General features: G+C 32.5%; 15 protein-coding genes, 2 long non-coding RNA genes, 1 other non-coding gene and 1 pseudogene across 33 annotated transcripts; 5 read left to right on the forward strand and 14 right to left on the reverse strand.

The window, feature by feature from the left end:
• Window positions 1–2,425: 2,425 nt before the first annotated feature.
• On the reverse strand, window positions 2,426–12,836 carry LOC11405976 (MLP-like protein 423). Its single transcript, XM_003613249.3, has 4 exons — window positions 12,831–12,836; window positions 5,745–5,752; window positions 3,986–4,205; window positions 2,426–2,912 (listed from the first exon to the last, which is right to left on the reverse strand). The coding sequence occupies exons 3-4, from the start codon at window positions 4,176–4,178 to the stop codon at window positions 2,635–2,637; spliced, it is 471 nt and encodes a 156-aa protein (XP_003613297.1). The 5' UTR covers window positions 4,179–4,205; window positions 5,745–5,752; window positions 12,831–12,836; the 3' UTR covers window positions 2,426–2,634.
• A 3,869-nt stretch (window positions 12,837–16,705) lies between these two features.
• Window positions 16,706–23,068, reverse strand: LOC11412148 (uncharacterized; annotated as a pseudogene).
• Window positions 16,856–19,778, forward strand: LOC11405643 (probable serine/threonine-protein kinase PBL28). Its single transcript, XM_003613251.4, has 7 exons — window positions 16,856–16,994; window positions 17,099–17,286; window positions 17,420–17,618; window positions 17,706–17,869; window positions 17,955–18,059; window positions 18,608–18,730; window positions 19,053–19,778. The coding sequence occupies exons 1-7, from the start codon at window positions 16,925–16,927 to the stop codon at window positions 19,287–19,289; spliced, it is 1,086 nt and encodes a 361-aa protein (XP_003613299.1). The 5' UTR covers window positions 16,856–16,924; the 3' UTR covers window positions 19,290–19,778.
• A 702-nt stretch (window positions 23,069–23,770) lies between the features above and the next one.
• LOC11413638 (uncharacterized) lies at window positions 23,771–28,306 on the reverse strand. 6 transcript variants are annotated; one of them, XR_005646402.1, is made up of 4 exons: window positions 27,573–28,306; window positions 24,688–24,962; window positions 24,434–24,547; window positions 23,771–24,173 (listed from the first exon to the last, which is right to left on the reverse strand). XR_005646402.1 is itself a non-coding variant. In XM_039834611.1 (3 exons), the coding sequence occupies exons 1-2, from the start codon at window positions 28,298–28,300 to the stop codon at window positions 24,698–24,700; spliced, it is 993 nt and encodes a 330-aa protein (XP_039690545.1). In that variant the 5' UTR covers window positions 28,301–28,306; the 3' UTR covers window positions 23,771–24,547; window positions 24,688–24,697. The 6 variants fall into 6 exon arrangements, 3 of the variants coding, with proteins under 3 accessions (XP_039690545.1, XP_039690547.1, XP_039690546.1); XR_005646401.1 differs by having other exon boundaries at window positions 23,771–24,179; XR_005646400.1 differs by having other exon boundaries at window positions 23,771–24,331.
• A 1,835-nt stretch (window positions 28,307–30,141) lies between these two features.
• LOC11408057 (protein ALTERED XYLOGLUCAN 4) lies at window positions 30,142–32,540 on the reverse strand. 3 transcript variants are annotated; one of them, XM_039834621.1, is made up of 3 exons: window positions 32,153–32,540; window positions 30,908–32,021; window positions 30,142–30,160 (listed from the first exon to the last, which is right to left on the reverse strand). In XM_039834621.1, exons 1-2 carry the CDS (start codon window positions 32,379–32,381, stop codon window positions 30,916–30,918), a joined length of 1,335 nt encoding a protein of 444 aa, XP_039690555.1. In that variant the 5' UTR covers window positions 32,382–32,540; the 3' UTR covers window positions 30,142–30,160; window positions 30,908–30,915. The 3 variants fall into 3 exon arrangements, with proteins under 3 accessions (XP_039690555.1, XP_024638947.1, XP_003613303.1); XM_024783179.2 differs by lacking the exon at window positions 30,142–30,160 and adding an exon at window positions 30,652–30,804; XM_003613255.4 differs by lacking the exon at window positions 30,142–30,160 and having other exon boundaries at window positions 30,679–32,021.
• Window positions 32,541–34,682: 2,142 nt separating this feature from the next.
• On the forward strand, window positions 34,683–37,655 carry LOC11426449 (protein ALTERED XYLOGLUCAN 4). The gene is made up of 2 exons (XM_003613256.4): window positions 34,683–35,497; window positions 36,294–37,655. Exons 1-2 carry the CDS (start codon window positions 35,308–35,310, stop codon window positions 37,403–37,405), a joined length of 1,302 nt encoding a protein of 433 aa, XP_003613304.1. The 5' UTR covers window positions 34,683–35,307; the 3' UTR covers window positions 37,406–37,655.
• A 1,556-nt stretch (window positions 37,656–39,211) lies between these two features.
• LOC11416688 (protein ALTERED XYLOGLUCAN 4) lies at window positions 39,212–41,233 on the reverse strand. Its single transcript, XM_003613257.4, has 2 exons — window positions 40,795–41,233; window positions 39,212–40,537 (listed from the first exon to the last, which is right to left on the reverse strand). The coding sequence occupies exons 1-2, from the start codon at window positions 41,045–41,047 to the stop codon at window positions 39,450–39,452; spliced, it is 1,341 nt and encodes a 446-aa protein (XP_003613305.3). The 5' UTR covers window positions 41,048–41,233; the 3' UTR covers window positions 39,212–39,449.
• Window positions 41,234–49,363: 8,130 nt separating this feature from the next.
• LOC112421820 (uncharacterized) lies at window positions 49,364–52,818 on the reverse strand. Of its 3 annotated transcripts, none has more exons than XM_024783695.2 (8): window positions 52,634–52,818; window positions 51,751–52,559; window positions 51,292–51,656; window positions 50,977–51,195; window positions 50,669–50,761; window positions 50,477–50,581; window positions 50,021–50,323; window positions 49,364–49,951 (listed from the first exon to the last, which is right to left on the reverse strand). In XM_024783695.2, exons 3-8 carry the CDS (start codon window positions 51,640–51,642, stop codon window positions 49,868–49,870), a joined length of 1,155 nt encoding a protein of 384 aa, XP_024639463.1. In that variant the 5' UTR covers window positions 51,643–51,656; window positions 51,751–52,559; window positions 52,634–52,818; the 3' UTR covers window positions 49,364–49,867. The 3 variants fall into 3 exon arrangements, with proteins under 3 accessions (XP_024639463.1, XP_024639464.1, XP_039690818.1); XM_024783696.2 differs by having other exon boundaries at window positions 49,364–49,596; window positions 49,867–49,951; window positions 51,292–52,559; XM_039834884.1 differs by having other exon boundaries at window positions 51,292–52,559.
• LOC112422043 (uncharacterized) lies at window positions 51,795–55,601 on the reverse strand. The gene is made up of 3 exons (XM_024784760.2): window positions 53,166–55,601; window positions 52,634–53,078; window positions 51,795–52,559 (listed from the first exon to the last, which is right to left on the reverse strand). Exons 1-3 carry the CDS (start codon window positions 55,406–55,408, stop codon window positions 51,795–51,797), a joined length of 3,453 nt encoding a protein of 1,150 aa, XP_024640528.1. The 5' UTR covers window positions 55,409–55,601.
• Window positions 55,602–56,980: 1,379 nt separating this feature from the next.
• On the reverse strand, window positions 56,981–57,888 carry LOC112421822 (uncharacterized). Its single transcript, XR_003012134.2, has 2 exons — window positions 57,410–57,888; window positions 56,981–57,096 (listed from the first exon to the last, which is right to left on the reverse strand). It is a non-coding gene; the product is annotated as an uncharacterized lncRNA (long non-coding RNA).
• Window positions 57,889–58,254: 366 nt separating this feature from the next.
• On the forward strand, window positions 58,255–58,881 carry LOC11412341 (protein ALTERED XYLOGLUCAN 4). Its single transcript, XM_024784761.1, has one exon. The coding sequence runs from the start codon at window positions 58,255–58,257 to the stop codon at window positions 58,879–58,881; it is 627 nt and encodes a 208-aa protein (XP_024640529.1).
• Window positions 58,882–61,460: 2,579 nt separating this feature from the next.
• On the reverse strand, window positions 61,461–63,198 carry LOC11412840 (protein ALTERED XYLOGLUCAN 4). The gene is made up of 2 exons (XM_003613262.3): window positions 62,830–63,198; window positions 61,461–62,692 (listed from the first exon to the last, which is right to left on the reverse strand). The coding sequence occupies exons 1-2, from the start codon at window positions 63,047–63,049 to the stop codon at window positions 61,605–61,607; spliced, it is 1,308 nt and encodes a 435-aa protein (XP_003613310.1). The 5' UTR covers window positions 63,050–63,198; the 3' UTR covers window positions 61,461–61,604.
• A 5,445-nt stretch (window positions 63,199–68,643) lies between these two features.
• On the reverse strand, window positions 68,644–74,570 carry LOC112421985 (uncharacterized). Of its 4 annotated transcripts, XR_003012400.2 has the most exons (7): window positions 74,436–74,568; window positions 73,838–73,959; window positions 72,492–72,611; window positions 71,604–71,676; window positions 71,146–71,197; window positions 68,974–69,172; window positions 68,644–68,858 (listed from the first exon to the last, which is right to left on the reverse strand). It is a non-coding gene; the product is annotated as an uncharacterized lncRNA (long non-coding RNA). The 4 variants fall into 4 exon arrangements; XR_003012399.2 differs by lacking the exon at window positions 71,146–71,197; XR_003012402.2 differs by lacking the exon at window positions 68,974–69,172.
• Window positions 74,571–75,766: 1,196 nt separating this feature from the next.
• On the reverse strand, window positions 75,767–78,505 carry LOC11405977 (uncharacterized). 4 transcript variants are annotated; one of them, XM_039834167.1, is made up of 6 exons: window positions 78,323–78,505; window positions 78,123–78,184; window positions 77,905–78,021; window positions 77,711–77,752; window positions 77,435–77,544; window positions 75,767–76,053 (listed from the first exon to the last, which is right to left on the reverse strand). In XM_039834167.1, the coding sequence occupies exons 1-6, from the start codon at window positions 78,438–78,440 to the stop codon at window positions 76,014–76,016; spliced, it is 489 nt and encodes a 162-aa protein (XP_039690101.1). In that variant the 5' UTR covers window positions 78,441–78,505; the 3' UTR covers window positions 75,767–76,013. The 4 variants fall into 4 exon arrangements, with proteins under 4 accessions (XP_039690101.1, XP_024638927.1, XP_039690100.1 ...); XM_024783159.2 differs by having other exon boundaries at window positions 77,435–77,550; window positions 78,323–78,504; XM_039834166.1 differs by having other exon boundaries at window positions 77,711–77,755; window positions 78,323–78,503.
• A 1,391-nt stretch (window positions 78,506–79,896) lies between these two features.
• On the forward strand, window positions 79,897–84,323 carry LOC11405978 (nucleobase-ascorbate transporter 7). Its single transcript, XM_003613265.3, has 14 exons — window positions 79,897–80,091; window positions 80,666–80,763; window positions 80,860–81,039; window positions 81,135–81,235; window positions 81,535–81,610; window positions 81,725–81,784; window positions 81,868–82,052; window positions 82,214–82,310; window positions 82,468–82,554; window positions 82,714–82,772; window positions 82,863–82,954; window positions 83,050–83,127; window positions 83,512–83,672; window positions 83,933–84,323. Exons 1-14 carry the CDS (start codon window positions 79,968–79,970, stop codon window positions 84,149–84,151), a joined length of 1,617 nt encoding a protein of 538 aa, XP_003613313.1. The 5' UTR covers window positions 79,897–79,967; the 3' UTR covers window positions 84,152–84,323.
• Window positions 84,324–87,797: 3,474 nt separating this feature from the next.
• On the forward strand, window positions 87,798–91,471 carry LOC11407532 (methylsterol monooxygenase 2-2). The gene is made up of 7 exons (XM_003613266.4): window positions 87,798–87,957; window positions 88,888–89,025; window positions 89,883–90,028; window positions 90,133–90,252; window positions 90,336–90,548; window positions 90,648–90,728; window positions 91,115–91,471. The coding sequence occupies exons 1-7, from the start codon at window positions 87,928–87,930 to the stop codon at window positions 91,200–91,202; spliced, it is 816 nt and encodes a 271-aa protein (XP_003613314.1). The 5' UTR covers window positions 87,798–87,927; the 3' UTR covers window positions 91,203–91,471.
• Window positions 91,472–92,178: 707 nt separating this feature from the next.
• LOC11405644 (uncharacterized) lies at window positions 92,179–93,272 on the reverse strand. The gene is made up of 2 exons (XR_005646465.1): window positions 93,152–93,272; window positions 92,179–92,743 (listed from the first exon to the last, which is right to left on the reverse strand). It is a non-coding gene; the product is annotated as an uncharacterized protein (transcript).
• A 348-nt stretch (window positions 93,273–93,620) lies between these two features.
• LOC120575744 (putative disease resistance protein RGA4) lies at window positions 93,621–95,174 on the reverse strand. The gene has a single exon (XM_003613268.4). It carries the CDS (start codon window positions 95,172–95,174, stop codon window positions 93,621–93,623), a length of 1,554 nt encoding a protein of 517 aa, XP_003613316.3.
• A 13,363-nt stretch (window positions 95,175–108,537) lies between these two features.
• LOC11413639 (putative disease resistance protein RGA3) lies at window positions 108,538–111,459 on the reverse strand. Its single transcript, XM_003613271.1, has one exon. The coding sequence runs from the start codon at window positions 111,457–111,459 to the stop codon at window positions 108,538–108,540; it is 2,922 nt and encodes a 973-aa protein (XP_003613319.1).
• Between the last annotated feature and the right edge of the window lie 5,465 nt (window positions 111,460–116,924).

Consider the following 116,924-nt stretch of genomic DNA (forward strand, 5'->3'; position numbering starts at 1 on the left):
GGCGAAAGTTGAACAATTGACACCGAAGACGCAAGACACAAACACAATTGGCGTGAGAGAAATGTTCCTTTAAGGTATTCCAAGCTTTTGAAGATAGATCAATCTGCACAATACTATAAGCAATCAGAAGCCCTTCCGAATTCAAGATCTATGCATGCACGAGGCTATTGCAACTTTCCCAAGCCTCGTATTAAGTAGGATTGAAGTTATCAAGAACTAGTAGGCATATACAGTTAACTTTGCATTGTCATGTCCACGACGACTTTCACTCTATCGACAATGATCCGATGGTAGTCCTTTCCTATTTTAGCGGCTTCACTAACTCATCAGTATTCGGTGAACACCTTAATCCAACCTATAGGTAGCCTTTTCCGTGGTCCAACTCTCAATTAAAACATCAATTGTTAGGACTTAAGCCCATGAGGAGAGCTCAATCCAAAAGAATAGTCCATTAATTGGCAGAGCCTCATAGCTTAAGTACCACGTCGGGCACTTTTATCTACTTGATGAGAGACTTCTAACATTTTCTTGATGCACCACTAGTTGGGAGCCTGAGTAATTTATGCAGGAGCGTCTAATATTTTTGTAGTAATTGAACAAATGCATAAATGAGCAAATGTGATATGTAGCACCACTTTAATATCAAAGTATTTATTTTACTACGTTTAACTAAGGAGAATAGGCTATTAATTAGGTCAAGGAATGGCTCCATGAATTAAAATGAGATCACCATCGGGTAATCATTATTCTTAAACCTGTAAAGAAGTGAAGCATATACTCTTCTTCATGTAATATTATGATGAGAATTGCGCATAGCTTCAAAAGCACTGGGAACATGATATGTACAATTTGGAATTGACCTATGCATTTCTAATTCTTCCCAAATTGTGCTGATATTAGTGAAACAATCACTAACACAACTTATCAACAATTCGGATTGAAGATCAGAGACACTTGCACGTTTGGCAAGAGAGAAACTTTCCTTTAAGGTGTTACAAGCATTTGAAGTTATATAAATGTGCAAAATAGTTTGGGCAATCAAAGGCGTAACCGAATTCAGGATTGCTGGTGAGAGGATCAAAAGTTGATAGAAAACAAGAGAAAAGAGGAGAAAATGCAAGAAAGTAGTAGAAGTTGAATCATATTTTTTCGGATTGATTATGCTATAAGTTGTTTACAGGTATATACAACATTTACAATGAGTGATTATGATAAGCTACTGTGTAGTTTTTCTCACTGTATCATAACTAACTTTTCTAGTAACTAGGGAGGCAGTTACAACTTACAACTGTTTTGCTAACTAAAAACTGGCTTAAGCTGTGATTTCTTGTGTTACAAGTAACAAGTCAGCTTCCAATGTGTTTGTGTTATGCTTCAATAACTGCAACATTCCTTACCCTCATTGGTAGGGTTTAAGCTATCACAAGAGCTTCCATCATGAAAGTGAAAATTGTGCTTCATGATAACAACATATGCTTCATCGATCATGACTAAGCGATATAGTTTGTTCCATTGACCGGTGATTTACGAAGATATTTGTTGGCTTTTCCCTGGTGTGTGAATGTTAAAGGGATTATGTGAATGATCAACTGGAGCAGTGATTATAGGAATATCGTGATTAAGTGACGAAGCATACCAAAATGAAAATCCCTTGAGGATCAAAGAACAACAAGGGGAAAAGATTCCATCAAGATTCAAACACAAGATCGCAACCAGAGTGAATGATACCATGTCGAAATTGTACATGAGGAAGAAATAAAAAGGGGATTCTAAGAGACTTTGAGGGAAACTTGGAGAATAAGTTTGTTCAATTCAACTCAATAAGTGATCACAAGTACAATGTAGCTTTTATACAAATAATGGGTCAGTTGGCATTCTAACAAAATTTGCCTAGTCAACAATAACTTGCTAACAAACTCAAGTAATCACTAACAAACTAAAACTAACAATGGTTAACCCTTCAACGCGAGATTTTAACAAATCAGACTGGAGATCTATTTGGCTAGACCTTTGGATCATGGTTCAATCGTGGTTGAACCAAATGATAAATAAATAATAAAAAAGTAACAAAATTAATAAACAAAAATCGATTCAACCAGACTATAATGTAACCGAAATCAAACCAACCAATGAACTAGTCAATTTAAAAGCCTTATTTTGATCCATTTCAATACATACAATATGCATGGGTGACACTCTTGAGTTCTGACAAATAGTAATTGTTTAACTAACAACATAATGCAGCTTCTATGCAGACTCATTAAATTTTGATTCAGTGTCCAATTCAATGATTCTTTAAAGATTTCACTGTGTGCATTGCTGCAGAGTCATTAAATTTTGATACAGTGTAGGGATCCAAATCAGATTTTGATAGATACCAGTGTCTAAACTCTAAAGCAATGTTTTGCAATGCAAGAAGATGAAATGATGATCACATAATACTTCCATTCTCATTAAATTTAGATCAATAACAATGAAAGAGGACATAGTACAATAATATTAAGCCAACAATAACAAAGGACAAGCTCATTACTAAATAGATCACATTAAATAGGAAACGGTTCCATTATTCAACCACATTATGTAACAATACATTTATTAAAATACTAGCTTGTCATTCAACTCATTAAACTTCTATGCAGCAAGTGATTGAACATACTCATCCACCTCAATGAAGTTCTTGACTGCAAAATTTTTGACAATACTTGGATCAGGAATATCATTACTAACTTTAACATACTCAGCACACCATTTCATCTCACATCCTTCTCCAACTGGTATTAAAGCTAGGTGTCCCTTGAATGATTTGTAGTACTGGAGAAGATCCCCTTCAATTATACAATAGGTTGCTGTCCTCTTTTCATCATCAGCAGCATCAATCTTCTCCGTCGACGACTTTGCAAGTTGTGATCCTACAACATATGCCACCAAATTAGATAAGTAGATATCAAAATGTACAAAGATTTTCAATTGGTCACGATAAACTAGATCGATGCACGAATCTCTTGTCGAATTAGCGCAGTGGCGACTGTCTAGCTTTGTATGTAACCTAATGAGATGGACTTTGAATTTAACTGTTAATGTATGACCTAGTGTCTCTACCTCTCCCTAAATAAATATATAATGTTGCTCCTTCCCTTAAGTCAACATAGGAGGTTATAGCATTGTTCAAAATTTTAGGCATAGATCAAAGAAAATTGGACTAAACTAGCTAAACATAATTATAATAACACTAAATGCAGTTATCACTTGTAGAGAATATTTAATTTGATATTGGAACTTGGATCTTCAGTCGTGCACCACTACAGTCGTTGGATCTAGATCCAATGACATTGTGCAACTGATGTAGAAGATCCAAAATCCCAATTTTTATGTTTTTAAAATGTAGCCACATGATTAGAAACACATTTTTTTTCTTCTATTTTGAATTCTCAAATTAAATATAATTCAAAATTTTCTAATAGTTTATTATAACTAGGCCATAAAAAAAGAAAAGAAAAGAATAGTATCCCAATTTACAAGTAGTTCCTCTCTCCCATAATAATTGTTACATTTGCAAAAAAAAATGTTTCTCCTCAAATAATTGCCACTTTTGGTCTCCAATTTAACTTTAATTACTTACAATTTTATCATCTAATTAATATAATTTACATCACTCACAAGTCATTATTCTCTACTTTACGTTTAATGCAATGAGAACACGCCAATAAGTATAATAAGGATAAATTAATAAAATCATATTCTCTTTCTTTCATTTATCATCTGTTTTTTTAATTTGTATGAAATCGTCAAATGCAACAAATATTATAGTACAAAGGGAGCATGATGTATAGCTGCTTTCAATATAAGGGTAAAAAACAAAGAAGAAAATAAATGAAAGTTTCATTTATACCCAAAATGCCCTTCATTCTACCAAAAAAGAATTTTTTATTTATTTTTTGTCTAATAGCCTAGTGGCTGAAACTCACTAAAGAAGAAATTTTACCTTCAGCATAAGTGAAGTGGCGGATAGAGCCAGGAGCTTTACCATCACCTTCAATGATCTCAATGCTTTTGTAGTCATGTGGAAAGGCCTTAGGGAAAATAGTTGTAGAATCCCTAATGGTTTGCCAATACTTGTCTACATTAGACTTGAGTTCAATGTCTACCTCTAGCTTTCCACGAAGAGCTACAGCCATGATTCAACAAGCTACAAAGAAATTAAAACTTTAAAGTAGCTAGATTGATATGCTTTGAGAATAATGAGACAATGATCACATGCATTATGCATATTATATAGAAACAAAACTTGTGATGTAGGATAAAGGCCATAATAAATTCAGTAGTTGCTAGTTCAGCTACCACTTTTACTAGCCACATCTAACTTTTCAGGTGAAGTTATGAATCAGTGCTCATAAATTCTACGATCAAAGAAAATTGATCATTAGACCTTGTGTATATTATATGGCCCTTGGTTAATATTTAATTTGAGATTTGAGTGTAAATTAGTCCACCTAGATTGACATTGAGGTTAATCGAATATGAGATATTGAAAAAGAGTACACTCTAAGGTCTCAAACCAAACCTAAGTGGGCTAAAAATCAAAATATGTTATGTTTAACTAGGTATTCATCCAAATCCTACATCGATAAGAGAAAAACAAAAGGAGGTAGAGAGTTATTATATATATATTATAAATATGGAGAGTTAGTTTGAGTTTTTTTCACCACAACATCTCAAGTCTCTTAGGAATATTGGGGGTTTGGGTAGTTTTGTCTCATGAGAGGGATTATAATTTTTCCTTGCAAAAATTGTAATCGAAAGGTTTACAATTTTTTGCTTTTAAAAATTGCAATTGTGTAAGAGTTGAGAGGGTTTACAATTTTGTCTGCGCAAAAACTTGCAGGATGGGGTTTACAAGTTTTTCCTTGTAAAAATTGTAGGTTGACTAATAAATATTTATTGAGATTGTGGATATAGGTATGAAGTGTCAAATCATTGTGAGTGATGTTTTTTTTTTTGCTTCTATATTGATTGTGCTTCCACTCTGTAGAGGTTTTCTTTAGTTGATTTTGCAACAACCGGCATCAAAACAAATGTTTCAATCATGGAAGGAAGAGAGCATAATTTTTTTTGCCGCACCCTACATTAATTTGTACATATTTAAATGTATTATGATAAATTAGAAATGAAATATATATTCTTTAAAATGTAATGTTAAATATCAAAACGGAGTTTAATCTCATTGAAAGAGTTGAGAGGGTTTACAATTTTGTCATGAAAGGGTTTACAATTTTGTCCCCAACAAAAATTGCAATTGTGTGAGAGTTGAGAGGGTTTGCCTATTTCCTTTTGTAAAAATTGTCGGTTGAATGATATTTTTTGGCGAAATTACTTTTAGAGTTCTTTATCTTATTTATTTATAAAGTTTGAGTCATTTATCTTTTTATTTTTCCCATTTGTTCTGTATCTTTTAAAATTGCACAAATAAATCATTTTTTTTTATTTTTATTCAAAAAAACGTTGGGTTCTCACACCACATATGATAATACTGTTTTTTTATTACAAAAAATAAAACCCAGAAAGTTGATGAACATTTTCATCATCAACTCATGTTTCTTGAACAACAAAAAACCATGAGAAGCAACCGTATATTTTTCCTTCTTCTTCACATGTTTATCGTCTTTAACCCCAATCCCATTATTAAAATCTTAAATCTACATATTGCGTTGTTAAAGATCAAAACCCATAAAACATGATGCCTTTTGGAGATTGGTGTTGTATGAGTTTCTATTTGTAGCCAATGCAATTTAGAGTTTTAGGATTTTGATAATGAGGTTTTTGTCGTTTTTTTTTTTATATAGACAAAGACGAGAATTTGTTAACTCTAAAATGGTGGTGATAGAAAGAAAAAAATAATAATAAAAAAGTAAAAAATAATATGTTTTTGTCGGTTTGAAGATGATGATGAAGAAGACAATAAAAGGTTTTTTTTTTTTTTTTTCTGGTTTTGATTTTTAGGTTGTAGAAAGACATGATAAAGATGCTCATCAATTTTTTGGGTTTTAATTTTTGTAATTAAAAAAAAAAAATTGAATTATGATAAGAAGTGTGACAACTCAAAAAAATTAATGAAAGAAAAGGATTTATGTGTGCATGCTCTAAAAGATAAAGGACTTGAATGAAAAAATAAAAAGTTGGTCCCATAATTAAAATTACAAAGAAAGTAGATAAAAGTTGATCCCACCATCTTAAATTCATGTGATTCTTACTCTTTTCAAAAAAATTATTTATACTAGCAGAAAGAGGGCACTCACGTGCCCTTCTTTCCACTCTTTTTTATTGCGCCAACGTTTGAAAATTATGAACGGATTTTTATGAAATTTTAATTTTGATTAAAAGTAAAAATATAAATGTTATTTGCATTGAAATTATAACGAATCAAACTAATCATGATTATCTATTTCAATGAAACCAACAATATAACAAAAACAATTATAATCTAAATTCTTATTTTTTTAATAACACTAACAACAATTTTTATTATAGAAAAAGTTGTTGTTTAAGTGTATAATGGGGATGATGAAAAAGTAAGTATAGATACACTTATCTGCTTTGTTACACTTTTTTAATGATAAAGGAAAAACTAGATATTTGTGTTTGTTACATTTTTATTTTAATATTTAACATTATTCTTATCTACTTGTTACATGTGTTATTTATATTGAAAATTAAGAGCATTTTTTAAAAAAGAAAAAGCCAACTCAAAAAAGCTGAAAGAGTTTTTTTTTTTGTCAAATAATCTAGTGGATAAAATTCACGTTTTTTAAGGTGAATAATTGAGGTGTCGTTCGAGCCCGACCCTTGCATAAAACAATGCATGTCCCTAACAACTGAGTTTTACTCGACAAAAAGTTATTTTTTTTATATATATATATATCCTATAGATTTTAAATATACATATTAATGAATCTATCGAAAAACTCTTTTAGTTTGCTATCATTATAAATGCTCTAAGTATTTCAAAATTATTCACTTACCAATCCTCACACCAACAGAAATTAAACTCACACCTTTATAAATTTATAACTTTCATATTTTTACTAAAATAATTGTCTAAAGAAAATGTTTACTAAAAATATACTGTTGTACAGTACTCCACTAAAAAAATACAAAATAAAAACTGTATACTGTATTTTGAATGATACTTATGATAGAACTGACATGAATCATAATCAGCTTTGTCGGTGTCGATAAATCATAATCAGATTATTGCGAACGTGATAATAATTGAGAAGGTGCAATAAAGAAATAAATGAGTACAGCACCGCAACTGCGCAACACACACAAAACACGAGAGTAAATTTTTGCTTTTGAGAAATCAAAACACGAGAGTAAATTGTTATTTGATTTTGAATTAAATATATTTTTAATTTCTAAAAGAACTCGTTTTTTTTAACGATAAATGTCAATAATTAATTTTAAATTAATTTTTTTTCTTGTTAGTTTGACTTTACTCAAGACTTTCCTTATTTTTTAGTTCAAATTAATTGAACCTCCCACGATCTTTTCAAGTCTAGGTTTTATTAGACTTTAATGATAATTTTAGTTCTCTGAAATATTGTAAAAATAGTTATTTTTTAATAACTTTTCATAATAAAATAAATGGGACTACAAATGAATACTTTTTTAGGGATTAAATTTAAAAGTATATGATTTTGTAGAAACTAAAGACATACATAAACCTTGATTCATTGAAATCATAATGGTTGGTCAATTTAATCTATATTTATTTGTTAACTTAAAGAACATCAATCAATTTAATTCATTGATCAAAATATTATTCATAACATATTGTAGCTCATAGCAATGTAAAATGGTGTCACTTAAGAGATTAATACAAGGATTTCTGAACATCTAATTATGATATTCATAACATTTTTAAAGTTAAAAAATTCGTTTACACGTCCCTCATAGGAATGGATTTTGACAAACATATTGTAGCTCGTTTGTTACCCTATGATATTTATCCCAGACACTAAAAGCATAAGGAAAAATGCTCTTCTCCCATTACATTTTGCTCACTCCCAACTACACTTCCGAAAATGCTCACAGCGTGAGTTAAGTCACGTATGTGTTATACACTTGCGTAACTTAACTCACGCATGGATTAACACCTGCGTGAGTTATGTCACGATGTGTCTGTGTCAACTACGAGAACAACATAAACTCAATTTTCCCTAATTTTCTTCATTCCTTCATCATTCATACATTGATTCTATCATTTTCATCATTCATTCAATCATTCACAATAGATAACATACACATAATAAAATAAAAAATTACGCAAAATTAAAAACCGATAAACTAATAAAAATGTCAAAAAAAATGTGCAAAGGCGCGAGTATAAATATATTACATCAAAAATCCCCCGAAAATGTCACAAAAGCATAAAAAAAAAAAAAAAAGAAGATGCAAATGTCATTCGAATCCGTGAGAATATTCCTAGGAACTGCCAAACTATTTGTTATGTCGATAACTCTTTTCTTCTCCTCCTCTTTTAGTTTACCCGCAAGAAGGTGGCCGGCTAACTTTGGTGCCAACTCATGGTTGTGAATTCCACAAAGCATTGCAATCCACCAATCTTTTGTATCCTTTTGAAAGAAACCATGCAACATAAACGGACATTCACATTTCCTTGAGCCCATGCATTCAAGGTTTGGTTTCTTCCTCGTCTTAGGTCGTTTGTATTCACCACTCCTTTCACATTGCATCATCAAGAATGGCCTTTTTAACCTAGATTTATCATCAGATATAGTAAATCCAACCCTCGCCGCTAGTCGACGAACTCAACCAAGTAAATCATCTCGCTCTCGCCATCTTTCATTTGTTATAAAAAATGAGCCAGCGTCTACTTCAATACTGCGAACCTTGCCAACACCGGTAGGTACCGGTTTAGGTTTTTCTTCAATGTGAGCTTGAAAGGGAATTTTGACTTTCAACTTCACATTTACTATTGGTTTGACATCGTCGGAAGCTTCAATTATGGCCAGTTTCGGGTCAACGCCATCATCCGCCACATTTTCAACCATATCACTATGTCTATTGAATAACAAAATAACAAGGAAAAAATAAAAAACTTATGCAACAAGCTAACAAAGAAAAAAGGTGGTGCAAAATTTCAAAAACATAGCATTACACCTGTGTGACTTAAGCCACGCTGAGAATTACTTCTGCGTGCCTTAAGCCACACTGACTTAACACCTGCGTGAGTTAATTCACGTTCAACCTTCTTCCCAAAACTGACGAACCAAGCCCAAAAACCAGTAAAATCAAATGAGTTTAGATGATACATTACTTGATATTTGATGCTTGATGAGTGTATGAACTTGCTTTCTGACGATTTGCAATGATTTGGAATGAAGATTTTGACCCAAAAAAATTGCACTTTTTGGGTTTTTGGAGGTCGAGAGGGAAATAAAATGGTGCTTGGAGTATGGACTGATTGGTTTTGTACAAAAACAATATACTTGTAACGCCCTCTCTAATTATTTGATTATTTTAAATGAGTTTAGAATATACTTATATGATTTGTGTGATTTATATGATTTATTTTGATGAGTGATATTTTGTTATGATATATGTTATATATTTATTAATATAATATATATGTTATTTGATTTAGAAATATAATATATGTTATTTGGTTCAGAAATATATATGATTCGTTATAGAAATATATACATGATTTGTTATAGAAATAAATGTTATTTATCATAGAAATAAGTATGATTTGTTGTAGAAATATATATAATCTGTTATAGAAATATGTATGATTTGTTGTAGAAATATATGTCATTTGCTATGGAAATATGAATGATTTGTTATGGAAATATATATATGTTATAGAGATATATTTGTTATTTATTATTGTTATAGAAATATTTTATATATATGTATATATTAGAATAGAATATTAATATTTGGATTTAAGAGAAAAATAAGTAGGTTAAAGATTTATATAAATAGGAGAGACCTAGTTTAGAAAAACATAACGTACGTACGACTGCTTTTGGAGAAAAGGGAGAAAAAGTCAAGAGAAGAGGGAGAGACCTAGAGGGGCTGCGATTTCTGCAAATTAAGGTAAGGGTGAGACTAACTTTGCAATTCTATTAAGTATGTGAATCAATGGTTAGGTTTAACATGATGTAGGATGAGTTTTTGAGGAATTGAAAAGTAGGTTAAAATTGTAGAATTAATGAATAAACGGTGGAAACTTGTTAAAAAGATGTAGAAACTGTCCTTAGACCTTAGATAATGATTAAGATGAATTAAGGAATCGAAATTAGGCTTAAAACCTTGAGGAAGGATTGAATTGGAGAAAACGAAAACTAGGTCAAAACCTTAGAATTGATGATCAAACGGTGAGAATTGGTTTAATTGATGTAGAAAGTGTTCCTAGACCTTAGATAATGTTTAGGACGAACTTTGGAATCAAGAACAAGCTTAGAACCATGTGAATCGTCGAGTTTTTGTGAAAATAGGAAACCTGGCCGTAGCGACATTCATCTCTCGCCACGGCGAGCTATGAACCTCGCCTCGCGAGTGATGATCTTCATCGCTCGCCACGCGAGCCCCTTCCCTTCGCCTCGCGAGTTGTTTGGTGCAACTCGCCATGGCGAGTAACCTTTCCTCGCCTCGCGAGCTCAGGCAGAGAGCATGTCATATTTTGTGTTTCGACCTTTTTAGTTGGACCTTGGATGCCTTAGAGTGCCTGAACATACCTAGTATTGATTAGGATTGAATGTAGGATCAGATTGAACCCAGAACAACACTAGTTTGGAAGATGAGTGGTACTCGCCATGGCGAGTAAGAACTCTCGCCTCGCGAGCACATCCAGAATTGAGTGCTTTTGAGGAATTTGAGACCTGAGTCGTTTGATTGGATTAGGAATGGAACCTTTGGTACTAATGAGACCTATCTAAGATGTTAACTGTTATTTGTGAAGCTATATTGAAATGCTAAGTGTTTATAATGTGATTTATTAATTGATTGCATTACTTGAATTATTCTTGAATGATTAGGAAGTTGTTGAAAATGAATTGATATTAAGCTGTTGATATGATCTGATTATGCTGTTATTGTTATTTAACTAAGTTGCATGAGTTGTTGTTGATTATCATTTGATATTGTTATATCCTGAGATGTTTATGTGTCGCCTATGTTGTTGATTATCATTTGATATTGTTATATCCTGAGATGTTTATGTGTCGCCTATGTTGTTGTTGTTGGTTATGTGAAATATTTATATGCCTTATGTGGAAGATGTTTGATGTTTAAGTTGTTGATGCTTCACATTAATATTGTTATGTTGTGAATTGCAATTGATATATTGATATCTCTCTATTGTTGTGTGATTTGACTGTGCTACTGCTGTTATTTAACTAAGTGCATGATGTCTATATATATATTATGAAATGATGACGTTTAGCTCCAAATTATTGGATGCATGATGATATGTTGATTACGATGATTACGGTGTTTTGTTGTTAAGAGTCCATGCATAGCATTTCATTGAGCTTTGTCCTCACCACGATTAGGAGCTTTGTCCTCCGCACGTTTTAGGAGCTTTGTCCTCCGCACGATAAAAGTATATTAATACTTATGATGACGATTGGTACCACATGCATATAAGTGTCTAAGTTGCATTGTCGCATTTGTCGAGTCAAGGTCGTTGTGATGAATTATCATCCATGAGTTGTTAAGTTGTCGATGAATTATCATCTATGAGTCGTCGAGTTGTCTTCTACCTATGTGTTGTTAAAGAAGTACCTACGAAGATTATACGATGTTTATGATGTGAATTATATGATATTGATTATGATATTGTTATGTTGTTTAACATATTGGTTATGATATTGTTACGTTGCTATGTTGTTTAAAATATTGAGTATGATATTGTTATGTTGTTTAACATGTTGATTATGATATTGTTACGTTGCTATGTTGTTTAAGATATTGATTATGATATTGTTACGTTGCTATGAATATGTTGTTGTTATGTTTTCATAAGATGATGAATACGTTGTTACTTAATTATTATAAAGTGATGAACATGTTGTTCCATATATGATTAATTATTATTAAGTGAATGCTATGAATATGTTGTCGTTATGTTTTCATAAGATGATGAATACGTTGTTACTTAATTATTATAAAGTGATGAACATGTTGTTACATATATGATTAATTATTATTAAGTGAATATTATGTTATGTTGTTGTATTATTATTATGAAATGATGACTATGTTGTTATTGTTATATTATTATAAGAAGATGTTTATGTTATGATGTATATAATTATTATTACTATTAAGTGATGATTATATTGTGTAGTTTAAGTTATTAGTGATGATGATTACATGATGTTATCTATGAGTTGTTAAATGTACTTGATGATGTTTATGTTAAGTTGATAAGTTGTCTTTTATTCATGAAATGATAATGAGATGTTTGATGAATAATTATTATTATGAATTAATGATGTTGTTATGTTGTATATGAATTAATTAAGATGCTGTTATGTTATATATGAACTATGAGTATGATGTGATGATCTATGTTGTTATGATTTGGTTAATACGTGTTATATGATTATGTTATAATGTGGTGAATATGAAGTAAATGATAATTAGAAGTTGGTTGGATTATTAAAGAAGTATTATTACTAATAGATGAAGTTACTTGTGTTGTTAAATATAATTATTGAATTATATGCTTGATATTATTGTTTTGTGAAATCTCACCCCTTCTGCTTGAAAATGTTGCTCTTCGTATGAGTAACTTGCAGGTATTACTGATTAGTAGGAGTGGTGGCTCAAGTGTCTTAGGTGCTCTGATATGTAATGGGAATTTTATTGTTGTCTTTCTATTCCTTACGTATTGTTTTAAGAAGAATTATGACTTTGGTTTTAGATTGGATTATATGAGAAATTTATGAAGAGGCCTTCGTGCCAAAGACTGTTTTGATTATTGAATAATTTCCGCTGCGAAGTATTAAAGACTTTTTAGTTATTGAATTTTAAAGGATAAATAGTTATTTACCCAGTTTATGATTTTAAGAAAAGAATGTGACATTCCGTTTAGGTGAATTACTCTGATTAAATAAATGAAATTTTCACGTTGGGAAAACGGGGTGTTACAATACTCATCGTGAGTTAACTCACGCAGGAAATACCTAACGTGACTTAAGTCACGCGGGAGTACTTTCGTCAATTCAGTTGGGAGTGAGCGTTTTTTGTTGGGAGAAGAGCAATTTTCATGCATGAGCCTATCATGGGATGCAGATCTTGTAGCTGCTTTGCCAACTTAACTTTCAGTAAGTTTATAGTAATCTTTTAAAGTATAGAAAATGTTAATTAAAAGACTCAAACATTATCCATAAATTACCAAAAATGCTACGGCGTACGCCATGATCAAGATTGAATCTCGGCTCCCCTGTTTATGTTTGTGAGTTTTTCATTGATCATTATCATTTCACTTATCTACCAAAAAAAATAAAAAGACTCACACGTATGAAAACCAAGTACTATTAAACATTTTTGCGTCCTTAGTGTATAGTGTTTGTATGAAAAGTGAGAACCAAGTACTATTAAATAGTGTATTAGAAATAGGAAAATTGTTTTATTAATTTACTAAAAAGAGTTTCGTTTTATTTTATAAAATATCCTAAAATAAATGTAATATTAAAAAAATTGTAACAATACAGTTCTCAAGATAAAAGGTAGAAGTAATCCAAAATTCGATCAATAGATAATTATAATATGGTCAATAATTGTTCAATCCAAATTTCAAAATCAAGTTCTCTGAACAATTCACCCAATTCTATAACTTTCATAAGGATATATCAACATAGTTTAGACTCCAAAACCGTGAAAAGTACAATGCACCACAAATGTTTGATAATCTGCAACGTTCTTTCCATGCACTTGACGTGCAAATTGGTTTTTGGACATGATGGAGCACACATCTTGCAACTCGTTTTGCAATCATTTATAAGTGCAGGTTTTCTCACTTGTAAAAGAAATGTTTGCCCATTTTGAGACCTAGGTACTTGAAGGATGGCATAGGTGTGAGAGTTTTTCACTATGATGCTTGAGAAAACCTTCTTAAATTCTGTATTGTACAACCCGGTTCCTTTGGAACAATTACAATCTGTATTCTCTAAGCCTCAGCAAGCTCACAAATTATTTTGCAAAGTCACACAAGACTTTACAGCTTTCTACTCAACTTACACTTTAATACCCTTAAAGCTAGATTAAATTTTCTCTTTACAATTGATTTGAAAGTTTGAATGAATTTGGACAACGAGAAGAAGAGGAAAATATTATTTTTATAAAGATAAGAAAATAGTGATTCACACTCTTTAAGATTTTAGAAATCTTGAGAGTTGATTTGTGATATCAAATTTGCTATGAAGCTTTAAATACTTTTAATAAGTTGTTTAAGTATGCTTGTAAGATGTGTGCTTCAATGCAATGTATTCCTCTCCTTTATAGAGTTTATTGACCTCTTGTAGTTGTTAGGACGTGTTCAATGGCCTTGTGCCACATGTCTTGGGACTTAGCAATTTTTACTTAAAGTTTTGAATAACATTCTGAACTTCAAAATGTTTCTGTGTTCGTCAGAATACTTCAGAATGTTGTTGTGTTCATATGGATGAATGTCAAATGAGCTTATGGGTTCATCCTATGAATTTCAGATGAATTTATGGGTTTGTCCATGAATATTGTTCATCGTACATACTTCAGAATGTTTCTGGGCAAAAGTCTTTGCAGATTTGTTCGAAGTCCATTAATCCTTTAACTATCATGGTTTATCATCTTTAAAATTAATTAGGGATTTTGCCTCAACAAGAGTTTCACCCTCTCCATCCCCAATAAAGCTCCAAGGAGTAGTGGGCAAAAGCCTTTGCAGATTTGTTCGAAGTCCATTGATCCTTTAACTATCATGGTTTATTATCTTTAAAATTAATTTGGGATTTTGCCTCAACAAGAATTCCACCCCCTCCATCCCCAATGAAGCTCCAAGGAGTAGGAACAATAATTAAAGATTCAATGACTTCATCCATCCTATTTTTTTCTAACCCTTTCCCATATCTCATGCGCTTGATGTGTGAATTGATCGGTGCTCTATTTTCTCTCTAATAATACCTCCTAATATTGATGAGCCATGTAGAAAGAAAAAAAAAGTTTTTCTATCATGTGCAAATTTGTACATGTTAAAAAGTTCAAAATATTAAATTTGTATTGAAATTTGTGCATGTTATATTAAATATATAATTTTTTAATAAATAATTGTTGTTTTTCAATGAAATGATACTATTTTTAGTTTTTTTTTGTCTAGTAGCTTAGTGGTTAGAGCTCACACATTTTAATGTGGAGAAGTGAGTTTTTGGGGTTCGAACTCCAGCCCATGCATATAATATGTATTATTCCTACTAAGTGAGCTTCTCACGAGAATTACTTTTTAGTTTCTTTAACATGTGCAATATTGCATATGTTAGACAAACCCAAGAAAAAATAACCATCACACAAGATACTAAAGTTGAAGGAAAAAGTTATAGATTTTTTATTGAATGGAATTTTATTATCTTTTTGTTGATGAGTTTTTAGCATAATAAAGCTTAAAACCATCCCCGTGAGCTTAGCTCAGTTGATAGGAATATTGCATATTATATGCAGGGGTCGGGGTTCGAACCTCGGACACCCCACTTCTCCACAATTAAATTGTGTGAGCTCTAGCCACTAGACTACTTGACAAAAAAAAAAAAACTTAAAACCAATTAGTGTATTCAATTTGCAAGAAGTTGCAATAGAAAACCAAATTTAAATTTTGTATGAAGAAAACAAGTACTCAAGTAATAATGTTAAAAAAAAATAAAAAATTAACTAAATTTACAAAAGAATTATTGAGGAATTAAAATAACACATCGACTGTATTAGATAAACTCTAAGTGCAATCAAACCTTCATTTTTTTTTTTAACAGAATAACCTTAATATTTTTCTTCCCTACATATGTACCGAATCCGACTCCTCTAAAATGAACAACTAATTTGAAAACTAAACCATTAACAAACAAACCAATAATTAAGATTATTCACTTTAATTATCTCATTTTACTAATTAATCACTTTAGAGGAGCCAAATCAATATTTATAGGTGACCTTAACTGATTAGAATACATGTCTAATCGACTCCTTGTATTAAGGTCCAATTAACTGATGGCCAAGGGCCATTATGAGTTCTAAAGAAAATATTCCTCAAAAGTTGATGAAGAGAGACTTTAATATTAACAATGATGGTTGCACCATACAAGAGAAAGATTTACAAATAAGGTAACACAACAAATTTATAATGCAAAGAACAAATGAAAATGCCATCCTAACCACCATCCATTTTCATTCTGTAAACGGTAAAACGTATGTATGATGATTAATATGGAGAATGAGGCAGCAGTTCCCATTTCATTGTCAAACTATATACACCCCCCCAACTACTTATCAACCATAGGAAAATAAGAAATACCTACTTTTCTAAGCTTTCTCTTAAGCTTAAAGTACATATCTATGTCTCTCTCCATGTGTTGTTGGAAGATGTTTTGTTAAGTATTCTTCTAATCTAACTTCACTTGCTCCATACGTATTCCATATAGAGGATTCCCAATGCTATCAAAATTACTTTTATATGGAATAAAAACTCTATCAAGGACATGCAAATTATTCTAAAGTTATTTACTTCACACCCATAGTACAAAAATAAAAAGTGTTTTCTTGGAAGTTTTATAGGCAACATCTCCTAGGGCTGTAACTGAGTGTGTAATGGAATTAACCATCTAACATTTCAATAGATAAACCGAGAACACGTTAGATAGAGCAACCGATCATGCCATTCGGGTTGGTCTCGGCATGGAACAAGCGCCGAAGAAGCAAGTCTCAAGATCATACAGATCCATGTATTTTTTCTTCTTCTTCTTTTCTTCTTGTGTTTTAACTTCTAAGCATGTTTTTAGTGCTATTTCATTGCACAACCAATTTGTTACATTTCCAAACTTTCCAGGGATTTACAAACCTGCACAACTTTGGCAACTTGATGATAAAACGCCACGTCCTACAAAGAAGTTGCATGGATCATCTGTTTACACACTGAGGGAAATGGAAGAGGCAACATGTTCATTCAGTGAGGAAAATCTGCTTGGAAAAGGAGGATTTGGCAAAGTCTACCGAGGCACTTTGCGATCAGGAGAGGTAATGTGCTCTTGACGTAAGTCTATATAGCCCACAAGAGTTCGTCTTGATTTTCAAGATTTACAAAATGGTTCAAATTTTTTGATCTTGATGAAAATAAATAGATACTGATACAATATGTCTCCCTCTGAAGGTTGTCGCGATCAAGAAAATGGAGCTTCCAGCAATAAAAGAAGCAGAAGGGGAACGTGAATTTCGAGTCGAAGTTGACATTTTGAGCAGACTAAGCCACCCAAATCTTGTTTCTTTGATAGGATACTGTGCTGATGGAAAGCATAGATTCTTAGTATATGAATATATGGTTAATGGGAACCTGCAAGATCATTTGAATGGTTTGTTACTATCATTTAATAAAAAAAATCCACACCACTATCAAAATTTCTTACAATAAGCATCTATTAATCTAAAACTAATTTTAGGAATTGGAGAAAGAAACATGGATTGGCCTCGAAGACTACAGGTGGCACTGGGAGCTGCAAAAGGACTTGCTTATCTCCATTCAAGTTCTGATGTTGGAATTCCTATTGTTCATAGAGATTTCAAATCGACCAACATTCTCATAGATGCCAACTTTGAAGCAAAGGTATAAATACGGTCCTAGTAACGACTTACTGTAATATTTCCTTCTAATAATAATATATAAGAACTATAATTAAGTCTTCTTGTAGATATCTGATTTCGGGCTTGCCAAGTTAATGCCAGAAGGACAGGAGACACACGTGACTGCCAGAGTCCTCGGCACATTTGGTTACTTTGATCCCGAGTATACATCGGTATGCATCTATGATATATGTCTACACCCTCCCTCCTCCAACATAAAAAAACGTCACTTGTGTCAACTTCCAAGTTTCGATGATTCAGATAAAGTTTCTTCTACATTTTTCATGTTATTCAGTCATATGGCAGCTTCATATTTTGAAACATTACAGGCACAATATACCTAACTTATATTTTCATGTCATGCATACTGAATTTAGTGAGATAAATCATTTTTTTGAACAAAAGCAATGCAACACCAACTAGTACCTATTGTGATTTGGCTAGGCCACCATAAAATAAATTATGAGTAAAATAAGCTAGTAAATCCAACATAAACTCATCCAGTAAAAGTAGGCTTAACTAATTTGAAAATGTGGTCTGCATTAAAAACCTGAAGCTGAAATTTTAACCAATTCTAAGTACAGTCTTTAACCTCAATCAAAATCAATGGTTTATAACTCAAAGTTCTATACTGCAAATTTTAATCTCCTATCTTCTTATTTCTAGTATTGTTGATTTCTACATGAGTATTTTCACACTAATTTATTTCATTTGACAACAGACAGGGAAACTCACTCTCCAAAGTGATGTTTATGCTTTTGGTGTAGTTCTTCTGGAGCTTTTGACCGGACGTCGAGCTGTAGATCTCAACCAGGGTCCTAATGATCAGAACCTTGTACTACAGGTAGGAAATACTCAGACGCACAAATTTACACAAGACATCCACATGGATTTCAAAGAAAAAAAATAGTCTATATGACCATGAAATTGGCAATTATGATTTTTTTTCATTTCGTTGAAAAATAATTGAACATTACTAGTAATTGGTAATTTTCTGGTGTATCATTCGTAGTCAATTCGTGTTTATGAGGATAGTCACACAAACAAGTATATCAAGTAAAAAAGGGTATATGTAAGGGAGAGAAGAACAAATCCTAAACTAACAAGTTCAGAACTTTTGGACATAAATAGAAGCAAGACTTTAATATGTTTTGCATTATATGCAGGTGAGGCACATACTTAATGACCGCAAGAAGCTTTGTAAGGTGATTGATCCAGAGATGGCTCGAAGTTCTTACACCATTCAGTCTATAGTCATGTTTGCTAATCTGGCATCAAGATGCGTACGAACTGAAAGTAACGAGCGGCCTTCAATGGCAGATTGTGTAAAAGAGATCCAAATGATTATCTATACAAATTCAAAAGGCTTGGGAATGGTTATGCATAGCTTGAGACTGATCTAGTGAAATCGCAAGTTTTGACACCAGAATTATGGTGATTTCTTGTTGAAAATAAAAAGAGTGAACTCTCTTCAAACGTTTTCCATATATATATACACCAGACAAATGAACATGAGCAAAAGTATTTTGCACGATTGTATACAAAACATAACTAATTTGATGATCTTACAAGATGAGGAACTGAGTCCGTTGTGGACAAATCTAAAAGAGTGTTTCCTTTTCTATTTTTCAACCTTATCATCACGCTTGGTCTACGTCTAGCCACTCCTCCAGCTACATGAAAGGCGTACCTAAGAGAAAGAGACCGTGACAACTGACAAAAATGTGTCATAACCTCCTAAGCATTTTTATTTTCTTTCAACCATGACTGGTACGGTTCAAAAGATCCAATGTGCCATGTTCAAATTTAAAGATTGATATATAAACCCTTGATGTATATAAAAATCATTGTTTTGTTTGAATTGAAGAAATCCAGAGCAAATTTTATGTGCATTCATCTTTATATTCATAGGTACTACGAGAAAGAACGATGTACATAACCTGGTAACTTATGACGAAGTACCAGCTTTACAATCTTTTCATCATTTAGCTATCAACCATACAGTAAATAAAGAATTTAAAAATCATTCTTTTGTAATTTACCTGTAACACAAAAAGTCTCTTCCCTACAGATAAAAGAAATATATAAGAATGCCTGAAACCAATCTCCATTCTCCAGTTATCAAACCCGCCTTGATCATATTTGTTACCATTGCTGAAACAAAACAAAAAACCACAAATGAGTGTAAGATCAAAAAATAACAGATAATGGAAAAATTAATTCATCAAAATATTAGGCAACTTTGAACGCATACATGTTGTCTACTACTCATAGTCATCAGAAGAGGGAACATCTGTTTTTGAAGGCATAGTTATGAGAGGAAGTTTCTTGCACATCAAGTGTTTTCGTCTCTGCAACATCAGCAGGGCTAAAATACTATCTGTTGTAACAATTTTGTAATCAGCTTTTGTATACATGTTAAGTGGAGCTTCATCAATCATTCTGCAATGCAAGTAAACTTCTCTTGATGAACTCATCCGAGAAATCAGTTCCTCACTTGCCTTTAGAAGATGCCGTCCAATGCCCCTCCTGAAGGGAATTAAATATCAGAAACACATTTTTAGAAATTTAAAACAGACACTCGTTTTTTTTTTCTTCTTCTTTTGCTTAATGAGAAATTGAGAAGACATACCATTTGTTTGAAAATGTGAGTTATGGGAATTTCGGGACGAGAATATATTTTCGCTTACTTAAATCTTTAACTTGGATGCTTACAGTTACTATTATAGGCCTTTCCATAGCATGCATTGACTCATGGAAATTAGACCATAAGAAAAGGTAAACAAGAGCACAACATTATGTAAATTTAAATCATATTCAAAACAATGTTGCAATCGTTATCGCAAGGATCGTAGCAATCTCAATGAGTAGAAATATTTAGTTATATATTACACTATTATTACAATTGGGAAACCATTGATTATGAAGAATGTAGCTTAATTATATAAATTGAAGTTTTTCCCAACTCAAATTGCTACTGATGAAAATATTTATCTTGCTGTAAGATCAGGCAAGTTCAAGTTCCAAAAAGTTAATAATACTGACAAGACTGTCTCCAAAATTCACCCAAGAAATATCCTACTTTATCTAGCTGAAGAGCTGAACTAGTTTCTGAATGTCCAGTTCACCCGCATCTCCCTGTTTCTATAAACAGCTTATAGCACAAGCTCTTATAAACTGTTTCTATAGCCAAAGATAAAATTAATTTAAACTATTTTCGTATAAGCTATGAGCTGTTTTCATAAGCTATCTTAGAGAAATGATAAAAATAAGTTGCAAAAAACTTATGAATGATGTCATAAGTTGCTTTCATAAGTTCTCCCAAACATTCTAATAAAACTTATGTCAGTAGATAAGCTCAAATAAACAAATCCAAACAGGCCTAGTAGTTCTAGCTTTCACCTCTACATGCACTCGGGGTATGTTTGTGTAAACAACTTAATTTGGCACCTGTGTATAAGCTACTTATAATAGCAATGAGAAAATGTGGTTAAGCTGTTTTCATATAATTTGCAACTTGTGTTCAAAAACTATCCATGGGAGTTTGTTGAAATCAGCTTACAGACATGTCATAAACTCTCAAAAACACACTAGAAAAAGTTTCAGTTTGTAGGTAAGCTTAAATAAGTTATTAATAAACCAATAGAAATGCAGCCTTAATCTTGAATAATGGAGATTAAAAATTCAGCCCCTGGATATGCACATAACCAATGAAATTAGATCCAGAATATGTATCCCTTGGTCAAATTAGTTCTTATGGTTCTTGACACTTGAGCTAGAACTACTAGGCATTCTGTTTGTCATCATCTCTTCAAAACCCAAATATGCATTCTGTGTGTAAAAAATAACTCTTTCATCATTAAAAAAAAGAAAAAGAACAAAATAATGTACGAAATACAAATTGACCCTGGAGTGTGTGTAATCATATGTAGCAACGACACTTTCGATCGTGTGTAAGATGTCCAACACATGTGGTCATATTCAATTTTTTTCATTTTCTTAAATTTACCATATGCGTATAAGTGTCGTCGTGTATGTGTGGATGCTTGATATTAATAGGACAGTAATAAATAATGTTTACCTTCTAAGAGATTTATCCACGGCCAAGCTATAAATGTAAGGCGAATCCTTTGGAGGAGTGGGCGAAGCACGAGAAGAATTAACACCATTTTTTATCAAAACAAATCTCAACAGTGCCAGCCAACTGCATTTCTTCACCATCAATAATTCCTCTATAAAACCCAATCAGTGTCGCCACATGCGGCATCAACGTCCTTCGTTTAATCAAATATTGTTTCATAAGGAATCTCACAACGTTGATATAACATTTCGGGAACAACATCAATTCAGCGAAAGCATCTGCGAGTAAACAGACAATTGGGTCAACTTCGTTGTCTCTCATTACTCGAACTAAAATTGAACCAGATTTGGTGTTTTGGGAGTAGAGGAAGGATTCGAGGTGTTGCAGGTTGGTGAGTTCGGAGTTTGTGAGGAATCGACGAGTGGTTTTGGTGATGTTGAAGCAATGATTTTGAGGGACTAAGGAGGAGAGTGAAAGAATTGCTGCCATGGTAATAGAACTGAAGAAAACTTCCATGTTACACCACTCCAACCACCACTCCACCATACGCTGTTTTTCCAACTCGAGATGCTCCTGTAGAGTCCCTTGAGCATGGCGTATGTAATTCATGACCCATGAGAACAAGGATAGTGCCGTCAGCCCGAAAATTGCCGACGTAAAAAAGCTGACGACAGTCAAGCCAGTGACAATGGTAGCCGGAATAAGAACAGGGCTGAAGAGGACGAAAAGTGGGGTTGTTACCACCACTCCGGTGAGTGTTCCAAGAAGGTAGAGTCCAGCAAGTGCAAGCAGTATGATGCCTACATGAAGGCCAGTAATTATGGCAAGCACTTGAGAGGTTGATGGACTTCTTTTCTCTGAGTCATGAGTAGTAACTCCACCACCCTCATAACGCTGTTGAGAGGTAACACTTGTTGATGACATGCTCAAATTTTTCATTTTTAAGATTGAATTAAATGTTGAGAAGAGAAGTAGAAGACTTGTGAATTGAAATATGAGAAAGTAGTGAAAAATTGAATGAGTACTGTGTCTGTGTGTGATGATGATGAGGTGGGTTGATGGCGTTTTTGTTTTTATAGAAGAAAGAAATAAAGTGATGTTATGTTATAACACGTACATATGACATGGTGAGTACGTAGGTTTGCATGAGGAACGTGTATCAACTACTTCAAGTAATTACTTGTCTTTTACTCATAGTCATCAGAACATGACAAATCTGTTTCTGAAGGCATAGTTGTGAGAGGAAGTTTCTTGCACATCAAGTGCTTGCGTCTCTGCAACATCAGCAGGACTAAAATACTATTTGTTGTTACAATTTTGTAATCAGCTTTTGTATACATGTTAAATAGAGCTTCATCAATCATTCTGCAATGCAAGTAAACTTCTCCTGATGAACTCATCCGAGAAATCAGTTCTTCACTCGCCTTTAGAAGATGCCATCCAATGCCCCTCCTGAAGGGAAACACACTCTTAGAAAATTAGAATCAAACTATATTCAGGTGTGAAACAGACACTCAACATTTAGACATATATGGCACACAGCAGCAAGAGTTCAATATGTTTCACATTTATAAGCAGGTGAGGCACATACTGAATAACCACAGGAAGCTTCGTGAGGTGATAGATCTAGAGATGACTCGAAATTCTTACTCCATTCAATCTATATTCATTTTTGCCAATCTGGCATCGAGATGTGTACGAACTGAACGTAATGAGTGGCATTCAATGGTGGATTGTGTAAAAGACATTCAAATGACTATCTACGCAAGTTCAAAAGGGGGCTTGGGAATGGCTATGAATTGCTTGAGACTGATCAAGTGAAATCAAAAGTTTACACATTAGAATTATGGACAAATCTATTCGGAAGTTTTCCATCGGTCAATGATGCTCTTGTACAATATGTTTCAACATCTCATTGAAAATAAAATAAAAAAGAGCGAACTCTATTTGGAAGTTTTCCATATATATACACCAAACCAATTAACATGAGCACAAGTATTTTGCACAATTGTATACAAAACACAAGTAATTTGATGATCTTACAAGATGAGGAACTAAGTCCATTGTGGACAAATCTAAAAGAGCGTTTCTTTTTCTATTCTTCAACCTTATCATCACCCTTGGTCTACTTCTACCACACCTTCAAACCCTAGCATTATTATTTTCTTTCAGCCAGGATTGGTACAGTTCAATAGATCCAATGTGCCTGCCACTTTCAAATTTAAAGATTGAAATATAAATACTTGATGCACATACAGAAATTATTGTTTTGATTGAATTGAAGAAATCCAGAGCAAATTTTATGTGTATTTTCCATGCATCTTTAATATTCGCAGGTTCTTTAAGAAAGAATGATGTCATAACCTGGTAATTTATGATGAAGTACAATCTTTACAATCTTTTCATCATTTAGCTATCAGGAATGAAGTAAACAAAGAAATTGGAAATCATTCTTTAGTCATTTACCTGTAACATAACAGGTCTCTTTCCTACAGATAAGAGAAATATATAAGAATTCCTGAAACCAATCTCCATTCTCCGGTAAACTTAAAACGACCTTGATCATATTTGCTACCATTGCTGAAACAAAACATAAAACCACAGAAACATTTTGCGTATAAGATCGTGTGGAAGCTAGGCATAAATTTGAGCTTTTATCAACAATAAGAGATAATGGAGAAATTACATTATCAAAATATTAAGCAACCTTGAACACATACATGTTGTCTTTTATTCATAGTCATTAGAAAATGGCACATCTGTTTCTGAAGGCATATTTATGAGAGGAAGTTTCTTGCACATCAAGTGTTTGCGTCTCTGCAACAACAGCAGGACTAAAATACTATCTGTCGTTACAATTTTGTAATCAGCTTTTGTATACATGTTAAATGGAGCTTCATCAATCATTCTGCAATGCAAGTACACTTCTCCTGATGAACTCATCCGAGAAATTAGTTCCTCGCTTGCCTTTAGAAGATGCCATCCAATGCCCCTCCTGAAGGGAAACACACTCTTAGAATGTTAGAATCCAATTACATTCAGGTGTAAAACAGACGCACAGTATTTTACTCGTTTGCTTAATCAAAAGACGTAACAAGCATTTGAAAATGCAAGCCATTAGAATTTCAGGAGGAGAATATATTTTTGATTACCTTAATCTTTATCTTGGATGCTATAAGTTACTATTATAGGCTTTTCCATAGCATGCATTGACTCAAAGAAAGTAGACCATGGGAAAATGTTAAAAAAAAAATAAAAAAAAAAAAAAGGAGCATAACAATATTTAAATTTAGAATCATACTCAAAACAATGTTACAATAGTTATAACAAGGATTATGTCATTCTCTCATTGAGTTGACATATTAATTTAGTTAAATAGTACTCCCTCCATCCCAAATTATAAGTCGCTTTGAGAAAACAAATTGACCCAAATTATACTCCCTCCGACCCAAATTATAAGTCATTTTGACCATTTTACACAGATCAAGAAATGTAATCAATTATGTATTGGAAAGAGAAATTATTAATAACTTTACAATATTATCCTTCGTTAATGGTATTGAAAAGATAAATTAAAGAATTGAAAGAAAAGAGAGTAATAAATAGTTATGGTATAAAAGGAAAAATAACATCAATGTTTCATTGGTATTGTAAAGCAACTTATAATTTGGGACAAATCTTTTTCCCGAAGTGACTTATAATTTGGGACGGAGGGAGTAAGTCGTTTTACAATACCAATGAAACATTAATGTTACTTTTCCTACTATACCATAAACTGTTTATTACTCTCTCTTCTTTCAATTCTTTATTTATCTTTCTCATACCGTTAATGAAGGATAATTTTGTAAAATAGCATAATTTCTCTTTCCTATACAAAATTAATTACATTTCATAATGTGCGCGAAATGACCAAAATGAATAATTTGGGACGGAGGGAGTACATTATTACAATTTGAAATTCATTGATGGTGACTAATGTAGCTTAACTATTTATATTGCAAGTTTCACTACTCATTTTTCTTTTGATGCAATGTTCATCTTTTTGTAAGATTGCAGCAAGTCAAATTTATTTCCCTACTCTGTCTGTGCTAAAAGTTCAAGTTCAAGCAAGGTAAAATTGCAGAAAGTATTTAACACTGACAAGAGTGTCTTTATAATTCACCCAAAAAATATCCTACTTAACCTAGCAGAAGAGTAAACAATTTATATCAAACAAGTTTCTAAATGCTCTTTTCACCCACTTCTAGCAGTTCTAGCTTTCACATCTATATACGCTCCGGGAGTGTTTGAATGAACAACTTAATTTAGCACTTATTGAATACATGTTTATGTATAAGCTATATTTAATATCAAAGAGGAAACGTGGTTAATTTTTTTTCATATAAGTCATAAGCTGTTTATATAAAACCATCCTTAAGAGCTTAAAACAAGTTGAAATTGGCCTATAGACATGCCATAATCTATTTTCATAAGCTCTCAACACACTCACAAGTGGTTATTCTTATTCCAATAGATAAGCTCAAGTATCTTATTCACAAAGCAATTAATGTGCAGGCGCAACCTTAATCTTTGAATAATGGAACACATTTAGCCCCTGAATATGCATTTAGCAACACAAATTAGTCCCAGAATATTGTATTATATTGGTCAAATTTGTCCTCATGGTTCTTGACACTTGAGCTAAATTTACCAGAGAAATAAGTTCAGGGAACTCTGACACATTTCAATTATTTTTATCATTCACATGTTTCATCATTCAAACTAGAGTGAAGAGGGAAATTGATCATCGAAATTGTGAGCATCAGTCAAAATAGTCCAAATATTTTGCAAATTTGATAAATACATCGCTGAAATCGTAACGAGTTAGTCAAAATGGTCCCTCTAATAACTTCTACGGTTAGATTGTCAATGACATAGTAAATGAATATGTGGTCTTCCACGTAAATCCTACACCATGGGGATTAAATTGAACATGAAATATATAAGTTAAAAATTAGTTAATGTGTTTGGATCCTGAAGTGATAACCCTAATGTTAACACGAAATGCATAAATTTCACAATGGCAATCAAGCCTTATCCCACTAAGTGGGGTCGGCTACATGAATTAAACTACATCATAATGTTCTATCATAAACCCTATTTCGATCCAACTCGTTAATCTATATTTCTCATTAGTTTCTTTTATAGTTCTTCGAAGTCTTCCTCTAGCTATCCTCTATTTGATTTACTTTCCTTACCACAGAATTTACACGTCTTCACTCTACATGTATTTAAATGACACCAAATGCAAGAATTTAACGTGCCACGTAAATTTCTAGTAATGTGGAGTTCACATGGAAGATCACATGTTCATCTAACATGCAATGTCATAGGCTCTAATAGTAGAAGTTAACGAATAAACTATTTTGACTAACACGCTACAATGCTACAATTTTAACGATGTAATTGTAAATTCGTAAAATTCAGAGACTATATTAATCAATCCACCCAATATCAACCACTAATTTCCCTATTCACTCTTCAAATCAACTATACATTCTATCGGTAACCAAACTAATCCAACAAATGCAAATCAAGCCTTAAAGCATGTGTAATGTTTTTATACCTTCTAAGAGATTTATCCACAGCCATATTACAAATATAAGGCTTATCTTTCGGCGGATCAGGCGACGGAAGAGTAGAATTAGCACCATAAACATTAAAAGAAATCTCAACAGTCCCAGCCAATTGCATTTCCTCTTCTTCACCATCACCATTAACACCACTTCCTTTATAAAACGCAATCAACGTCGCCATATGCGGCATCAAACTCCTCCTTTCAATCAAATACTGTTTCACAAGAAATCTCAACACATTAATATACCCTTTCGGAAACATCATCGATTCAGCGAAAGAATTCGCCAGCAAGCAAACAATAGCGTCAACTTCGCTGTCACGCATTACTCGAACCCAAACCGTGCCGGATTTGAGGGTGTGAGTGTAAAGGTAAGTGGAGAGGTGGTGGAGGGTGGTGAGTTCGGTGTTTGTGAGGAATTTACCTGGTTTGAGGAAGGAATCGGTTAGGGTTTGGGATTGGGAGGAAGATGAAGTGGAGAAGAGTTTGAAGTGGGGGGGTTTGTTATGGGGAAGTGGGGGTGTGAAAGAGAAATTTCGGCGAGTGGTTTTGGCTGTGATGATGTTGAAACGGTTATGATTGTGTGGGTCCAAAGAGGAGAAAGAGAGTGAAAGAGTTGCGGCCATTGTGGGATTGAAGAGAATAGTTTCTGCGTTAATTGGGGGGCGGTGGTGGTTTGGATAATGAGAAGAAGAGGAGTAACATGGCATCATGTTCATCACCAATTGGATTTTACTTACTGAATTAATAAAATAAAATAAAATAAAATACTAGTTTATAAAATACAAAAACAAAATAATAATGCTAAGATGATGATATTTATTTTTTTTTAAAGTAGTCTAGTGGCTTGAGAAATTTACCTTAAAAAATGAATAAGTGGGATGTTCGGGATTCGAATCTAACCCCTACATATATTGTGCATTATCTCTTAACAAATGAGCTAAGCTCATGGAGACATATTAAATATTGCTCTCTCTAATTCAAAATGAGTGATCATTTGCAAAAAAAGTAAATATTGTCTCAAAATAAATTGCACTTTCAAATAAATAATAACTAATTTATCATGAGTGTCGGGGAAATAAAATTTAATTTTATAAATTTTAATTTCTCATTTGCTCAAAAAAAAAATTATTTTTTATAAAAGAGAATATTGATTATCTTTTACGATAAAATATAAAAAATTTAATATAATTCATATAAACAATGAAACGATATTTCTTTAATGGAATGATATTTCCAAAATATAAACGTTGACAAATAAAAGTATCTGTACAATTCAATTTACAAATTGACGGTAGAAGTTTCTTAAAAAAAGGCTTGTTTATTAAAAGTACCATCCACTTTCATGTAATTATAATACTCTCTCCGTCCTAGAATAATGTAGCCTTTTGTAAAAAAATATTGTCGTAGAATAACTCATTTCATTTTTCAATACGATATTAACTACTTTTTATTTTTTTAATTATAACTCTAATTAATATTACTTTCATCACTTTCAATTCAATATATTCTAATTTGCATTAATGATAGCGGAGAATGCACTAATACATAACAAAAACACTTAAAATCATTTTTCTTTTTCCTCCATTTATACATTTTTCTTAATACGTGTGAAAGGAGCTTAGTTAATCCGGGACGGATAGATTATATATTTTCTAACGATGTATGGATGAACAAATGAATCATTCAACGTGGAAGCCGTGGGTGAAGTACATTTTAAACACTTGTTCAAACATGAAATGCTGATGTATTTTGCATTATTGGTACCTTATCACGTTTCCAACGAGAAATCGACATTAACATTGTTAAACTTCAACGAACACAAGCCACATACACATAACACGTTTATGTTAAATGTACCAAACACGTACATGTACCCATTTGGCTTTTTGAATTGCAGTTGAATGAATAAATTCGTAGGAACACATCACAACAAGATTTCTACTCCACAATATATATGTACATGAATCCTTAAATTTTACTACCTGATTAGCGGAAATAGAATCAATAATTTTTTTGGCAAAATTAACATAAGCATGACTTTCTATAAATTAAATGTGATTACACTTATTAAAATTAGTCACTTTGACTTACCTTTTTTTACGTATAAAGACTATATTAATCGTATTCTTTAGGTTATCAAAATTAAATGTGGTTGGGTGAAAACTGAAAACGATCTACGATCTGCATTTGGACGACAAGAAATAAATAAGACAACCACTATCTTAAAAACAAAACCTCACAAGCCATAAATTAAGGGCAGAAGTAGTGGTATTCATGCCAACTCAAAATCAGATAAATTATTAGGTTGCTACTAACCAGCTGACACATAAATTAAGAAATTGAATCCAACCTGCCCTAAAATATGTCACTAGGGATGTCAATTAGAAGAACAAAATATTAATGATTTATTGATATCGTAAAACAAGGTATAAAATGAGATGATTTCCTCGACTAAAATGACATACTGTGAGACGGAGGGAATTGTACCTAATAATCTTGCATTCCACCATTGAAGTTGAATAAGTGTAGAATCTAGAGTTTAAACTCCGATCCTTGTATATAGCAGTACATTATACCTACCAATTGAACCATGCTTACGAAAACGTGGACAAAGCTCATTTTATTAGTTGGTTTTGTAGATTTTGTCATAGCTGCCTCAAATTCTAAAAAATTATTAGAACATTTTTTAATGGTATCAAGCTGCTACCTTAAGGTTTTTGATTTGATCAATTCAACACGGTTAAACAGCTACTAGCTGAACACTATCTTAAGAGGTTAAGAAAAATAACATAATGGGATTATGGGCTGCATGACACAAGTTCTTTTTTACTCAGAATGCATACAAGATTTTAGTTAAAAAAAAAAAAAAAAAAATTGAAACAAGATAAGTTTACAATTGAAATAAATACATAAAATTAATGGCTACTAATTTTAGTAAGACAGAAAATACCAGCTGCATTAATTGTGTCATGATTCCATGAAATTGTTCACAAGTTTACCACTAAACCGTTTTGTACATTTCTAAATGGTTAGTTTTCACACATTCCATAAACATCATTGTCTATAATTTGTACCCAACATTTCTCACTCTCCATTTTTCATCACCAATATAAAATATCTTTAATAAATAATTAAGTCCTTACTCCTTTTCTATTATAGAACAAGAAAGTAGTGAATAAACAATAACTAATCCTTCCTCAATTGAAATTGCTTCTGTTCTCTATCAAAAACAAAATTTAACCTATTTCAATGCAATATCCATAATATGAAGAAGGTATAACAAATAAAAAATTAACAAACAAGATATAGTAAATACTAAATACCTAACTCTTCACTCTTGAGTTCTTGGATTGTCCTCCCATTTCTTCATAATCTCCAGAAAAATCTCATTCCATGTGTCTATAGGTCCAGGCAAACACCAATGAACACAATCATTCTGCACACGTTCTGGAACACCATTGGCAAATGGAAAAGGGTACATATAAGGACCTGGATGACCATCTGGTCTCAACAATGCCAATTTAGTTACATCAAGTGCCTCAAACCTAACCCCTCCAAATTCACTACCTTTCACCTTAGCATCTTCAACTTCTTCAACCTCAATTTTCCTCATCTCACTATCCATTCCTTCAAGTTCCTTCTCCCTACTTCTATAAGGCTTAGTCTTTGGACAAGCACCAGCTTTATCCCATTCACCTTCAAAATGAGCTGGTGAAAATGTTGTAACTAGTACATCAATTTTACTACCTTTATTTCCTCTCCTATCAATTATACTATTAAGAGTAGTTCTTAAAGCCTTTCTCAATACATCATAAAACCCAATTTCAGTATGATTAAGACCAACACAATAATGACAACCTAAAACTGAATCACCCTCGTAGTAAACTGCGGGATGCAAAAACCAATGACCAATTGAAAGCACAATAAAATCCATTTTTTCCATATCCTTTGCCCATTTTTCATCAACAAGATCCAAATACAACTTATTATGATTTGGCCCGTCATTTGATTTCTCAACACCTTGAACAAGAAAAGGGGACCAATACACCGACACACTTGCATTGTGAGAAACAAAATGCCACTTTCTAAATTTATTATCTTCACCGCTTGTGTAAACAAGATCAGGTGTTGAAACACTAGATAACAAACAAAGAAGTGACTCTAACTGGTTCCTAGCCATAGAATCACCAACAAAAGCCATGTGTTTGTTTTCAATGAATTGAAGAAAAGTGTTAGGCTCAAACCTTGGAAGCTTACATTCACTTGGTTTCCATCTCCAGTATAGATAACCAGAATCTGGTCTTCCATGTTTGATACAATTCTGTCCTTCTTTGATTGTTCCACATGTTGTTCCATTGTATAAAGGTCCTCTTCTATCACGGATCCATTTTCCATTGAAGTAGTCACATGTAGGGGTGTCAAAAGTATTTTCCTTTTCTGCAATAAAGAACATTTTAAGTATTAAAGAACCAACAAATCTTAAATCTGAAGTTGCTAATCAAGATTTAAGACAAAACCCATTTGTAAAAACATGATTTTTAACTAGATAAGAGTATGAATAAACGTACCTAAAGGAGGAGGTGTAGAAGTAAAAGAAGGAGGTGAAGAGTGGGAAATGATGGTGGTAGTAGAATGAGGAAGTTCAGATTCAGTAGATGGAAGAAAGGGAAGAGGGTAGAGATATAAACTAAGAAGAGCAATGGGAAGTAGAGCATAGAGAGTCCAAGGAAAAAGTTTTTTGGTGAGGGAGTGGAGTTGATCTTTGAATGGGTTTGAAATACCCATTTTCATAACCATTTTGGTTGCTTTTGCTTACTTTGTGGCTTGTAATTGTGTTTTCAGATGAGAAGTGTGAAGAACCAATTAAGAAAGTGGACATAAAGTATGGTTTTTGCAGTAATTGTCAAAGGGAAAGTTGTGACTTGGTTGGGAAATAGACTAAGAAGCATGTTACTTGACTTACTCAATTCCATTGTTAATTGTTAAAAAAACGGTTTGGAATTATCTCCCTCGTTTTCTTGGTAAAGTCTCTCTAAATCAGCTCTTTTTTATCTTAATTTTTTTCATTATTTTCATGAAAAGTATTTTCTCATACTACACTTATGCCTAGATAATTGAGTTAACATGACTCTCGAAATTAGGAGCATTAAAAAAAATAGTAACTCCCGTAAAAAAAGTTACAAAATTGATTTTTGAAAAATAGTAAATACATATCCAAAATTATGATGTGTTAAAGTCAAAATAATCTCTCTTATAATTTCTAAGGTTGTGGGAAGATACCTTAATACGTTATGTGGTCATTCACGTAGACTCTACATCAATAATTATCAAAAAAAATTAAGAAAAAAATGTTCGAATGTTAAGACTTGCAGGAACATTTGATATATTGGAGTGCATATTTAAATCTACATTTTTCACTCCGAGTGAACGAGTGCTTTTTACCTCTAGGTTCTCAAGAAGAAAAAAAAAAAGACATGCAGAGATTTAAAGAAAGTGGAAAACTTAAAAAGGGTTCAATGTGTTTTAGTCTCTATAAAATCATAAACTTTCAAGTTTAATCCCCATTAAGTTTCAGTGTAAAATTTAGCCCTTTAAAATATTACAATTTGTAAGAATAATCCATATTTTGAAGGAAAAAAAACTACAAAAGTCTATGAGGAAGAAAAAACAGTTACATCAATAGTCTTGGTAACATAGAGCAAAAAAAAGGCAAAATACAAGATCGCTAAATAGTAACTCTCAAACACAATAGAGGGTTAAGCCACCACATATGATAGTTGAAAGCAAAATTAATATGATTTGCTTTCAACCATCACAAAGATTGAAGCTTAATTTTCTCAAGAAGATGTTGAATAGAATCCCCCTTTTGTTGAAAACTCGTGCATTTTGTTCACACCAAAGGATCCAATGATCTGAACTGAAGTAAGTGGTATGTAACATGAGTCGGATGAAACTATTGTAAAACCTAACCAGTTATATATCAATAAAAAAAAAAAAAAAAACAAAGTTGTCGTCAAATAGTTGTTCAACACTCTTATTATTAATCAATCATATTGGATCTAATTGCGTGACAAACTAGACCTTTTTTTTTCACATTATGGTAACCAAACTGTGAATGCTAGTTGAGAAAAAACACCGACATTCAATATTTGACACACTACAAATATCAGTTATCTCTATATAAGGGAACTATTAATATATATTTTTTTAGAAAGGGAACTATTAATAATATTTTAACTATAGAAAACAAAAAAAGAATATTTATTATTATTATTATTAATATTTTCATTAAAATGATGATTTAGCAAGTAATTGACAAATTATTAAAGGCAAAGTTGTTCCTTCCTAGAAAAAAAAAAAAAGACAAAATTGTTTTCATCGTACTTTAACTAAATTTCTTATATCAATTTCGCCCTTAATCTTTTTTTATGTCATTTTCATCATTTTGAACAATTTGCATATGAATTTTTAAGATTTAAATCTATGAATTTATTTAAATATGAGTTTTTAGGGTTTAAATCTATAGTATTTCACTTATGTTTACATATGAATTTAAAATTTAAAGTTTAAAAATTCATATGCAAACGACCAAAATGAAAAATTGATATGAAATTAAGTTAAGAAACAACGAAAGTAATGTTGTCAATTATTCAATCAAAATATGTTCAAGTATACTCAAATTAAATCAAACAAAACAGCGTTTGAGCAAGTATTGGAAAATAAGCGTTTTAGTAGATTGTTTAATTTAACAATGAAGAAAGTGTTTACCGTTAAGGATACTATATGTGTTGAGAGAGATGGTTGGAGTTTGGAGAATGAGAGGTTGATTTGGTGGAGGAGTGTAAGGTTAACCTTAACAAGAATGTGCAATATACTTGGATTTAGGATCTTAATTTCGATGATAGATATTCAGTTAAAGAAGTTATGAGTTGATATATAACTTTGAAGATAAAGCATATTCCCCTTTATTTTAAGGTCATTTGAAACAGTTTAGTTTCTTTGAAGATTTTATTGTTTTTTTTTTTTTTTTGAGAGAATTTCATTGTTTTGTTGTAAATTATTATTTCAACTTACTAATGACCCTACACCATTATTGATTTTTTTTTCTTTCTTTTCTATATAGTTCATACGTGTATCCTTCATTACCTCACATATATGCTTTGACTCCATCTCTTGTATCCTTAATTCATGGATTTCTCTTATGATCCCAAACCCTTAGGATCATGAACATCTTCCAAAACTCCTTTTCTCCAAAATCATCAAGAAATTTGTGAAATAATAATACCTGAATCCTCCCTCCTCAACACACCAAGATCATCTTGATTTACCAGTGAATTTCCTCAATTAAATCATAAATTAGAGTATAACCCAAGAAACCTAGGTCCTTGTGTCACACTTTCTTCAATCTCACTTCACCATGATATGAAAATTTATATTTGGCTTCACCTCTAGTTTAAATTTTATTTCACTTCTATATTTATTACTATCAACCATATATTGTACTTTAATATGTCAACATCTAATATAGATAAGTGTGCATAGTTTTCAACTTACATGAGTGTGTGTATTAATTGAAAATCGTACTAAGTTAGAAACATTTGAACTACGTTTACTTCACGCCAATATTTTGGAAAGAAAATCTATTCTATTTTAGAACATCACAAAAGAGAGACTATGAGCAGAAAACAAAGTAGGAAAGGAAGCACAAAAAAATGCTTTCAAAATGAAAAGTACAATGAAAGATGATTCAATTTCACTCTCTAAGACCCTTCTTCCATATACACTTCATCTTCTACTTCTCATAGCTCTCTTACCCATTGTTCTTCTTTATTTATACTTTTACCCTTTGTCTCTTACAAAATCTCAAACTCAGCTTCACCATGCCACTAGTTCTTCTCCAACACATTATACAGGTATGTTAATGCATAACTTTGTCTTCTTTAAACTAATCATGTGTCTCATATTATGTCTTTTTTTTAAAAGTAATTCACACTTGAAAATGATTAGGTGTTTTTTTTAGAGGAAAAATGATTAGGTGTTGAATTGAACACTAAAATGGTGTGTATAGTCTTAAAAAATCCATGTTAGTTAGAGTAGTTGAAAGTAGTGGTTGAATAGTTAAGTGTACTATATTCAATTAAATGAGGTAATCATTGGAAACAAATTAGTAAATATTTTTTTGGTATTTTAAAATGACAAATAATTTTAAGATGAGAATTAAACAAACACTTACAGTGAGAAAGGTAATATTTTTTAACAAATCACCACAATTAAGGCCTTTGGTCTCATACCACCTCATGATATCCGGTATAAGGTAGTTGCTCTTTAAGCCCTCCGTCTTGCTATGAAGCCCTCCAGATTTATCGAAAGATATATGTTTCGATGGTGTACTTTTTAACTCCTTTTATCTATTGGAATGTATGTTTCGATGGTGTATTTTTCTTGTTTTAAGCAACACATGGAACCTAAAGAGCAACCATTTACAAAATTGTCACGGTTTTGATGTTTTGGGCCGGTTAATGGGCCTCGGCCCTCGGCTCTTCACACTTTTAATGAGTGCGTCTTATAAGGACTGTACCTTTAAAACCTCTGATATACAATCATGGGTGTATTGTAAACTAAGCCCCTTGATTAGATTTATTTAAACTATTTTGAATATTAGAATTTAGATTTATACATGTAATTAACACATTGTTATTCTATTGACAGTAAATGACAAACACAAAATTGATGAGCATCCATGTGACTACTTCAATGGAAAATGGATTCATGACAAAAAAGGTCCTTTATACAATGGAACAACATGTGGAACAATCAAACAAGGACAAAATTGTATCACCAATGGAAGACCTGACTCAAACTACCTTTACTATAGATGGAAACCAAATGAGTGCAAACTTCCAAGGTTTGAACCAAACACTTTTCTCCAACTAAGCAAAAACAGACACATATCTTTTGTTGGAGATTCTTTAGCTAGAAACCAATTTGAGTCTCTTCTTTGCATGTTATCAACTGTTTCAAAACCTAAACCTGTCCACCATAAAGGTTCACATTGGTGGCATTTTCCTTCTCACAATGCAACATTATCTGTGTATTGGTCGCCATTTCTTGTGCAAGGTGATGAAAGATCAAAATCCGGGCCAAATTTTAATACAATACATCTGGATCGTGTTAACGAAAAATTGGCGAAGGATATGGATGGAATCGACTTGATTGTGTTATCATTTGGAAATTGGTTTATTAATGTTCCTTCAGTTTATTATGAGAATGGTTTGGTTTTAGGATGCTTAAATTGTTCCGGTTTCGGTCTTAATTACACTGATATCGGTTTTTACGTTCCATTAAGAAAGGCTTTAAGGACTTGTCTTAATGGCATAATTGAGAGGAAAGTTGCTAAAAGGAATGGAATTGGAGTAATTGTGAAAACTTTTTCACCTTCTCATTTTGATGGTGATTGGGATAAGGCTGGAACATGTTCAAAGATTGAACCTTATGTAAAGGGTGAGAAGAAAATTGGAAAAATGGAAAGTGAGATTAGAAGGATTGAGATTGAAGAAGTGGAAAATGCTAAGAAAAAATCAAATGCATTTGGAGGGATTAGATTTGAGGTATTGGATGTAACTGAATTGGCATTGTTGAGACCAGATGGTCATCCAGGTGCTTACATGAATCCTTTTCCGTTCGCGAACGGTGTTCCAAAGTATGTGCAAAATGATTGTGTTCATTGGTGTTTGCCTGGACCTATAGATACTTGGAATGAGATTTTTCTAGAGATGATGAAGAAGTGGGATTGGAAGGGACAACCAAGGAGTGAAGAGTGAGACATTCATTCCTCTTAGCTTGTTAATTTATTAATCTAATCTTTCCATAGAAAGATTATGTTTATTATGTTCATTCTCTGATCTTCTTCCATAATGGCACATATGTTGGTGGGAGACTTTTGTTTTTAGTTTCTAGACAAGGAAGATGTTTTAGTGTTTGAAAGCAACTTGGAACAATATGTAGATATTAAACTTTGATGTACATTCATTATTCTGCTAAGTTACAATTGCTATCCATAAAAATTAAAAATTGATTTTCATTTTAGATTAGAGGAATTTATGGAGTAAAACAATGACTCCAATAATATATTAAAGTAGTACCAAATATATGAAGTGTTTGATTAATTAATGACCACTAGTTAGGCATAATAGTTTCAGACATACTTTGCAGTTCACTACTTTTTTTCTCACCAACTTGGTTTTTTTCTTTGCTCAAGTACTCCTTGGACACATCTATAAGAGTTAAATATGTGTTGAAGCAATGTTGGGATTAAAGACAAAAATTTGATTTTAACATTTTCGATAGTAGACAAAGATATAAAGGCCAAATACTATTGTATCTTGTTTTCAAAAAGAAATCAAATGAAATGATTTGTTAATTTAGATGCACAAACACACAAGGTACACACATGTGCACAAACACATTAGCAGTGTTGATGTGTTCGTGTCTATATTATGTCAGGTATCCGTACTTTATAGTCAACAGTTTCATTCACAATTGAAGAAGTAAATTAAACATTTTGAAGTTGCAATCTTTTTTTTTTTTTTGGAAGAACTCATTAAGATTGTAATTATTATCAATTAAAGTGACGATAATGACTATTTTACACTCTTTTAAAAGTATTTTGTTTTAAGCAGTGTCCTTTAAAATGAATGATTATTGAGTTTATAAATTTGATTTTAATGAAGCGAAAACTGGCAATTTCTACGGTGCATTCAATAAATTGAGTGTACCGGTACACCTATATATTAAATTAATAGTTTAATGTGTTATTTTTTTTTTAAAAAAAATATTTTCTATCGGTTACAATTATAATAATTATATTTTATTTCTCAAAAGTGTCCGCAAATCAAAATTCAATTTTTCTAAATTTTTATTACTCATAATATAGTGAATACTTATTATTTTTTCGATAAAATTTTAATAAATTTGTATGATTCTTATAAAGAATGAAATGATGTTTTTTTCTTATGAAATAATATTTTCTAAAATATAAAAGTCAACAAGTATCCTTTTATTACATAAAAATAATCATTAACTTATTGATTTATGAAATAGGTGTACCGATACATCTTAATTTAAGGGTGTACCGTAGAAACTCCCTTATAATTATTCAAAAATGTTTTATAAACACTCAATTTTTCTTAATATGTGAAATCTAGTTAACCACGTGTAAATTGTGGTTAATTCAATTGAGCATATGATTAAGGGAAATATTAACTTGTGTCTTTGAGGCACAAATTTAGAAACTAAACATAGAAATATTTTTTTCGAAATTTTGCATTCAATGTATTAAAATTTTAAAATCTTTTCTTTTTAAATACTCCTTTTTTAGCTTCTTAACATGTGCTCTTAGGACACAAGTTAGCATGATCCTTGTTTAAAACATGACAAACTTAATTTTGATGATTAATATTTCAATTAAAGAAAATGTTTCGTGCTAGCAAAAATTTACAACCTAAAATTTCTAATTTATAATAAAAAAGTTTCTCTCAAAGTTTACTTTAATCTTGAGAATCTAGATTGATCGAGCTTAAGCAACTTTCACTTAATAAAGATGAAAACCTCAAAAAACCGGTTCAAATATTTATGAAGTCGCATACATCATAACATTGAGAAGTAAGAGAAAAGAGTCAATAGCATTGGAGACTAGTCTCGTAGCTAACTTAAAGAGCCAAAGTTAGAAATCAATGCAAATATTTCCTTTTGATGTCTAATCTGAATCTTGAATTCTTTGTTCCAAGGTAATATAAGTCACATGTCATGTAAAAAAAAATGTATAAATTAACAACATATGAGAAACACTTCATTCTTAATTCACTCCTAGCTAGGTTGTTCCTCCCATTTCTTTATAATTTCTAAAAATATCTCATTCCATGTATCAATTGGTCCAGGCAAACACCAATGAACACAATCATTTTGCACATGTTCTTGAACCCCATTAAAGAATGGAAAAGGATTCATATAAGGACCTGGATGACCATCTGGTCTTAACAAAGCCAATTTTGTTACATCCAATACTTCAAATCTTAACCTTCCAAATTCATTGCCTTTGGCTTTAGCAGCCACCACTTCTTCTATCTCAATCTTTCTCATCTCACCATCCATTCCTTCAACTTTCTTCTCTCCATTTCTATAAGGCTTAGTTTTTGGACAAGCACCAGCCTTATCCCAAGCACCTTCAAAATGATGTGGCGTAAATGTTGTAACAATTACATTAATTTCATTACCTTTATTTCCTCTTCTATCAATTATGCTATTAAGGGTAGTCCTTAAAGCCTTTCTTAATACATCATAAAACCCTATTTCAGTGTAATTAAGACCACAATAATGACACCCTAAAATTGTACCACCTTCATGGTAAATTGCAGGAAGCAAAAACCAATGTCCAATTGATAGTACAATCATGTCCATTTGGTTCATATCCTTTGCCCATTTCTCATCAACATGATTCAAATATAGCTCATTATTTGGACTTGTGTTTGATTTTTCTATACCTTGTACTAAAAATGGAGACCAATACAAGGAAATGGTTGAATTGTATGAAGAAAAGTACCACCTAGAAAATTGATTGTCCTTGCCATTTTGGTACACAAGTTTAGGAATTGAAGTAGTTGCTAACATACAAAGAAGAGACTCTAATTGGTTCCTAGCTAAAGAATCACCAACAAAAGCAATGTGTTTGTTCTTACTAAGTTGGAGAAAAGTGTTAGGTTCAAACCTTGGAAGTTTGCATTCATTTGGTTTCCATCTCCAATAAAGATAATCAGAATCAGGTCTCCCATGTGTCATGCAATTTCTTCCTTCTTTCATCATGCCACATGTTGTATCATTGTACAAAGGGCCTCTAGTGTCTTTGACCCAATCACCCTTGGAATAATCACATTGGTTTTGGTGACCTTTTTTCTTTTCTGAAATAAAATAGTAAAGTTTTGTAAAACAACGGAACAATCCTATGAGTAAACAATCATTTTGGTCCATAAAACATTGTCACTATTGTAGCCGAATATGACTAAATTACAAAAGCAACAAAATATATTTTTTGTTAAGTAATTTTATCGATTAAGATGATTCATGCACATTCGAACATCGAACTAATTAAAAAAATATATCAAAATCGATGATTAAACTATCTAAAAAAATATATATAAATTCAGTTTCGTTATACCTGAATAAGAAGATGAAGGAGGAGAAGCAGAATGAGAAGTGATGTTGATGATGGGTTTGGAATTAGTAATCTCAATTTTTGGAGCTTGAGAGAAAGGTAGATGGTAGAAGTATAGAAGAAGCATAGTTATGGGAAGCAAAGAACAAATAGTCAACGGTATAAGTCTCTTGGTGAATAAATTTGATTTATCTTTCAAAAAAATTGAAGTTCCCATTTTCATAGCTTTTTTTTGTGCTTTCTTTCCACTTCTCATGTGTTTTTAGTTTTGATCAATGATTAAGGACACTTTCTATGGTGTTTTGTTGGGTTTTTTGCATTAGGTGAAGTGAAAGTCAAAAGAGAAAAGCACGTTTTATTGCGTAATTGATTCTGTTATATGAATCAATAATTCACTTAACTTACTCATGTTTTGAAATTATGGTTTGAATATTTATTGCCTTATAAAACTAATATCCCAATTTAAATTTTGTCCTGATTTTTTTGTTAGTTTGTGCTTTGAAAATATATGTAAAGTAGCTTCATAGACCTTGTAATGAAGCCTGATACGTACCAAAAGCAAATCACTCTGTTCCAGAAAAAAATAAAGATTTTCATATAGATTAAAATAGATGATAAATGAAAGAAAGAAATATAATGCTGATTTTATTTATCTTAAGTGTACTCTGAAACATAATAATAATTTCAGCGTTATGCACATAATATCACTTAGAAGTTATAATTGAACTTAGGTTAAATTGCATTTTTGGTCCCTTAACTATTAGGTAGTATCGTTTTGGTCCTTTAATTAAAATTTGATTTATTTTGGCCCCTTAACTTCTCTCAATTACACATTTTGCTCATTTCTATTAGTTTTAATTCAAATGTTAGATTTTCTTCATCATTTTCTCATCTTTTTCATCTTCATATCATCTCTATCAACCTTCAACAATAAGAATCCCAAAAAAATTCCAGAAGAAAATGAAAAAAAACCTAACGTTTTTGAATTAAAACTAACATAAAGGACCAAAATGTGTAACGGAGAGAAGTTAAAGGACCAAAATAAATCGAATTTTAGTTAAGGGACCAAAGCGATACTACCTAAATAGTTAAAGGATCAAAAATGCAATTTCGCCAAAAAAATATTATTTCAACAATCATTTTCTGAGACAATTTATAAGACAATAAAGTATAGAGTGAAATATATGTATCGTAACAAATATCAAAACAATAGAAAGAAAAAAAAGTAAATATACATACTCCATATCGCATCATAATGAACACATATGAAAAGAGAAATGATATTTTAACATCCATTTAGTGACAACTTTTGCAACAACTTTCTCTCTCATATTCATATTATTTTTTACTTTATCTCTCTATTGTTATGGTTTTCGTGTCAATATCACTTTTTTCTTTGTAAAGTATGGTTATCAAATAAATTATCATCAAATTGGTTGTTCAAATAATGGTATGAAAAATATGATTTTTTTAGATAGAAAACATGAAACTTGAAAGCAGCTGTTACCCACTTCACATAGATCTTGTTTCGTGGCAATGTTTGTTTCGTTTTCACAAAAGTCGCTTGTCCTATTGGTTTGACTTATTAGAATAATAATTACTCCCTTCGTCTCATATTAGATGATTTAGTTGACTCCGACACACGTATTAATGCATATGTTTTATTTTTAATATCTTCAATTCTCTATTAAAAATAAATTATGAAAATTTAATATTTTGAAATTTTTCATCGAGACGAATCCAACAACATCTTACATTATACTCCCTCTGTCCCAAATTGTATGACGTTTTGGACATTTGACACGTATTAAGAAATGTAATTAATTTTGTATGGGAAAAAGATATTATGAGTTGTTTTACAAAATTATCCTTAATAAATGGTATGGAAAAAATAAATTAAAGAATTGAAAGAAGAGAGAGTAATAAATAATTAAGGATATAATAGAAAAAACAACATTAATGTTTCATTGGTATTGTAAAGCGACATATAATTTGGGATAAATTTTTTTCCAAAACGACATACAATTTGGGATCGAGGGAGTATTATTTATCTATGTGAATAAGTAGAAAAATATGGTCAAAGTATGTTAAAAGTATGTTAAGTGAATATTGTTTTTTGTCAAAAAGATCATCTATTTAGAAATAGATAGAGTATGTTGTTAACCTACTTTCATGACTTTCTAAGTCCAACGTAAATCCCCTTAGCCCCCACCAACTGTATCACATAAAATTAGAGTCTCTTCTCCATCTCAACCTCTCCAACACACTAAAAATTGAAAAATGATTGCTGAAAAAGAATAGTGGCCAAAACTGAGTTTGCTTATACCACGAGTTTCAAATTGTATCATCTTCAGGGATGCCACCCCGCATCCCTGAGCATTGAGCATTAGCAGAGGCATCAAAATTATTATTTTGACGGAACATTAATTACCATGTTCTTGGAAAAAAAATTGTTTATCTCTTCTATTAACCATTCTATTTATTTTTTGTAAAATGTTTTTGCTCTCCCCTCTATTTATTTTTTGCCAAAATGATTCAAACTTAGTTTTCTAAAATCTTTAAAGTTTTTCAACGAGATAATGCCATGAAATATATTGTATATCTAAACTCTTGTCTTTTCTTGGTGAGCAGAGTACCTTGTCTGATTATTTTGTCCATATACATTTCAACAAAATGGTTGCGCTGAGAGAAAGCATCGTCACGTTCTTGACTTAGTTTGTGTCATGCTTATCTCAGCTCTTGTCCCAAACATGTGACCTTGTTGATCCTCCTTCTGATAAAAGCTCTTGTAGGATGAAAGTCACTGTATATAATAAAGACTTTTTATGATGAATCTATCGAGGGATACAAAGCTCGTCTTGTTGCAAAAGAATTCACCAAGAAAATGGTATTAAGTATGAAAAAAGATTTTCCACTGTTGCACGCATTATCTATGTTTGAACACTTGGCATTGCAACCACTTTCAAATGGAGACTCACTCATATGAATATGAATGTTAAAAATGTATTTCTCAATGGCAAGTTAGTAAAGAAAAAGAAAGTTTTACACGCATCTTCCTCTAGGATATACATGTTAGGAAAACAAAGTGTATTGCCTTCGTCAAGTTCTATATGGTCTCAAACAAACACCTAAAGTTTGGTTTGTTAAATTTCACAAGACTATCAAAAAGTTAAATTTCTCTTCTAGTGCTCATGACTCGGCTATTTTTACCAGAAGTGTGGTTATGTTTTCCAGATCGTTTGACCTCTTTGTTTTCCAATATTTTCGTGCTTACTTTATCAAAACCAGGTGGAAATTTGGGTGTTCTATCAAAGTTGTTACACCCTTCTTGATGACATTCATGACTGCTATTTCCCATTTTGGATTCGTTGGTTAGGCAGCAGCTTTTAGAATCTGTATCAATCACAAAGCAACTAGAAGGCATTTTTAGTTATGCAAGTAGCGACTTTTTAGGAATCTTTCGATCATAAAAATTTAATGAAACTTCTTAAAAATAATAAAAAAAAATTATTAAACTTACGAACTCTCTTAAAGGAAAATAACGACTAATTCTAAGGTGAAACCTAAGAGTCTAAATGAACTAAAACTAAAATAATGTATGTATTCTAAGCAAAGGGAAAATAAAGCTATTCTAACAAAATTACAAAAGTAAAACTACCCTATTCTAAGAAAAAAATTAAACTATCTAGAAGTACTAATCCTAATCCTAAAGATTCAAGCTAACTCTAATACTAGAGAATAGAGATTATTCCTCTTAAAAAAAAAAGAGAATAGAGATTATTCCTAAAAGATAACAACTAACCTAGACATAAAAATATGTTAATCATAATAATAAATAAAAGGGTAATGTTAACTTGTGTCCTTAGGGCATATGTTAAGAGATCCAAAAAAAGAATTATTCCCTTAGAATGTGTTTGAATGAGGTAATTGGAAAATTTTAAAGAATTTAGAATTCTAGGTAATTGAAATGATTCAATTAAAATGCTTTCATTTCTCAATATTTTTGTTTGGATAGAGTAATAAAAGATTTCATTGTCATCATTTTGGGAAACTTTTGTAAATTTTAATTTTTTTAGGCCAAATTTAAAAATTGAAATTAGGGGTCAGTTTGTAAATTTCAAAAAATTTGAGGGGTCAATTTGCAATTTTTATAATTTTATTGGGTCGAATTGAAAATTTGAGGACCAAAATGCAAAATTTGAAAATTTATAACTTTGAAGAGTTTTGAAATTCTTAACTTTTAGGTGTCATTTGAAATTCTCTAAATTTAACTTGAATAAAATACTTCATAAATTTCCATCATTTTGAATATTCTACAAATTATTATTCAAACAATGGAATTCACCTCAAAGTATTTGAATTCCCTCAAAACATTCCTCCATCCAAACACACTCTTAAACTTTGTAAATTCAATTCATTAAAACATTAAAAATTAAATTTAATGCACGCATTCTAATACATTATTTCTACATTTGCCTTCTAAACTTGTGTCTTAGGGCAAAAGTTAACATTTCTGTAAATAAAAATTAAAAATTAAAAAGAAAGAAATTTATCCTATTAATTAGCAACGACTTAGAAAATAAAAACTAAATAACAAAATTAATAAGCTTAGAAAATAAAAACTAAATAACAAAATTAATAAGTAAAGTGAATTACCTCGATGAAAATCAACAATCCCCGTCAACAACGTAAAAAATTTGATGACTAAATTTTGACAAGTGCACCTGTTTCAAGTAATAAAGTGATAAGTAAAATCGTCTCCACATGAATTTTCATTTAACTAGAAAACTAGCTAAAGTTATTAAAAATAGTAAAAAAAAAAAAAAAAAAACTAGCTAAAGTTATTAAAAATAGTAAAAAAATAATAATTAAACGGAGGGAGTTAGCAAATTTGATTTGATTGTGCATAACAATAATTTAATTGCAGAAAAGTAAATAGTTTTGATTGCAAAATGTAGCGACAGTTATAAACAAAAGGGTTTCTGATAGATTAAAGTCAAATCAAAATCAAACAATTATCCGTTATAAAAAAAGAGTTTTATTTGAGTGATGAGTTCATGAAATTTTTATGTCTCCCCAGTTGCCAAGTTATTACAAGTCCCCCCACCTCTCTAAATTTAGTTAATTTGTTGGAATAGACTCAAAACATCATATATTCCTGTTAAAATAAGAGTGATATGTTTAAGCCAATACCAAAAGGGATTATACTAATTACCATCTTAAATTTTAAAAATACTAGTGATTATCTTTAAGATGCTGAATAAATCTTACAAAAATGATGCTAAAAAAGAAAGAGTTTTTCTATTCACACCCTATATATTTCTGGTTCACAGCCTATATATTTTTGGTTACACCCAGTTTTTTTAAAAAGTTTTTGATAATACCAAAATTGTCCTTTTATATAAAATTTTTTAAAATCTTGATTTCATTCATTGTCACTCTAAAATTCCACTCTCTTTCACCCACCAACGATCAAACAATCCTGATGTTCAATTAATCTCTATGGAAGATTAAAGAGTGAATCAAAACATTTTTCATTCATACTCGATTGCATATAAATAAGTGAATTTTTTCTTCTTTTTCAATAATGCTGGTTTCAATTTTCTTCTTCTTGTTCAACTGCACTGTACGACAGTTTCAGTTTTACATTGTTGAGGTTAACTTAAATTCAGTTCAAGTAGGTTCATGTAAACTTAGTTTACATAATCTACATAAACTTAGTTTACATAACCTACTTAAACTGAGTTCAAGTATGTACACTTAAACTCGGTTTACATGACATACTTAAACTAAGTTTACATGTACATACTTAAACTGATATTACGTATAATCATTGAACAAGATTGAACTTTTAAATGTACACTTAAACTCAGTTTACATGACCGACTTAAACTGAGTTTACATGACCTACTTAAACTGAGTTTAAGTATGTATACTTAAACTCAGTTTACATGAGCTACTTAATCTAAGTTTACATGATCTACTTAAAGTGAGTTTAAGTATGTACACTTAAACTTAATTTACATGACCTACTTAAAATAAGTTTACATGTACATACTTAAACTGAGATTACGTAGAATCATTGAACAAGGTTGAACTTTTAAATGTAGACTTAAACTCGTTTACATGACTTACTTAAACTGAATTTAAGTATGTACACTTAAACTCAGTTTACCTGATCTACTGAAACTAAGTTTACACGACCTACTTAAACTGAAGAGGGATTTTAGGGTGTAACCAAGAAAAAAGAAAGATGCTTTTTGAAAATTAAATTTTATGGAAGGATAATTTTGACATTTTGAAGTGCAACCAGGATTAAACAGGGTGTAATTAGAAAAACTAAAAAAATACTTCATTTTCTTTATCCAATACGTCATAGTTCTTAAAAAGTGTTTCCTATTAAAAAACCATAATCTATGACTCGCGTTTTATAAATTGTTCGATAATTTAAAAGCATTAGTCATTTTAAAAAAAATATCAAAACATAACTTATGGCTCACGTTTTTATTATAATTTTTCTAGAGATACAATAAGATCCAACAATCATGGAAGATAGAGATAGAAAAATAAAGTTTTGATCAAACAGACCCTTCTTGGACATTTCTTGGACCTTCCACTAAAGGGGTCTATTGCTTAGAAAACAATCGTGTTTCTAATATTATATTTCAAATAAATTAGTTGACCGTAAAAGTGTCTTTTATTTTATGTAGTAATGATCGATTATCTTTAAGATGTTGAACAAGTCTTATAAAATTAATGCTCAATAAGAAATACTTCACTTTTTTAACCAATACTTCATAATTCTTAAAAGCATAGCTCACGTTTTTATGAATTGTTGATAATTTAAAAGCATTAGTCATAGTCAAAAAAATACCAAAATATAATTTATGTACATATGAATCACGATTTATTAGAAAATTTTCTGGATATACTACAAGATCCAACAATCATGGAAGAAAGAGATAGAAGAATAAAGTTGAAAGAGTTTAATTTAATTCATCAGGAGTAAGTTGAATTCAATTCAGTTTCATAGAACAAAGCCAAAAGGGACAATAGGAAAACACTTTGAAAGAAGATGGTAACAATTACAAACACATTCAAAGAAAAACTCACCAAAATATTTGTTCCCTCAATTTTCTATTCGCTGTTACTTGTAGCTCTATTTTGCCTATACTTTTACTTCCACTCATTTGCTCCATTTTTCACTCCCATCATCCCTCACCAATCTTCACTTTCTTCTTCCCCTCCTTTGAGAAAAGGTGAACTCACTAGCACTGTACCTTTGCTAGTGTCCATTGAATTCCATCTTTGAAATTATAGAGAATTATAAAAATTATTAGTGTTAGAATTTGATCGATATTTTTGAGGGGACAAATATATAATATGAACTAATCTTCTATGTATTCAAAGTTCTTTATTGTGTGTGTCGTCACCTTATAGATATTTTAGAAGAAATTTTTTGGAGTGTCTTACCTAGAAGAGATCTTCTCCTATAAAAGTTTTCTCCCGTGTAATGTTAACTATTGTCTTTTTTTACTACATACAGTTTCAATAATTAAAACGCAATTGAATGGTGGAGATGGGCCTCAGATCTCCTCAGATCTCCCGTGTAATATTAACTATTGTCTTTATTTTCTTATCAAATTAATTTTAGTCCCACTATAGTAACCCATATTTCAAAAACTTTGATGTCATGTCAACAAGTAAACCTTGATGATGCATCAAATTGCAGCACCGATTTTTTTTAAATCTTGTTTTTATTCATCAATTCACTATGCATATTTTTTGTAATCTTTGGCAGAAAGGGAAAAACCTCATGAGAAACCATGTGACTATTTCAATGGCAATTGGATTAATGACAAGAGAGGCCCTTTGTATAATGGAACAACATGTAGTGAGATCAAGAAAAGTCGAAATTGCATCGTCAATGGAAGACCTGACTCAAACTACCTATATTGGAGATGGAAACCAAAGGAGTGTGATCTTCCAATTTTTGAACCAAACACTTTTCTTACACTCATCAACAACATGAACATAGCTTTTGTTGGAGACTCTTTAGCTAGGAACCAAATAGAGTCCCTTGTTTGCTTATTATCTTCTCACTACAAGAAACTTGACCTCTAGTGACGGGCAAAAACCGTCACTAAAGGCTATTTTCCGTAGGTATATGTGGCCAAAACTTTCACCCACGGCCATATTGGCCGTGCACTATACTTAGCAAGTTGCAACGGATTTTTGTCTGTAAGTGCATGTTTTACCTACGGACAGTACCTTTACCTACGGACGGGTTGTGTGTCTCTACAAGATTTTTCTACAGACTAGTACTTTTACCTACAGCGTCTCTGGCCGTGGGTAAAAATCAATCCCACAATTTTTTTTTTTATAAAATGTCCCCCTTTTTTTTTAAAAACGTGAAACCCCCAAATATTTTTTGAGATATTATTTATTGTTGTTGCACTGTATTATATTTTTCTCCATCATACAAACTGGTTAATAACTATAAAAACAGTTATATTTCATAAAAAAAATTGGTGGATTAATATTCTCAAGGTATTATTCACCAATCATCATATAAACTAAAAACAACACCAGAATATATTCTCAAGGTATTATTCACCAATGTGGACAAATCATATAACTAAAGACAACACCAAATTACACAAAATGAGTTTTACTACTTATAAGATGCAGAAACTGACAGACACAGTTTTTATATGGTTCTACCCTATCAAGAACAATCATATACTTTTCTTCACATCATGTTCCGCCAAAACCAGATCATCTTCCTCTTCTCCATCAATGCACCTTAAAATAAGACCAAAAACAATTAACAGTTAGAGAGATGGATACGTTGTCATGCAATAAGTTGCCAAATTCAACATGCACGTTACGTCCGTGCATGTGCGCATGTGCAAACACACAAAGTCATCTGCCAAGTGATAAACTTATCTTGCACAGACATCTTTACCAAACTCGCAGTCACGTAAGTTTTAATTCATGACAAAGAAGAAGGAAAAAAGTTGCAGCTAGCATATAATTAGTGAACGCACATTTGCCCTCATTGAAAGATAATACCTTAAAAGTGCAGTGAACCAGTGCCACTTGTAGTTTGTTGATTATTACCAATAGAACCATTTGGAGCACTTGCAACATCAGGTACCTAAGTGAAAAAAAGTGTATTTTATTTTCTTGAAAAACATTCTTGAAGTTGAAAAATAAGATTTATTACCTCTTGAGCTACAGCCTGTAAGACAGCATTAATTTGTGGATCATCAGAAAATCGCATTTGAAGCACAGCAACAAGATTTCCAAGTACACTTTCTACTTTTTGAAGTCTATCTTCTGAATTAGTGCGTTGAGATGAAATATTTGAACTAGCATGTCGTGGAAGTTTGCCAAGACAACGCACACGTCCTCTTCTTTCAGGCCCTTTCACTTTTGAGTATGTATCATTCATCCAATTTGTAGAATCTTCAGTGACTTGAAAATTTTCTGAATTTTCTACCTCTGCCATATGCTTCTTTAACTCCTCCTACATGAAGAACGTTACAGTGAATTTTCTTCTTGTAATCCAAGTAAGGTTCAAGTTATTAGTTACAAGGAAACTAAACTTAAGCAAGTTACTAGACAGTACACCTTTCATGAAATTTTACACAGTTCCTTACTCTAAATAAATATATCTTACAATTGTTGAAGCTGCCTTTTCAGTCACAATGCTCCCGTCTTTTCGAGTTCGGGTTTCAATATAAATTTCAGCTCGAGAAGGTTGCACTCCTATAGCCTTCGTTGTCTAAAATTTTGAATAAGAACAGTAAGCATTCTATTTGCAAAACAACCTAGTTGAAAATACTAATAAAAGTCATACAAAGAAACATACCATCTCATGAATTAGCCTCGGAAGATTCTTGGTTCCCATGCAATGTAAATCCTCATATTTTGAGCGATTCCTTTTGTTGATTTGACTTATTTTCTATAAACAATAAAATACGAAGCATTAAAACACAGTTCAAATAAATCATTGTTGTTATTGTTGTAGTAGCTCTTGTTGCAGTAGCTGACTAGTCTAATTACCAACACAATTACAGAGTAAAATAGTGGGATGTAAATAAAAAGACGTGACAGAAGCAATATTCTTAGATAAATTCAGCATTGAAAATAGGCAGTGCATTGAAAACAAACATATACCTTCCCTTCCTTGGAACACCAATGGTGCACTAAAGCACGATATTGGGACGGATCAACTCTTGTGTCAGGGATGATAGAAGCCATTTCCTCTTCAGTTTTGCTTTCATCATACCCTTTTGATTTCAAATCATGCTTAAATTGTCTCCACTTACTGCTCATGTTATCCTTTAGTATTTGTGTTGTTTGCTCGGTCAATTCAGGAACAAATCGGAACTTACTCTATTTATTAAAAAGCCAAATTGTTAGACATTTTGTAAAGTAATAAAATATCACAATAAATAAATGGAAATAAAACTTCAAAAATTCTACAAAGACCTTAATTAAATCAAACATGTTGGTAATATCAGTCTCAAGCATGTCTTTCCAAGAAATATGGTTGATAGGAGCACATTGGTGTCTCCTTACCAAGCTCCCTATTGCATTCAGTAGAGTCTTCCCTTCCCAACCCATGGGATTACCCAAACTATCCACTTCAATAAGTATAAATTCTCCATCAGGCATGTCCCATACATCTAACATATGTGTATAACCTCTAGTCTTCTTTTCACAATGGGTCTCACTATGACTTCCCTCTTTGTTGACTTCATTAGAACTATCAACTGATTGCTCTTTTTCTAGTGATGGGCCATCAGTTTGAACAACCTTCAACTTTCTCCGTCTGCCCATGGTACTTGCTTTAACTAAAAGATCAAACAATCAGTTTAGTTGCTGAGAATGTAAAATAAGAATTAGTTGCTGAAAATTCAAAATAAGAGTATGTAAAACAATAATTACCTCTTCAATTGAAATACAATGATCTAAAACTAGCAATACACACCTTAAACAAAATCAGTAAAACCATCATTAATAACAGGAAAACAAACATAGTCTTCCTCACTATCATCCCCTGTATCACAATCCTCATCATTTTGGGGGATGTCACTTCGGGGAATGTCCTCCATATTAATTTGAACTTCAATGATATCATCACTATCATCAGCTTCTGGTCTAATCAAGTCATTATCATTTATTTCTTCCAAGACTTGTTCATTTCCATTATCTATAGCATTGGATTGAAGATCACCCAAATCATATACATCTCTAACCTTAGCGTGCACAACGACAAACCAATCCTTTTGTCTCTTATTCTCCACATAGAATACTTTTTTGGCTTGAGAAGCAAAAATAAATGGGTCATCACATATATCATTGCCTGTATGTTGCAAATAATTAAAATTTACTAATGGCAAGCCCAAATTATCAATGCTGCAACCCCTATTTATGTCAACCCAATCACACTTGAAAAGTACAACTTTATATTTCCCTGCATAATCCAACTGAACTATATCTGTCAATGCACCATAGTAGTTTATTTCTCCTTCTTTAGGGTGTTTGTCTCTTGAACTAGCATAACTTCTTGTCTTAACAGTAACACAAATCCCACTGTTTTGAGTCTTTAAGCACCTTTCACGCTTCTTTGTATGGAATCTAACCCCATTAACAATATAACCACTATAGTTTCTCACTATTTCTAGTGGACCACGTGCTAACCATTTGATTTCATCTGTGACAATAACACTTCCTTGCTCTTCCAATCGTGCGACCTAACACAATTTTATTTAAAATGATTATGAAATGAAACACAATATTGATAATGGAAAAGCTTTGTAAAACTTACTCGTTCACGAAACCAATCAGAAAATGTTTGACAATGAATTCTGTCGAGTTCATATGGTGAGAGCCGACGATTTCGATTTTGTCTCTTGATAAGATCAATGTGTTCTCTTTGAAAGGGGTCCACATTATTGTTGTTGAAAAGCACATATCTATGTGCTTGTATCAATGTTTTTTTATCAAGAGAAACTCGAGAAACTCTTCTTCTTTTCTTTACTTTGAACCCAATGTGGCTTTTTCTCCCCAATGGTCTACCTCTAGGATTAAAAAGACTTGAGTTTTCGACAAAAAAGGAATCATCATTTCGACTAGGTCGATTAAAACGAGTTTCCACTCCAGGGAGATACCGTGAACAAAATATCAAGCCTTCATAAGCTATATAACTCTCTGCAATAGACCCTTCAGGATGTGCTCGATTACGTACAAATGACTTTAGAGTAAAAAGGAACCTACAAAAAGATTTTATATTAAAATAAGATAATATCATTTTCTTTTATAAATTAGAATACTGTTAAATAAATAAACAAATTTCATACCTTTCAACGGGATACATCCATCGGTAATGAACTGGACCAGCAACTTTTGCCTCATATGCCAAATGGATTACCAAATGCACCATTACAGTGAAAAAAGATGGAGGGAAAATCTTTTCTAATTGGCACAACGTTTTAGCTACTCGATGCTCCAAGTCCTCCAAATTATGCTCATTAAGCACCTTGCCACATAGCTCTTTGAAGAAATTACAAAGCTCACTTATAACTTTAGTCACTTTGTCGGGCAAACAACCTTTCATAGCTATTGGAAGAAACTCTTGCATTAGAAGGTGATTGTCATAGCTTTTGAGGCCAGATATTTTGCGTTGCTTCACTTGCACACATCTTGGAATACTAGACAAATATTCATCTGGAGCTTTCAAATTCTTCAGCACTTCCAAGAATGATTCTTTCTCCTTTGATGTCATCTGATAACAAGCTCTAGGCAAATACTTTTTACCATTACATTGATGTATCCTTGGGTGTAGCTGACTTCTTATGTTCATGTCTATAAGGTCATAACGTGCCTTATCGTTATCCTTTGACTTTCGTTCTAAATGCAGCAAGGTTCCAATGATGTTATCACATACATTTTTTTCAATATGCATCACATCAAGATTATGACGAAGAACATTATATTCCCAATAAGGCAATGTGAACAAAATACATTTCTTTTTCCATGGTGACGGTGTCCCAATTCCATGTTCTTCCATTTGTTTCAAAGCAATAGTTCCATTGGGTAGCTCAGGTGGAGCTCGAAACTCTTGGTTTCCATCAAAATGTCCTTTATTGTATCTCCATTTATGGCCAGGCTCTAACCAACGCCGATTACACATATAACAAAACTTTCTACTATAACGCAACCACTTAGAGGTTGTGTCAAAACCACAACATGGACAAGCATATCGACCTTTCGTACTCCAACCTGACAAATTTGCATAGGCTGGGAAATCATTTATAGTCCACATGATCGCAGCACGCATTTGAAATGACTCCCTTTTACATGCATCAAAGGTTCTGACTCCAATTTCCCATAATTCCTTTAATTCTTCGATAAGAGGCTGCATATATACATCAATATTATTACCTGGACCTTTTGGACCAGGAATAAGCAACGAGAGTATGAAGTTTGGTTGCTTCATACACATCCACGGTGGAAGATTATATGGAATCAAGACAACAGGCCAAGTGCTGTGAGAAATTGTCATGGTTTTGAAAGGATTAAAGCCATCAGAAGCTAAACCTAGTCGAACGTTACGAGCATCACGAGAGAAATCCGAATATCGACGATCAAAATCCTTCCAAGCAAAAGAATCAGCTGGATGTCTCATGAGTCCATCTTTAGATCGATTATCTTTATGCCATGTCATAAAAGAAGCTGTTTTCGATGACATAAAAAGTCTTTGTAATCTAGCCTTAAGAGGAAACCAACGAAGAACCTTTAAAGGTATCTTTTTTCTACCTTCCACATCATCTGAGTTAACTTTCCATCTTGAGAGACCACATTTAGGACAAACATTAAGATGAGCCAAATCCCTCCAATACAATATACACTCGTTTGGACAAACATGAATTTTTTCATATGATAAACCCAACCCCGAAATAATCTTCTTTGTCTCATAAAATGACTTAGGCAAAGTATTTTCCTCAGGAAATGCATCACTTAACAGTTCTAGCAACATTGAGAAGCTTTTGTCAGTCCATCCATTCATACACTTTAAGTGGTACAAGTGTACGATGAAGGATAGTTTTGAGAACTTACAACCGGGATAAAGATTTTGCTCTGCCTCCTTCAATAACTTAAAGAACTTTTTTGAATTATCATCCTCTTCAGATTGTTGAGCATTATGGTTGTTTGTGAATGCTTCAGAACCCCTGTCCTCTATATTTGTATATGCATCATCATCATTATCGCTATTCGTATGCATTGGAAATGCATCATGAATTAATGCATCCATGTCATGATCAAATTCGTGTTCTACTTCAGATGCACATAGAGGGTTAGAAGGGTTTTCTTTCTCACCATGAAAGATCCAATGAATATAACCTTTTAGAAATCCATGATTGATTACATGTTCATAGACATCCATCCGAGTACGCTTGTAGCAATTGACACATTTTTTGCAGGGACAAAAAATTTTCCCATTTTCAGATGAGTTAGCAAAAGCAAAATCCATAAAACTTAAAACCCCTCTAATGTACTCCTCCTTAGTTATAGATTTATTTGATATCCAACTCTTATCCATTGTATAAAACAGGAGAGAGTCGAGCCGTGAGCTCTGCACCTTATTTATGAGCCAATAAGGCTTATAAAACCCAAAAATCTCTCGAGGTTTCGTAGCTAGCTAGTAATAAATTCAACAGTAATACTTCATGCAAAATCAGTTGCACTACATAATCATACCTAGGATTTTAATCTATTTATCCAAAAGAGTCATAGTCCACTTACGGTTGAGTGCTAAATCTAACAAAGCTGGTTTGCCGTGATCCTCGTAGACTATGACAGACACAGAACAACAACCAGAGCTGTTCCAAAAAATCTTTCGAAGACTTGACTTCTATACAAATCTTCTTAGCAACCTGCAATAGAAATAAACTCTGGAATCAATTTGATTGATGCTGATAGAAAAATCCTCATTTTCACATATGTAACAGGCTACTAATGATTGATGAATATAGTTTTGAACTCCAATTCTAGCTCTTAACTTTGATTTACACACTCATATCATATGTTTTCCCTATCCAAATTTTTATCATTATAGTGAATTCAAGTGCATAAACTAGAGAAATGTCATATTCAAATTTGCTTGTAGAGTGATTCCTTTTATAGACTCATTCATGTTTTTTGGTGCATAAACAACCCTTCAAAAGTTTTAAATAAAAGATGAAATATATCATGAATGTTATGTGAGAATTGATTCATATATTTATGAAGGAAATATTCATTGCAATCTAGCACCATATAACTTCTTTTTAACTATTATATACAAGTAGCTGTAGATGGCATATATGCCGTACATGCATACAACACTGTTGTTTTAGAATACAAACCCTTTTTCTTTTTCTTTTTTTTTACAAAAGAAGAGCTGCAACATATCATTAATGATTGGAACAGTAATACAAGTACTAAAATCATCATAATTGTGAAGGGTAACAAAATATAGAACACCCCCCTACCCCCACTAAGGTATGACAAATTACAAGAGTTTCTTTTAATTGCGAGACGCTTTTGTTGATAATCGTCTCCCGGATCTCGTATTGGTGTATTATCAAGTCATTCGTTTTAGTAGTTACTTTAGTCTTCCACACCAACTGCATTGAATTAGTGTGTGAACACTCACGTCGTAGACTAGACCTCTTCCGTTCTACACGTTCAAATGCTGCTGCTATTGCTCCTCTGCCTCCAAATTTGGAACCACAGCCAGCAGCTCAGGTCTAAATATTCATGTGGCTTGCAAGGGGGTACTTGATCCACTAAAAGGTATTAAATCTAGGAGAGGGTTCGGAAAACACTCATAATACAAACAAACAAGCTCGTACAACTGCTGGATTCTGTTTTGAATTCTGTTTTGTATATAGGTACAAACAAGTTCATCCAAATCGAGCGAGCTCTAGGAGAGAAAAAAAGTATATAGGACCTAAAAGTTTATTGAATTCTGTTTTGTTTTCCTTATTAATTGAGCAGAATAATGTATATGTTTCAATAGTTAGTTTATATGTGGAAAATCAATGTAAAAGTGTTGAGCATAGGGCTGTGACAAATTCAAGCCATGCTCGTACAACTGCTGCATTTTTTGTAGCTCATTCGGATGATTGTAACGTCGAGCCAGCACAAGCTATCACTGATGAACATAATCCACCAATTTTCAAGTCCTTCAAATACAAGGATTTCAACTCTCACTACTTTAACAAATATGCTGACACAGACGTGGTGCTGAAATCAGTTCAAAAACACATACACATAAACTGATTTCAAAATTCTACCAAAATCAAGTTCAAAAACACATACAAATAATCTGATTTCAAAATTTTTCCCAAAATTCAGTTAAAAACACACGCACATAAACTGATTCCAAAATTCTACCAAAATCCAATTCAAAAACACATACACATGAACTGATTTCAAAATTTTCCCAAAATCTAGTTCAAAAACACATCTACGTATACTAATTTCAAGAATAACAACACTATACCTAATTACCACATTCATATCAAAAATTAAAACAAAGAGAACGAAAATTACTCACAGCGATTGAAAATGATCCAGAGCGAGTTCGAAGATCGGCGGTCCGACGGTCGATGAAGGCGACGATTGAGATTGATACAGTTTGAACAAAATCGATACAGATTGATGTTGTGTTTGTTTTGACGGCAGAATGCACGCGCGTTTCAGCTTAAGCTTGAATATATAGCTTTTCAATATCACGTCCAAATTGCACGCAGAATCGATTGTGAGCTTGAGAACGATTAAGAGCAAAATCGATTTGAAGATCCCTAAATCAATTTGAACAAAATACGAACAACAAAATCGATTTGAAAATCGATACAGTAGGGAATCGATTCAGAGCTTGATGAGGTTTGTGAGGTGAGATTGATCAATGGAGTTTCTAGGTTTGTGAGGGAATCGATATAGCTTAAGTTTGTGAGGTTTGAGATCAATGGAGTTTGTGAGATTTTAGATTGATGAAGAAAAAGCCATTTTGAGATTGATGAGCGTGTGAGTGTGAATGGTACGGTACGTGTTTGTGAAAAAAAAATCTCACTCTATTTGTAAAAAATATAACAATAATAATTATATAATAATATAATAGAAATAATAAAATAAATAAAATGGTTTTAGTGACAGTTTTTCATATGTCCGTTGGTAAAAACTACCCGCTTTAAAAAATGGCTGTAGGGACAGGGTACTTTTCTTGTAGTGTCTGCTTCAAAACCTAAACCTGTCCACCATTTAGGCTCTGATGCAAAGTGGTATTTTCCTTCTCACAATGCAAACTTGACATTCTATTGGTCACCATTTCTTGTGAAGGGTGATCAAAGAAAAAATGATGGGCCACAATATAATACAATATATTTGGATCATGTAAATGAAATGTGGGCAAGGGATATGGATAAAATGGACTTGATTGTTTTGTCATTTGGTCATTGGTTTTTGGACATTCCTTCAATTTACTATGAAGGTGATTCAGTTATAGGTTGTTTTAGATGTCAAGAATTTAAATTTAATTATAGTGATATTGGATTTTATATTCCAATGAGAAAGGCTTTAAGGACTACCCTTAATAGCATAATTGAGAGGAAAATGGTTAAAGGGAATAAAATTGATGTGATTGTGAGAACATACTCACCTACTCATTTTGAAGGTGGTTGGGATAAGGGTGGTACTTGTTCAAAGAGAGAGCCATATGGAAATGAGGAGAAGAAACTTGAAGGAATGGATGCTAAGATAAGAAGTGTTGAGATAGAGGAAGTGGAAAATGCTAGGGCAAAAGCTAAACAATTTGGATTAAATTTAGAGGTGCTTGATATAACAAAATTGGCATTGTTGAGACCAGATGGTCATGCTGGTGCTTATATGAATCCTTTTCCATTTGCAAATGGAGTTCCAAAATATGTACAAAATGATTGTGTTCATTGGTGCTTGCCAGGACCTATAGATACTTGGAATGAGATTTTGTTGGAGATGATGAAGAAGAAATCTGGATCATCGAGGAGATGATCCGGATACGTAAAGAAGGGGGAAAACGATTAGAATATCTTATGTGTTAATGTGTATACTTGTGAATGATTAGTCGATGATTGTATACGATAAAAGTACATTATTGACTGTGTCTTTCATTCATTTCATCAATGATTTATGTATACACAAAATAATCTTCAATTTGATTCTCATGATAATGCATTTATCTCATATAAAATTATAAAAAATATAAACAATCTTAATAGAAATTGAAATACTACTACTTCCTTAAAATCAAAATCCCCATTGAATGATGCTTCACGATGAAAAATTAGTATGATGATGAAATTAAGAATATTCTTGTTTCTGTGAGAGAACTTCCATTATTATTGTGCAGAACACATGTGTATTTTTTATTCCTAACTTTATTCTTATCAAAAAGTCTAAAATATTGTATTTTAAAAAGTTAGTTAAACTCTTCTTTTTCTTTGATTATTTTGACTTGAACAACACTTTTTATTTTTTTTTACAAAACATGGATCACATGATACCATGCAGTTGCTTTTATTTATTTATTACTGATTTTTTTTTAAGGAATCTATTATTGATTACTATTGTGTGCGGATTGTAAAGATAAGAAAACATATATTTTTTTTATTCTAAAAGAGTGGGCTATTTCATGAGTTTGGGTCCCCTCTTTCATTCAAATTGAATGGTTCAACGAACATTAGTTTCAAAAAAATTCTTAAATATGTAATTCATAAAGAGTAGTGATACATAGACCACCTTAGATGGCATGTACCACTTATACACTCATACACAATTGTGACATGTGTCCATGTGGTCCCCACATACACAAGAAACTCACATTCACACACTCTCACATGGGAGTGGTACATAGTGTGTATGCAGAAAAGGGTGTTCATGAAACATTATCCTTTATAAACATGGCAACACATTGATGTATCGATGTAGCACCCTCATCAATGTCCTCACAAAAGCTTCAAATTGCGACATTACTAAAGGGTTGCAATGGTAAAAAATAGGTCAACAATCATAATCTGAGGTTAAATCAAATCTCATCTCATAAGTATAGAACTCTTAAAGCATTTTCATCATATTCCCTACACCGAGCACAACTATGGGATAAAATACTTTTTTTGTTATAAGCTTTGTTCTAGTTGGTAAGCAGTCTCTTAGCATGCACCATATAAAATTCTTCACAATAAGGTGGCTTCCACATTCCAAACTATGGACCAATCACTATATAAGGCAGAATTATTCATCAAATTATTTAAACTTGAACGAATTTATCTAAAATAAAATTATGAAAATTTATTTTATATATATATATATATATATATATATATATATATATATATATATATATATGCTAATATAATATTGTAAATAGGTCAATATTGCAAAATATGACTTAATTACAAAGGAAAAATTATACCAAGCTACCATAATAAACGTTATGCTCAACTTAGCATCAAAATACAAAAATTAAGGCACAAAATCTTAAGTTTCTTAATTCTCTAAGCCATCCAAAAAAGAAAGTTTCTAAAGTTGTTAATAAAACTATCCAAAAAATAAACAAGTTAATTTCTTCAAAAGTTCAATCCTTCGAAAGAATAAAGTAAAGGAAGAATAAAGCATGAACTCTATGTTGTAAGTTACTAAGTACGGTACCTTTTGAAGCTCTATTGTTTTGCTGAAATTTGAAAAGATGTCTTCCACCATCACTGAACACAAACACCACCACCGCAATCCTAATCGGCGTCACTATCTCTGTATGTTTTTTAGAAGAAGAAAAGAAGCGTTGCACGCTCATAACACTTTGATATTGGGTTGGGCTTTAAAAATGAATTGGATTTTAATTGAAAATCGGACAAAAAAAAAACTGTTTTTTTTAAGATAAACTCGCAAACTTAGACGAATTTACCCGATTTTACTGATTTAAAGCTGTGTTAACTCAGTCAAACTCGGTCAACTTTCCGATTTTACCAAAAAAAAAGAGTTTATCTCCGAGTTTACACGATTTTGACACCTAAAAACGTAAACTCTTTTAACACTCCATTTGCAAAACCTTGGTCACAATTGATCAGATACGTGAGTGGTAATGAAAGAGACTCATTCGGCTTACAAGACCATATACGGACCCACACATTTATAATACTAGTAAAGGCTAGTGCAAGATTGCACGGATGCATGATAAATGATAAATTTGTGAAATTCTATAACATATTATTTTCAGAAAGTTTTCAGTAAAATACTATTGGGAAAAATCCAAGTCTCACATCGGATAGATAAGACTCTTGAGAAGAGTATATTTAAGAGGATGCAATCCTCACTTTACAAGCTGGTTTTGTAAGGATGAATTAGACCCCAAATTTCAATATGGTATCAGAGCTTGTCGAGTTCAAGCTAAACATATTCACGCACCAAGCCCAAAGAGTGCTTGGCGTGAGGGGTGTATTGGGAAAAACCCAAGTCCTATATCGGATAGATAAGACTCTTGAGAAGGGTATATTAAGAGGAGGCAATCCTCACCTTACAAGCCGGTTTTGTAATGATGAGTTAGACCCAAAATTTCAACAAATACACACCTGTCATTCTTCCATTGAAATCTCCAAATTAAAAAATATTCTCTTTTATTTATAATGCAATATACATCACATGAATGAGTGCAATATTTAAATAAAAGAAAGTTATAATAAGTATAAATGACAAATGCATCACCCTTCTCTATGTGGATGTTACTCCCACCTCTTCATCATCTCTACAAAAATCTCATTCCAAGTATCTATAGGTCCTGGCAAGCACCAATGAACACAATCATTTTGTACATATTTTGGAACTCCATTTGCAAATGGAAAAGGATTCATGTAAGGACCTGGATGACCATCTGGTCTCAATAATGCCAATTTAGTTACATCCAACACCTCAATTCTAATACCTTCAAATTTATTAGCTTTTGTCTTGGCACTTTCCACTTCTTCTATCTCAATCCTTCTAATCTCACCATCCATTCCTCCAACTATCTTCTCCTCTTTTCTATAAGGCTTAGTCTTTGAACAAGTACCAGCCTTATCCCAATCACCTTCAAAATGAGCAGGTGAAAATGTTTTAACAATCACATCTATTCTATTTCCTTTAGCAACTTTCCTCTCAATTATACTATTAAGGGTAGTCCTCAAAGCCTTTCTTAATGGAACATAAAAATCAATTTGAGTATGATTAAACTCAGGACAATTCAAGCTACCAAGAACTAAATCACTCTCATAGTAAATTGAAGGAAGCAAAAACCAATGGCCAGTTGATACAACAATCATGTCCATTTGATCAATATCCTTTGCCCACCTCTCATTGACAAGATCCAAAAACATTGTATTATAATAATTCCCTTCATTTGATCTTTCAACACCATGCACTAGAAATGGGGACCAATACAAAGAAAAGGTAGCATTATGAGAAGGAAAGTGCCACTTACGAAATTTATTGGACTTGCCATCTTGGTAAACAAGGTTAGGTGTTGAAGTAGTCGATAACATGCAAAGAAGTGACTCTAATTGGTTCCTAGCCAAAGAATCTCCAACAAAAGCTATATGTTTGTTCTTAATGAGATTGAGGAAAGTGTTTGGTTCAAACCTTGGTAGATTACACTCACTTGGCTTCCATCTCCAATAAAGATAACCTAAATCAGGTCTACCATTTGTGATGCATCTCTCACTTTCTTTGATTGTACCACATGTGGTGACATTGTATAAAGGGCCTCTCATGTCACTAACCCAATCTCCATTTGAATAGTCACATGATTTCTCATGATCATAAACCTTGTTCTTCCCTACAAAAAATATATTACATAAAAATTAGTAAACTAAGAAGTCCTTAATTAGTATAACAAATTGCTAGTTAGAGTTCATGACAATCTCAACTAGCATGATATTTAAAAGAACTAATTAATTATGCATGCATATTTACCTACAAAAGAAGTTGAAGGAGGAGAAGAGTAAGTAGATGAATAGTGGTAGGTGGAAATGGTGGTAGAATGAAGAAGCTTAGTTGGTGCAAAAGGAGTAAGGGACAAAAGGATCAAGTATATACAAAGAAGGGATATGGGAAGCAATGAATAAAGAGTTAAATGAAAAAATTTCTTATTGAAGGAGGAAAGATTATCATTGAAGGGGTTTGTGCTTCCCATTTTCAAACCCTTTCTAAGCTTTCTTTCATGCCTCTAATCACTGTTTTATGGTGTTGTCGGCAAGAAAAACTGAGTCTTTATGAGAGAGCCATGTTAGGAAGAGAAAGGACACCTATTGATTTTTTGTCTCGACACTTTTTTTTATGTCTCTCATTTTCTTTCAACTTTATTTTACTATCTCTTTCTTCCATGATTGTTGGATCTTGTTGTATCTCTTAAAATTTTATAATAAAAACGTGAGCCATAAATTATGTTTTGGTATTTTTTATTTTTTTTTACCATGAGTAATGCTTTTGGATTATCTACAATTTATAAAATCGTGAGTCATAGATTATGCTTTTTTATAGGAAACTTTTTAAGAACTATGAAGTATTGGTTAAAAAAATGAAGTATTCTTTATTTAGCATCATTGTTATAAGATTATTCGGCATCGTAAAGATAATGATTAGTATATTTGATAATTTAAGCTAATGATTAGTATAATCTCTTTTTGGTATTGGCTTAAACATAAGAGACTAAAATCACTTGCATATGATGTTTTGAATCTCTTCTAATTTAACTAAAGATTTAAATTTCAATTCAGTTTTAATTTAAATTTACAACATCGTTAAAACTTTTGAAGAAAAAAAATTGTATTGTCTACTATTTTTTGTTTCAATAATATTGTCTATTATGATTAAACGTGACATTAAAAAATAGTCTATATAATTACACGTAAAGAACATATATGTTAAAAATAATCGAAAACTACTATTCAATTATTGTCCTCTCTCATGATTTAATGCATTAATGACACGATGACAAGATCTGCAAGTTCAAAAAGAAAAGGAAGACAATGTCTTTATATATATATATATGAAACGTGGATTAATTATGAGAAAATATGATTCATTTTTTCTATTCATTTTCTATGATTGGGTTGGCCTTGCCCCTATGCTGTCTTTTTCCTTTTCACTTTAGAAAAAGAGATTTGCTGTTGTTTTTTTTTTTTACAAAAAATAACTATGTAAAATATAGGATTCTCCTATCCTAAAAACACGTATTAAAGAATTTAAAAATAAAAATTTTATATTACAAAAAGTAATTTATATTTTAAAAATACGAAATTACAATATATTGTTTATTAGCTTGTGTCCTCAGAACACATTAGCATTCTTCTACAATAAAATTTGAACACATGATCTTAATATGAAATTATATAAATGGTTTATTCATAAAGAAGTCTAAAAATACAGCTAGTTAATTGTTTAGCTGAATTTACGAGAGATCTGTACAGTAAGTTTTATATTTTAAAGGTTTCTAAAGTTATCATAAAAACATATATTATAGTATGGTCATAAGATCAAATAAATAGTTTTTAAACACATATAAAAAATATTATTTTTAAAATATTTAATCATTTTTTTATCAATTTTCTTTTATATTATTAAAAAAATAATTATTTATGTGTATGTACAAACACTATTTATTTGATCTTATGACCATCCTAAAATTCCTTCATAAAACCATTGTTTGAGATATAAACTTTTATTACACGGTTCTTAAAAATAAAAAAATAAAAAATGTATTAGATAAATCTGTCCTTATCCTTTTTCTTTTATCAACGAAACAAAACCTGGAAGCAAGGACGAAAGCCTTCATAAATAGATAATAATAATTCACACCATCACATGTATCCACATGCTTATCAAGTGTCTATTCTTGTGGCTCAATCATGTCCTATTGTAACGATCAAAATTGAAATGAAATACATCCTCCTCTTATATATATTTTTTAATATTATTCTACTGCATATTTTTTCAATTAAATTAGTATGATAATGAAATTAAGAATATTCTAGTTTATGTGAGAAAGCTTCCATTGTTTCTTATTTGCTAGCTTCTTTCCCATTTCTGTCCTTGGAAGAATAAAACCCAAAAAATAACAGCACTTTGACAGGTTTTTTTGAGAGGAACACTTTGACAGGTTGTGCTTTGATCATTGAATATAGATTGGCATAGTAGTTATTTTGTTTAGTAAGTAAAAAATAGTATTATTCGTATTGTGTTGAACACACGTGTATTTTTTTATTGCTAACTTTTATTCTTATCAATAGTCTAAAATATTGTATTTTGAAAAGTTAGTTCAACTCTTTTTTTAGTAGTGATATATGTACAACTCTTTGGTACAACTTTTATAATAATTTTAATTTTCTCCCTTTTGATTGGTCAAAAATAATAGAGAGAGAATAAAAAGATAATATGAGTATGAGAGAGAAAGTTATCAAAAAATTGTTAAACAATGGTTGTACAAATATCATTTTTTTTCTTTTTTATTGTTTTGACTTGCACCACTCTTTTTATTTTTTTACAAAACATGGATCACATGATACCAGGTGCTCTTATTTATTTATTATTGAATTCTATTGTGTGCAGATTGGAAAGTAAGAAATAATATTTATTTAGTCTAAAAGAGTGAGCTATTTCAAGATCCTGGGTCTCATTTTTATTCTAAAAGGCTTCCTCGTATACTTTTATGGCTTTTAGGACACAGTCTTGGATGCTACAAGATCATATTTTGAGAGACAATGAGATATATGGTATGGACTCGGATTTCGATAATGTTTTGGATGGTCTTCGTGGTACAATTTTAGATTTTGACGTTAGCAGTTTTACTAGCAAAGACACCGTCCCTCCTAAAGCGGAACATGTTTTGACGAGTGCTCTTTTTAGTAAAAGTGTTCAAGATATGGAAGTTAAGTTTGACATGACCACGAGACAGAAGGCAATTTTGGGATGTTTGCAAGCAGCACATGCTCGGGATTTTCTTCTAGCTATCCCAATTGATGGGTTAGGTCAGCATATGTCACCAGTGGAGTATCGTACTATCCTTAGATATCGTCGTATGATTCCACTATTTTCTATTGATGAGGTGTGTCATGTTTATCGTAAGGCGTGTCTGGATACTTTTGGGGAGCATGTTGTTCATTGTAAGGAGCTTCCCGGCTTTAAGTACAAACATGACTTTGTTAGGGACGTACTTTTTGATATATTCAGATGGGCGGGAGTATCAGCAGTGAAGAAGGAAGCGCCTGTGAACTTCCCAACTGACCCACTAGATAGAAGATCAACACTCAGGCCTGCGAATGTTATGGTGTACGGCTGGGTAGGAGGAAAACATGTTTGTGTAGACTTGAATGAGGTTTCACCACTTGTTGGATTAAGTGTCGGGCCTTTTGCGGTATGACAGACAACCCTAAAAGTGGCGTCAAACAAAGTGGCCAAACATGAGAAAACGTGTTCTGACAATCAACATGTTTTTATACAATTTGTTTTTTACACTTTTAGTTTTCTAGCACTAGAGGTTATTGATCTTCTACAAAAGTTCAAAAGGTCATGCATAGCAATGTCACATCTCCTAGGTCCATGAATGTTGTGTTTATGAGGATTGATTTTGCCATCCAAAAAAGCTTGGCGGCGCAGTTTGTTGCCCACTTGCCTTCTATTCAAGTATAAATAATGGTTTATATATACAAATGCTTCTTTTTTAACGATTTAATGAATATCATTTTAAAAAATTTCTTAAATATAAACACATGATTTTTAATACGAAATCACTATATATAGTTTATTAGCTTGTGTCTTCGAAGCACATGTTATTAACATTCATCTATTATAAAATTTGAACACGCGACTTTTAATACGAAATTATATAAATGGTTTATTCACATTTCGAAAGGATGAAATCTCAAAATACATTGAGTTAATCTTTTAGTTAAATGGTTTAGACACAGAAGAAAATTTTATAGCAGCGTTACATCAAACTCAATCTCTCCTTAACGACCGTTTGCATTCGTTTATTTTTTCGCCAAAAAAATCTGGAAGCAAGGACAAAGCCTTAATAATTTGATAATAATAATAATAACCCTAAAACCTGAGGAATGCGGTTGTTCATGCTAGATTATTAGCAACAACATTAGTAGTGTGCTAAATCTTAATAAACATTCATGTTCAAACTTTTGTATATCTTGATCATATTATATGACATGTGTAACTTGGACTACTACCAACTTCGCACTCAACAAATTCTTCTATGTAGGAGGAGTATTTGGCTTTGAAAACTTTTGCATGAACATGAGAATATTGTAAAACTATTTTGCACACGTCGCTATGTATGTAACAAAATGAATCTTGTTGTCATTTTGATTACATAAACTTCTAAGAAAATTTTATAGTAATGTTACATCAAAATTATTCTCTCTCCTTATAAATACGTCACTTACAATACTTTTTTATATGGGTAAAAAAATGATAGTTTGCATTTGTTTATCTTTTCACCAGCGAAATTGTGATAGAAAGGATGATGGTATTGTTCTTGTTAGCATATTTAAGTTGGTAGGAATATTGCGTTATACAACAGTTAAGGTTCGAATTCCAAATTTACCATTTATCAACCTGAAAATTGAATTGCTAGCCACTAAAAAACTTTACCAAAAAAATGCAAACGATGGTGTTATATTTTTTTTTTGGTCAGGAGATGGTGTTATATTTTATTAGAAATAAATAGTGTTATAATTTGAGTAAACTACGTACAAATTCTTGCAGTATGAATTATGTCTCCCTTTGGTTTATTGATTGGAACATGAAAAGAAGGATTATCCTTTATCAATAAAACAAAACATTAAAGCAAGGACGACATATATATATATATATATATGTGTGTGTGTGTGTGTTTTTTTAAGAATATTCTAGTTTATGTGAGAAAGCCTCCATTGTTTTTTCCCTAGCTTTTGCCATTACTAATAGCACTTCGACAGGTCGTGCTATGATTCAAAAAAATAAGATTGGTAGACTAGAGTACTTTCTTTTTTTCCTTATCAAGGACCTTCCAACCCATACTTGGGTTACAAGTTAGTATGAGTTACAAAGTTTGCGTTAAGAAGCTATCTTAATAGAGTACTCATTTTGTTTAATAAATAAATAGTGATTAAATTGAATATTTAGTCCCTTAACATATTTTTTGTTTTCATTTTGGTCACCTAATTCATTGTTGTTATATTTAAGTCCCTTAACGTTACTCTTGTTAATCGAGTTAATCCTATTTCGTAACTTTTAACCTAAAATGTTAAGTTGTACCAACATCTTCTTCGATGGTCCATCATCTGAGCACCAATTTTTTTTCTTCACGTTTGCCAAACCGAAGTAACATTAAAAGAAGTAACAGATTGACACCGTAACTATATGAAAAGAAGTAACTTTACTGGAGACCGATCAAATATCCAATTTAGCCTAAATGAAAACAAAAATTTTATATATATATATATATATATAAATATAATTTTTATATAATAAGTAGATGTATCCTAACAAATGTCTATAGCAGTTGTTAACGTACACTCACTTATTTTTCAAAATGAGTGTTTTAACAACATTCATCTTAAAGTGTATTTAACAACTTTTTAATTATGTCTTTGCTAAAACACACCTTAATAAAAATTAGTGTCTTTAGACTTGGAGTTCATTTTTAGTGCATGTTTGGTTATATGGTGATGTATGTTCGGTTCTGTAGTGCATGTTTTGTATATCGGCAACTCTCAACAGAGGAAGGGGAACATATTATGGTAGAAAAACAAATCGAGAGTGAAGACAGTTGAGTTTGGTAAAAAAAATGTCCACGAGCTTGAAATTCACATAAAATTCATAAATAAAATACACAGCTTGAAATTCACATAAAATTCCAGCCTATAAGAAAGTAATTGGAGTAACACCAAGATGTCCACAAGCTGGTTCTCTAACTGATGATCATTCCTCGGCGGCTGATTAAAGCACCCCTGTACATGTTACAACAGTACAAACAGAGAAACAGACATAGAAGAGGTTAGTACATCATAAATAAATTACATGTTACGTACAAATAGATGAAACAAACCCAATACAACACCATACAGCTTGAGAGTGTTTTTGTTTCTCTTTGGAAGAGTCCGGCACCTCCAAAGGAGGTAGCATTTTCTTGGGCCCTTTTAATTGATTGTGTTCCTACACGGTCTAATCTTGCGATTCGTCATGTACTAGAACCGCAAGCCCCAAGGAATTGTGTTTTTTGCGGTAATGTGGAGGAAACATCAATTTATCTCTTTCTTCATTGCTACAAAGCACGAACACATACACATCACTGACACTGACGCCGATGATATTTTGAAAAAATGACATAATTCAAGGTAATCACAAGTGCCGGTTTCGGTGTCATGTCGGACGTAATCGCTAATCTCAGAAAACTGTAATTAGTTGTTTTTAATTATAGTGCCCTAATCAATTTTGTGAGATCTAGTTGTGCTTCTAGTTAGGTTATCAGTATTTGTGATGTTATCCGTTGTTTTCTTTCAGATCTAGTTTTGTTTCTAACAATTTTTTTCGTTTACTATATACCCTAGATAATTTAATATTAAATTAAAAATATTTGTTAGACTTTTTCGAAACAAGTAGACCTACACGTGAAGAAGTATTACAGTTCAAGAGCAATTTCTACAATGACTTCCTAAGATATTATTACAATGAGTTAATTTAATTTATTGTGATTTGATTTTTTACTAATTAATTATTAAAACATTTAGGAATTTCAAAGGGGCTTGGACACTAAGGGTCCGTTTGGTTCGAGAGTTTTGGAGGGGAGGGGAGGGGAGATTTTTAATTTGAAGTGTTTGGTTCAATTTTTAGAAGGGAAGGGAAGGGGAGGGGAGCAAATCTCTTTAAAATTTTATTGCATTGCCATAATTATCCTTAAATTAATTTCAAATCTCAATATTAACCTTGTAACAACTTTTATTATTATTAGATTATATTATTTTTGTAACAATCTTATTATTATTATTAGGTTATCTTATTCTTATAACAATTATTATTATTATTTTGTTATATTTTCCTTGTAACAATTTTTATTATTATATAATCTACCACTCTTATTTGTTAGATGTACAAACCGTTCTTACTACTACTTTGTTGTTGTCAACGACTGCTTGAGGCTTCCTCTAAAGTGAATTGTGAGTAATTTCATCATCTCATTGTCAAAAAAAACAATATGATGCTTGGAGCAAAATACATGAGCCAGTTTAAGATAAAATAGCGGCTTAGATGTGTGCTTGTCTTTGTCAGTTTCTGAAATCGTAAAAACAAACAGTTCCTTTTATTTAATTAAGTTTAAGGGTAAAACGGTAAAATACTGTTAAAATCCCTCCCCTCCCCTTGTGAACCAAACACACTTTTAATTAAAAATATCTCTCCTCCACTCCACTCCCCTCCGTAAAAATCCATCCCCTCCTAATTCTCGAACCAAACGGACCCTAAAAGAATCTCTACTGCAGCTATTGATACAACTATTTGCTTAAACAAAGCAAAACTACTCATAGGATTTGAAAATGGGGCAAAGGTGGTATATACTAACTTGTAAATTGCATTATATTTTCATATGATATATAATAACCGTAACAAATTGCTATATATATTTTTTAATGCTCGACAGAGCTTTGGTGTGGAAAAACTGATAGTTGAATATTTTCCAATTGAGAGCAACATATCTGTATCTGGTCTTGTGAACTTTGTCACTCCCAAAAATTCAAGCATGTGACTCCAGCTAAAGGCTCAGGAAAAGAAATAGTCAGCATCGGGGCAAGTTGTCTACAAACCATCGGGGCAACTTGCCCTGATGCTGTCCATTCTTTTTCCTGAGCCTTAAGCTGGAGACACATGCTTGGATTTTTGGGAGTGGCAAAGTTCACAAGACCAGATACAGAGATGCTGCTTTCAATTGGAAAATATTCAACTTCCAGTTTCTCCACACCAAAGCCATGTTGAGCATATAAAAAAATATATAGCAATTTGCTATAGTAGTTATATAGCATATGAAAATATAATGCAATTTACAAGTTAGTATACACTACCTTTGCCACATTTCCAAATCCTAGGAGTAGTCTTGCATTGTTTAAGCAAATAGTTGTATCAATAGATGCAGTAGTGATTCTTTTAGTGTCCAAGCCCCTTTGGAATTCCTAAATGTTTTAATAATTAATTAGTAAAAAATTAAATCACAATAAATTAAATTAACTCATTGTAATAATATCTTACGGAGTCATGGTAGAAATTGCTCTTGAACTGTAACACATCTTCAGGTGTAGGTCTACTTGTTTCGAAAAAGTTTGATTAGCGAGCCAAAGGAATAGATTTTAGTTAATCTAGCCAATAGAATACACGCTAATCTAGCCAAAAACCTCAGCACCATGTCAATGCTAATTAGCGAGCCAAAGAAATAGATTTTAGTTTTGCTTAGTCGTAGAGACGTTTTTGCTGAGGCTTGGTCAGGAGAAAAACACCGTCTCTATGACTAATCCAAACTAAAATCTATTAATATGGCTTGCTTTTGAAGTGCAAAAGGCAGCAGAAACACCAATAAGCTTAAATGAACAAATTTGATTTAATATTAAAATTAACATCAACTTCTCAAACCATCAAGTAATTTAACAAATACCAAAAGCTTAAAGATAAATAAAAATTGTAAACAAAGCAATTGATTAAAGAAAACTCACCCTTATAGTGGCTTGTTTTTATTTAAGCATTCCAGATTGATATCTCCACTTGTATTTGATTAAATCACCATATCTGAAAAATAACACATCACAAAACCATCAAAATCCATTATGTTTCAAATAATCAATCATAAGTATATGAAAAGAAAGAAAAAATAACTTGAAAAAAATTGGCTAACATACAGACACAAAATCATACACACACAAGCTCATATGATCATCAACTATAATTTTTAATTCGTACGCACACAAAATCTTGATCATAAACATGAAAAAAAAATCATAGAAAGCACGGTTGTCTATGAAGTGAAAACATAAGAATAATTAAAACAGAAATGTTATCAGCCGATACAATCAAAACTGGTTTGCTAATGAACAATAACTAAGAAGTCAAAACTAAAACAAAAGGTTTAAAATCATGAACTTCAAATTTTATTCAACTGAGATAAGAGTTAATCTGAAGCCAAAAATCTGAAGGTTCAACTACGATATTTATCAAATGTCAAACCGACTTTAACCCCAAAAGCACAAAACCAAAAACTAGAGTGTAATCGGCCCATAAAATATCCATTTATACTAGGACCAGTGAAGTAAAAATCTGAAGGTGGAAAATGGACTTGGATGGTAACAATTTTGAATTTCATCCAACTTATTTTAACCACCCAAAAGTTAAGACCAAAAATTAATTTACTTTAACCCAAAAAGAAAGACACCCTTGAGAATAATCATAACTAAAGTGTAATCAACCTTTTGAAATCAAACAATAACATCAAATTCAATTAAACAAAGATACGCATAAAAATCAAACCTTCAAGTATATTAGCAAAGACCGAAAGCTTAAAGATAAAAAAACTGTAAATAAAGCAAAGTTGATTAAAGTAAACTCACCCTTAATAGAAAAAGAGAAATACCACATCAGTAATGCACTGATTCCTAAAAGTAACTAGTTTATAGTAGCTTTTTTATTTAAGCTTTCATCTCCACTGGCATTTGATTAAATCTCCATATCTGTTCCAAAGAAACACAAGTATATCAAAAGAGGAAAAAACTTGAAAAAATTTGAGATAACAAGCTCATATGATTATCAACTAAAATTTTAAATGAAAATAAATATCTACATATTGAGACTGGAGTGTAAATAAAGGGTAAAGAGTAAGGTATGGGGCGAGTTGGAACTAACATTTGGTGTTCAACATCAACATAAGAACAATCAAAACAACAATTAAAGCCATCAAACCCGTACAAAACCAAAGAGTGGGAGATTAAAAGGAGAAAAAAGAACATTAAAAACTTTAAAAATATAAATGAGAAAAACTAATTTCATTTTTTAAAAAGAAAAATCAAATGATGAATACAATGTAAATATCTAAACATAAGACACACGAACATAAAGATGAAAATTTTAAGGGCAGAAGCATACAGATGGAAGACCATGTAACTAGAAATAATTTTTTTTTTATCAAAAACATGAAAAAAGAAAAAGAAAAAATATCATAGAAACCATGGTTGTCTCTTAGACAATAAATAGGAACCATACAACCCCTGTCTCTCCAATAGCTATAAGTTAATTGGTTCACAATTCAACAGAAAGAACAATAATTATACATAAAAATATAAAATTGTTGAGTGGCACACAGCATAACAAAGAGTATGATGCAGTCGCAGGATTCCTTCCGAATTAAGCGCAGTATGTTGTAACACATTGAACTCATGCATACTCAGGATCAAAACATACCTAGTATATTGTCTTCAAAATCAGTTCAACCTCAAAACAGGATAGGAGGAAACATAGAAAATAAGCAATTAAGAAACAGTGTAGTTTCAGACTATCCAAACATCTCAATCGAAGCAAATTTAGCTTTCGAATACAAACAAAACAAAATAAGAAATCTTTTTGAAATGAAAGATAAGAAAAATATTAGTACTTTGAGAAGAAGGAATCCCCGAAAATAGGAAAAGCTGGGACTCTCTCACTCCTGGTGTTTATGGTTCAAAAACCAAACCAAAAGTGGACCTAATTTATAATTGAGTTCCGCTCCTAAAACCTGATTAATTTTATAAGCTATTTCCCAATTTCAATACAGAATAATTCTCTCTAATAATGAAGTCTGAATTGAAATTATGCGATTGTTAAATCGCGCTTACCCACTAGGCTGGGCATAAAAATCAACCCTTTAAAGTAATTTAGCAGAGACCAAAAGCTTAAACAGCACAATTGATGAAAAAACACTCACCCTTGAAGAAAAAGAGAATCACCAAAGCAGAAGGATGTAATTCCTTAAAAAAGCTGGTTCTTTTATTTTATTTAGCCTCTCAAGATTTAGATCTCCACTTGCCTTTGATTAGATCTCCAGATCTGCAAAAAAAATAATCACAAAACCATAAAAAATCAAACAAAAACATAAAAATCAACACTTTTATACATAGGAAGATTATCTTATTGCATATCATTCCTAGGATCATTGAAATTGTTTCGATCTTCAACCTTATGGAGACCCATAAGGTTGAAGCATTCATCTGTTTTCACATGTTAAAAACAAAACACAACCTGTTATCACGATAGAAGGATTCAAATTGTTTTTGCATCTTTAGGTCTATCGTGAGACCCATATGCATGAAAATCAAAACTTTAATTTTAACAAAGAGTCAAAAGCATAAAAATCAAAACTTATTAACTTCGTAGGAATGTAAAACTGTGATTTCTTTTGGTATCTTTAGATCTATATTGAGGTTGAAGATCGAAATTTTAATTTTAACAAAGACCCATATGCATAAAAATCAAAAACTTTAATTTTAACAAAGAGTTAGAATCATAAAAATCAAAACTTTAACCTTGGGAAGAAGACAAAGAGCATAGATCTGGTCGCAGAAGGCAAAAAAATAAAACAAAGATTTTGTGAGAAAAAGTTGGAGACAGTGGTGATTATGCATAAACAAGCCAAAGGGGCTTGCACTTACCTTTAGAAGGATATTGGCATTCTGTTTTCAGAGATTTTTGTTTTAAAAAAATCAGGATGCCACGTGTCAGATTTTGGTTGGCCCTTTGCAAACATGTTTGGTTTTTTTCTTTTGACTATTGGGATTTTTGTTTTTATTTATTTTTTAATATTGGGTTGGAGTTGGCAAGTTAGTTTGGGCCTTAGCATGACTAGCTAATTACACCCCCTTCCTTTTATCATTTCGATCTTTCTTCTTAATTCAATATTAAATTTAATTTCTTTATTTTTTCTATTTGCAGGTAGGTCCGTCAGCTGCTTTTGCAAGTAAAACCGTGAGATTTGTACACAGTGCTTCTTTGTATTCACGGTGTCACTTGCATTTACTTACTTGATTGATTCATTGATATGGTCTGGGACATAGCTCTTTTGTTTTGTTTGGATTGTTTGCATTTTTCAGTTAATACTTTCGATTTAGATTGATTGTTTAGTACGTGGGATTTAAACGAAAATTTGGATTGTTACGGTGGTGGTGGTGTACTACTGGCAAATATTATGTCAAGTTTAAGTGAGATTTTGGATTGATACGGTGGTGGTGTTCTACTATCAAATATTATCTCTGGTTTATAACTCTTTTTATATGAATGATTTGCGCTCGATTTTTCACGTATTACAATATGACTAATATATGTCGATTAACTTGACTCCACCGATAAATTGCTCATTTTCATTGGTTGATGTGTAAATTACCAATCATTCTTCAAAGGTAATAAAAAAAAAAATACCTTTTTTTAAAATTTAATATTTATTGTAGGGGTCATGCTCTCTCCCACCTCTTATGTCTAATAGTGCTATTTTTTTTTATTTTTTTTTTAAGAAATGTCTAATAGTGCTATTATAAAATGAGTTACATTGTATAACAACTCGTATACTGTTAACATATTTTTACTATATAGACGAGACACAAAGTACAAAGTACTTTACAACCAAGACCTTGCAAGTACTTAGCTCTTGATGGAAACGCTCATGTGTGAGTCAATACTCAATGTCGGTTTGGCTCAACATTCAATTTCTCTAAAGTCGTGGCAAAACATCACGCTAATGGTTTTAAGGTTTAATGATTTTTCTTCTTAGTAATAAGAATTAGAGTATTAAGAGTTATTGTTATTTATGTTAATAACTTATTAGAGTATTAGAGTATTAAGAGTTATTGTTTATAAACATCCCTTTAGAAAAATGTCGTCAACCGCCTCTGGATTTATTTGGTTATTTCACCATATCATAGATACAAAGAATCTCAACTTAAGGGAGAGATGTTAACGTGTCATATGTGAGTTAAACTTCTACATATATAAAGGTTTTACACTTTCGAAGTCATACAATCCCATAAATAAAATACAGCTTGAATTCCCATAAAATTCCAGACTATACTAAAGTTATTGAAGTAACACCAAGATGTCCACAAGCTGGTTCTCTAACTGATGATCATTCCTCGGCGACTGATTAAAGCACCCCTTTACATGTTACAACAGTACAAACAGACATATAAGAGGTGAGTGCATCATAAATAAATTACATGTTACGTACAAATAAATGAAACAAACCCAGCACAACACCATATAGCACCACTAACAACTTAAATCACACAACTACAACTATATCGTAGGTAGAAATAGGTTAAAAATACTCAGCAGTCAACACCAAACAAAATCACAAACAACTCCTATCGTTAGAACATTACGACATTATTATGAGTGACACAATATTAATACACAAATCATAATAAATGCATCACAATACAATGCTCACATACTCTACTTGTATGCATGTGATACTGAATTCAATAACTAACGCTTCACACTCTCAACTCGTTTGATTTGTTGGGGGGGGAGGGCTAGGTGTTAGAGTTGTTATCAATTTGAGTCTCCTAACCAAATAGAGGTGGTGGTACTTCAAAAGGATCATTCACTTTGGAAAAGGGTTCTTCATATGGGCTAATAGAAAGATTGTGTAAGGATGGGGGTGGGGTGAGTGAGTTCGATGAGAGTGTTTTTGTTTCTCTTTTGGAAGAGTCAGGCACATTCAAAGGAGGTAGCATTTTCTTGGGCCCTTTTACTTGATTGTGTTTCTACACGGTCTAATCTTGCGATTCGTCATGTACTAGAACCGCAAGCCCCAAGGAATTGTGTTTTTGTGGTAATGTGGAGGAAACATCAATTCATCTCTTTCTTAATTGCTACGAAGCACGAACACAGACACATCGACAACGATAAAATTTTGAAAAAATGACAATTCAAGGTAATCACAAGTGTCGTGTCCAGTGGCGGAGCCAGACAAAAAAGTTTAGGGTGACCGCCAACAAAATATATAAATCATATTGTATACAACACATTTAAGTTAAACTAACACTAAGCTTCTGCTTTATCATGATCCCACTTATGTTAACTATGACATTGTACTACTAATTAATGACTTGACAACATGCTTCCTCAACTAAATAAATTTCCAGGGTATAAAATTAATTATTATTTTTTAAGATGGGGTGGCCAAGGCTCCCCCTTGCCATCCCCTGGCTCCGCCAGTGTCGGTGTCGTGTCGGACGTCGGGACAATCCTTCAATCATAAGTGCCCCTGTGCATGGAGTTTACAACACTAAAGAGCAATGAGTACTATCCTTGTTTCGCTCAAGCTATAACCCTCACAAATAGGATATCCACCAAGCACCACTCTGTTTTTTCTCGACAAGTCACTTGTCATTCTTGTATCACTCGGCTTAGGCCACTCCTCTGAGAACCATTTTTGTTTTGTTCATCTAAATTCACAAGATATATCGACCAAGTCTCTCACTCTATTTAAAATACTTATTCAAAGAACCAAAATCGAGCAAATTCAAACCTCAACAACGGTGTTTTCTGCTGCTGCTCTGGTTTATCCATGGGCATGGTGGAATTTGCAGCTGAGCTGTCTAAAGCACAAGGTAGTGTCTCTACAATGTCTTTAAGACCCTGCAGCTGAAAAAGGTAAAATTAAGGTTACAATAAGTATTAATTTGCAAATAACAAATAATGGAAGTGGGGGGACACTATAGCCTATAGAGTCGACGATGACAGCCAAACTTGTTCGCCGTTAGAAAAATAAAAGCAGATAACAAGGAATGATATAGGAAGACACCTTCAGATCTGGAAGCGGAGGAGGGGACGCCTTTAGTTTTGCCTGCTGAATATTTGTTAATTAACATTAGACGATTATCTAAGCAGGAAAATAAAAGATGCCGGGCGTTGTTACCGCTTCTGTTTCTTGTTTTTAGTTTTAATAACAAAAGAATACAAGATGGTACTTTTATAAACAAAACTAAAAAGACTTACCTTATCATTCCTATGCCAAGTCAATAATGAATCCCAGAACTCTTCACTATCTAAGTGAGACAGGATATCATAGGGATCAGGGGTATCACTAGGAATTATGAGTTCTTTAGCACACATCTAAGACAAGAAAAACAAAGAAAATAACAGTGTTAGTTTAGTTCAAAAGGAAAAGAATGCAACAATTGAAGCATATAACCAGAAGTGATATATATACGTACCCCTAAATCGTATAAGCATTCAGAGAAATCGGTGTGTTTGATCATGTCAATGATCATGTAACCTAAAGGGAGTGGAATAATTTGATGAGAAAAGCATAAATAAATAACAAAACAGATTAGGGTAAGATATATATATATATATATATATATATATATATATATAGAGAGAGAGAGAGAGAGAGAGAGAGAGAGAGAAGTACTCGCTCCAGTGAAGTAAAGAACATAGAAAATCTTTCCTGCGATGGTTTCAGTTATGAACAAGACATTGGAGATCTTGTTTACGAGAGAGGGGCATATTTCGGAGTCCAATTCCGCCATTCTATCCTGCAAGTCTTCGTTACTGTCTCCTACTTCTTTTTTGCTTTATTTTATTATTTTTCTAGGGTTAGATACATTAATTTTCACAATTTCTTTTTAGACAAGAAATGTATTTTTGGCTTATTTCTACAATTAAAAAGAAAGTGATTTTTTGCGTGATTTTTATATTAAATAATTTAGATATTATTTTTTTAGAGATTTTATAAAAATTAGAATTTATTATATTAAAGAAAAATTAAACTGAATGTTTTCATCTCACAAAAAAAAATTGTTTTGTTTTTGGTCCTTAATGGCCACTTTATGTTCATGTGAATATCAAGATTATAACTCTTATATGTTCAAATTGTATTCATATTATGTATGTTTATTATGTTCAACTTTTATATATTTTTATTATGTTAAAAGAAAAATTCACAAACATGTCAAAAATATATCTATTAGAGACCAAAAAGAAAACAAAAAATTTTGTGAAGATAAAAACATCTCATTTTATTTTTTAAGGACTAAAAGCAAAATATATATATATATATAAGGACGGAAAAGTTATTTAACCCTTACTAAAAATACTACTATTATCTCTATTTCAATTATGCATATTTTTCTTGATCTATTGTAAAATGGTCCAATGAATCACTTATTATGGACAACTGGAGTATTATACTCCCTCCGTTTTAAAATACATGTCCATTTTAGAGAAATTTTTTGTTTCAAAATACATGTCCATTTCATAGTTTAAGGATACATTTTGTCTATTTTACCCTTATCTACCAATTAATTGGATTCTAGATTTTCTCCACAATAATTATTTTCCACTAATAAATGTTGACCCAATTTTAAGTAGATTTACTCATGCACTCTCCCAAGAAATTATTTTCCCATGACTATTGCACTCTAATCCATCGTAACTAACTACTCCAAATTATTTTCCCATGAATTTAATTAATTTTGGTATTGGTATTGGGAGTAATTATGAGATGGGGTAAATAAATGTAAAATGGATGAAATCAAAGACAAGGGTATAATAGGAACTTTTGTGTCAAACTTGCTTGTCAGTTACTGCAATTTCTCCAAAATGGACATGTATTTTGAAACGGAGGGAGTACTACTATGGGTGATAGAGTGGTCCTTTGTAAAAATTCAGAAACCTTTTAATTAAATGCTAAAATAAAGGCAGTGTCATTAATGATAATAAAAACTTTTTACAAAATGGGATTAGATTAACCGCGTTTCTTTCTTTCTTTCTTGCTTAGAAAGGCAATGAAATACAAACACTTGCTTCTTGCACTTTTTTCCACATCTTCTCTTTCTTTCTCTCTTTGGGATAAGAAACCTTTTCACCATTTTCTGCATTGCATTACAGTTATGTCAAAGAGTTACGTCACACTTAACTTTTCATTGTCCTTATGTGATTATTTCACTCCCAACATGAAAGAGAAAGAGAAGAAAACAATTTATTTTGCATTAAAAGTTACAAAAAAATTTCACATTTGTATTGATCAAGTTCATTGAAGAAAGAGAAGAAGAAAAATGGCAGGAGGTGGAGGAGGAGGAGGAGCTACACCACCACCTAAACAAGACGAGTTTCAGCCTCATCCAGTGAAAGATCAACTACCAAATGTTTCATACTGTATCACAAGTCCTCCACCTTGGCGTGAGTTCGAATCCATTTTTACGTTTTCATGTTAAAAATTTGAGCTTTTCTGTTTTTTATGTTTATTTTAATTTTATGCGAGTGGTTATTAATTTGTAACGTGATAATGCTTTTTCTTTATTTATCAATTTGATATTTTTTTTTTTTTGGAAGAACTCATTAAGATTATTTTTTTCTTCATGTGTCTATGTAAAGCATTTTTGCTTTGATTTTGAGTTTGGTTTTTTTTTTTTTTGGTTGTCTACTTGATTGAAAGTTTTGAACTTTATGATCTATGAGGAAGATTTTCTTGTTTTGCTTTTTGTTGCAAGTAATGTTAATCAGATTGGGTTTCAGTGCAGTCAAATGTCAATGTAGTCAAGCAGGCATCTGATCAAGATCAGACGATCCAAATTTTAGCCTCAGAATTTTATATCGAACAAAAATAAAAAACTGTCTTTAGATCCGAATCATTTGGTCTTGATCGGATGGTTTAGAGGTGTTGACTGACCACTGACTGCATTTAATCCAAGTTCATGTTATACCTGCGTGTTCAATGTTGATTGTTGAGCTTAGAATTATGATTCTAATGAAGCGGAGGCAATAATGCTTGGTTTTCAACATTACTTGGTGATGTTGGGCACAACTGTTTTGATACCAACTGCTCTAGTTTCACAGATGGGAGGAGGAAATGTAAGTCTTGATGTGTAAGAAAAAAGGAAAATTGATTTTTGATGGTGTTATATAGTTTTTCTCTTTTAACAAATAGCTTAATTTGTGTTTCAATAGGAAGAAAAAGCAATGCTGATTCAAAATCATTTGTTTGTGGCTGGTATAAACACATTAATACAAACATTGTTTGGGACTCGACTACCAGCAGTTATCGGAGGATCCTTTACCTTTGTGCCAACTACCATTTCAATCATCTTGGCCAGTCGCTACGACGATGACATTATGCATCCTCGGGAGGTTGGTTCATCACAAACCTTGTATTTTTCATTGTTTTGTCTTTTTTGGTATATCAACAGCCTTTTCTGGCTATCTGATTTGTGATCAATGTGCAGAAATTTAAGAGGATTATGCGTGGAACGCAAGGTGCGCTTATTGTTGCCTCTAGCCTCCAAATTATTGTTGGATTCAGTGGCCTTTGGTGCCATGTAGTGAGGTCCGTTCTTGTCACATTGTGTTTTGTTACAATAATTTTACTCTCACATGTCAAGTGAATGCTATCAGAATTCATTCTCTCTGTCAAGTGTGGATTTAGCCAACAATCAAATATTTGGTCACGGCTTGGCAAAATTAATCGCACATTCAAACCGTGATTTTAGTAGAAATGATAAAAAATAGCTTTTACATTGGGTTGAAAATTTTACATTAACCTTTACATCAGACTTGCGTTTTCGAATAAACATCCAAACATGATTCACTTAAATTCGAAGTTCAAATTCAATTTTTGCTATTTAGGTTCATAAGCCCTCTCTCTGCTGTTCCCTTGGTTGCTCTTACAGGCTTTGGACTTTATGAGTTAGGTTTTCCAATGGTATGTATATTTACAACAACAATATCTAATCCTTATTTTTTCCTACATTTTTGAATTATAATTATATTAATTGTTATGATTCACACTTTCTTAACTGTGCCTTTTGAATCTTAGCTTGCAAAATGTATAGAGATTGGACTTCCAGAAATTGTAATCCTAGTATTCCTTTCACAGGTGAAAGTCTGTTTGTTCTTGGTTTCCTTTGTTTTCTTCATTACCAGTGCTATATTCTAAAGTAGGGGTGTTTCTTTGAACAGTTCATGCCTCATATGATGAAAGGAGGAAGGCATATCTTCGCCCGCTTTGCGGTTATATTTTCGGTGATAATCGTATGGGTTTATGCTATTATTCTAACTGGTTGCGGAGCTTATAAAAACGCAGAACATGAGACTCAGGATACTTGCAGAACTGACCGTGCTGGACTCATACATGGTGCATCTTGGTAAGAGTCTTGTGAATGTTTATTCCGTACTTTAGGTAGTGGTATATTTTAGAGAACACGGTCGATTAAACTTGTTATTTTCTATATCTTTAATGACTAGAAAAATGGATTCAGTTTTGGTTAATTCCTAACTATTTATTTTGATAAAATATATTAACCAGGATTAGCCCTCCAATTCCTTTCCGTTGGGGAGCTCCAACATTTGATGCTGGAGAAGCTTTCGCTATGATGGCTGCTTCATTTGTCGCACAAATAGAAGTTAGTTTTATTTTTATTTTTGTGATGATTACAGTGAATTTTGAACTTAGGTCTTTCTCTAGAATACCATGGTCTTGCAATTTATATTCATGCAAATACATGATTGTTGCATACTTTTTTAATGATTGTTTCCAACATATCTTTCAATTTGCTGCAGTCAACTGGTGGTTTTATTGCTGTTGCAAGGTTTGCAAGTGCAACTCCAGTGCCACCTTCGGTACTTAGCCGTGGCATTGGTTGGCAGGTAAACATAATTTGTGAATTGAAACAATTTTTCGTCCTATCTAAATCGGTGAAATTGATCTCTCTACTGTCATATTAGAAATGACATAATGAATATCTGCATTCATTAAAACTAGTACTGATTATTGATCATCATTGATTATTGTTTCTTATGTAACAGGGCGTAGGAATTCTATTATCCGGGATCTTCGGAACCGGGAATGGATCATCAGTTTCTATGTAAGATTCTTGTTCAGAACATGATATAATTTTCTTAGTCGGAGAGTATGCCCGAATCATTTTTAAGAAACATTCTTGAATTTTTCCAAGTGAGAATGCTGGACTATTAGCTTTGACGCGGGTCGGTAGTCGAAGGGTTGTTCAAATATCAGCTGGATTCATGATCTTTTTCTCCATTCTTGGTAAGTTCATAAGGCTGAATATTGAGATTTGAGAATTACTTTCCTCCTTTGTGAACCAATGTGTACTTCTTATGGAGTGTTTTCTTTATATGCAGGAAAGTTTGGAGCTGTGTTTGCTTCAATCCCAATGCCAATAGTTGCAGCATTATATTGCCTTCTCTTTTCTCAAGTTGGTATGTATAATCACCTAAACTATATGGTTTTCAATTGTTATAATTTCATTTAAGACCATGTTTGGATTGATTTATTGTACTTATCCACGGTCATAAGTTAGTATTTGTGATTTGCTAGTAAACCATTTTTTCCTAAGCTTATGATATGTTCATAACCTGTTTTCATCTTATTTTCATAAGATCTCAATGATAGCTAATGAAAACAACTTATAGCTTATAAGAAAAATAATTTTACTTTATAGAAATAGTGTACACATGACTTCATAACCATTTATATGATACGTGCTTATGCTATAAGCGCTCGATTAATTTGTTTCTTCAAACAGGACTTTAAGTTTGATTTGTTCAACCTTATTTTTATTTGATTATATTTCTTCAATACAGGTTCTGCAGGACTTAGTTTCCTTCAGTTTTGCAATTTGAACAGCTTTAGAACCAAATTCATTATTGGATTCTCTATTTTCATGGGATTTTCTGTACCACAATACTTCAAGGAATACACAGCAATTAAGCAATATGGTCCTGTGCACACTAATGCTAGATGGGTATATCAACCTTCTCTCGTTCTTCTCATAGTTTAATGCAACATTTTAAAAACCGAATCAGATTTCAAACCAGCGAGACTTTTAAGTCATAAGTTGATTGGTTCAGTTGGTTATACGACCGTTGAACCAATTGATAAATAAATAAATAACCGACATGTTCAACCTGTTCCGGTTTTTAAAACACTCGTTGAATGTGCGTTCTTTTTTAAATGGTTTGTTCAAAAGTACTTAAAAGTGTTAAATATTTCTTATTTTGGCAGTTCAACGACATGATCAATGTCCCATTCTCATCAGGAGCATTTGTTGCTGGTATATTGGCACTGTTTTTCGATGTAACTTTGCACAAGAGTGACAATCAAACTCGTAAAGACAGAGGCATGCATTGGTGGGACAGATTCAGTTCATTCAAGACAGACACAAGGAGTGAAGAGTTTTATTCTCTACCTTTCAACCTTAACAAGTTTTTCCCTTCTGTGTGATTATGGATTGGAACATGTTATTAGTATGTTAGGTGTGAATGAAGTTATAGGATATGCACCCTAAAATGTCTCTTTGTAGGTACAAATAGTTGTTTATAATAATAACTTGGAATTTGTTGATTTCTTCACTCTTAAACAAAAATCAAGTGAGTGACTTGTTTACTATCTCTGATTTAGTTTTTAACAAAATTATATTTGTTCTCAAATATAACTAGTTTGTGAAAGAATTATATCTAAATCCAGGTTTCTATCAATATTGGATGCATTAATTTGATGTTTACAAAAATATTATTAATTAATTTACTATATAGTTTTGTGTCATTTAAATTATTAATCGAATGACAATTTTAAAACAACTATACACAAAATAGATAAACTAAATATATTTATTTAATTTTTTTAGTACTATTAGTCATTTCACTTTACGACTACACATTATAAATTGTGTCACTCCGAGTTGAACTAGTCACCCAAATTGATAAACATCTTGATCACTCGAAAGAAGCAAATACTTCCCGGTCATTTGGTTAGCCAAAATCTGGATCTTATTCTTAGCAAAAGAATGAAGTGTCGAAATTTTGCGAGACAGGGAGGGACTGACCCTGATACGACAGACTTTTCTTTATTGGTGACTGAGATTTTTGACCATGATTCTATTGATTGGAATGATTGGGTTTATGCAGATACACACATCTGATGCGCCCGGTTCACATAAAAAACACATAAACACAACATAGAAAAATATAATATATTATTTAATTAATTTTATTAATACTATTAGTCATTTCATTAGTACATGTGTAAAATGTTAAGGCGTACCCTTAGAGCATTGGTTAAAAAAATAAAAAATCAAAATACAAAAAATATTTGATTTAGGGACAAATGCATTTTAGGATGTATTCACGACATGCTTTAAAAAAAAAAAGGATGTATTCACGACATGAGATGACATTTTTTAGTTGGTCCTTTAACAACAATCTTCCTTATTTTCCGTGAAGGTAAGAGAGTCAAATGGTGCAATTAAAGCATTTACACACTCGAGATATTTTCGCGATTAAAAATTGGCGATATATAACACTCCGGTAAAAATATTGTATTGGAAAGTGATGAAATGTGATCAATTTAACTTTTAAAAAATTTAAAATATTATTGAATCTAATGTAAATTTACTATTTTTTTTTAACAAGTACTCTTAGCCTCTTACAAGTGACCTAAAGGGCACTTTTGTTAGCATAACAGAGTACACCATACTATTAGCAAACATTTTTTTTAGAGGAACTAAGGTTATATAATTTTAAAGTGCTAGCTACACTCTCTTTACGACACTTTTAAATACTCATTTTTTCATTGGTTTAAATTAAGGTGGTATCTTACACATTAAAAATGGGTTTCATTTAAAGTTATGGAACATGTATTAAATTCATCCAATAAAATAATAAGTGAAGAAAGAATGTTTAAAATATTATTTTTCTTGTTTTGACAAAATCTTATAGTACAAACTTTGTTCACCTCGAAAGTAGCAGATCCAAGTCACGTGTGGGACTTTTTTAAGTTGAATGGGCAAGAATTTACATCTTATTCTAACCATTCCATTCAATGGGCAAGAATTTACGTAGTATTCTAACCAAAACAATAAAGTGAGAAAGGATGAGGTAGATTTTTTTTAGGGTTATGTTAATCGGTGCTCTTAAGGCAATGGTTAAAGAATTCAAAATAGAAAAGTTTTAAGTTGAAAATACCATTTTTAAATTTTTAAGTTGAATGCACAAGTTCCTATGCGAGATTACTATACTTGATTCCTTAACCATTGCTTTGAAGGCACCGGTTAACATTCCCTTTTTTTAATAATTTTTTCCTAAATAGTAAAAACAATTTATAAAGCAATTTTTGTTTGGAGGTGCTTTTAAAAACAAAATTGTATCCTAATATAAAATTTGAGCCAAAACCACTTGAACTTTGATAATTCATCTTGATATTTATTTAGAGGTTAATCCATCTTGATATTTTTTTTGTCATTATTATAAAGAAAAATTCACTTTTAGTCATTAAATTATATAGATTATATACATCATTTATTAAATGAATCTAAAAAATAGATTTTTCCTTATAATAGTAATAAGTGTAATTTTTCTGAGGATGCTAATTAATTAATAATTGTTTAACTTCATTCCTCAACTCAAATAAAGTTAAGAAAGACACCGTCATTGCATCATAAAGGATAACAAAATTCAAAGTATAAGAAGATGGTCTAACCAATCTAAATGTGAATCAAAAACTTATATAAAGATCCTATTCATTGATAATATGTAATAAGCATTTTCAAGCTTCAACTTTTCCTGTCTTAGTGAATCTCGGGAGTCGACGTCAAAACCATTGCAACACTAATTTCTCTGACTGTTGAGAAATCTTCGCAAATGATCATCTACGATCTTTAAAATCGTTGTAATTTATCATTTTAGCGGTTGCAAAATGTCTTTTTTTCTTTTTTTCTTTTCTTGCAGTGAAGATCTAGTTTCATATTAGAATAAATTTTTAGAGAAAAATATCTTAACACGTCAAATTCGATATTAGCATACCAAAATCAAATTTTCTTCTTCAAAAATGAAATCAAATAGAGTACTAGTCACTTGGCCGTCAAAAGAGCACGTCACCGATGCATGTGATGTGAAACAAAACAAACTCACATGTGTGGCTTAATTTTTTGATCCGACACTTTCTAGCTTATTGATATATTGAAAACTAAAGGTTAAGATCTGTTATGACGCAATAAACAATATCTTAATCGAAAAAGTATTTGACATTATTTATATTTAATATAACGTTCTAAAGGATCTTCTTTCTCTTAAGCAACAAAAAAAATCAAAATAACTTCTTAAAAAAATAAAATAAAAATAATCAACATGGATATAACATATATAAATGTACAGTACCCCTGTACTAGGTATAATAAATTTGCTTATAAAAAGAGAATATAAATGTTATACATAGTATTCTAGAGTTCGATTTAGAGATAATTAAAGTCTGATCAATAATTGTTACATACAACAAAAATCGAACTTAAATTCTCTTAAATAATTTATTATTTGATGAAGCTTATTACTACTTGAGTTTAATCATTTGGTTAGAACTCTAATCTTTTTTGGTTACGTTATCAAAGGCAAAAAAATGAATTATTAATCAAATTTGTCTCATTGTTTAGATTACTATCAAATACATAGATGTCATTATTCACTTTAGTGTCAATACATCGATAAAATGAGTTCTTTACGACTATTTTATCAAACACCAAGGGCGCAGACTCTAGACAAATTGAAGATGATATAAAACATCTTCACACCGTTGATACACATAAATTACAATATCTTTATTTTAATGAAGAAGTAAGAATTGAAACACGCGAGTGTGTGAGAATTCACACATAACCCACTTAAAATATGTGTTAATCTTAATCATTTCTTTTAATCTGATTTCTACCATTTATCCTTATTCTAAAACATAAATTTTTTTTTTAGTGGTGGCCGGGGCTTGAACCTCAGACTTTACATATATTATTTATCGTCTATACGAACCAAATAAAACAATGAATTGTGATATTTGTACCAAAAAAAAAAAAAAAAAAAAAAAGAGGTGGCATGATTAAGAAGTGCTAATACAGTCTGTCGTGTTTAACTTGTTGTGTATTTGGATGGTGCTGCCTGCCGGTTTGGCACACTGCCTTTGGTTCTTCCATCCCTCACTTCTCCATCACACATTCTCGAACCTCTTCTTTTTCTTCTATGGCTTCCATCTTTGAATCTGGTTGGCAGGTTCTCTCTCTCTTCCTTCTATTTTATTCAACTTTCGACCACCCATTAACGCAAATTAACGCCAGTTTTTATTTTTATTTTTATTTTGCTCTTTTCATCAGAAATTTATTATCTTTTTTCAAACCCCATGATTTTTTTGTATGTTTTAGATTTCAGGGTTTATTGTCAGATTTAATTTAAGTATTTATTGTTAGGTTTTTTTTCTTCATTTTTTGGTAAACTTGATGAGAATATAAATGGACATTTGAATTAGGAATGAGAAATAGGATTTGTTGTGATTTGGACTATAGATTTTGTTTATTCTATGAGTGTTTTGATGCTACTGTCAACAATGTTGGGTTGCTGCTCTATTTGTAATGATATCAACTAGATTCTTTTTTGTAGATCAGTGTTATTACTATAGTTTTTGAAATCATGGGATTTTTATTTTTTAATTTTTGTTGTTCCATTCATTCATGTATTGTGAAATTTGTGAAAATTGGAAGTTGATGGTTGGATCTTTGATATAATAAGTTGTTTGAATTGACAGTGAGTTTGATAGAAGCATGATGTGCCACTGATTTTCGGCAAAAACTAAACTTTATAACTTTAACAAAATCATGATGCTAATGTGATTCCGCCAAACTAATCGTCAATCCAAACATGCACATAGTTTTGAGCTAATATGGATTTTAAGATGCTTATAGGATAACAGTTATTGAAATATTTGACATTGGGAATGCGCGAAAAGTGAAAAACAAGGGCTTCAGTGATTTCATTTATCATGTTTTGGACATGATTTCTTGTGCTTTGATGTGATTTTGGTTTTCAGATTCTTGTGAGATTGCATGCTTACACAATTGTACAATATTTACAAAGACAGAATTGATGGCTGTTCCTTTTATTGAAATTCTCTGATTTTATTTTTCCTTTTACTTTTTTGTGCTGCAGTACTTAATCACACATTTTAGTGATTTTCAATTGGCATGCTTGGGAAGTTTCTTTCTACATGAAAGTGTTTTCTTCTTATCTGGACTTCCTTTTGTATGGATCGAGAGGGCAGGTTGGTTGAGCAAGTACAAGATTCAGGTCTGCAGTTGACAAAATTTGTTCTTTATCCTTTATGTTGTAGATTCTTCCTTTTGTTCCCATTGTTATGAATTATATCTCTTCTTGTATTTGGAAGTAAATCTTTCATAACCGTTCCAGCAATGTTCCCTCTGACATAATATGCATATTCAATAGCACACACATTGTTATTCATTTCAATTATTCACTTGACCCTGCTTTCAGTGTTGTCAAATATCGGCCATGGCAGATTGTGGTTGCAGATTTTTTAACAATCGCCAATTTATGAATGATGGTGGTGCAATGGTGTGTAATGGCAGATATGACACGGCACCTTAAAATGGAAGATTTTTGGCTTTTCTCCATGATCTGCCATGCTTAATCAATAACACTGTCTGCTTTCCATTGTTCTAAGAACAATGCTACCTTTACAAGTGAAAGTTCCTTGAGATTTCCCTTTTCAACTTCTTCCTTATCTGTATGTATTACATAACATAGGTGTTGATACTGATAGGTTTTCTAATAATTACTTTTGGTGTTGATTGTCAGCCTTTTAGTTGGCCTTTCACACAATATATCTCTTCAAATGTAGGTCGTTTTAGTTTCCAGTTCCCTTCACATGATGCGGCTGCAATACTTGTGGTTGCAACAGATCCACACTGCATGTTGTAGTGGTTTAGTTTGAATAACTTATTGAGAGTGTTCAATTAGTTTTTTTTCCTTCACTTTTTGAGGCTTGTGCATGCTATATTTGATTATTGTATTAACTGAATTCCCACAATACTGACAGGAAATTACGATTGTTTCCCACTTTCACATGTAAACACATAGTTCTATATATAAATCTACTGGTGTTACTAATTCTTCCTTTTATGCAGGCGAAAAATAATAGCCCTGAAGCTCAGGATAAATGTATTGTTCGCCTGTTGCTATATCATTTCGGTGTCAATCTACCTGTTATGATTTTTTCATATCCCGTCTTCAGATACATGGGAATGCAGAGTAGTCTTCCCCTACCGTCCTGGTACTTTCACCTTCTTTTGAGTCCCTTGTTGGGTTCTTTTCCTGCAAATATTTGGAATGCGGTTGTATTTAGATTACTTAACAAGATGAAATTTGGTTTTGCAGGAATATAATTCTAACTCAAATAATGTTTTATTTCATTTTGGAGGACTTCATATTCTATTGGGGACACAGGATTTTGCACACAAAATGGTTATACAAGCATATCCACAGTGTACATCACGAGTGAGTGTTATGTGTGTTCTGCGATTTTGGCTTGTTATATTGATCATCTATGAACAACTATAGGGTTTTGCTGTATTGTGAAGGTATGCGACACCATTTGGACTTACTTCGGAATATGCTCATCCTGCCGAAATACTTTTCCTTGGGTTTGCAACCATTGTTGGCCCTGCCATCACTGGGCCCCACTTGATAACTTTGTGGTTATGGATGGTTGTGAGAGTCTTAGAGACAGTTGAGGCACATTGCGGTTACCATTTTCCGTGGAGTCCCTCAAACTTCCTTCCCTTATATGGCGGGTGAGTTTCAAATTCCTCCACCTTTGCTTAATATCAGCTAGTTGGTTCATTCTGCTGTTGTAATTCTTGCTGTTAAACTTTGTATCCTCAATTTTTCAGATCTGATTTCCACGATTATCATCATCGTTTGTTGTACACTAAGTCCGGAAACTATTCATCAACGTTCACTTACATGGACCGGTAAGCATCAAACATATTTTCCCTTAAGGATACTTGTTACGTTTTTAGAGTAAAAGGTCATTTTAGTCCTAGAATGTATCAAAATTAGAAAAACATCCCTGAATGTGTCTTTCCTTGGTGAGTTTGGTCCTTGAATGTATCTTTCATTAGTTAATTTGATCGTCGAATGTATTTTCTATTAGACAGTCGCCAACAAAAGACACATTCTAGGATGCTTCTGTAATTCCATTACGCTCAACAACTACAGTGACACTACCTCACACATTTAGCGACCGAATTGACGATTTACTTCATTTTTTATGATGGCTTAACTAAATGAACATCTGTAATGCCTTGGAATTTGATGCTTTACTAGTTTTTTATACTGACTTTTTTCCATGTTTTAGGATATTTGGAACTGATGTAGGATACAGAAAGTTAAAAGCATTGAAGAGCAGAGAATTTGAAGACAGTTACGAGCAAAAGAAACAATAAGAATAAATTCTTGGTAACATCTAGAATGGTTAGAAAGTGGATTCCCAACTTAGGGTATATTTGAAAAATTTATTTCTTATCAACACATTGTGTGTTTTTTTGCTGTATCTGGTGTTGTTGACAAAGTGAGTGTTGATTGTTTCTATGTACATTCATGCTTGTTATTCATAAAACGTTTAGTCAGTGCTTCAATTTTGGATGCCTCTACATGTCATGATGACTGTTATTTATTTGATATAAACCTACTTTGACATTATAATTTGGATAAATTAACATAATTCTTTTGTTTATGGGCATAGTGCATACCGACTAAAAGTTAGCAAAAAGACCTATGTTTTGCACAAAGGTCTACATATTAAATGGTATTACTTTTGAATTAAATACGTTGCAAATAATTTTGATGTATATCTAATTCAATTATAAATAATGGTAGGTAATTAATAGAAAAACTAACTACTCTTGACCAAAAAAAAATAGAAAAACTAACTACTCTTGACCACCAAAAGTCTACTATTATATCAGTTATTTTGAAACATTTGTGTGTGATGCACAATTTTTTTTTTTAAAAAAGGTTAGGAAAGTATAAATTTTTACTAATAAGTGACAATGGTTATCTTACAACCAATTTTGAGGGGATTCAAACCCTGTTTTTGAACTCAGTTTCTTGAAGTTATTAGACTAAACTCTTACTTACCACTGAGCTAGTACTTTATAGACATGTGATGCACAAATGAAGTACACATTGGATGTATACTTTCTATTTTTTTAATATAGCTTAAAATATATTAGAAGGTACAATTTTTTCTACATTTGACATATACATAAAAAAGGATATATGAAGAGGCAATTGTTTCAAAAACAGGTGACTAATATAAATAAACTAATATTGGAGTAAACAATTCAGAACATATGTAGCTGTCAAAAACTGTAAACTTCAATTTTCTGTTAATCATAAAATGTATAACACAATGTCGACTTCACAAAAGAAACCACATAAACGTTAAATTCAAGAGAAATCAAAAGATTGTTTATGAGCATATTGCAAATCACTATCAAGAGGTTTCTCAACTAGATCAGTTGAAGCAATTTTTTGAAGCTGAAATTGGGCAGATAAAGCTTTAATCTTTCAATCTTGTTTAAGATGACCATCTTTCTCCTGCTATATTGGCTTCCATACCTTTCTCATCAAGAAGCTCTTTCACATCATTATTGTTTTTGTAACATCATTGTTGATGGACCCAAAGGAATCATGTTTTCTTGTGAAGAAATGAAAATCAACTTGGCCAAAAATCAATTTGTGTTGTGTCAGTTGCAAAGCCTAGGAGCAAGATTTGACAAAGGATTCTTGCATTCCTTGTTTGACTCTACAGCATCCAGCAAACTGCTGCTCTTCATTTCCAGCAGTCTTTTATCGCACGAGACATTGTTTGTGTGTTAATCCGGCAGTGGACTCATTTTCCCTTGGTTGTTTTGCTATAGTATTTCTAGATTTGTCTTGATCTTGTCCTCCTGCAGAACGAAGGTCTACCTTATTCTCCTTTCTATCAAAGAGAGAAAATATCAGTGAGCGCCATCTCTATCAAATATTGTGTAGCAAGTAAAACTTCACCGCAAAGGCATATATAAACACAAAATGGAGGCTGACAGATAGAAGGAGAGAGCCTCAGACAATGAAAAAGAACGTAGACTAGAGATTAAACCTTAGGCTGCTTAAATGCTAGTATAAGCACTTTTTCATTCCAGCATTTAAGATGCTTTTGTTCTGATTAATACAAATACAAGAGATAATTAATCAGTAACTATCCGAATTTGCCAAATTTAGCAGTTCATTTTTCCACAACTTAAGTTCGATGATAAAGGGACAACATATTTATCTATCACGATAAGCAGTATACTTTTTGCAGAAAACACAATTGAAAGCAAAAAACAATAAACCAGAGATATCTTACAGATTCTTTGTTGCCGATTTCATATTTACTCTGTATCTACATTCTGCAGAAATGACAGACAAATCAATATGTAAATAAGTAACAGGAGAAAGTATAAAATAGTCCAATGACTGAAAACTTATAGCACTCACCAACGAAAAGTCAGTTGAATCAAACAGAAGAAATTTTTCCTCAAACTAATAAGCCAAAAGTCTAGGCAGCATCTGATGTTATTTATATGTAGCAAAACTATATTGAATCCAAGTTGTGTCCCTTGCATCTCCACTAACTTGGTTGGCTGAATTGTTCAATACATACAAGTACCACACCCATTATCAACCAGAGAACATATAGCGATATATCAATCTTTTTTACCTCTAGGCTATAACGATATATTAATCCAATTAAAATGTATAATATGCATACACAAACACGTACCTGTGATCGAAAGAGACTTTGTAGCTTAATAAGGTTGGCGCAGTCTTCCTACTCAGAAGATCAGTCTGGTGTTTCTTATTTCAATATTTTGAACATGAGCTATTTTTGGCCAATCCTCACCTGTTTCCTTTTCACATCGTTTCTCCAACTCGCTGCAGCTGTAAATTCCCAAACTTTCCAAACCAGTAAGGCTTTGAATGCTCATCGGAAGACATGTCAACTTCGGACAATTAGAAATTATTAGTTTGTGAAGAAAACCTAGGTTTCCCAATGATGCAGGCAACAATTTCAAGTTTTGAAGATCACTCAATATTAACGATTCCAGGGAAGTCACATGTTGTAAAGCCTCATCCAAAACTTCTATTTCAGAACAACTCCAAATCATCAATAACTTAAGTGAAATGAGGTTTCTTAGCATACCATCTGGAAAACATGTTAGCTCTTTATTATCGTAGAAACAAAGTGATTCAAGACCACCATGTTTATGAATAGAACTTAGTAAATCTTGGTTGCATTTTCCTTGTATACATATATAATTGAGAGATGGAAGGCAAGGCAAACCCAACAAATTAGGACATTCAATTACGACAAGTGCGGAAAGGTGCGGGAAAAGATTTTCTCTATCCTCCCTTGATATCCTTATCAGGTTTGGCAGCTTCTCCAATGACAGATGTTCTAGTTCTGTGAAACCACCCTCAGCTCCACCATCGTAGGACTCCTCGTCTAAGTATATTATACGACTCACGTTGGATATAAACAGTTCCTTTAGATAAGGTAGTTTCCCCAACTGTGGGAGGTGTAAACAGCTTTGACAATCCTTGATATACACACAATGTAAATTTTTTAGAGAAGGACTAGACATCCATTGTGGGAAATGGACACCTGTATATCCTTCCACCCTCAATTCTTGAAGGTGATGGATATGAGGTTGAAGAACTTCAAGAATCTGCTCGACATTTTCCTGCAATTGGGACTCTGCAGTTCTCTCCCACGACAACCACAAAAGGCTCAAGTGCTTACTAAACATATTGGCTTCTTTAGCATCTGTTACACTTTTCACTCTCTCAAGGTGCTTGATGTGAAGCTCTCCTTTAAGATTTAGTTGTCCTAATTCCGCCAAAAGGAACCCTCTTTTGTTGCCAACTATATACATGCTCAAAGTCCTCAAGGAAGTCAACTTCCCTATTTGGCGCGGCAAACTTGATATATAGCAGCCAATCAAAGATATATGTTGTAAAGATTTCAATTGTGTCAAACTATTAGGCAAGTACTGGAGACTATAACAGTGATCTAACTTTAAAATTTGCAAATTCCACAACTGACATATGGATTCCGGAAGAATTTCAAAATCACCCGAAGAAAAATTCAAATACCTTAGATATTTTAAATTACCAATTGAAGATGGAACTTCTTTAATATATTTCAAATCAAGAGCCCGTAAAGAATGGAATTTCAATAAATGAGGTAAAAGTTTGTCGCCATCAAATCTTGCCACTGTGCAAGTCTTCAATGATTTGATGCTATGCAAACGGATTGAATCGACTTCTCCAAATGAATTGCCCTGATAAAATGAGAGATGACGGATTCTTTCAGTATTACTAGGCATGCCATCATTGTTTATAATGCAAAAGGCCTCTTCTGAAACAGATTGAGCAAGGTCATGAACAAGATCATGAAGTAAATAATATCACAAGAAAGGGGGGTTTGAATTGTGATGTAATAAAAATTACCTATTAAAAATTCTCAACAAAAACGTTAGTGATTTAAATGGAATTTTAAATAGTGAAGGTGTGTGACTAGTGCAAATAAAAATAGATAAGGAAGAAGGATCACACAAAAAAGTTATCCTGGTTCACCCAACTTGGGTTAGTCCAGTCCCCACAATACTTGTGAGATTTTCCACTAGGTAATTGAGTTATGACTTAATCTCAATTCCTTCTTTCTTCTTAGATCTTTCTGATCTTTACAACACTTTCTTTCAACCTTCACTTGGTCAAGTCACTTGCCGTTACGAGCAAGAATTTTTACAACCTTTCTGCACACTTGCAGATTCTTTTACAATAGTATTTAAAAGTATTAAACTTCTTCAAAGATTTAATACACAAAAGAGCTGCTTGCTCAAAACAAAGATATGGTTCTTGAGTGATTTGTAAACAAAGAAATTCTTAATGAATATTGTCTTTTCTCTTTTTCTCAAAAGTTGTTTTTCTCTCTTGCTGAAGTCTTCTATTTATAGGAGAAAAACTCTTGTTAAATTCTTCCTTTCTTGCAGCGCAAGTTTCAAGGGAGCCTTTGAGATGAAACTGTTCCTTTCGAAGTTGAGATCGATCTCTAAATCTGCTGAGGCTTTCCTTTGTACTTTGTTGCTTGCTACGTGAGACATGAGCTTTGTACAGCTCATTTCCTTTTCACTTGTTGCTGTACCATAAGACTTGAGCCCAAAGAAAAGGCTTTTCTTGTACTAGGTAGCTTTCTTGTCATGTTGTGAGGTGACCATAAAGTAAATATCCAAAGGTTTATAGTTTTGTATTTGTCTTACACTCTTGATGTGTTGTCGAAAATATAGTGGTCATTCTCATGCCAACCATTTTTGCACATGACATTAAATATGTTCTTTTTGTTCATATGTTCATTTGTAGTAAGCTTCAAATAATATTCCCTTGTCATGATATAGTTTATGCTTGAAATATTTATTGCTTCCTCAAATGTAACATTCCATTTCCCTGTACGTGCTTGGCCTTATTTGAACATTAAATCCATATTTGAAACCAATACTTGAGATCAATCTCTCCATCATAACTTGGTGCTTTCCTTGATAATTGTACAATGCTTTTATACCTTTAACTTAAAAAAGATACTCAAGAGCACAAGTTATATAACAATTAAAATCAGAATTAATAAAGTTTAATTTAATTAGTTTGTTATCTTTAAAATTAAAAATAGGGATTTAGATTTTATATCAACAATCTCCCCCTTTTTGAAGATGACAAACTTATTGAATTAATTCTTTATTTAAAAATTCTGATGTATTTACAAAAGAGCTTTTTAGTGAATCAGTGATTTATCAAATAAGCTCCCCCTCAATTTAAGCATTCAATTTCAATAAGCTCCCCCTTAATTTATGCATGCAAAAATGAATTTGTAAACAAAGGAGATACACAGGAATTTTGTTTGAACCAAAATATCATTCATTTCCAAAAGATGTTTTACATGATCTTAATCATATTGTCAGTACATAATCCATGGTTCAACAAAAAAAAGTTCCTAGCTTAGAAATTGAAAGACATAACAGAATTAAAACATAAAAGCATAAACAGCAAGATTTCCAGTTTTTTCTTAAGATACACCAAGTAGAATCAATTCATTTCTCCCCCTTTGGCAGATTCAAAAAGAGGGGGCGGTGAAGGACTGGAAAAGACACACGAGTGATTAAGGCTTGGAGGTAGCAGGACCAGAAGATGATGCACCAAAGGTAGAGCGAGGCGGAGTCACACCAAACCTTTTGCAGTAATCAGTAATAAACCAATCACGAAAGTTTGCAACATCAAGAACCATGAAGGATTGCAGGTTGTAGACAAGATCAAGTTTCTCAAGGATGGGACGAAGAGCAGCAGTGAGGTCAGCCATTGTCAGATGGGGTGGTGGAGGCACATTGCGAGAGCCAGCTGAAGCGTCAGGAGTGTTGGGTGGAGCTGGTGGTGGTCCGTATTGACCAGAGCTTTCAAAAGATCCAAAGTGAGATGGAAGGGAAGGAAGAAATTGATCAGAAAACATGTTACCAAAGTAAGATTTGACAGGGGCAGAGTAAGATCCTGAACCACTGGATGTTCTGAGCAGAGTTTCTAAGAAACTTGAACCAAAAACAGGAGAAGAGCTACCGTGTTGATGACTAAAAAGAGGAGATATGACAGTGGGTTCACCATGAGCAGCAGAGGGGAAGGCTTTCTCAGCTTGTTCGAACCAAGTGTTTCCTGGAATGTGGGATAAAAATGGAGAGTTTAAGTCAAGGACAGAGTTTGAGGCTTGATTAAACTTCTCAGAGGCATGAGTGGTAGGCATCTCAGTGCTAGGCGTTGGATTTCCTTCACAAGTTTCTTCCAAAATGGCATCCAAAAGCTCATCCATTGGAGCTTTTCCTTTGTCTGCCCTGCTGTCTTTCATAGATGTTTCAGCTTCATCAGGAGTATTGCTTGGTTGAGGAATCTCGATTGGGGGAGTTTTCTTCATATGAGCAATGTTTTTGGGCAAAAATTCTGAACAGACAGTATCAAATTTTTCTTTGTCAAGGTTGATGTTAAAAGCCTTGAAAACACGAGTAAGCACCATTCCATAAGGGACACATGATTTGGTTTTCTTAAGAGTGGTGGCATGAATCATGTGACGAATGATTATGACAGGCAGATTGATATCAATGCTATGAAACATGTGATACATAACAAGAATGTCAGTTTCAGATACCTTGTGTTTGCTTCCTTTTCGAGGAGTGATAGAGAATTGACACATGTTGTGGAGAAGTTTGTATTCCTTTTTGAGATTTGCAGAAATCAGATCATCATCAGATTCATACTTAACAAACATTTCTCGAATGATGTCAAAGCGAGACACTACAGCATTTGCATATCCTGTTCTTCCATAGCATTTTGGTCCTTTCTGAGGAATGTCCAGAATCACAGCTAGTCTTTCAGCAGATAACTCAATCACTTTGTCTTGAATTTTTGAAACGATCAAATCTTCCTTTGGAAAGGTTTCAGCCATGAAGTAGAAATTTCTTACCACTTCTGGATAGTGTGTTTCTTTGATCTGAAAGAAATTCGTCCAACCAAGTGGTTTGACAAACTTGAGAAGATCAACACCTTCTTTCAGCAACTTCTCAAAGTTGTAAACTCTTCCCACACCAATTGGTCTTGCGACCCATTTTTTGAAATTGCGATCCAGAGAGGGATCATGCAAAGGGATGTGCATGTTCTTGATTTCAGAAGCAGAGCCTTCATGCAGTGATTTCTTGTTCTTGGATGGAGGGCTAGAGCATTCCTTTAGCAATTTCCGTTTCTGAACAGCAGCTTTGAAATCCTTCTTAATCTTTTCAACCCGTTCAGCATTTTTTTCGGAATCAGTAGGACTTTCTTTGAGATTTTTGAGGGGACGATCTTCATCTGAATCCAAATCGACGAACATAACGTCACCACTTTTCCTTTTTGCTGAAAGTCTGGTGGATTTACGAATGGGTTTCTGGTTTTCAGATGATTTTGCCATTCTGGGTTTGACGGTTCGAGAGTAGGTTTTGAGAGGAGCAGAGTTGGTCTGACTTTTGGGAGGAGAGCAAGAGAAGGGATCAGAATTTGGGTTACGCGGCGACGGAGGAGGTGGTGGAGATGGAGAGCGTTCAGGAGAGGGTGATGGAGAAAGAGAGAAATCAGTGTGATTCCCTTTTGTTCTAGCCATTTTCGAGTGAGTTGTTTGAAGCTGATTTGAATGGAAGAGAAGTAAAACTGGGTTTTGATTTTATAGAGGAATAGGAGTGATGCTTGTTTCTTGAGAAGAGGAAGAGTTTGAGAAAGAGAAGACGGAGCAGAGTGGTTGGGGAGAGTGAGAAGAGTGATGAGTGAAGTAGAGTAGACTAGGGAGAAGTGAAATGACTGACTCTTCATTTTCAGCCGAAAAATTCTTGGAAAGAAGGAGAGGGATGGCTAGAGTGTACTTGAAAGGTACAAAAACATCATGACAATCATTGTCCAGAAGTTAAAACTGAACTTAATCAGTTGGAGTTTTCAAGACAAGAAGGAGATGCCCCTCGTGTGACAAAAGAAGGGAGATGACCCTCCGCCCCCTTTTTTTTTAAAAAAAATTAAAGGGGTTTTTTAATAATTCTTAATTTTTCTTTGATAAAATTAAATCTTTCCTCCACAAGAGGTTTTGTAAAAATATCAGCTAATTGATTCTCAGTGTCAACAAACATAAGTTCAATTTCAATTTTGTTGACATGATCACGAATAAAATGATGCTTAATTTCTATGTGTTTTGATCTTGAATGCTGAATAGGATTTTTTGATAAATTAATAGCACTGGTATTATCACATAAAATTTTAATATTTGCGTACCTGAGAGAGAAATCTTCTAGTTGATTTCTAATCCATAATACCTGAGAGCAACAATTTGCAGCGGATATGTATTCAGCTTCTGTTGTAGAGAGTGCAATGGTGTTTTGTTTTCGACAACCCCAGCTGATCAGAGCTTCACCAAGAAATTGACATGTACCACTTGTACTTTTTCTTTCTATTTTGTCTCCAGCATAGTCAGCATCACAATAGGCCATAAGATTAAAGTGAGATCCCTTTTTGTACCAAATTCCTATGTCTGTTGTTCCGACCAGATATCTGAAGATTCTTTTGACAGCTATATGATGTGATTCTTTAGGAGCTGTTTGAAATCTGGCACAAAGTCCTACTGCAAATACAATGTCTGGTCTACTTGCAGTTAGATATAGCAAAGATCCTATCATTCCCCTATATTCTTTTTCAGGAAATGCCTTTCCATTTTCGTCTTTGTCTAAACTGGATGATGGATGCATAGGAGTAGACATGATTTTGGCTTCATTCATGTGGTATTTTTTGAGAAGGTCTTTGATGTATTTTTCTTGGCAAATAAAAATACCATCTTTATGTTGTTTGATTTGTAATCCCAAAAAGAATTTAAGTTCTCCCATCATACTCATTTCAAATTCACTTTCCATGAGTTTGGAAAACTCATCGCACATTTTTTCATTTGTAGCTCCAAAAATGATATCGTCAACATATACTTGAACAATCAATAAATCATTTTTATTTGTTTTTCGAAAAAGTGTGGTATCAATTTTTCCTCTTGAGAAACCATTTTGCAATAAAAATGTGCTTAATCTTTCATACCAAGCTCTTGGGGCTTGTTTTAGTCCATAGAGAGCTTTGGTTAGTTTAAACACATGTTTTGGTTTTTGAAAATCTTCAAAACCAGGAGGTTGATGAACGTAGACTTCTTCATTTAAAAAACCATTTAAAAAGGCGCTTTTTACGTCCATTTGAAAAAGTTTTATGCATTTATGAGATGCATATGCAAGAAGAATTCTTATAGCTTCCAGTCTTGCTACTGGAGCATAAGTTTCATCATAGTCGATTCCTTCTTGTTGATTGTATCCTTGTGCAACTAGTCTTGCCTTGTTTCGAGTCACCTTTCCTTCTTCATCCAATTTGTTTCTGAATACCCATCTGGTACCAATAACTGATTGATTTTGAGGTTGAGGTACCAAGGTCCAGACTTGATTTTTGTCAAATTGTAGTAACTCTTCTTTCATGGCTTCAACCCATGATTCATCAATGATTGCATCCTTTATGTTTTTAGGTTCTATTTGTGAGATCATTGCCATGTCATTGTTCTGAAAAGATCTTCTTGTTCTTACACCGTCAATAGTATCTCCGATGATTTGTTCTTGAGGATGATAGTCAACTGTTCTCCATGATCTTGGAGGACTTTGAGGTGGTTCCTCGTTTGAGGATCTTTGAATATTATTCTCAGAATTTTGATTATTTTGAATTTCTTCATCTTCTTCGTCAATGATCTTGTTTTGTTTTTCTAGTTCCTCAAGCTCATCAAATTTGATATGCATACTTTCTTCTAGAGTTCTTGTTCTTAGATTGTAAATTCTATATGCTTTTGAGGTAGAAGAATATCCCAAAAATATTGCTTTGTCTGACTTTGAGTCAAATTTCCCCAAAGTATCTTTATTGTTTAGGATGTAGCAATAACAGCCAAAAATATGAAAATATGAAATGTTTGGCTTTCTTCCTTTCCAGAGTTCATACGGGGTTTTGTTTAAAACTTTTCTAATTGAAACTCTGTTCAAGATATAGCAAGAGGTATTTATGGCTTCTGCCCAAAAATATTTTTCTACGTTTGATTCATTTAAGATAGTTCTTGCCATTTCTTGTAGTGTTCTATTTTTCCTTTCTACAACACCATTCTGTTGAGGTGTTCTAGGACAGGAGAAATTATGAGAGATCCCATTTTCACTGAAGAATTGCTCAAAGGAGGAGTTTTCAAATTCTCCACCATGGTCACTTCTTACAGAAATAATATGAGTTTCTTTCTCATTTTGAACTTGTTTGCAAAAGTTTTTAAAAGTTTCAAAAGAATCATATTTGTGTTTCAAAAACAAAACCCAAGTGAATCTGGAGAAATCATCAACAATTACAAAGCCATATCTTTTTCCACCAAGACTTTCTATTGAGATAGGTCCAAATAAGTCTATGTGTAGAAGTTCAAGGGGTCTTTTTGTTGAAATAAATTCTTTTTGCTTTTGACTTGTTTTCCCTTGATACATGCTTCACATATCTTATCTTTCTCAAAGTTTATCTTAGGAAGTCCTCTTACTAGATCTAGTTTTGAAATTTTGGAAATAGTATCCATACTTATATGTCCAGCCCTTTTATGCCAAATCCATTTATCCTTTTCAAGGGATATAAAGCATGATTCAACAGGGAGTTCATCTAAGTATAAGACATAAACATTTTTGTTTCGAGATCCGGTAAATAAGATTTTTCCTGAAGATACTTGTCTTACTTCGCATGTGTGAGGTTTGAATGTAACTTCAAGACCGCTGTCACACAATTGACTGATGCTAATTAAGTTGTGTTTTAATCCTTCTACATATTGAACATTTTCAATCTTTGCAGAATTTATCTTACCAATAATTCCCTTACCTTTGATTCGAGCCTGTTCATTGTTACCAAAGGTTACTAATCCTCCTTCTTTTTCGACGAAGGATAGGAAACTTTGTTTATCTCCAGTCATATGTCTTGAGCATCCACTGTCCAAGTACCAAGGCTTTTTCTTGACTGTTATGAGGCATTCCTGCAGTAGAAGTTAGTAAAGTTTTGGGTACCCATATCTTTTTGGGTCCTTCATGGTTAGTGTTATTTCTTAAAAAATTTCCTTTACGGAACTTGGTGATATTTGTTTTAAACATGGATTTCTTCTTTTGAATGGCTAATTCTTTTTCTTTTCTGAAACAGAATTTTTCTAAATGTCCATATTTTTTGCAGTATGTACATTTATATCTTTCTATCTTTTTGTTAGGAATAAAAAGATCTTCATACATTTTTTGTTTGTGATCAGTTTTAAAACCTATGCAAGTTTTATCATGATAATTTTTTTGAACTCCTATGATATTTTGAAAAGTTTCAGTAGATTTCACAAATTTAATAATATCATTTTCTAATTTATGAACATTTTTCTTTAACGCTTCATTTTCTTCCTTTGTCTCATTTTTTTCACCTGTTTTTTGAGGTTGGGAATTTTGAAAAGCTTTAAGTAGTTTTTCCAAATCTTCTTTTTCCCTTTTTAGTTTATCATTTTCATTTCTCAGTTTTTCACAAGTTTGTTCAAGAATCTGTGAGCTATGAAAAAGATTGTCAAAAAGATATTCAGTTTTCTCACAAGATGAGCAGGGTTCATAATTTACCTCTTCTGTATTTGCCATTAGGCATAGGTTTGCTTGTTCATCTTCGTTCGTTGATTCTTCTGGTTCATCCCATGTAGTCAAGAAGGATTTTTGATTTGATTGATAATTGTTAGGCTTTCTTTTGAATTGTGGACATTCACTTTTGTAGTGTCCTGTTTTGTAACATCCATAACAAGTTATCTGACTTTTGTCAATTTCTGTTTTTGCATTTTCTTTTCTTGCTGGGAAGTTTCTTTTGCTTTGAATTATTCTTTGAAGTTTTCTAGTAAGAAGAACAATTTGAGCTTGTACTTCTTCTTCATCAGGTTCTAGCTGTTGATTTTCATAATTCATTTCTTCTTCTTGATTTTGCACTTCTTGAGATGTTTTGAATGCAATCATTTTTTTATTTGAAGATTTGTCTTCTTGTAAGAATACTTCATGAGCTTTTAAAGATCCAATGAGATCCTCTAATCTGAGTTTAGATAGATCTTTTGCTTCTGTTATAGCAGTTACGATGTGTCTCCAAGATTTTGGAAGACATCTTAGAACTTTTCTTACTCTTTCGTGAACAGAAAAATTCTTTTCAAGAGAGCGTAACTCATTCAAAATGATGGTAAACCTTCCATACATTTCATCAATGGTTTCGGTTTCCTTCATTTCGAATAGTTCATATTTTCGTACACCGATGTCAATTCTTGTTTCTTTTACGTGACTGGTACCTTCATGATGTATTTTTAAGGAATCCCAAATTTCTTTGGCAGTTTTGCTTTCTTGTACTCTATCAAATTCTTCCCTGCTTAAAGCCATGGTTAGAAATAATTTTGCTTTAAAATTAAGTAGAGCACGCTTACCTTCCTCTTCCGACCAGTCTTCTTGTTTTTTTATGTTTAGATCCTCATCATATGCAATGTAGTTTCCGTTTTCTACTACCGACCACATGTGGTTGTCTTGTGATTGTAAAAATAGTTGCATTTTGTCTTTCCAGTAGTAGTAATCAGCTCCTTCAAATAGAGGTGGTCTAGATGAAGAACCTCCTTCAGACATGAACTTTACCTTAGACATTTTGTATTCTCTTCTTGGATCCTTTTCCTTCTACACCGTTGGGTGTTTAGGTTTTTTGAGACTTTCTTTTCTGGATCTTTTTCCTCCTACACCGTTGGGTGCTTAGGCTTTTTAGAGGCCGTGCTCTGATACCAATTGAAGTAAATAATATCACAAGAAAGGGGGGTTTGAATTGTGATGTAATAAAAATTACCTATTAAAAATTCTCAACAAAAACGTTAGTGATTTAAATGGAATTTTAAATAGATATAGTGAAGGTGTGTGACTAGTGCAAATAAAAATAGATAAGGAAGAAGGATCACACAAAAAAGTTATCCTGGTTCACCCAACTTGGGTTAGTCCAGTCCCCACAATACTTGTGAGATTTTCCACTAGGTAATTGAGTTATGACTTAATCTCAATTCCTTCTTTCTTCTTAGATCTTTCTGATCTTTACAACACTTTCTTTCAACCTTCACTTGGTCAAGTCACTTGCCGTTACGAGCAAGAATTTTTACAACCTTTCTGCACACTTGCAGATTCTTTTACAATAGTATTTAAAAGTATTAAACTTCTTCAAAGATTTAATACACAAAAGAGCTGCTTGCTCAAAACAAAGATATGGTTCTTGAGTGATTTGTAAACAAAGAAATTCTTAATGAATATTGTCTTTTCTCTTTTTCTCAAAAGTTGTTTTTCTCTCTTGCTGAAGTCTTCTATTTATAGGAGAAAAACTCTTGTTAAATTCTTCCTTTCTTGCAGCGCAAGTTTCAAGGGAGCCTTTGAGATGAAACTGTTCCTTTCGAAGTTGAGATCGATCTCTAAATCTGCTGAGGCTTTCCTTTGTACTTTGTTGCTTGCTACGTGAGACATGAGCTTTGTACAGCTCATTTCCTTTTCACTTGTTGCTGTACCATAAGACTTGAGCCCAAAGAAAAGGCTTTTCTTGTACTAGGTAGCTTTCTTGTCATGTTGTGAGGTGACCATAAAGTAAATATCCAAAGGTTTATAGTTTTGTATTTGTCTTACACTCTTGATGTGTTGTCGAAAATATAGTGGTCATTCTCATGCCAACCATTTTTGCACATGACATTAAATATGTTCTTTTTGTTCATATGTTCATTTGTAGTAAGCTTCAAATAATATTCCCTTGTCATGATATAGTTTATGCTTGAAATATTTATTGCTTCCTCAAATGTAACATTCCATTTCCCTGTACGTGCTTGGCCTTATTTGAACATTAAATCCATATTTGAAACCAATACTTGAGATCAATCTCTCCATCATAACTTGGTGCTTTCCTTGATAATTGTACAATGCTTTTATACCTTTAACTTAAAAAAGATACTCAAGAGCACAAGTTATATAACAATTAAAATCAGAATTAATAAAGTTTAATTTAATTAGTTTGTTATCTTTAAAATTAAAAATAGGGATTTAGATTTTATATCAACAGATCATGCATCTTGAAACTTGTAATTTTGCCAAATATATCTGTCTCAATATCTTGGAAAAATGATCTCAAGTATAATTCATTCCACACCCCATTGCCAATATCTTCCTCGTCCAACATTTCATTAGATGAAACCAAGCCATTAGCCATCCAAAGCTCAATTAGAAACTTCTTACTTATTCTTTCATCTTTGATAAATAGAGCACAGAAGGCAAAGCATTGTCTCAATTTTACTGGCAAATTCAAGTAACTTAATCTCAAGGTAGGCATGACATAATCTTCATCTTGTAAACTCCATAATTTGCTTTCCTTGACATAGTGCCACTCATTTACCTCTCTTTTAAAACGCAAGAGACTTCCTAGTGCTATTGCTGCAAGAGGTACTCCGCCACACTTCTTTAGTATCTCTTTCCCTATTACCACAAGCTCATCTTGTTCTACCTCATTTGGCCCAAAAGCTCGTTGTTTAAACAATTCCCAACAATCTACATCAGATAGCTTTGATACTTCAAAAGGAGGAATTGTTCCCATGATTTCTGCTACCTTTTCAAGACGAGTAGTGACCAATACTGAAGCACCCTTTCCTCCACAAGCCAACAAAGATTTCAACTTGTGCCATTTCTCTTGTTTTTCATTCCACACATCATCTAAAACAAGCAAATATTTTTTTCTTTGCAATAGATCTTTGAAGTTTTCTTTGTAGTGGCTCAAGATCCAAATCATCACAAGATTTCTTAGTTGCAGCTTCAATGATGCTTCTAGTCATTCTTTTGATACTAAAATCATCTGAAACACACACCCACATTCTCAGATCAAAGTGTTTGACAACACTTTCATGATTGAATATAAGTTGGGCAAGTGTTGTTTTTCCAAGTCCGCCTAGTCCCACAATTGGATAAACCGACAAATCCTCAAAACCAGAAGCACCGTTAACCAAAATATCTACCATTTTATCCCTATCACCATCTCTTCCGAAGACTTGAGGTTGAGAAATGATTGAGGTTGTTTGGCGCCAGTCAATGACTCCATCTCTCTTCTCTTTAACCATTTCAATCAAATGAAACTTACTCCTTTCTTCAGCTATTTCATTTAATCTCTCTCGTATGCTTTTCATTTTCTTAGCAATTTTGTAACGGAAAGCAACATGCTTTGGATGAAAAGAGGATACGAAAGAGCTTTGTACCTTATGTGATAGTCCTTTGTACTCCATCTCCAATGATTGAGTGGCACACTCGTCCAAGATGTCATCGAGGACGTGAACAGCATCTTTGAGCTTAAGCAACCAATCTTTGATAGCTTTGTCAGTGAATTGTTTCTCCTCGGCATCTTCAAGAGTAGCCTTGATTGTAGTGAGCAAGCTTGAAAGACTTTTAAAGTCTTGATCGAAACCAAGAAATAGAGCTAGCTTCTTCTGAATTAGTGAGTTCAAATTGTGAAGCACAACTTCAAGCACAGCTTCAGCCATATTCAAAGTTCTAACTCTCAAAATGTAAGTGTGAACGAGAAATGCAATGGTTGTATCAAACAAGAAGGTTAATAAGAAATGAAATGAAAGTGAACAGTTATGTGTGACTAAAATTTCGTGGAAACAATTAGATGAAAATGACACCCGTTAATGTTAATGCATCTTTGGAATTTTGCTTAAAGTTGGTTTAATTTCCACAGTATTTTATTGTTTGATTGAAACTGGTGGAAATAACTACCACATGAAAATGACATATTAGATAAAATAAACAAAGACTTTTATGTCAATATCATCAGGTTGAAACTTCATGGATGGGGCTGTTGTTGCTGCAATCAAATGTTTTTGTGGAATAATGTACGCTAAAGTTTCATTTTCCAAGTAAAATTAACATTTTCTATGTAATTTACATCCTCTCTTACTAATCTTCGTTTTAATAATATTTTTGTGCTGCTCTGGAGGTTCTCCGTTCGATTCTTTCCGATGATAATTTCAGTCAACTAGTTTGAGTTCTTAAAAAAAAAAGTTGACAAAATGTTCCTTACATAAAAGACTTGACATCAACACCACCGCACCATTTGTATACACGGTTTCCTGACTTTTGTATTGTTTCTTATTTCTTCTTGATTTTAATACTACGTATAGTAGCTGTATTTTATACGGTGTTGGATATACAATATCTGACTTTTCTGTCTAAATAACTTCCTCTAAATTCTTTTATACCAATTGACAACGTGTATGTCCCTATGTCTAGGTACTGTAGTATAAGATCGATGTCAGATATTGAAAAAAATACATATTCTTGTGGATAACAACTTTAATATGCATATTCTTGTGGATAACATTTTTAATATGCAAATTAACTTTTAAAAATCACGTAAAAATGTTTAAAAATAATAATATTTTTTTACACTTAAAACTAATAATTAAATATTACAAATCAAATTATTTAACTAATCCAACACCGTCCAATTCAAAGAAACTAATCCAACATTAAAAAAAACAAAATTTATAAATTTTCTTTGAGAAGTCTACGTTCATAAAGTTGCAAATAGCATTCTCCAAAACTTTCAAAAAGTTAATGTATTAGTTAATATGCAACATTATTTTACTCAATCATCATAATCTATTAAAAAAATCATTGATAAATGTTATTTTGGTTCAATAAACAAACTAGAAGAAAAAAATGAAATTGATAGTTAAACAAAACTTATCAAATTAATGACTTCAAGAAATATTTTTCAATGATACCAACAATGAAACAAATAAAATATAAATCTACACCAAAAGAGATTGTGAGTTGTAAACAAAAAAATGAAACTGTGAGTGATGTTGGGTAAAAGATACTACTTGTGGAGGCCCTGACAATTGTACTTGTCAAACTTCTCAGATTGTTGAGGCATTCAATGCTCGCCAGAAGACATATTAACTTCCGACAATGAGAAATAAGTAAATTGCAAGGCATTGATTGCATAACTTTAACGACCGAAGGGAACACATATTTTGTAAGCCTCATCAAAACTTTCTGTTTCGGAGTAACTCTAAGTAAAATTTTGGCACCTCACAATATCTAGTATCTTACGAGAACGCAACCCTTGTAATACTTCATCTGTCAATGACTTGAGGTTGTTGCAGTCAGTGATATGTATTTCTTGGAGAGCATTAAGGTGAATGATTTCAGTTGGGAATTGCTCAAGTTTGAATAAGCCATAAATGTCTAATATCTTTAGAGAAGTGAGATTTCGTAGCATCCCATCTGGAAAGCAAGTTAGATCTTCATTATCTTTGAACCGAAGTGATTCAAGACTACCGAGCTTATGAATTGAACATACCAAATCTTGGTTGCATTTCCCTTCTATACGCAAATCCTTGAGATGTGGAAGGCAAGGCAAGCCTGAAAGTTTAGGACATTCAGTAACTTGAAGTCTTGAAAGAGACGGGAACATGTTTTCTTTATCCTCCCTGGATAACCTTACCAGGTTTGGTAGCTCTACGAGTACCAGAACTGCTAGTTTAGTGAAACCTCTCGCAACTCCACCATCACATGACTCCTCGTCTACATATATTACATGGCTCATGTTCAATATTCTTAGGTCCTTTAGAGCAGGTAATTTTCCCAACTGTGGAAGGTGTAAACAGCTTTTGCAATCCATTAGTTGTAGAAAAGTTAAACATTCCAACGAAGGACTAGCTATCCATTGCGGGAAATAGGAACCTGTATATCCTTGCACACCCAAAGTTAGAAGTTGTTGAGTTTGAGGTTGAAGCACTTCAAGAATCTCCTCAACATTTTCTTGTAAATGAGACTCTTCATTTCTCTCCCATGACAATCTCAATTGTGTTAAGTTCTTACTCGACATATTGGCTTCCTTGGCATTAAATACACTTTTTACTCTCTCCAAGTGCTTAATATAAAGATCTCCTTTAAGGTTTAGTGGTCCCAGTTCTTCCAAAAGGAATCCTTTTCTCTTCCCAACTACATAACAAGTTAAAGTTTTCAGGGAAATCAGCTTCCTTATATTGGGGGGCAAGCTTGATAATGAGTAGCAGTTGGTCAAATATATACACTGTAGAGCTTTCAATTGTGTCAAACAACTAGGCAAGTTAAGGAGATGATAACAATTGTCTAACTTCAAAATCTGTAAATTCCACAATGTACATAAGGATTTTGGTAGAGTTTTGAACTTACCATCAGATAGATTCAAGTACCTTAGATACTTTAGACTACCAATTGAAGATGACAACTTTTTTCTTCTTTCAAAGTCAAGCACCCGTAAATAATAACATTTCAATACATGAGGTGAAAGTTGGTCACCATGCCTTAAACATGTCTTCAATGATTTCACGTTAGATAACCGAACTGAATTGGTATCCCCTAAGGATTTCCTCTTATAAATTGAGAGGTGGCGGATTCTTTCAGACGTACTAGGCACATCATTGTCATCTGTGATGGAGCATACTTCTTCTGCAACATATTGAGCAAGATCATGAACAAGATCATGCATTTTGAAACTAGTTTTCCCAAATTGATCTATCTCAATATCTTGAAAAAATGATCTCCAATATAATTCATTCCACACCTCATTGCCAATATCACCATCTTCCAACTTTTCATTTGAAGAAATAAAGCCATTAGCCATCCAGAGTTCTATTAGAAAGTGTTTTCTTATTAGTTTATCTTTGGGAAAGAGTGCACACAAGGCAAAACACTGTCTCAATTTTACTGGTAAATTCAAATAACTTAGTCTCAAGGCAGGCATGACTGAATTATCACCTTGTAAACTCCATAGCTTGCTTTCCTTGACATAGAGCCACTCATTTTCGTCTCTTTTGAAACACAAGAGACTTCCTAGTGCTATTGCCGCAAGAGGCACTCCCACACACTTTTTAACTATCTCGTTCCCTATAACCACAAGCTTTGCACATTCTTCCTCATTTGGTCCAAAGGCTCGCTGTTTAAACAATTCCCAACAATCACTGTCACATAATTTTGATAAATTATGAGAAAACACTGTTCCCATGGTTGCTGCTACCTTTGGAAGGCGAGTGGTTACTAAAATCGAAGCACCCTTGCCTCCACAAGCCAATACAGATCTCAATCTTTGCCAATTCTCTGATTTGTCGTCCCACACATCATCCAACACAAGCAAATATCTTTTTCTTTGTAGCAAATCCAAAAGCTTTCTTTGCAACGGCTCTAGATCTAATTCCTCACAAGCATGACCAGATGCAGATTCTATGATGGCTTTTGTCATTCTTTTCAAACTGAAATCTTCTGAAACACATACCCAAATTCTTAGATCAAACTGGTTGACTACACTCTCATGATTGAAGATAAGTTGGGTCAATGTTGTTTTTCCAATTCCACCAACACCGACAATTGGATAAACAGATAAATCCTCAAAACTACCATTACTAACCAAAAACTCTACAATTTTATTCTTATCTTCATCTCTTCCATAAACTTGACGTTGATTAATGATTGAAGTGGTTTGCCGCCAGTCAAGGACTCCGCTTCTCTTCTCTCTGACTATCTCAATCAAATGAAACTTGCTTCTTTCTTCTGCTATCTCATCCAATCTCTCCCTTATGCTCTTCATTTTCTTAGCAATTTTGTAACGGAAAGCAACATACTTGGGATTTAAAGAGAATAAGCAAGAACTTTGTACCTTGTTTGATAGTCCACACGAGAATCCTCCATACTCCAACTCCAGTGCTTGGGTGGCACATTCGTCCAAAATGTCATCGAGGATGTGAGCAGCATCTTTGAGCTTAACCAGCCAATCCTTGATAGCTCTGTTTGAGAATTGTTTCTCCTCAGCATCTTCAAGTGTGGCCTTGATTGTAGTTAGCAAGCTGGAAAGACTTTTTAATTCACGATCGACACCTAGAAATAGGCCAAGCTCCTTTCTAATGAGTGTGCTCAAATTATCTAGTACAATTTCAATGACAGCCTCTGCCATTTTTCAAGTGAATTCTAACTCAAAAAAAATGTAAATGGAAGATAGTTAGTTTGGTTGAGAAATGAAGTGGTATTATCAGAAAACAAGATTGACAAGGAATGAGTGGTAGGAGATATTTTGTTTCCACTTTGTGAAGTCAAAAACTGACCCACTATTATTATTATTGATGTATATACTTTTTATTGTTACTTGATTGAAATTTCAAGGAAACAGCGATAAGAAAATGACAGGGTAGAAAAAAAGAATCAAGGTTAAAACTTCACACTGTGATACTAACAAGCTTGAATTTCTTTCTAATTATTTGAATGTGTTGGTTAATTTTTTTTTCCCTACAGAAAATTCAAATTTCAATAGTAAACTATTATGACTATCTCTATAATAATATAATAGAGTTTAATTTGTATGCACGGTCGGTGTTAAGTTTTTTTACACACGCATTCAATAACATGCTGGCACATCGTTTAATGAATATTATACAAATAAATAGAAAAAAGATCCAAAAATTCAAGATCGAGATCCACTAATTCACTTTGTCATACATTTTCATGGGACCTTTTTGTTCAACATTGTTTTGAGCAGTCACAACAACAGTGTTAAGTTGTTTTCTTTGATGCCCTAGAGATGGATTTTCTTCTTCAAGCTGAAGCATTTATTTTTACCTTTCCTCTCTCCCTTGGTGCTCAGAGGCTTGTCTCATCGTTAATCTCTCCATTCTTCCTCCCATGCTAGCCCTAACCCCAAGCATATTTAGAGCAAAACTCAATCATGACGAAAGAAGATGGACTCAAAGATATAAAACTGAATAATGATTCATTGCCCCAGAATTGTACAAGAGATGAGGTTATATACACTTGATTAGTGACAGCTCATTATAACTGTCATAACTAACTACATGTAAGCTAAATGCAAGTGAAAGTACAAATGAAGTTAAGCTATCTAGAGTGTGACTTGTATTGCAAGTTAAGTATCATGTGCTTCATATATTGTCTTCTCTTCCTCTTTTCTATTTATTTCTGATACATATCATAACATGTAAACGAATAAGACCAATAGTAATCATCGATCTTTTTATACAATTTTTTATCTAATCAAAATTTGTAGAACTACTTTGCAAAGTAAAGCTGCTAATATTTGAAGAGGAAGAAGCATTTCTATAGAGCTTTGGATAATCAGAAAATGCTTCAACCCCCTGCAAATCAAAAGGAAAATACTAAGTTATAATATAGCATGAAAGTTAAAATATATTTCCAAACATTTGAAGATTATTTCCTTAAAATATATTTCATTCAAAACTTTTCTTTGGACTCCTCTAAATAGAATAAATTTTGACCAAAAAAAATCATACTTCTCTACATATTTAGTGATGTATAATTGTGTCTACTGATAAATTGGATGTGAATTGTTGTAGATGGATTTTAAGCAGTTGCATTTATGAAACATACTTTATGTTTAATCTCATACTCTAAGCTTACATGGGGAGCACATCGCAGGCACCCTTGCTGTATTGTCCATCCGTACTTTACACGAGTATATATTTCTCTGTGTAATTCTGGAGTTCTTGTCTATTGTGTAAATGTTGTTTGAAAGCATTGGAAAATGAAAGACCATGTAAATGTAGTTTGAATGATAATTTATATATTTAGTTTCTAAATACTAGCCGCTTTTATGCCTCCTTCTATCTATGGCTTTGACATGTTCTTTTCCTAAAGTAGACACAATAATAAATACAGAAGAATCAGTTTTTAAGAAGAAAACAAAAGATGAGTACATGTTTGGATAGTCATGAGGCTTAGAAACAGATAAATACAAAAGATTGAAATAAATAAAAAGGATTAACTTTCTCCTGCTTAAAGAACAAATACAAGAACAAAACATAATCTGGGCCACAATCTATACTATTTCAATATACAGCCAACAAACATAAAATGTTAAAACATAGAAGTCTGAAACAAAGAATGATATGCTTTTCTTTTGACAACCTTGCTCTAGAGTATGCTTTTCTTTTCTTTTGCAATGATGTTTGTTATCATGTGTAACTAAACCTCTAATGATTAGGATTTCTAGATGAACCACTATTTATTTGTTGAATTCAAGTAATGGAATTTCTTTATCCATTCCTAAACTATGTTTTCTATGTTTTGTATTTTCCAATGCTTTTCAAGACTAGGTCTGACAAACCTAGACCATTGAACTGATATCGGGTTATGAGATTAACAACCTCTAATTTCTCCGAATAACATATGAATATGAAAGTTTAATTTATTAGGGTTCCTAAGGACTAAATCCAACGAAGAAGACAGAGGAGATTCATAGAATCCTAATCACCATTAAACATCTAAATCAACCCCTTTTAATTTTCTGCAATCAAACTACTACTCTTATTCTGTAAACAATTTAAACTTGCAAAACCTTATTCTTTTTTTTACTATTTTTAATCAATAAATTTTGTTAATTTCTTCGTTGAATGACAATTCTTGTGGAGACGATAACTTACTTTTTTTTATTACTTGTTACAATTTGGTGTACTTGCGAATTTGCATCATCAGTAATTAAGTACATTACTAGCACATGGCGCTTAGTCACCAAAGGTCATGTCCCCTCAATCTCATGCACAAGATGCTAACAACAAATTCTAAGAGAAAAAACAATTATATCGTCTATGATGGTACCAAATAGTCACATCCAATCACGGGCATAATATTTTTACGAGCACAAGGTAAAATCGTTACTGAACGTCGCTTGTAAGCCAAAATATCACTAGCTCCCCGCAAGAAGGATCCTTTTAATGGAAACAAATTGGCTCGTCGCGAACATTCCAAATAAAAGACTCCTAGATCCTGTTATTCCTAAAGTAATAGGCTCTTCTTTGCAGCAGCCTTTGCCCCAGCCTATCACTATCTATCACACTTCTCTGACACGTGATAAGCTTCCTGTTTTTCCTGTCTTAGAACTTGCGAATACTGGATTGGAAACTACAGTTTCTTCATCTAATGCAGCTCAGAACAATGTGGCCTTGATGCCAAAGTTTTGGGGAGACCTTGCTGATGAAGAAATTGATCATTCCTTAGAGAAGGATCTCACTTCCAACTAGTGAAGAATACAACACAAAAAGACATCAGCATTGTTCCTATACATAGTGAGGTTGCTTTAAGAAGTGTTGAAATTTTAAAAACGATTTGGGGGGATATTTCATCAGTGGATCATGATCAGAGTTATGTAGAGGATGATCGTGCTAACCAGGCATTTACTCCTGTTGTTTCAAATAGACAGAAGAAGAACAACAAATTGCAACAGTCTAGAGGGCTACAAGATGATTGCATTCACACCCGCGCCAAGAGTGGAATTTCCAAAGCCTATAAAAAATGAAATTGTTGTTGTTTCGCTGTTATTGGCTAGAATAATATTTTGAAATGCTTCTGTTTGCTAGTTTCCTTTTATTTGCTTTATCCTTCTTTTTGTAGGCTTTATTGTATCATGTAGCTATCTGCCAGCTTAGAGTGTTTTGCCTTAGTTTGGCTTTGGGGTATTGACCATGTGTATATGTGTTCAGGCCCCTAATCCTGACATTTAGTGTTTTTTGTGCTTTATCAAAAAAAAAAAAAATAAATAAATAAAAGACTCTCCAACGAGCATCAATGTCATTTGTCTCTACGTGCACAATTCTTCTCGAATTAACCAACTCCCTGCGAGCATATTACAAAAAACGGTTCCAAGTCGAACATCGAATTCACTAGCTTCTTGCAAGAACAAATCCTTATACGAGCACGATTCTTAACGAACCACCAATCCTCGTTACTCCTAAAACTAGTAGTTTTCGCACAAATCACAAGTGTTAGGCGAGCACCACACTCCTCATAACTTAATCCCCCACGAACATAATATCTATCCTCGCATAGGATCTAACTATTGCTCGAAGTCATCACATTAGAGCAACGACTTGGGGGGTTATTGTTCTGGAATGTCCAAAGGCCTATGCTCACAATAGTCCAAGCTCAATAAAACAGGCCCAATCCATCATTGGGCCAATTAATTACTTCACACCCCCTCCTCGCGAGGGGGATGATCGCAGCAACACGGTGCCCCAATTCAAACATAATTTATAACGTTCGTCATGATTGCCATTCTATAACGTTCGTCATGCAACCGTAACTGCCGAGCAATGACTCTATATAAGGGGACTTTACACTGTCTCCAAAGGTACGATTTATTCTATCCCATATCTCATAAGTTGGCTTAAGTGGGCGGCCTTTTTCTACTCCCAAAATACCTTCAATTTTCAATACAAATGACTCGTATAACAAATAAATAAGAGTAAATTCAAATATTAAAAAAAAAAGTGTAACTAAGCCCAACCATTATTGTCCATGATATATCGGACTTTTTTCCTTATCTTTTATTCTTTAAAAAAGATAATGGGTGGAGTGAATTCAAAATAAAATAAAAAAGTGAAACAAACACGATATTAGTATATGTTCAACTTTTATCTTTTATCCTTTAAAAGGTATAACAAACTAGTATATCTATACTTACTATATATAAAGAAAATATGAGATTTTGTGCTGACTTTTCATTATCTCAATTATACTCTTAAACTATTTTCTATAATAACGATTGTTGCTGGTGACATTAAAAAGATAAAAATTTAGATTATAATTTTTGTTATATTGTTGATGTCGTTGAAATAGATAAATATGATTAGTTTAATTTGTTATAATTTGAATTTGAAAACAACAAACGTTTATATTTATATATATTCTTTTAATCTAAATCAAAATTTCATAAAAGAATATCTCGTTCATACATTTTCAAACGTTAGTACAATAAAAAGAGCGGGAAGGCGGACGTGTATTTGGGGTTACTTTCAAAGTTCATAGATAGATAGATTCTGTATTATAAATTACAAGTAGGTGAAGAATTCATAGTAGGTGAGACCTCCCAGTATAACAAATAACAAAAACTCTACATATAAAAATAACCACCATACCCAGCATAAACCGATTGAAGAATGGTCATATCATAAACCGCACAAACAAAAGGTATATAAAAGACTCTTATTCATCTGCATTGTTTCTATGGCTTCTTCCAATAAGTTTTCCAACCTTTTTAGACTGTAAGGAGTTTCAGTGCACGATGTTTGCAGAGAACTTCATTGTTAGAAACTCTAAAGCAAGTCTATAAATATCGTGCACTGAATCTCTTTTACACTCAAATAATAGGTTTAAAAAAATTATGTTTCTGATTCAACAATAGATAATCATATCCATTCAAACCCATCTTCCTCCACCCTTCATTTTTTGGTTGCCTTCGAGTTTGAATTAGTGTTTCGTTTCATGAATCATTTTTTTATGTGTTTTTTTCTCTTGATCAGTTTTGGTAAAATGTTTGATCGCTTGAGTCGTTCCTTTCTGGGTTTGTTAGATATTAGTTTCTGCTGCATCTCTCGATCAAAATTTAGGTTTTCTTTT

Source organism: Medicago truncatula, chromosome 5 (genome assembly GCF_003473485.1).
Source record: "Medicago truncatula cultivar Jemalong A17 chromosome 5, MtrunA17r5.0-ANR, whole genome shotgun sequence".
NCBI classification, from domain to species: Eukaryota; Viridiplantae; Streptophyta; class Magnoliopsida; order Fabales; family Fabaceae; genus Medicago; species Medicago truncatula.

Excerpts from the sequence above, each read along its gene's own strand:
- LOC112422043 (XM_024784760.2), bottom strand. The coding sequence starts at position 55,408 with ATGGATAAGAGTTGGATATCAAATAAATCTATAACTAAGGAGGAGTAC. Across the intron at positions 53,079-53,165 it reads TGGATGTATCCCGTTGAAAG|GTTCCTTTTTACTCTAAAGT; the intron begins GTATGAAATTTG and ends ATCTTTTTGTAG. Across the intron at positions 52,560-52,633 it reads CTGATTGGTTTCGTGAACGA|GTCGCACGATTGGAAGAGCA; the intron begins GTAAGTTTTACA and ends AAATTGTGTTAG.
- LOC11416688 (XM_003613257.4), bottom strand. The coding sequence starts at position 41,047 with ATGAGAAGTGGAAAGAAAGCACAAAAAAAAGCTATGAAAATGGGAACT. Across the intron at positions 40,538-40,794 it reads TCCTTCATCTTCTTATTCAG|AAAAGAAAAAAGGTCACCAA; the intron begins GTATAACGAAAC and ends ATTTTATTTCAG.
- LOC11408057 (XM_039834621.1), bottom strand. The coding sequence starts at position 32,381 with ATGGTTATGAAAATGGGTATTTCAAACCCATTCAAAGATCAACTCCAC. Across the intron at positions 32,022-32,152 it reads TTCTACACCTCCTCCTTTAG|AAAAGGAAAATACTTTTGAC; the intron begins GTACGTTTATTC and ends TCTTTATTGCAG.
- LOC11412341 (XM_024784761.1), top strand. The coding sequence starts at position 58,255 with ATGTGGGCAAGGGATATGGATAAAATGGACTTGATTGTTTTGTCATTT.
- LOC11405976 (XM_003613249.3), bottom strand. The coding sequence starts at position 4,178 with ATGGCTGTAGCTCTTCGTGGAAAGCTAGAGGTAGACATTGAACTCAAG. Across the intron at positions 2,913-3,985 it reads CCACTTCACTTATGCTGAAG|GATCACAACTTGCAAAGTCG; the intron begins GTAAAATTTCTT and ends CATATGTTGTAG.
- LOC11405977 (XM_003613264.4), bottom strand. The coding sequence starts at position 78,440 with ATGGCGGAATTGGACTCCGAAATATGCCCCTCTCTCGTAAACAAGATC. Across the intron at positions 78,185-78,322 it reads TCTTTACTTCACTGGAGCGA|GTTACATGATCATTGACATG; the intron begins GTACTTCTCTCT and ends CACTCCCTTTAG. Across the intron at positions 78,022-78,122 it reads AATGCTTATACGATTTAGGG|ATGTGTGCTAAAGAACTCAT; the intron begins GTACGTATATAT and ends TTCTTGTCTTAG.
- LOC11405978 (XM_003613265.3), top strand. The coding sequence starts at position 79,968 with ATGGCAGGAGGTGGAGGAGGAGGAGGAGCTACACCACCACCTAAACAA. Across the intron at positions 82,773-82,862 it reads AATGGATCATCAGTTTCTAT|TGAGAATGCTGGACTATTAG; the intron begins GTAAGATTCTTG and ends AATTTTTCCAAG. Across the intron at positions 82,955-83,049 it reads GATCTTTTTCTCCATTCTTG|GAAAGTTTGGAGCTGTGTTT; the intron begins GTAAGTTCATAA and ends CTTTATATGCAG.
- LOC112421820 (XM_024783695.2), bottom strand. The coding sequence starts at position 51,642 with ATGGGCAGACGGAGAAAGTTGAAGGTTGTTCAAACTGATGGCCCATCA. Across the intron at positions 51,196-51,291 it reads ACATGTTTGATTTAATTAAG|AGTAAGTTCCGATTTGTTCC; the intron begins GTCTTTGTAGAA and ends TTTAATAAATAG. Across the intron at positions 50,762-50,976 it reads GGTGTTCCAAGGAAGGGAAG|AAAATAAGTCAAATCAACAA; the intron begins GTATATGTTTGT and ends TATTGTTTATAG.
- LOC11413638 (XM_039834611.1), bottom strand. The coding sequence starts at position 28,300 with ATGAACATGATGCCATGTTACTCCTCTTCTTCTCATTATCCAAACCAC. Across the intron at positions 24,963-27,572 it reads GTGGATAAATCTCTTAGAAG|GAGGGGCATTGGATGGCATC; the intron begins GTATAAAAACAT and ends GTTTCCCTTCAG.
- LOC11426449 (XM_003613256.4), top strand. The coding sequence starts at position 35,308 with ATGAAAAGTACAATGAAAGATGATTCAATTTCACTCTCTAAGACCCTT. Across the intron at positions 35,498-36,293 it reads TTCTCCAACACATTATACAG|TAAATGACAAACACAAAATT; the intron begins GTATGTTAATGC and ends TTCTATTGACAG.
- LOC11413639 (XM_003613271.1), bottom strand. The coding sequence starts at position 111,459 with ATGGCAGAGGCTGTCATTGAAATTGTACTAGATAATTTGAGCACACTC.
- LOC11407532 (XM_003613266.4), top strand. The coding sequence starts at position 87,928 with ATGGCTTCCATCTTTGAATCTGGTTGGCAG. Across the intron at positions 89,026-89,882 it reads TGAGCAAGTACAAGATTCAG|GCGAAAAATAATAGCCCTGA; the intron begins GTCTGCAGTTGA and ends CCTTTTATGCAG. Across the intron at positions 90,549-90,647 it reads TTCCTTCCCTTATATGGCGG|ATCTGATTTCCACGATTATC; the intron begins GTGAGTTTCAAA and ends TCAATTTTTCAG.
- LOC11412840 (XM_003613262.3), bottom strand. The coding sequence starts at position 63,049 with ATGGGAAGCACAAACCCCTTCAATGATAATCTTTCCTCCTTCAATAAG. Across the intron at positions 62,693-62,829 it reads TCCTTCAACTTCTTTTGTAG|GGAAGAACAAGGTTTATGAT; the intron begins GTAAATATGCAT and ends TATTTTTTGTAG.
- LOC120575744 (XM_003613268.4), bottom strand. The coding sequence starts at position 95,174 with ATGCCTAGTAATACTGAAAGAATCCGTCATCTCTCATTTTATCAGGGC.
- LOC11405643 (XM_003613251.4), top strand. The coding sequence starts at position 16,925 with ATGCCATTCGGGTTGGTCTCGGCATGGAACAAGCGCCGAAGAAGCAAG. Across the intron at positions 17,870-17,954 it reads ATGCCAACTTTGAAGCAAAG|ATATCTGATTTCGGGCTTGC; the intron begins GTATAAATACGG and ends GTCTTCTTGTAG. Across the intron at positions 18,060-18,607 it reads TTGATCCCGAGTATACATCG|ACAGGGAAACTCACTCTCCA; the intron begins GTATGCATCTAT and ends ATTTGACAACAG.